The 144,179-nt window shown below is 40.2% G+C and overlaps 1 protein-coding gene and 1 long non-coding RNA gene across 6 annotated transcripts; one reads left to right on the top strand and one right to left on the bottom strand.

Moving 5' to 3' along the window:
• Positions 1 to 32,656: 32,656 nt before the first annotated feature.
• LOC145341032 (uncharacterized) lies at positions 32,657 to 67,830 on the bottom strand. Of its 2 annotated transcripts, none has more exons than XR_013886331.1 (3): positions 67,670 to 67,830; positions 53,499 to 53,711; positions 32,657 to 33,226 (listed from the first exon to the last, which is right to left on the bottom strand). It is a non-coding gene; the product is annotated as an uncharacterized LOC145341032 (long non-coding RNA). The 2 variants fall into 2 exon arrangements; XR_013886330.1 differs by lacking the exon at positions 67,670 to 67,830 and adding an exon at positions 67,306 to 67,565.
• fxr1 (FMR1 autosomal homolog 1) lies at positions 66,995 to 140,486 on the top strand. 4 transcript variants are annotated; one of them, XM_080185747.1, is made up of 17 exons: positions 67,000 to 67,122; positions 77,660 to 77,712; positions 78,195 to 78,288; positions 94,821 to 94,892; positions 96,414 to 96,562; positions 97,812 to 97,905; positions 98,708 to 98,824; positions 102,284 to 102,454; positions 105,089 to 105,167; positions 106,745 to 106,854; positions 113,511 to 113,597; positions 116,170 to 116,368; positions 122,721 to 122,930; positions 127,210 to 127,419; positions 127,560 to 127,655; positions 133,279 to 133,376; positions 139,447 to 140,486. In XM_080185747.1, exons 1-17 carry the CDS (start codon positions 67,072 to 67,074, stop codon positions 139,609 to 139,611), a joined length of 2,055 nt encoding a protein of 684 aa, XP_080041873.1. In that variant the 5' UTR covers positions 67,000 to 67,071; the 3' UTR covers positions 139,612 to 140,486. The 4 variants fall into 4 exon arrangements, with proteins under 4 accessions (XP_080041875.1, XP_080041877.1, XP_080041874.1 ...); XM_080185749.1 differs by lacking the exon at positions 133,279 to 133,376 and having other exon boundaries at positions 66,995 to 67,122; positions 139,447 to 139,593; XM_080185748.1 differs by lacking the exon at positions 127,560 to 127,655 and having other exon boundaries at positions 66,997 to 67,122.
• Positions 140,487 to 144,179: the final 3,693 nt, after the last annotated feature.

Below are 144,179 nucleotides of genomic sequence, written 5' to 3'. Positions count from 1 at the left end.
GGAGAATAATTTAGGGACAATTTGTTACACCATTCAGCCTAAGAGCACATCTTTGGGGTGTGGGAGGAAACCGGAGCACCCGGAGGAAACCCATGCAACCACAGGGAGAATGCGCAAACTCCCACAGACACTGGCCCAAATCCATGTATTTGCACAGCTAGCAGTGATAGTCACTGAGCTGTTGTGGTGCCCATGTGCTGGTCCAGCTTTAAGCACACACATGATGCGAAGTACTAGGCCACTCTCAAAACATCCAAGAGCAGCCCACACACGACCCACCGTGTGCATGCCCCCCATTAGACAACAAGGTGGACCGACACACCTGCGGAGTAAAAGTGACAAAACATCAACACATGTAGCATTAGATTTTCAGTAACGTCCCGAGGCTCTGACCCTTATTTAAAACCGTCTCCTATAACCCTCCATCCCTGTTTCACTCATGTGCCTATCTAAGTAAACCTTAAACAAGTCCAGCGTGCCTGCCTCCACCACTTTACTTGGTAGTACATTCCATACCCCCACGACCCTCTGTGTGAAAAACCTCCCTCTAGTATCCAAATTATACTTCTCCCCCCTCACCCTTAGCTCGTGACCCCTCGTGATATTTGTCTCCAATCTAGGAAAAAGCCTGCCACTGTTTATCTATACCCTTCATTATTTTATACACCTCTATCAGATCCCCCCTTAATCTCCGTCTTTCTAAGGAAAAGAGCCCCAGTTTACCCAATCTTTCCTCATAACATTCTCCCCGTGTCTGCGTGGATTTCCTCCTGCAGTCCAAAAATATGCAAGTTAGCCATGCTAAAGTGCCCCTTAGTGGCAGGGGGACTAGCTATGGTAAATACATGGGGTTATCGGGATAGGGCCTGGGTGGGATTGTGATCAGCGCAGACCCGATAGGCTGAATGGCCTTCTTCTGCACTGTCGGATTCTATGAATCTTGATATTTTGCTGCAATTCCATAAGACCATAGGATATAGGAGCAGAGTTCAACCATTTGGTCCACCGAGTCTGCTCTGCCATTCAATTATGGCTGATAAGTTTCTCAAACCTATTTGTCCACCTTATCCCCGTAACCTTTGAGCCCCTTACCAATCAAGAACCTATCTATCTCTGTCTTAGATGTACTCAATGACCTGATCTCCACAGCCTTCTGTGGTAATGAATTCCATAGATCCCCCACCCTCACATTGCTTCTTTTTGCCTTCATTGATGCAGTTTATTTTGTCTTTTTAACTAGTTGAATCCTCTCAGTACCTATAATACTTGTGACATATTCATGTTTATGCTCAATGTAAAATCTTAATAGCATTTGAAACATAAAATGGGAATTAGGAAAATTGAACTATTTCCTTTTTAGGAACACGAGTGAGAAAAATGTATTTTCTAAAGCTTAATGCTATGTAGTTTTTTTCTCATACTTTGGAGTAAGAATACAGGTATATGAGTGGGGGTGTCTTCAGTTATTTGGTCAAATATCTTTTTATAGTAAGCACAGGGGTTTGTTTATTTAATCAGAAACTCAAGCAGCTCACTGAAAACACTGATTCATTTTCCTAAGCTTGAACTATCTTTAGAAGCAAGTCTGCAGAGCGCACTAAAGTAATGTATTAAACCAGGAGAATTTAAATGAATACCCACCCACCTAAAGAACGATAAAAAAAAATTTAAAAATGAATTTATCTAAGCGCAGATTATATTTCAACGAAATACCAAATTAAACTTCAACAGAATCGGTGACAACTGAGTACAACGGGATGTCCACCTGATTTCTTTTTAAATTTTTCAGATTTAAGACTAATTTAGAAGAAATTGGAATGAGAAAAATTACAACAATGACGCGAAACCACACATAAATGCAAAGAATTTCAAGGGAGCTGTTTTTTTTTCAAAATGCTGACTCCAGCAGTCAGAGCAACGGGTTGCCCAAATCCAGCAGAGATAGGAAGAATTTTCTAATTTGCTTTTCCTCTTTTTTAATAATAGCTGTGCATAAGTAATTTATGAAAGGCCAACCAGGCAGTTGGCAACAGAAAATTAAACTCATTTTATCTGAAAGCAGGTGGATTTCTATACATCATTAGCATGCATAGAATTTGCACAATGTTATTTTTAGTTCTGATGGAATGTAACCAAATAATATGAGTTTTGCTTATACACGAGTGAAATTTTTAGATAAAAGTGTCTGCCTATTGCAATTTTCTGCAAACGGAAACTAATTCCATGAAGCTTCTTATTACAGGAAAGACTCATTTCGTTTGCATTAGAGACTGACATAAGTGACATTAGGATCTTACTAACACATATTCTGAAATGCAGTCTTTAATATCATTAGTGAATCCCTCAGCAGTATCAGCTGTTTTGCTCCCTACCTATCAAACTAAATGTAAATGCCATTCTATTTAATATTATTTTCTAGTGTATTGTAGAGATTTCTCACTTTTTAATGGTCAGCACTATGCTTTTTTCTCTGTTAGCATTATGCAGCATACACACTAGTATATGCACATTCCATGCTTAGACTTATTGAGGTTAGAAAATGAAAAGGTTATTGTTTTGGCTAAAGTTTGTCTTAGAATGATTGCACACAGTAATTATTTTATATATTTTCCAAGTACATGTAATTATTTCGCTTTCACCTGCTGAATTTATAGAAACTCCAAACCCAATGTGATGCTATGGCGAATGATGATTTAATGGTTAATTGTAATTGTAAGAAAGAAAAATGTATATATCCCCTAATTTTAGTCCACTTTTAGTGCAATTTAATTTATACATTTCCTGTTTCATACCATTTGTAATCCATTAAAGGATTGTTTATATTTTTGGAAATAATATTGTACATGAAAATAATTCTGCTTCGGCCTGGCTAAGCAACGCTTGTATCGTAGGATCCAGGATGTAAAGTATAAATATAAAATATAACTGTACGTCAGCTTTGAGTAGATTAGAAAAAAAATATTTAGGAATGTTATCATAATATTCAGTGCAGCAAATTCTGGACTTCTGTTGCCGAGTTTTAACCACACTGTTGAAGATCCCAGCTAATTCTGCTGATTTATGGAAATACTGTATCAGTATCACCAGAAGCATCAGGAACATCTAAAAAGCTTATTATAAGCTTTAGCTGAAATGGTATGAGGTTTGAATTTCTGCAATGATCATAAACTGCAAAGAGAAATCCTAATTCAGCAGAAATGTAGCATCTCTAATCATAAAACTTTAATACTGCTGCATCAATTTTAGAGGATTGGCTTGTGCAATTTACTGTAACAAACATAGACGTCAAGGTATAGCTGAAGAACTGATATAACAAGACTGTGAAAGTGCGGCAGATCCTTTTATGGTAGAGGTGCTCCAAGATTTTCCACTTTATTAAATTTATATGTACACCTAATTAAGTATGTAGAAATTCAGCAAAACTATCCTGTTATTGTCGATTAATTACAAATGACTGAAAATAAAACGATCATAACCTAATGAAAAAGATCATAAACTCAAATGTACAGAATCCTGTCACACGTTTGGAGATTTCTGTTCCTATTTATTGACAAAGGCTTTGACATTTATGTTCCCACTACTTCACCCTATCTTTAGGTAATGTGATGATTAGAAACATAAATTTTCCGATTATGAATGGTTGAAACCAATAGTATTTCAAAGGTGTCTTGTTAGTTTTGAACAGTTGTTGATGAGTGTCAAACCTTTGATGGTAGAAGGATGTTGAGCAATAGTAAATTTAAAGGTGAAGTTTAATCAAAGAAGCATCATGCAACAATTGAACAAGAATCTGATATCACATGCATACACCAGTAAACATTATATGTATTCTAGAACATAAGGTAAATATATTACTTTGGTACCTGAATAAGTTCCATCCAACCACTGAAAGTTTATTTTCATCCCTTCTATCCTATAGGGGAAGATCAAAGAAAATAATCCTTTATTCCAATCTTATTCACGTGAAGTATAATCACCTCTTTCTCGTTCACCCCTGTCAACTTATTTTGCAAGAACACAATGGAGTGGTAAACAGCTACAATACTCTCTTAAGAGTCTATCCTGATCTAGGACTGATAATAATTGCAAAATTATTATCAGTACCAAGGGTAGGAGTACAATATCAAGGGTAGGAGTCTTAGCTGGGTTGAAGAGCAGAAGGGGTCTGGGTCCATAGGACTCTTAAATCGGCATCTCAGGTGGAGGATGTGGTCAAGAAGGCGTATGTTGTACTGGCCTTCATTAATCGAGGGATTGAGTTTAGGAGTCGGGAGGTAATGCTGCAACTTTATAAGACCCTTGTCAGATCCCACTTGGTGTATTGTGCGCAGTTCTGATTGCCTCACTACAAGAAGGTGTGGAAGCTATTGAGAGGGTGCAGAGAAGATTTACAAGGATGTTGCCTGGATTGGGAGGCATGCCTTATGAAGATAGATTGAGGGAACTAGGTCTCTTCGCCCTGGAGAGACGAAGGTTGAGAGGCGACCTGATAGAGGTTTATAAAATGTTAAGAGTAATAGATAGGGTGGATTCTCAGAGGCTATTTCCCAGGGCTGAAATGGTTGCTACGAGAGGACACAGGTTTAAGGTGCTGGGAAGCAAGTACAGAGGAGATGTTAGGGGAAAGTTTTTCAGAGGGTGGTGAGTGAGTGGAATCGGCTGCCGTCGGTGGTGGTAGAGGCGAACTCGCTGGGGTCTTTTAAAAGACTCCTGGATGAGTATATGGGATCTAATGGCATTGGGAGTTACAGATAGTTCTATGGCTTGGTAGGTATAGATGTGATCGGCGCAACTTGTGGGCCGAAGGGCCTGTTTGTGCTGTAGCGTTCTATGTTCTATATGTTAAAATATGACTGATCCAGAAATTTGTGTCATTATAATCAGGAAGTATGTGCATTTCTATTTTGTGCATGTAATGTTAGCTTCCACTGCTTTGCAGGATGTTTTTTTCTGGGACTGTACTGCCCACTCCTAGCTCAGATACTGTTGCGGGAATTTTACTGTCTTGCTTGCCCAAGGCTAATAAGATCCCACCCCATGCCAATGGAGAATGCCATTCTGTGAGCCTTGGGGCGAGCGAGGCAGTAAAATTCTGGCCTATCTGTCTCCTCTGCCTCAAGTCTCAACTTCAATTACACCTTGAAATTTAAAAAATAAACTCAAAATTCCCAGAACTGAAACTGGTATTGCTTTTCTCATAATTAAGCAAAATATAAATAGACAGTGAAACATTATCATTATTAATTTGATTCTGTTAGTATTTAAAAAAAACCTCCCATTTAACTGTATTTTATCTGACCATTGAATGTTTGAATTCAACAGTGACTATCCAAAATATGAAAATGTTGCAAAAAGAACATCCTTCACTTAGTTTTCACACCAAAAATGTGTTAGTTGCATCTTTTAATTGAAAACCCTAATAAATCTTCTCCTAGACAATAGAAGAGCAATAATTTGAGAATACTATAATAAAAATAAAAGTAAAATACTGTGGATGCTGGAATCTGGAACAAAAACAGAAAATACTGGAAAATCTCAGCAGATCTGACAGTGTCTGTGGAGAGAGAATAGAGTCAATGTTTCGAAGGGTCATCCGGACTCAAAACATTGGCTCTATTCTCTCTCCACAGATGTTGTCAGACCTGCTGAGATGTTCCAGCATTTTCTGTTTTTGTTTCAGATTGCTATAAGTTTGGTACAGCTGCACATTACTGTAATCATTTAATAACTAAATATTCTTAACGTATCTCCTCTTAGTAACAAATAACAAAACTTAATTTCATAATCAGAATGGCACTTCTAAATGGTTACAAAACTTTGGAGAAAAGGGCGAAGTGCTTGGTACTACTTATGTTACTGAGGAAAGACAAAGCCACTGGGCAGACATATTCTCATCTCATAATTTATCTGATGTCATCGTGCGATGCCAGCTCTCGTTCTCACTTATTTTCTAGAAAAAAGCAAAATTACAGCAATCTGGAACCAATTCAAGATCCCCTGTGAAAACTTTCATTCTGACTTCTAAGATAATCAAGCAAGCCCAGAGAGCCCTAAACCTTTTTGTTATCATCCAGAATAATGGGCTTACCTTCCATTTAGTGTTATCACCTATTTTTGCCAAATTACATTTAATACCTTTAATATATGTTTTGGACCTTGTATTTGAAATTCCGTAAGTTACAGTAGTTAGTCCCGACTTGTATGAGTGTCCATACTGTTCACTAACTATATGATAACACAATCCACTAGATGGTCCTGTGTTCCTAGTTTGTCAAGAGATGTGGCTCAACAACAGGCTAATGGATTTGAAGAACAGATCAGCTATCATGTGATTAAATTGGGACTGGGTTTGAGGGGCAGGACTACTCCAGTAAATGTAAATATATACAACTACTTAACATCATTAGTAGGAAACAAAGAATCTCATCTGTGTCCAAAAACCTGAACACACTTCTCTGGGCTGTGGCCAAATTGAAGCCAGTTATTCCATTCTAGCTCTTCAAGTCATTGAAACTTAATGAAGACCAAGGATTTAGCAAACACTGAAGTTGAGTTTCCACTTTGTGGGCAAATGTAAATTGATTCCAAGTTGCACCTATTTAGAGAAGTATTTTTGCGCTTGAGTTTCCATTCAAGTTTATTTGCATATCAATGATGCAAAATCTGTCATAAACAAATACAATCAGGCATTCTTTTAAAGGGTGATTTAAAATAAAAATCAAAGACTATATTTAAGAGTTAATTCAGTGAAATTTGATTGATACAGCTAAAAACAGGTTTGATCATTAAATAAATTACTGTTAATCCATCCCTGTGAGTAACCTAATTCTAAATGACTGAAAATGACTTTTAAATGGCAAGCATACAATGGACCAAATGGCCTCCTTCTGAGCCATAACTTTGTGTGTTTTCTGTGTTTCGATGTAACAATGCAACTTGAAGCTAATTACAATGAAGTAGATTTTCAACTTTCTGCCCATTATAGAAACCAATAGTTTAATTTCCATTGAAATATTAATTTAAGGCATGGGTGGTCAATTGACAATCAACCTATATCTTTTACATGGGCCTTTGCTTATATTTTTCCAATCTGTCTGTGACAGGTGGGAACAGAAAATTAGACAATTTAAGATAAACGTCATCATGTAAACATCCTAAGCATTGGTCATGACCAAATGAACTTAATTCAAACAGAATAACTAAGCTTCGCATAAAAATCCAAAATAATTTTACAAGCTATACCGGGCCAATTCAGTAGATCATGTCAACAAAAAAAATTGACTTTGGGTTGTCTTCTTGACTCCTAACCTGAGTCCATATGAAAGTCTGCCCAGCAGGCTTTTGTTCATAATTAGGTGAGGGGGCCCTTGCCAAGCATTTAGAACAAGAGATTTCCCAATATAATGGGTGTGAGGTTGTTACTACTTACTGTTAGAGATTTTAAAAAATTACATATTTCTTTTAGTCTTTGAGGAAACAACTACAAGGCCTAGCTTATTAGCAGTTTAACCATCTATTGTCTCAATTATTTAACAAAATACAATTTGTAGAAAAATCATAAATATATCACAAAACATGACAGCTTTTTGAAAATACTCTAAAATACTATAAAGAATCAGGGTTTCTTTACTATTATATGCAGAATTATGTTCCACAAGTTGATCACCCTCAGAGAAAAGTACAACATTTGGACAGTCAACTTCACTCCCTGTTTTCCTATTTTAAATGGAAAATTCTTGGTTCCACCTAACCTATCACTGCACATGTTGACTTTAATGTTATTTATGCCTTTAATAACATTGTGTCAAATCCTCTGTCAGTCTATGGTCTGAAAACATTTTCAGTCTATCTCCACCGATGTAACTATGGTTAATTGGAACCCCTGCCCATGCTTGCTGAAGGCCAGAGACTTCATTCTAAATGGTAAGAATGGGATCATCTGCATGGATGATTATCCCATGGGTGCCTGAAATGGTATATCAATTGCCTCTGCCTTCTACTGTGAAACAGAATTCTCATGAGATCCAATTGAGTTGAAGAAATTAAAAATAAACTCTTTCACTCTTTCCAGAGTAATTTCAATTAGTAAAGGTCTCTCGAGGACTGGTCTTCCCACCTCTAAATGTGGTTTGCAGCCTGTCCCATTACAGGAATTTCAAGATCTTCCTCCAAAATACTACAAACCAAAGTATTAGGTTTGTTTTAATAGTTAACTGAACTAAGAATGAGGAGGATCATCTTTGTTACATTTCTGTTCGCTTCTGTGCAGCCACAATGGCCAGGATGGTGGTGGAGAGTACTCAAAATGATTAAGTATTTATTGATAACACATAACTATGTTATGGAACACAGCACATTTGTGCAAAAGATAAGGCTGAAGCATTCACAACAATCTTCAGCCAGAAATGCGGAGGGATAATACAGCTTGCTCTCTTTCAGAGGTCACCAGCATCACAAATGTCAGTCTTGAGCCAATTCAATTCACTCCACGTGACATCAAGAAATGGCTGAAGACACTGGGGATACTGCAAAGGCTAGGGGTTTTCCAGCAGTAGTCCTGAAGACTTTGCTCCAGAGCTTGCTGCTCCCCAGTTAATCTGTTCCAAAATAGCTACAACACTGCAGCTACCTGGCAATGGAAAATTGTCCGGGTATGTCCAGTACACAAGAAACAGGACAAATCCAAACCAGCAGATATAGTCTTTGAGGAAACAACTACAAAGCCTAGCTTGTTAGCAGTTTAACCATCAGTCTGTTCTCAATCATCAGCAAAATGATAGACAGGGTCATCAACAGTGCCATTCAGTAGCACTTACTCAGTAATAATCTGCTCATGGTCACTCAGTTTGGATCCCACAAGGTCACTCAGCTCCTGACCTCAATACAGCAGGGGTTCAAACATGGACAAAAGAGCTGAATGCCAAAGGTGAGGTGAGAGTGACTGCTCTTGAAAGGGCAGCCTTTGATTGAGTCTAGCATCAAGGAACCTTTGTAAAACTGGAGTCAATGGGAAACAGGGGAAAAACTGTCCACTGGTTGAAGTCATACCTAGCACATAGGAAGATGGTTGTGGAAGTTGGAGGTCAATCATCTCAGCCTCAGGACATCACAGCAGGAGTTCCTTAGAATAGTGTCATTGGCCCAACCATCTTCAATTGCTTCATCAATGACCTTCCTTCCATCATAAGATCATGTGTGGATATTCACAGATGTCTGCACAAAATTCAGCACCATTCACAACTCCTTAGATACTGAAACCATTCATGTCCAAATGCAGCAAGACCCAGACAATATCCAGCTTCTGCTGACAAGTGGCAATTAACATTTACAAGACACAAGTGCCAGTCAATCATCATCACCAACAAAGAAGGATCTAGTCATTGCTCTTTGATATTTAATGGCAACAACATTTCTGAATCCCCTGCTATCAACATCCTGGGGGTTACCATTGACCAGAAACTGAACTGCACTAGACATATAAATACAGTGGCTGCAAGAGCAGGTCAAAGGCTAGGAATCCCACAGCGCGTAACTCATCTCCTAACTCCCCAAAGCCTGTCCAACATCTACAGGGCACAAGTCAGGAGTGTAGTGAAATACTCTCCACTTGCCCTATCCAGGACAAAGCAGCCTGCTTGATTGCTACCCCTTCAACATTCAATCCCTTCACTAGTGACAAACAGTGGTAGCAGTATGTCCCATCCATAAGATGAACTGCAGAAACTCACCATGGTTCCTTAGGCAGCACCTTCCAAATCCACGATCACTACCATCTAGAAGAATAAAAGCAGCAGATACCTGGAACACTAGCACTTGGAGGTTCTCCTCCAAGTCACTCACCATCTTGACTTGGGAATATATCGCTGTTCCTTTACTGTCGCTGGTTAAAATCCTGGAATTTCATTCCTAACAGCATTTTGGGTGTATCTGCACCTCAGGGACTGCAGCAATTAAAGAAGGCATCTCACCAGAACCTTCTGAAGGACAACTAGGGATGGGCAATAAATATTGGCCTAGCCAGCTACATCTATAACTTGCAAATTGAATTTTAAAAATGTACAGACATACATAGCCCAAGGTATGAACTAACTCCATGCTTGTTTCTACACAGGTCTCTGTCCAGTCTACCACTAACTCCAGTCTCAGGTCATGTGTTTGTTTTGTTATGACCATAGTAGATGTTACTTGCTGAACAAATCAACTTCCAGAGGGAAATCTGTCTTACTGATCATAAACTTTTTTTTGAATTTTGAAAATGAGAAGGAAAAGCTCATGACCCCAGAAGCTTTGAACTCCAGTAACACCTGGAAAAAAAACTTAAGCACATGAGATTAAAGTTACAAAATTTAAATAGTCTTATATACAATCCCCAAAAAGCCCACTTAGTCAGAATATACAAGTAAACTGCCTTCTTGGCAAGAATTCCTCTTACTGATTTTTAACTATAAAATTCAGCAATACTATCCATAGCAAAGAATTGCTGTCGTTTTATTAAAGGTTATATAGAAGCATAGAAACTGGGAGCAAGAGTAGGCCATTCAGCCCTTTGAGACTGACTCGCCATTCAATATGATCATACCTGATCCTTGGATTGGAATTTTCCAGCCACTCTCGCCCTAAAACTGAAAAATCCCACCTGAGGTCAATGGACCATTACATGGTTCACTCCTCACCTGCTCTGATTCCTGTGGCAGGATTAACGTGGGACTCAAACAGTGCCATTCACAGTGTGACATAACGTGTGACGATGAATGTTATTTTTGAGAATATGGTGGTATCCTGTGTGTGTGTGTTTATGATTAATTAAACTGGGGGAAGGTTAATAGAGATAGCTTGTCTTTATCTTAACACCATGCTCTCACTCTCTTCCCATATCCTTTGCATGGTGGCACAGTGGCCAGCACCTCTGCCCCACAGTGCCAGGGGCTTGGGTCTGACTCCAGCCCTTAAGCAACTGCATGGAGTCCCCGGGTGCTTCATCCCCCTCCCACTGCCCAAAGACGTGCAGGCCAAGTGGAATATCACATGACTCCTCAAATGCTTCCACTCTGGTGTGGAAATGCAAACAAAGGTTCAGAAACAGAGTGCTCTCTGAATGTAAAGACTTTCCTGGTTTAACCAAATGGCTGATTCAAATTCACAATGCCTCCCATCACAGATCTGGTCTCTGGTCTCAGCCATACAATGTGGCTAAACCTCTTCTGTTAACTATCTTCTTTCCTTTTCATCTCAGATTCCATTGTTCTCAAACACCTCTTTGAACTCAACTTTTCCAAATATGGGAATATTTCATGCTTTCCTATTTTGCCTTCATTTTGGGGTCAATAAAATTTGACGAGCCTTTGTAAGCTGTAAAAGTTCCATATAACTTCAAAACTTTAATTTCAACAGTTGAAAAATATAAAATCCCTACCTATCTCATAATACAAATTTTAAACTCAAAGAATTTACTTGTAAATCCAACATCACCATAACCTCTCATTACAAATGCATAAACCTTACACCTTTACAATTTTATCTCTTAGCTCTCGCAGATAAACTGTCTCTATTAACCTTTTCTCAGTTTAATTAGTCATAAAAACACATATAGTCTTCTTTACAGAATACCACCATATTCTGAAAAATGTTTTAAAAGTAACATCATCATCACACATTATACCACACTGTGAATGGCACTGTTTCTGAGTCCCACATTAATTTTTGCTACGACAGATAGCCTAATACTACAGTATCAGCAGTTTTACACTACCTAGAACCCACTATTTGCTATGACTATAGCCTCAAACAATTTGCTTGCACTTTGTGGAAGATATCAATATCCAAGTCACTTCAAGCTAAACTGACATCTCACATTTTATGACCCTATTCTATCCCACTATGTGCACAACTGTCCATTTATCTACACTAAAAACCATTTCCCAGTTTCATCAAACACCTATGTAATTTATTCCTTCTCAGGTTCTGACTTAAGTACGCAGCTGGTAATAATTGGTGTACTGTTAGTACACTCCTCTATATTAAAAAGTCATAGGATCATGGAATCATTTACATAACACAGAAAGGAACAGAGCATTAAACCCGGGGTACTTTGGGAAGAAATTCCATTTCTAAAAATTATCCATTCTTTGCAGTCCCTGAGCTAATATGTTTATCCATCTTGTCATTCATCCATCACACCAAGACTTAATTTACACAATCAGGGTGGAATTGGTGGCCAGTGGCAACTCTGCCATGGCCATTTCCAGGGGGACTGCATTGAATTTTGTCCCAATTGGGCATTCTGTTGGGTGCTGTTGAGATTCATGACACCTGCAGGGGGAATTTCTGAACTTTGAGAGTGCTAGCAATGAGAGGCTGGCAACTCTCCTATACCAGGAAGACTACAGGGAGCAGTGACCACTGCTGAGATTGCAATGGAACTCAGGAGGATAATTAATGCTGGACCCTAACAGATCTAAGTGGGGTGGGATCGCCAAGAGCAGCCAGGATGGTTCCGGCAAGAGGAAGCAGAGGGACTACAAACAATGGGTTTTTCCCTCTTAGCCTGTGGGTCCTTCCGTTGGGCAAAGAATGCCTGAGAAGGAGAGAGCTCCCCACTTGTCCCCACCAGCTTTCAGGAATTCCCTACAGTTTAGCTACATGGCATTGTCCCCACCCTGTGCTGGCTGAATTCCAGCACCATCAGGATGAGGTTATTAAGTGACCATTTACTTGCCTCATTTGGCTTCTGGGAAGGAGAGCTGCTTTTGACCCTTCTTGTCCCAGATGTAACTGGGGAAAGTTAGGAAGGTGATTTCTTCTCCACGCCAAGGCCAGGATTTTACAACCACTCCCATCCCACAGGATATCAGTCCCAATAATGTGAACAGCAATTTAAATGACCCGCCACATCCAGCCGGGAAATTGCTGTGATGGCGCCATCAAATTTTGGCCCAAGTCTTCCTATCCCATTATGTGCCACTCCTGCCTCCCAGTTCACTCCTGGGGGGCCAACATGAAATTCTACCCATACTCCTTTATGAGACAATTTGCCAATACCTTTTTGGAAATTATAAGATCTCCTTGATCCGGTGTTCTAGTAATTGCTTTACTAAATAAACAACCAATTTTGTCAATCATGATTTCTGTTGTCTGGAACAATGCTGAGTACCATTCCTATCATTCCTATGCACTTTATTCAATCATTTATTACATTTCTAGTCTGACCATAAAACATAGAAGCAGAAGTAGACCATTTGGCCCATTGAGTCTGCTCTGCCATTCAATGTGAATATGTCTGATCTGATATGATAATCCTCAACTCTACTTTCCCGCCTTATCCCCATACTCCTTGATTCCCTTACTGATTAAAAATCTGTCTTTCTCAGCTTTGAATATACTTAATGACCCAGCCTCTCCAGCTCTTGAGGTAAAGAATTCCCATGTGCTTTCCAATAACTTCTCCACCATAAGAGGTTGAATTCACTGCTCTATAATTGTCAAGAATTTTCTTTAATCCTTTTTCAAATAAGGGAATCATTTTCGGTAACCTCTTTAAGAAATTGAGTGAAATGTTTTTAGTCAAAGTAAACAACACCCAGTAACCTATACCTCGTCTGAATTATCACAGCATACTTCTAGCCCATTCAACAAAATCTTCAATTTCTTGTACTGTTTTACCACATTGATGTGCACTTGTAATTAGATTGCCATTAACTGATATACAGAGCCTCAAACTTCCTCGATCATAGGAACATTGAAATGTTAATTAGATTGTGGCTAAACCCCAGAAAGCAAGAGAGTGACTCTTGGTAAATTGCTCCTTTAGAACCATAGAATCCATACAGTGCAGAAAGAGGCCATTCAGTACACTGAGTATGCACTGACTCTCTGAAAGAGCATTTTACCCAAGCCCAGCCCCCCACACTATCGCCCTAACCCTGCACATTTATTATGGCTAATCCACCTAACCTACACGTCTTTGGACACTAAGGGGCATATATCTTTCCTGAGGCTTTCTCTGAAACTGAACTCCAGTTGTTATATGATGAAAGGCTTTGTACAACTGAAGCATCACTTCCACACATTAGTATTAGATTCTTGAGATGAAGGTCAACATTCCATTAGCTGTACTGATTACATCTTTAACTGAGCACAAGCAGTTAGTGATTTGTGTATAAAGATATCTAAAATCGCAGGCTTTTCCAAACTCCTTGGCCGCAATTCTCAGGTCTTGCACGTCTGCTCCCACTGCCAAAGAGAATGGAAAATTTGGCCGTCAGCCAAATCTCCATTCACTGTAGCGGGACCAGAGAATCCCAGCTGCAGGCAAGGTTGGAGCATTCCGGCCCTAATCTCTTGTCAGGAAGAAAATATTTTGATGTATGTTTTGTCATCGAAGGTGGATGCTCACACATGCCCCTACATTAAAATCTGGTGAGCTTCGTTGCAACAAATTTTAATACAATCAGTAGGCACCTAGGCTAATATTGTGGGTGCCTGTTGCTTGGGTGGAGAAGGAAATGGTATTACTGGCAATCAATTGGTCATATCAACTTAAAAGATTGGTACATGGCTCCTTTATGAGGGATTATATTCTATGTTGCTGCTGGAGGTGTTCTAGGATGCCTGGACTAAAACTCAGACCTGGACACTCATGGCCCTGTGTGCACCCTCCATGACCGAGATGCCAATTTTTTCCCCCAGGTATCTAGATTTCTCACAGAAGGCGAGGGCCACAGGAATTTCAGTGAGGGATGTCATCCTGCTTCCTCCACATCCGATGACACAATGGGTCTTTTACGAGCAAACAGGATGGTGGCCCACTGAGGACGTAAATGAAAGCTTTTGACCATAGCTTTTCTCGGAGACCTGGAAAGTTTGTTTTTATAGAGTACGTATTGAGCGGCAGTTCGGGAAATGATTGCAACACTGGCTTGATGGCTGCAATGAGGCCGAAATCATTTCATCCCTCATATCAATGGAAGCAATAAGTTGCCAGCACTCAATGAATGCAACCACGTGACTATCTGATCACTGGGAAATACCGCAACTTCAACCGCAATGCCGAGCTGAAAGTCAAAACTTAACAATACGAAGAGTGAGTGGAGGTGAACATTGACCTGGGGTCACAGCAGTAAGCATTCAGTGGAATCAGGAGCTCCTTCTTTTTTGGGTATTTGGAAACAGTGGCTTGCGGTCCTCATAAAACCCACTGGATAATTTATTCCAGACTCAGATTTAGCTCTCGAAAGCCAGTGTGTTGAGGTTATATCAGTGGTTGAAATGTGAGAAATTTAAAATAGGAATCCAACCCGCCTCAAACCCACCCACTTTAACAGAGATGAGATGAGGACCACGAACCAACTAATTCACAAGAAGCTCGCAGATTATTTAAATATTATAGTGAAGATGTGTTCCTTCATTTTAATAGTCATTCTACCATTTAATGACTGGCAGTCAAGTTTCTCAGGTCTTGGGAAACTCGGTAGATAAAAGGAAGTGAGAAGGGCTGAACTCGGCAGTGCCTTTATAGCACTGTTCATAGGTCAGGAAGAGTCAGAGAGTTTTCTCCAGACCCAGCAAGTTACCCATTAATACCTTCTCCCTCACTGCAATCTGTCTGCTTCCCACTACACTTGAAACTCCCATCCAACTCCAAATCATTACCTGTCCCTTCTCTTGTATGACTGCTCCCCGCCATTTTACCTCCTGATCACCAACGACTCCCCTCACTGTCAATGGATATTCCATCCTTGTAATGTTCCTTCCTCAACCCCCACCCCCCTCCCCCCATGATCAGGGCTCTCCCATGGTTTGGATCCCATTTTCCATCATCCATTGGACTGCTCCTTCCCAGGCGATCTCTCTTTCTCCCTCATCCTATTTGTTATTGGAGATGTGATGATATTATGCAAGTTTGATACATTTTATGTTTAAGGTGGGGTTTAAGAGACTATGCTTTGTTACAAGAGTCGATTTGTCTGGTAAACATGCAATAGATGCTAAGAATGCAGGCTAAAAATTGATTTTAGCTAGGAATGTGTCACTTGTACAGTTGGAAAACAGCAAATCTGACACCACTGTTTAAAAAAGGAGGTAGACAAAAGACAGGTAACTATAGGCTGGTTAGCTTAACTTCTATAGTAGGGACTATGCTTGAATCTATCATCAAGGAAGAAATAGTGAGACATCGGGATACAAATTGTTCCATTGGGAAGGCGCAGCATGGGTTCATGGAGGGCAGGTCATATTTGACTAATTTGGTGGAATTCTTTGAGTACATTATGTGCGTGGTGGACAGTGGGAAACTTGTCAATGTGGTGTATCTGGGTTTCCAGAAGGTATTTGACGAAGTGCTGCACCAAAGGCTGCTGCATAAGATAAAGTGCATGGGGTTACCGGTAATGTATTAGTATGGATAGACGATTGGTTAACTTAAAGAAAGCAAAGAATGGGGATAAATGGATGTTTTTCTGGTTGCCAATCAGTGACTAGTAGTGTGCCTCAGGGATCAGTGCTGGGACCACAATTGTTTACAATTTACATAGATGATTTGGAGCTGGGGACCAAATGTAGTGTGCCAAAATTCGCAGATGACACTAAGATGAGTGGCAGAGCAAAGTGTGCAGAGAACACTGAAAGTCTGCAAAGGGATTTAGATAGTCTAAGTGAATGGGCGAGGGTCTGGCAGATGGAGTACGATGTTGGTAAATGTGAGGTCATCCAGTTTGGTAAGAATAACAGCAAAATGGACTCTTACTTAAATGATAAAAAATTGCAGCATGCTGCTGTGCAGAGGGACCTGGGTGTCCTTGTGTATGAATCAAAAAGTTGGCTTGCAGGTGCAGCAGGTAATTAAGAAGGCAAATGGAATTGTGTCCTTAATTGCTAGAGGGATAGAGTTTAAAAGTGAGGTTATGTTGCAGCTGTATAAGGTGCTAGTGAGGCCACACCTGGAGTATTGTCTACAGTTTTGGTTTCCTTCCTTGAGAAAGGATATACTGGTTCGGGGGGGGGGGGGGGCGGCGGAGGTTGCAGACGAGATTCACTAGGTTGATTCCAGAGTTCAGAAAGTTGGTTTATGAGGAAAGACTGAGTAGACTGGGGCTACATTCATTGGAATTCAGAAGAATTAGGGGAGATCTTATAGAAACATATAAGGTTATAAAGAGAATAGATAGGATAGAAGCAGGGAGGTTGTTTCCACTGGCGGGTGAAACTAGAACTAGGGGGCATGGCCACAAAATAAAGGGGAGCAGATTTAGGGCTGATTTGAGGAGGAACTTCTTCATCCAAAGAGTTGTGAATCTATGGAATTCCCTGCCCATTGAATGTTTTTAAAGCAAGGAAAGATAATTTTTTAAACAGTAAAGGAATTAAGACTTAAGCTGAGCGGACGGATGAGTGGAGCTGAGTCCACGAAAAGATCAGCCATGATGTTATTGAATGGTGGAGCAGGATCGAGGGGCTAGATGGCCTACTCCTACTCCTAGTTCTTATATTCTTTGTAATGGTCCTTTTGTCTATTTAGATTCTCCTGGGACTTTAGACCAGGTATGCAAGGTTCTGTGAGTTTTTGATTAGATTGGTTGACAGAGATAGAATCTTGTAATCAATGGGAAGAGCTAAGCTTGCAGGAAAGCCAATTTCATTTTTCATTTTAAAAACAAACAGTTCCTGCCTGGACCTGCTGGAAGAAAGAGGTATCTCTTTTTCTGTCTTTCTCTCTCTCTTACAGGTTTTCTGAAAGCTCCAAGCCTGTCAACCTAAGTTAAAATAAATATGCCCTGTGTTTTGCTAACTAATTTTAAAGAGGGGCTTGAGTTGAAAAGGGAAATTTTATTTGATTGAAACTCAGTGGGTAGATTTTTACAACTTCTGTTTTGCAGCAGGAAAATGTCATTAAATTGGGCGCAAAGCGGCTAGCAAGAATGGCTCCCATTTTTGCACCCATTTCCAACTTCCCACAGGAAAAAAATCGTTGTGATCGAGACCCCACCCAAAACAGGCGAGACACCAATTTATATTTTTTGTATGCATCATGTCATTAGTGAGATTCACTCTCAATCACCCCAGCTCATCTGCCTTTCCAACCTTGTTAGCTGCAGCTGGATCAGTCTGGAAAACATCTATAAAAGTCAGATTCTGGTGCTTGATCAGTGAGGGTGAGTGAGGAAGTAAATCTCTGCATTCAAACTGCTTTGTGCTGCTCAAAGGAGATTGTTTTGTGACGGACATGTTGCATTTTGGCTCGGGGGGGTGGGAAGGCTGCAAGAGGGGGTGTGCAATGGGGGGATGTTGTTGATCACAAACACCAACCCCTCAGACTCTCAGCACGGACCTTGATCTGAGCTCAGGGATATTTCTGGGTCCTAGTGCAGGCAGCAGGAAGCACTGTTGCAGATGAGTGATGTGCTGGAAACTCTTTGAAGCGGCATTGTTGCAGCATCAAGACCTGTCAAGCGGCAGTGTCTGTGGTCACTACTGCATGATTTCTGGGTATGTGTTAATGCGGGGGGGAGAGAATGGGGGGCCTGTGTTGCTGGGGCGCTGTGTGGAGTATGGGGGTGCTGTGGGGAGTGTGGGGGGTATGGGGATTGTGTTGCTGGGGGCTTTGGGAGGATATGTTGCTGGGGGCTGTGGGTGGGTTTGGAGGGCTGTGTTGCTGGAGGATGTAGGGTGTGGGGGGTTTGGGAGGCTGTGTTGCTGGGGGCTGCAGGAAGGTATGAGAAGCTGCGTTGCTGGGGTCTGTGGGAAGGTATGAGAGGCTGCGTTGATAGGGTCTGTGGGAAGGTATGGGAGGCTGTGTTGATAGGGTCTGTGGGAAGGTATGGGAGGCTGCGTTGATAGGGTCTGCGGGAAGGTATGGGAGGCTGTGTTGATAGGGTCTGTGGGAAGGTATGGGAGGCTGTGTTGATAGGGTCTGTGGGAAGGTATGGGAGGCTGCATTGATAGGGTCTGCGGGAAGGTATGGGAGGCTGTGTTGCTGGGGTCTGTGGGAAGGTATGGGGGGCTGAGTTTCTGGGGTGGGGGAGAGCAGAATTCTTTAATCTCTCCATCTGTTTTTCTCCTCCCCCAAATTCCACACCCCGCCCTTCAGATTGATGAGATGGCTTTTGTGATGCAATCGATTAACCTTGCTGTTCTTTTGGTTGCTGCTGGAGCTGAGGAGGAGGAGCTGGAGGCTGAATTGCGGGCAGAGGAGTCCCAGGCTTTACCATACGCAGGGGTAGAGGGAGTCAGCCACCATAGGCAGGATGTGACTGCCATTCGCCTTGGGGGAGAGGGTGGGGATGGTGCAGGAGAAGGAGGGAACAGAGACCCCGGCAGTTCTGCACACGAGTGTCCTTGTTGGGCATTGCATGCCGTCAATGGCTCTGGCTCCAAAATGAGACTGTTCAATGCCTGTGCCATTTGTTGCAGGATCTTCACCTTGGGGTAACGGGGGCACCCCCTCCCAGTGGCTGTGAAAGGCCGCCTTAAACTCTTACACCACCAGCTTCTTCCAGACAGTCAGCGGAGACCTTTGTGACATCTCACAACCATCCATCCAGAAGAGTGTGAGGGAGGTCATAGATGTCGTGTATGCCCAGGCTGGCCAGTATATCAAATTGGACCAGGCCTGCTGGAAGTGTGGGCTGCAGGATTCATAGCCATCACAGCCTTGGAGATCCCTTCACCAACTTTCTCCGAGGAGTCTTCTGAGCTGTCAGGGGCAGGATGGGTGGGAGCAGCAGTTGGGGCCACGATTCCAGATAGCCCGGACGCATCAGAGTCCCTTCCTGCAGAGCAGGACACAAGGTTAAGTGCAAGGGAGGGAGAGGAATCTGGGCTGCATGCAATTTATGTGGCCTTTTTCCATAAAGCGGAGGATTAGCAGATGTTCACTTCTATGCTCCAGCCCGATAATGCTGTTACTAATGGTCTGCATCCCCTCCTCTCCTGCAAGCTCCAGCATCCACTCCTCAAAAGGGGTGAGCACTTGGATGTCAGACTCACCACCCTCTGCCTTTGCCCTCTCCCAGTGGTTATGGGTATTCTTCTCCTGTGGGGACAGAAAGAGCTGTGAAAAATCTGATGGCATGAGTCTTACAGAGTATCAGATGAGGTTAAACAATCAACTTTGCTACCCAGATGAGGTCATTCATTTTTCTCCAGTTCTCCTGGCCAGTGCCCTGATACTAATACACGAGGCCACAGCCTCCCAGGCTGCTTTTCCATCGATTCCCCTGAGACGTCATCCTGCTGGGGGGAAGAGGGTGTCCTGCCTTGCCTCCACGGCCTCTAGCAATCTGGCCAGGTCTAGGTTCTGCAAACCTAGGTGCTGACTTCCTGGGGTCTATTTCTTCCTGCACTGCCTGCCTGTCTGTCTATCCTTGGGTTTTTATGGAGCTGTCCCTTGTTAGGGCAATTCAGCTACAGGCAGTTTGGTTGAGTCACATGCCCATTAAAACATTCCAACAAGTTTAATGAAATTTGCCTTGTTACTATGGAGGGCAAGACAAGTTAGCATTTGCAGGTGTGCTGATGGGGCAGGTGAGGGGGACAATTTTGCCTCTGCGTTGATCAGGGGGCAAGTGGGTCCAGAGAGGGAGAGAAAGTCGGGGGGGGTGGTGTAAGAGGGTCAGTAATGTTGAGGGGGTCTCCAATGTCCAGGGGGAGGGAAAGGGGTGGCAATATCTGGCCCAGGAGGGTTCTGCCAGGAGAGCTGCTTTATTTTTCATTTTTTCTGCACATGCGCAGTTTGTGGCTCCAATCTGAGCTACAGGCTGTCTGACAGGTTAAACCCTGCCCACCGCCTCTTGTGGCTAGAAATAGTCTAGCCCAAAATTTCAGCGACAGAGTGCATAAGATTTGGTGTGAAAATTCACCCGAAAAACGGATCAGGAACACTCCCATTTTCACATAGTGGACACTTAGGCCAAAACCCTACCAGGTTCGTAGAACAGAAATCTCCATTGGGCTTAGGTGGGATTTTATGATCTCGCCTGAGCGAGGCCATAAAAGATTTCACTCTTAGAAAAAAATCTCATAAAATTCCACCTATAGGGATAGATTAGCAGTTAAGAATTGGATCTTGTCATGTTTTATTGTTCAGTTTGTTAAGGTTAAGCTAATATATTTGTCGTAGTTAAACATAGTTAAAATTTGTTCTGATAAAATATCTCTGGTTTGTCATTGGAATGGCACCTAGAATGAAACATCTTATTTTCACACTAATGCCAAAATAGAAAAATAGTTGGGGTCTATTCTGGCATTATAACATACCATGGGGTTTCTGATCTGGTACTATAACATAAGCTTCACCCTGATTGAGCAGCCTTCCTTCCTGAAAAACATGCAGCTTATCAGGATGCCTGTGAGTGGTGATACAACCAGTCTGTGGGCAAGGTCCCCTAAATCTGTTACGATTTCTGACAAGATATCAGCAAATTGCTATGCCCTGGTGAGGGTCAACTCTCAGGGTTAATTTAAACAGGATCCCATTCCACATGGGTATAATTTCCCAGTCCAAATCTATAAATGTTTTAAGAGGATCCAATTTAACCAAGCTTTCTTGGGTTAAAGAAAGAGTGAGTTTATTAGTTACTAACATTTGAGATAAAAATAATAAAAAGGTAGTGCACATACACAGATTAGAAATTAGTCCAAAAACACAAGTTTTTAGAAGTACAAATCAATCTTTGGCTTGTCCATGAGGAGTAAATGGTGAAACACTGAAGCCATTAAATTCCAGTGGCACTGACTTCAGTAGATGAGCAGTTGGTTCGGAGATTCTTGGTTCTGTGGCTGAAAAGATCTGTTCTGTTTCCTTCACGACCATGACTTGTGACTTGCTTCTCACATTCAAACAGAGCACAGGAGTGCCTAGTGGATGTTCTTCAGCTGTGACCTCCGCAGGACACATGAGCACAGGAGAACTAGAATACCAGACTAGCACACACAGACCAAGATTTAAGTTGGTTTTTAAACCCTTTTTCTTGTGTATTCCCATAGGAGAAAAACACAAACGCATCTTTCGCCCAGAAACTTCTTTCTCTCAACTGTCAGCATGTTCACAGTCTGGGATTTAACTCACAGAAGATGGTTTCTGCTGAGATGCCAATCAGCCTCCATTATCTCTGCTACCACAGGAGATTACAGCTCAGTTTTTGCATTATATCTCTTCCTTTGAAGTATCTTTGCCTGAAGTTCCTTGACACTCACCAGGTGTGATATTCCATGGTTCTTCTTAAACCTGAGTATAATCCATACAGGAACTTTCCAGACAGTCACTGAATTAAATTCACAGAACTTACATTCTCAGCTATCTTTGATTTGTATATCCTTTCTGTAAAAGCACATTTCTTACAGAAAAGTTCAGTGTGTCCGTAAGTAATTGAGGGCAATGATCCAGTGTCATGATATGGGAACCCCATTTAAAGGTGCCTTGCTGTTAAATACTTTTGCAGGATGTTTGGGAAGTGTTCATCTGGGTTTCCTGACCTCACAACAAGACCCACTCCCCCCTGCCCTTTGAGGAAATTTGGGATACAGACTCTCAAACATCTAACTTTGTTAGTTTTTAAGTCTGGAAACATTGAGCAGAATTTTACGATTCCCTGCCAGTGGGTTTGCAGGCAGTGTGGGTGCTGCTATGAGGTCAGGAAACCCAGAAAAACACTTCCAAAATATCCTGCAAAATTTGACTGCTTAAAATTTAATGGTTCCCACCCACATATGAGGGCCTTCATTAGGAAAAGAGTGGGCGCACCACCCTGGGCCTTGTCTGTCCCAACCTGTTTACAATTTTAGGTAAGCCCACCTGGCCCAAAGTTAACTGGCAAATTTGGTTCAGGGACAGGTCATTAGAGATGTAATGGCAGGCATTTAAAAGAATATTTCTGAATACACAGATTAGATGCATTTGAATGAGAAAGAAAAATTCCAAGGAGAGTACACAATATCCGTGGCTAACTAAAAACGTTAAAGGCAGTATCAAACTTAAAGAAAAAGCATAGAGTTGTGCAAGATTGGTGGCAAGTCAGAAGACTGGAAGAATATAAAAACCAGCAAAGAATGACTAGAAGATTTAAGGTAAGATCGCATGCTCTCTTCTTGTGTTGCTGCATGTTCTGATGTTTAAGCTCAAAGGCCGATTCCTGCACCATCACTGGGTCAAGTTCTGTCAGAGCAGAACCTCAGTGCAAGCACTTTACAAGCTCACTGCCTACCAGCACAGATACAATCACCTCAGTGGATCCTCACAAAGCAGGTGGATAGGTTGATACTGGGTGATGATCACATCATGAGTGTTCAGGAGGAGGTAAGAAAGGCAGGGACAGCTGTGGGCAATTTCCCCTCAGATAAGCAAAGACAGACACAGTGTACAATAGACTTAAATGTAGGGTCTCAGGAATCGCATGAAAGGAATCTCTACTAGTCCAGTAGCAACAGATGTGCTCCTACTTGTCGGTGCTTCCTGAGGCAGGGTGGGGTCTTGGGCTGAAAATGAGTCCATGTGCGACATCATGTTTTAAGGCTTTGAGCACATGACCTCCTCCATAAGGTGGATGGCTAAGCTCATGGAAGTTATGGATATGCGGCCGCACTGTGCATGCGTGCATGAACTGGACACTGACAATAACAGTGTGTGCCACATGTTATAGCATGGTTTGATCAATGGAATCAATAGCGCAAAGATGTTTGAAGGGAATATCAGTAATGTCCCAACTGGTGAAGCAAATTCAATTCAGTTAAACATCGTAAATGTCACAAGATATTAGGGAGGTTATGAAATGTGAGGCTAGAAGGTTTTGTTCTCTGGTTTTTGGATTTGTGCTGGTTCTGCTCAAGATGGGCAGCACTCAAGTTTGGCATAGCCATTCATTTCCTTGATTTTAGTGTGGGATTGATCATGTGTAATCCTGCTGGCTGTCTTTGTGTTCAGCAGGGGGCCAAGCAGGATTGCACAGTATCATGAGATCCAGCCAGCCTGATAGGTGGTTCCTCTTAAAGGGAAGCTGCACTGAATAACATCAGAGGAATTTACATAATGGAAAATTTAACACCAAGGCAGAGAGAGGGTTCCAGGGTCAAGAATTTATCACTGGGGGCATTAATCATGGAGCTGGACAACAGTAGCAACTGCATGGTCTGCCAGCAAGGAACGGAATGGGGTGACACAGGAGGCACTCAAGGGTCATGATAAGAATGAAGCATGAGCAGGTAGCCAGTGAAGTCCATTCCTTGTGTCTGGACCCAAGGGCCTGACAGCAATGCCACTACATGTCTAATAACCTTACAATGATGGTCAATGCCAGTGAATACACATTCACGACATCTCCTTCCCCCGCCCCCTTCCCGACACCTCCAATCTCTCATGCTGCTAAATGTACCACACCTCCATCATTCACTCTTCCCCACTCTCTATTAGACAGATACCCAGATACTCCACCTCACCCTCACACTCCAACCAATGAACACTGAGATGTTTCGTGCATTGGCTAGCCCGTCAGACAGTTTCTGCGAAGGAGCATGAAGGTGTTTTCCTCCAAGTCGGAAGAGGGCGTGGTACAGAGCATAGCCTCTCTGCAGCATTTGCTCTATCTCCCCTTGTGCTGGAAATCCAGGGGCACTAAAATTTCAGCAGATTTGGTTCGATTTCATTTATTATTGTCACATGCATTAGTATACAATAAAAAGTATTGTTTCTTGTGCACTATACAAAGAAAGCATACCATTCATAGAGAAGGAAAAGAGAGGATGTAGAAAGTAGTGTTACAGTCATAACTAGGATGTAGAGAAAGATCAACTCAATATGAGGTAGGTCTGTTCAAAAATCTGATGGCAGCAGAGTTGGTTGGTAAGTGACCTCAGACTTTCGTATCTTTTTTCCAACAGAAGAAGGTGAAAGAGAGTATGTATTAGGTGCGAGGGGTCCTTAATTATGCTGACTGCTTTTCTGAGGCAGTGGGAAGTGTAGACAGAGTCAATGGATAGGAGGCTGGTTTGCATGATGAATTGGGCTTCGTTCACGACCTTTTGTAGTTTTTTTGCAGTCTTTGGTAAAGTAGTAGCCATACCAAGCTTGAAACAACTAGAAAGAATGCCTTCTATGGTGCATCTGTAAAAGGTGGTAAGAGTTGCCAAATTTCCTTAGTCTCCTGATAAAGTAGAGGGATTGCTGGGCTTCCTTAACTGTAGAATCAGCATGGAGGGACCAGGACAGGTTGTTGGTGATCTGGACACCTAGAGACTTGAAGCTCTCAACCATTTCCACTTCATCCCCACTGATGTAGATAGGGGCTTGTTCTCCACTACACTTCCTGAAGTCAATGAGTATCTCCTTAGTTTTACTGACATTGAGGGAGAAATTATTGTCATCACACCAGTTCACCAGATTCTCTATTTCTTTCCTGTACTCCAGCACATCTGACTCACAACAGTGGTGTCATCAACAAACTTGAAAATTGAGTTGGAGGGGCATTTGGCACACAGTCGTAAGTGTATAAGCAGTATAGTAAGCAGATCCCGTACCTGTTGTCGCCATTGTGTGGACAGCCCCTGGATGGACCAATTGCTCACCCTATCAGAAGCAGCAAAAGTTCTGGCAATTCTAGGAACTCACCACATCACCTCCAAAAACAAAATAAAGTACTTCCAGACATTTTGCAACCACATAGTAAAAAATGAGTTTACCTGCAATTTGGGTAACTGACTCATTAAAGAAAGCTAGTACAAGGCCCAACTTGCATCTCCAAGCCTCCAGTTGCAGTGATGTATGCATTCAATGCTTGGACTGCATGGTCCAAATCAGATATTGAGATATTGCAGCAGCCAGTTAGACAGTGTGAAAACAGGATAGCATTACTTCACAGGCTTAAACTATCTGTGCAGTTGCTGTTTTGAAGAGGCTATACCAGCGAGCAGCGAATTTCATGCCCATGGTTTCTGATTTTAGTTAGCAGCTCTGTAGCCTATTGATATTAAACAACTCGATGAAAATTATTGCTTAGTACCTGTCTCGTGATATTATTTTCTGAAGCTAAAGGATTTTAGCAAAGGTTTTGGTATGACAAAATATTAATTTCCTAAATCTAAGATCTGTTACCTGTGACCTGATTTGAGATCTAGTCATAGGTATGAGTATTGGAAGACAGAAAAGAAATTATTTCACTACACTTTAATAAATATAACATGTATGTTATTTTCTTTTAAGAATAGAGGGACTTGGTTAAAAATCATTCATCTTGACTTTGTCCAGATAAAAATATTGCAAAATAATGATTTTCATGATAGATAATAATTTCTGCACTGTCATTTTATTTTGGTGGAGTGGTTGCTATTAGAAAATCATTTTATAAATGGGCTCTGAGACTTCAAAATCACTACTAATTCACTTAATTAGTCCCGGAATATAACGACCCAATCGACACATTTATATCAAAACTGAAACTAAGAATCTTCACTCTCCAAGCTCACCAGGTCCAGTCCAATATTTTGATACAGCAGCGTAAAGGCCGAAGTTTTCTTGCGTTCGTTATACCTGATGTAGCAAGTTGTTGACATACTATTTACTGTGGATTATATTTCAACAATGTTATCAATTCCAGCTCTCCAGGAGAAAGTTAAGAATATGCAAAATGGCAGATTTATCAATTACTTAAGAATAAAAGTTGCACAATAATGTAATTTTTTAAAATCAATTAGGTGCAGAGTTTTAATTTTTTGACTATTTGTATTTTGGGGTATAAACAGACTTTTGTTTTCTGAAGATTCCAAATACAGAGAAATCATATTACAAAACCTTTAACTTACTGTAATTTCAGTAATGCTTCAACACAATCATTTTGTTTTGTGTTTTGTACACTGAACTGTAAAATGCCATCTCCGCATTGCTATACCTTTATTTAGCAGTTTTCAGCGTAAATTAAAGTTATTATAGGCTTATAGTTCCCTTTGCATTTGTCACTAACATAATTAACTTGAAGATTGAAATAAGTGATCTCAAAGTTACTGAACAGTAACAGGAATTTTTTTAAGTAGATTGTTTCTATAAGAGAGTTCATGCTTTCCTGTATAATCGAGGACCACTAGAAAGAACATCATTTATAGCAGGTAGCTGAGAAATTTCATTAAAATAAACTCTAGGCATATCAAAATTATGCATTTTGAGCGGTTAGCACAGCCTACAAAAAGACGAGGACAGGCTCATCTCATTAAAGGAGAAGAAATAGTGGAATTAGCCAGAATCTAATTACAAGCCGCGCTATCTAATGTAAAAACATGTCTGTTTTTTCACTCTCATTCATTTTGACTAGTAATTAGTTTTGGCCTCTAAAATGCCACCCTTTAATCATCCAAACACAGATGTGATTTGCTGTGCAATTTAATCTTGCTTTAATGAAGAACTAATGGACGCATCGCAAATTACTTTCTCTGTTGGAAAAAAATTCTATTTCCTGCTTTCAAAAGATCAAGAGTATCTTTGATAATAGCTTGAGCAGCCCTGGCAGCTTTGCTGCACCAAGCAAACAAGCTCTTTTACTCTGCTCACAATTCAATAGAAAGAGGCTACAATTAGCAACAAAGCAGTGAAAACCCACCACCGCAGCAGAAGTGCTTTCCATGTCTCAACCCCAGCAACTATTGCCTTGTTAGAGCCAAAGCTAAGTGTCAGTAATGAACAATGCACTGTGATAAATTACTCCCCAAAACAGCTGTACTGCTAATTTTCAATTATACCTATAAATGGCTTGTAGATTGGGGAAAAATGGAGTATGCACGAAAAAGAGAAAACACTATTACGCTCAGGTTATTTGTTTGTTTTCTGAAAAAGGGCATTTTAAGTGACAGCTAACTTGTAAAGTTAATCTTGAAGCTTACTTTATGCTCTATGAAGATTGAGTTGGTAATCCTTTTTCTCTTTGTATTTCAACAGTTTACATTCATGAACATATCTTGAAGTCATGTACATTTTAATGTTAAAATGATTGTGGGCAGAATACATTGAGGTATCTTAGTATGGTTACATTTGTAAAGGGGTGCGATCTTTTAAGGTCTGAAGTCATTTATTAGTTCTTGGTCCCTGATATTCAGGTTTTAACTAAATCTTGTGCATCACTGTCGGAGTTACATTTAGCTGGATCTCTTGTGAATTATCAATTCCACTCTATAATTGCTTAGCATTGTGTATAATGTGCTGCTTTTGCTTTTTAACATGCATGTAACATAGAGTAGTTACTGTAGTCTTCCTACAGTAACTACATTTCCAGTAGTTCTTTGGCTATAAAGTACTTTGAGGCATCTGATGGTCAGGAAAAACACTATATAAATGCAAGCCTTTTTTCCTTTTGTTGCTGCTTCATCTGGTTGTTCCCTTGTCTGATCCTGGTCCTGTTCCATTCATGTTCTTTTGCACAGGTCTTTGAGCAAGGTATAGAGGAATGGCCATGAGGTTACAGTGGTAAACAATTCTACTCCCACTGATGGTCCTCAGCACTTCATGCATGCTCAGCATTGAATTGCTATATCTATTCTTAATCTATCCTACTTAGTACAATGAGCGCGACACAGCACAATGGAGGATGTCTTTACTGAAAAGACATAACTTGGTCTCAACCAGGACTGTGCAATGACTTCCCCAAGCTATAATGGACCGATGCATCTGAGGCAGGTAGGTTGTTGAGGATGATGTCAAGTATATTCATTGAAGTCCCACACCCAGAGCTTGTTCTATGCCCTTGCTACTTTCGTTATTTTGCCCAACAAAGAGATTCATCAGCTGAGAAAGAAGAGTGTATGGTATTCATTATGAGGTTTCCTTCACCATGTTTGACCTGAAGTTGTGAGATTTTGTAGGGTCTTTATTCAATGTTGAGTGTTCCCAATGCCATTTTCACCTCCCGCTGTATACCATTACATCCCCAGTTCTAGCAGATTTGCTTTGCTGATGGCACAAAACATGTCCAGAGATAGTGATGAAGGTGTCTAGGATGCTGGCTAACAGGTATGATGCTGTGAATATAACTATGTTAGGCCATTGTTTGACTACTCTTGAGACAGCACTCTCAACATTGGAATCTGTCCGCAAATATTAGTGAGGAATGGTTTGCAGGTTGACACAATCTGGCTTTACCTTTATTCTGCCCTGAATTGATGCCTAGATCACAGTCAAGCTCATTGCATTAGTGTGGGACTGGGATCATGTATTAAACAGCAGGTTTTCTTCCCTAAAGGGTATACTTTTTCTTCGAGTTTCAGTTGATTTTTTGGTGAGTCCCCTGTACCTATCAGGGCTGCACCACCACCGATCCCTGAGATCATACACCCCAGCACTTGATGCCCCCACCTCGTGCATTTTGCCCTGGCTTCCAAACCCCAACACCACAACACCCCTTTATCCCCCTCTTAGTGTCCCTGAAACCAGAATCCATAGATTGTCTTTCTGAGATCTCCCTGTAGTCTCCCTCTTTTAGAGCAAAACAAATAAACTGATGTAAATTAACTCACGGACAAAGGAAAAGGGGCAGCTCCCCAAAAGGAAGGGGAACTGCCTGAACAGAACCAAAGTACAAAGAAGACTTAAAACATTAAGTCATAATGTGATTATCAGGGTCTGTAATGCACCCTAGCACCTGCAGTGCCCAACAGCCACACAAGGCGTCAACTGCGCCCATGGACACTGTATGCTCCCTCTCCAGGGACACCTGGCTGCAAATTTAGCTGTGGTAGAGGAGCAGACAGTTGGGATGGATGACCCCATTGATCACCCGCTGCTTGGACCTGCTCCTATAGTCTCAGCAGCAGCCAGTACTGCATTCTGGGTTTGCTGGAACTTATCAACTGCTGGCCAATCACAATCGAGAGTCAAATTTTCCATTCCTGAAGGGTGGAAGTCCTTCTTCAGGCTACCCTTAGTGTACTATCTCTGCAGCACAACTCTTTTTAAAGTTGGCTGGCTGAAGACTGACTTTCTTGTCGGGGATTGAGGAATATGTCCCACTGTAAAATTTACATCCCCAGGCTTCTGGATTTCTAATCCAATGAGATAGCCACTACACTATTGTGCCAAACAATTGTGTTCTTCCTGTCTATTTCTAACCCCTCTCTGTTTTTCTTTTTTCCTTTTATGTGGATAATAGTGGGCGATACTATATAATGAGACGCAGAAAGGAAACACTGAGATCTGCAGGCTGTATTTGTCACAGAACTGCAGGAAAAATGTGGCTTTCAGTGGGCCCACTCCCTATCACATCCTTCCCCTGTCCCTTCCCCCCACCTCCTTTTACATCCCTCTACACCTTGCACTACCTGTAACCCCCTTACTCCAATCATTGCTTCTCCCCTTTGAGTAATGCACTTGGATCATTAATCACTACCCTCTTGTCACACACCTCACTCTTAAAAACTTTCCCTACTCTCACAACTCTAAGAGGCCAGAAATTTCTTATTCAATTTTTTATTTCCATTCCCATCCTACCTGTTTTTCTCAAAGTGCCTTTGTCTGCTTTCAAAATTCGATTTTAAAAACATCAACTTAGAATAGGAAAAGGAACTGCATCTGTGTCTTTCTCTCCATTTGTGTCTTTCTTCGCCTCTGTCTTTCTGTCTGTTAAGTGTTTATCTTCTCTACCGATATAGCATACCTGAAATAATGTGTTGGGTTCAAATTTCAACTGGCAAAACTTTAAATGAGAAAAGACACGCTCTGAACACCTACCATTGCCTCTCTTCCTCCGTCTCTCCCTCTACCTCTATTGCCTCAGTTCAAAATGGTTTTTAAAATTTGTAGACCGGAAAACAAAAACCTTTATTTGAACATTAAAATTGTCAGTTACTTGGTAAGGATTGTAATAGTCCAGTATTACGGGAACAAATTCAACCTTCATTTGTACCAACAATTACCTTAGAGGGATGAATTTTAGGCCACAATCACTTGCACCTTATCCTCTCCAGAAGGTGGTAGCTGTCAAATTGGGAGTTGACAAATTTCAGGTGTGCAATGTTACTGAATGCTGATTGCAGGATCCCAGTTGGTGATCAGTTGGGCAAAGCTTGTGCCATGACTGCTCTGCCCAATGATTTAACAAGTGGGAGGCTGCGCTTGATAATGTAGAATCTGTCTTTTACTGTTTTATTTCTATGGACCCTGGAGAAGCAATGAGTCTACACCTGAGTCTACAAAAATATTGCCAATTTTGACTTGAGCCCTCTAGAATATCTCCCTCATCTGTGCTACTTGCATACAGCTTCGCATTGGAACCACCTGGAATTTTTGAGGCCTTGACTGGTGAACTGCATTGGGATCCCCTGATTGGCATTGCAGCTTACTAGTTCCATGTCTGAGTGATCTTGGATTAACTCTGAACACACGGTTGCATTGAGCTGTTCAATTCTTGAAAATACTTATGGTAATGCTATCAGCAGGATTAACAGGTACTATGGACAGTTAGAATGTTAATGTACAAAATTTATTATGTAAAGATAATATTTTAAGTGATAACTGCAGGACTTTGTTGTGTGAACTATTTATGCTTTTGTGCATCAACAAAATAAATACTAGTTGACCAAAAGAGAAAATGCTGGAAAACCTCAGCAGGTCTGGCAGCACATGTAAGAAGTGAAAAGAGCTGATGTTTCGAGTCCAGATGACCCTTTGTCAGAGCTGAAGTGCTTTTCTCTTCAGATGCTGCCAGACCTGCTGAGATTTTCCAGCATTTTCTCTTTTGGTTTCAGATTCCAGCATCCACAGCAATTTGCTTTGGGGGTGGTTTAGAACGGAGTTGAGGAGGAACTTCTTCACTCAAAGGGTGGTGAATCTCTGGAATTCTCTGCCCGTTGAAGTGGTGGAGGCTGCCTCGCTAAATATTTTTAAGACGCAGGTTGATAGGTTTTTGATAGGCAAGGGGATTAAGGGTTATGGGGAGAGGGCGGGAATGTGGAACTGAGACACGACAGATCAGCCATGATCTTAATGAATGGCGGGGCAGGCTCGAGGGGCTAGATGGCCTACTCCTGCTCCTATTTCTTTTTTTTCTTATGTTCTTAATATTAGTTGAATCTGAAACAGTTGTACTAAGCTTTCTGATACTGAACTACAATCAGGCAAATTGATTATATTTTCTTAAGAAACCTAAAGGGAAAGGAAAGAAGATAATAAAACCACAGAATTGTATTAAAACGTTATTGATATGTAGAGGCCTAGTGTTTCATGTTCTGGATACTAACCACATTTCAGAATCCTCCAACTTCAATTAACTATAAAGTATTTTTGGATTCAATTCTACCAGTTAAAGTCTGGGGCATAAGTCTCTCAAACTGTAGTCAAACTTAACTTTTTAGTTGTGGGTTTCATACTGGTAAAGTAATAGTCTCAATGTAGTGTATAAATGCAGCTTTGATCTTGAATCTGGAATTTGTCTTTAGCCTCTACTTTGCTAACCAAACACAAGTAGCACATGTGTTGTGGCTTGCATAGCATTCTAACTTATGTGCATTTGTCTGCATGAGCAAGGCACATTCAATACACCTCCTTCAGGGCAAATTATTTTTGCCGGTTTTAAGAATGCAGCACTTGCAATTGCATTTCAAGTTTCAGAGATAACTAGAATGCTTGCTTTATGCTAGGATTATAATGCAGATGCACATGTTTTGTTTTGATTTGATTTGATTTATTATTGTTATATGTATTAGCATACAGTGAAAAGTATTGTTTTTGCACACAATACAGACAAAGCATAACGTTCATAGAGAAAGAAACGAGAGAGTGCAGAACATAATGTTACAGTTAGAGCTAGGATGTAGAGAAAGATCAACTTAATGCAAGGTAGGTCCATTCAAAAATCTGATGGCAACAGGGAAGAAGCTGTTCTTGAGTCGATTGGCATGTGACCACAGACTTCTGTGTCTTTTTCCCGATCAAAGAAGGTGGAAAAGAGAATGTATGTGGGATCCTTAATTATACTGGCCGCTTTGCCAAGGCAGTGGTAAGTGTAGTCAGAGTCACTGGATGGCAGGCTGGTGTGCGTGATGGCTTAGGTTACATTCACAAACTTTTGTAGTTCCTTGTGGTCTTGGGTACAGCAGGATCCATACCAAGCTGCGATACAACCAGAAAGGATGCTTTCTATGGTGAATCTGTAAAAGTTGGTGAGAGTCGTAGCTGACATGCCAAATTTCCTTAGCCTCCTGAGAAAGTAGAGGCGTTGGTGGGCTCTCTTAACTATAGTGTCAGCAATGCTATCAGTCTTGGGGATTCGATCTGTACTGGGAAGAAGATAGAACATGGTTGCAATCTTTGCTGTGACCCAGTGATATTTATTGTGTTTTGTCTTTCTCAGCTGACTGAATTTTACCTCATGCAACAAAGTCTCGCCTCTAAAACAGAAAGCGTGTCCTGGGCTTATATGGCTTGATGGCAGGAAGAAGAGAGTGATTTTACTGGTGACAACCATCCAATGGAGAACAGCAGTCTACTTCTCCGAGCTGCCAGTCCTATGAGCCAATAGAGGTGGCTGCCACTGAAGGTACAAGGAGGAAAGGGCACCTCTAACTTTTCAAATATTTTCTGGGGAAAGAAAGTAATAGGAAAACCACATAACTTTATTAAAACGCCTATGGAGACCCCTTTGCGGGTCAAATGGCAACCAGAAAAGGAGGCCCCTCCCCCCCATTACTGTGAAGGTGCTGGGAGGTCACTTGGAAGTGGCTGGTAGTTTCCTCACGTGGCAGAAGCTGTACCTACTCACAACAATGACAGCAGGGGAAATAAAGTGGTTGTTAAATGGCCAGATAATGGAAATAATTGGCCACCTGCATCCAGTCATTCCCACTTCTGGGAATATCCTAGGGCACTGGGAAGATGATGGGCTTCTGCCCCAAAGCCTTATACCTGGGTTGATATTCTAAAGCGTTTCAAAGAATGAGAAGCTGATCTCATTGAAACTTAAAAAGTTCTTACAGGATGCAAAAGGGTAGATGCAGATAGGTAGTTTCTCCTGAGTATGAGCCTTATACCCTTTTATGAGTCTTTGAGCCCACTCCCACGGGGCCGGTATAATTTCTGTCCAGGTACTAAATTGCTGCTGACACAGCATTGTTCAAGTAGCAACTTGGAAATTCTTAACCAAATTTTTGATTTGGTAGGATATGGGTTCAGGTTCCACAAGGACCATGTCAAGCCTAACACTTTGGGAGGTACCGGGCAGAATATTCCACTCCCGCCAGTGGCAGGAATCATAGTGAGTAAGACCACTAAATTTGATGCAATGGGAAAGGTCAGTTTCTGCCAAAGGGAAATTAGTTTGGAATTTTGTTCTCCAGACTTTGATGGAGGTTAAAGATGGGTTGAGTTTCTTACTGGTCTGTATTGGGAACCACATTTGCAATTCATGAATGCTAATTTAAAGGTCAATTCACTGGAATTACATTGTCTCTTCAAATTAAGTGCCCCGCTAGTGGATAATTAAAACTATCAGTTTCATAAAAGTGTGTAAGTGGCACACACCGGGAGAACTTCACTTCATTCAAAACTTGGAGATCAGTAGATGCAGTTTTCGCCAACATGTTAGAGTGTTGCTATGTAATATTGGGTAATATTGCCCCTCTAGACACTTTTGTATCTCTCTTTTGTATCACCTTAAACCTATGCCCTCTTGTTTTAGACTCCCCTATCTTGGGAAAAGATAGCACAAGCTGTACCAAGGCTGGGCTTGGGAGGCAAAATCAAGGAGGGGAAGACAAAACTGGGGTTTGGGGGAAGTACAAATGTGGAGGGGCAGGAGTGGAGTGGTGTGGAATACAAGGGGGGAGGGGTGGGAGAGCGGCAGGACAAGGGAGGGGAAACAGGAGGATGGAGATGGGAGACAGAAGTAAAATGAGGGTGAAACATGAGAACAGGGGGAGGTGGGATGGGATATAAAAGCAGTATTTGGGGGGAACACTGGAGCAGAGTGTTTTGGGTGTCATTGAGAAGCAGAACGTAACACGCCAGCCTGCAATGAGTCTGTGCGGGTGTCATTTAAATATGGTGGCAGGACCTTTAATATCGTGAGATAATGATGAGGTGGACAAATCCCTGCCTACCTTATCACAAGATTCAACAAGCTCCTCATTGATGCATAATTAGTGAACTGAAAAGTGTAAAATCATGTGGAGTAATCTGACCTGCCGGCCAGTGGAAGTTACACCAACTTTCCACCGCACTTAGTCTCCAGAATGGAAATTTCCGTCCTCTATCTTAATTGATAAATGGTAAATCATTTGATAGCACAATTAGAAGAAGAACAGAGGACTTTACTCAGCATTGTGCCTGATACCCCTCATCTCCAACATCACAAAACCAGATTAAATCATCAATATTTCACTGCTGTTGTGAGATTTTGCTGTGCACAAATCAGCTGCAATGTGCTCTACATTGCAACAGCAAGAGTACTACATTGGTAATGAAAAATTTGAGACATCATTAGGTTTAGAAGAGTGCAATGTAAATCGAAGTTTGCTTCATCTTAGTATGGCTCAATTTTGCACGTGTAGAATACACAGCTATGGGCAATATTATGTACATGCTACATACACCTTGATATTACCTTGATTAATACCTAAAATTCTAAAGTAGTGTATTAGGGATAGAGTCATAGAAGTTTACAGCATGGAAACAAGCCCTTTGGCCCAACTTGTCCATGCTGCCCTTTTTCTAAAAACCCCTAAGCTAATCGCATTTGGCCCATTTCCCTCTATACCCATTGTACCCATTTAACTATCTAAATGCTTTTTAAAAGACAAAATTGTACCTGCCTCTACTACTATCTCTGACAGCCTGTTCCAGATACTCACCACCCTCTGTGTGAAAAAATTGCCCCTCTAGACACTTTTGTATCTCTCCCCTCTCACCTTAAACCTATGCCCTCTAGTTTTAGACTCCCCTATCTTGGGAAAAGATATTGACTATCTAGCTGATCTGTGCCCCTCATTATTTTATAGACCTCTATAAGATCACCCCTCAGCCTCCTATGCTTCAGAGAAAAAAGTCCCAGTCTATTCAGCCTCTCCTTAAAACTCAATTCATCAAGTCCTGAGAGCATCCTAGTAAATCTTTTCTGCACTCTTTCTAGTTTAATAATATCCTTTCTATAATAGGGTGACCAGAATTGCACACAGTATTCTAAGTGTGGCCTTACAAATGTCTTGTACAACTTCAACAAGACGTTCCAACTCCTGTATTCAATGTTCTGACTGATGAAACCAAGCATGCCAAATGCCTTCTTTACCACTCTGTCCATCTGTGACTCCACTTTCAAGGAGTTATGAACATGAACCTCTAGATCTCTTTGCTCTGTAACTCTCCTCAATACCCTACCATTAATTGAGTAAGTCCTGCCCTGGTTCAATCTACCAAAATGCATCACCTCGCATTTGTCTAAATTAAACTCCATCTGCCATTCGTCAGCCCACTGGCCCAATTGATCAAGATCCCATTGCAATTGGAAGTAACTTTCTTCACTGTCCAGTATGCCACCAATCTTAGTGTCATCAACAAACTTAATAACCATGCCTCCTATATTCTCATCCAAATCATTAATATAAATGACAAACAACACTGGACCCAGCATTGATCCCTGAGGCACACCGCTAGTCACAGGCCTCCAGTTTGAAAAATAACTCTCTACAACCATCTTCTGGCTTTTGATAAGAACCAATTTTATATCCATTTAGATACCTCACCCTGGATCCTGTGAGATTTAACCTTATGCAATAACTTATCATGCTGTACCTTGTCAAAGGCCTTGCTAAAGTGCATGTAGACAACATCAACTGCACTGCCCTCATCTACCTTCTTGGTTACTCCTTCAAAAAACTCAATCAAATTTGTGAGAAATGATTTTACACTCATAAAGCCACGCTGACTGTCCATGCATTTCTAAGTGCCTGTAGATCCTGTCTCTCAAAATACCTTCCAACAATTTATCCACCACAGATGTAAAGCTCACTGGCCTGTAGTTCCCAGGCTTTTCCCTGCAGCCCTTTTTAAACAAAGGCACAACATTTGCCACTCTGCAATATTCAGGCATCTCACCCGTGACCATCAATGATTTAAACGAGTTATCTCAGCTAGGGGACCTGCAATTTTCTCCCTAGCCTCCCACAATGTCCTGGGATACACTTCATCAGGTCCCGGGGATTTATATTCCTTGATGCGCTTTAAGACTTCCAGCATCTCCTTCTCTGTAATATGTACACTCCTCAAGACATCACAATTTATTTCCCCAAGTTCCCTAACATCCATGCTTTTATGTTCATTTAGGATTTCACCCATCTCTTGTGGATTCGCACATAGATGATCTTGTTGACCCTTAAGAGACCCTACTCTCTCCCTTGTTACTCTTTTGTCCTTTATGTATTGTAGAAGCTCTTTGGATTCTCCTTTGCCTTACCTGCCAAAACAATCTTGTGTCCCCTTTTTGCCCTCCTGATTTCTCTCTTAACTCTATTCCTACAACCCCTACACTCTTCAATTGATTCACTTGATCCCAGCTGCTTATGCATGTCATGTGCCTCCTTCTTCTTTTTGACCAGGGCCTCAATATCCTGAGTCATTCAGGGTTCCCTACTTCTACCAGCTTTGCCCTTCACTCTAAGAGGAATGTGTTTATCCTGGACTCTGGTTAACACACTTTTGAAGGCATGCCACTTACCAGACGTCCCTTTGCCTTCCCACAGACTCCCCCAATTAACTTTTGAAAGTTCCTGCCCGATACCATCAAAATTGGCCTTGCCCCAGTTTAGAATTTTAACTTTTGGACCAGACCTATCATTCTCCATGACTATCTTAAAGCTAATGGAATTATGGTCACTGATGCCAAAGTGATGCCTCACTAACACTTATTTCCCAAGAGGAGGTCAAGTTTTGCCCCCTCTCTAGTTGGGCCATCCACATACTGAATGAGAAATTCCTCCTGAATACACTCAACAAATTTCTCTCCACCCAATCCTCTAATGCTGATCTAGTGAGTAACTTCAGAAAATGTATGTGTTTCAATAGAAATGGTCATATTCTAAACATATATTATAAATGCCCATGTTTGCGATGAAGACAGGATCCACTCATGGAAGATGTTAGCAAGCAATACATGGAGCCAAATTCTGTTTCGATGTTTCCCTGAAACAAAATATTAACGAGAAATGTTGGTTTTCTTGAATGTGAAGTATATTGATGGAGGAGGAGGGAAAAGGAGACGAAACAGTTTTAGATAGATGCAGAAAATAATGCAAGGTGGTGGATTACTTACTTAGTTGGTCATGACAGCCATTCAATTCCCTCAAGCACAGGTATTGAAATGACTAATGACTGGATACTGTATGTTAAAACTAAAATGCTGATTTAAATCTATAGGGAAATGCTGCACTAACTGGACAGGGGATTTTGTAAACAAATAGCACAAATACCTTTGTGCTTGTGCAGTAAAAGGAGGAAAATCAGCACCTTAGGTTTTATCTCCTGGCTACAAGCTGATGGCACAGCATTGATAAAAGATGATCAACTTGCAGCGTTAACTCTGTTTCTCTCTCTACAGATGTTGCCTGACCTGCTGAGTATTTCCAACATTTTCTGTTTTTATTTTAGATTTACAGAATCCTCAGTATTCTCTGCTTTTCAGCCCAACTTTGCTGTTTCTCTATGGCTGGATGGGCTTGTGGAAAATTATAAATGCTGCCAACTATGGCAAAGCACTAAGGGTAAGCACAGCTAAGTCAGCCTCTGTGCAAGTACAAACATAGTTGAAAGGTTTTTTTGAAATTTTTGTGCTTAATCACCTGCCTGACATTGCAAATTGAAATTATTCTGAAACTTACACATTATCCTAGGGTTCAGACTCGCAATGGATAAAGTGTTAATATTGTACAACTATATTTTTAATACAATGTAAATCATCTATAATCTAAAGGCAATTATTAAAGAATAAGTGGACAGTAAAAGAACAGGATTGTGAGTTTCAATATCATTTTAGGCACTAAGTGGTAGTAGGAAAATGAACATTCACCTGAACGTTTTGAATCAAGTTTTGTGAAGGATTGAAAAATGACTAATATAAGTTTATCTAAATTCAACATCAGGTTCATAGAGATGCCACAACAGTTTGACACTGTGATGAGTAATGTGCATGCAGATTATTTAGTGAATAACATAAAATCAAAAAAAAACCAAACATAAAGCATCAAATTTTAGTAAGATCATTTAGTTTCTGCGACGAAAATGATTTTCTTTTAACACCGACAGGAAGTAAAACTGGAGGTTCAGAATTGTAGCTGTCACATTTTACTTGGCCATTTTGCTGGTGGATCTATGGTGGGCAAGCACTTCTTTGTTTTGACCCTATGGTTATCAGCATGGAAGACAGGCTCCCTGGTATTCACCAGGAAGTTGTGCCCGACTGCAGCAAAAACACGGAGCAGGATTTTAAAGGGTGCACGTTGCCTGCCCCTAAGTAAGAAGTCAGTTCGGGAGCACACCCTGAAAAAGAACGGCTATCTTGCAGCCATTTTACACTCGGATGGTTGTTCATTGGCTTATGGTGAAACTCACCCCCACCTAGGAATGAAATCCCACCATAGACAGCCTCTGACCAATTGAACTGGCTGCCAGTTCTGGACTCCCAGCAGTGCCAGGTCCAAGCAATGGCCACTGCTGAGACTACAGTTAGTCATAGAACATAGAATCCTACAGTGCAGAAGAAGGCCATTCAGCCATTGGGTCTGCACTGACCACAATCCCACTCAAGCCCCATCCCCTTAACCCCATGCATTTACCCTAGCTAGTCACCCTGACACTAAGGGGTAATTTAGCATGGCTAATCCACCTAACCCACACATCTTTGGACTGTGGGAGGAAATTGGAGCACTGGGTCCCTACATGCTGTGGGGCCCCAAAGAAGAGGAGATTATGGAAGCTGGACTTCCGGTAACTCTGGGGTAATGGCAGGGATTAACTGGAAGCCTCTGTGAGGGGGTGAAGGAGGTGGGTGGCCAGGTTTGAGAGGCTGGGGGACTGGATTAAAAGGGTGGATGACATTTGTGGGGGAAAATACAATACATCCGATGGAAACCGGGAACTCCCCCTTCTTGTCCAAAACCAGCTCACCTAGTGAAACTGCTGGGCCCCCACCCTTGGTCTCCCCCTACTATGGGTAAAATAGTGGTGGGGGGGATGAGGCACTTAAATCAGCATTCATTGGCCATTGGAAAATGCTTGCAGAAACACTTGGCTTTGTCTGCAGAGTGGATCAGTCGTGACATGAGAAACTGCAGCTATATGGATGGATGCATTCTAATGAAATGTCAATTAAAGAAGCATTTGCATTGTAGGAATGCAGATTGCCAGGGGCACTGTTAGTCTCCTGCAACCAGCATTCAAAAGTCCATGAAGCAGGTACTGGGGCTGAATTGAAAACAAGAAGATCATGTGATCACTCAAAAAGCAAGATTCTCTGCAGCTGCACGAGATAGGCTTCTCTATAACGTTTTAATTATTGGTAGCAGCATGCTGGTAAATTCATGGGCTGGAATTTATGTCCATCTTCTGGCATGTTTAAAGATGGAAGGCTCATAAAATGCAGCACATGGGCTGCCTGTTGCCTTGCCACCCACCCTCAGCCTGTCTTCCATTTACAGAGGCCAGTGGAGGAATTGGTTAACATCCCATATCTGCTGTAAGATTGGTGAAAAGGAACAGGAAAACCTGGTTCTGTCCATTCAGCAAAGTAATTTGCAGGAGGAATCTTTGTCCTGTACAACAGCACAAATTGCTTTGAATAAATGGGGCAGTTCATAGTGAAGGGAGTGTACATTTTTAGAATCAAGTAAGGCAACGATACTCCATGTCCTTCAGCATATTTATAATTTTCCATACAAAGATCATGATCGATACAAGTCTTTTTTAAAGAAATAAATAGTTGCATTATAGATACTTAATCACTTCATCACAATTTCTCAAGTAATTTCAAACAACAAATTAGTTTATGGAGTGCTGTGACTTCTGTTATATAGTCAAAGATCATGATGAGTATTGTTCCCTTTGCCCAAAGAACAACAAATTGCAAAACATTTCCATGGCCCTGAACATAACATCTATTTCTCCATATTCCCCTCCACCCATCAAACAAGTTGAATCCTTCTGAAGATGTGCTATTACAGGATTCATACATTCAAAATCAGATTCTAGTACTTCAATGACAGTAGTAAGGCAGATATTTGGGTTTTCACCAAGTGGCCCATATTTCTAGTGAGCAAGAACAGATGGTGGTGGGGACAGCAGTGGAAAATCCGCATCAGAGATCAGAGCTCTTCAAATTCTGCTCAGCTGGACACAACTTCTGTACCTCTGAAGCCACTCTTAAAAATGTGAATCATTGACCAGCAGCAGAAAATATGTAAATATATTGGCAGGCCTTCCAAGCACTATAACAATAATTGCCAAGATGATGGAGTTCACCTCAAGCATGAACGGATTGCTGACACAGGGCATTGTGATAATGTCTTCATTAATAGAGTGGCCAACTCTATGGAACATTAAATGGTCCAATCAAATGAGTGACTGGGTATCCACTCACCTATCAACTTGTCTGATAACGAAAAGGAAGACATGAATTGATGGAGATCAATGGGAGGATGTGCAAAGCATTGGTTTTGCAGGGCTGTTTTGAGTCAGTGACATTGAGGGTGGAAAGAGTGACCGTTACATGTGCTTCTGAGATCAGTTCATTATTGCAAACTCTTGCATTTATAACAGTTTCCTGGGCAGTGCTATAAGCATTTGGTGGTGCATTGTCCCCAGGTAGACACCCCTTAAGTCTGCTTGCGGGTCTGAAGACATTAGGGAGGTTGAACTGTTGCAGGACGAGGGCATCATTACAACTCCAGGGGAATTTTCATACACCTGCATAAATAGCTTCTTGTGGCTGCACACCAGCTGCACATTTTTGACCAGAAACCCATGTAGTTGATGGACAATACTATCTAGGAATGCCCATATTGGCATGTGTATGCAGCTGATGGTGGCAAGCCCCTGTGGGAAGTCAGCAAAGAAACAAGTCTGAGTGCCAGCTCATGTTGACTGGCACCATCGCAGATGAAGTTCACGTAAACACCAACCAACCATCATTCATCTGTCTTATGCATTTGTGGGCTGCCGACGAGCTGCTCCTGGAAATTTATCTTTTTAGAACCCTGAAAGAATCAAGAAGCTAAAAAGTTGAGTGCAGCAGTAACTTTGACAGCCACTAATAACATACAACCTCCAGGTCCAGAAGGCAGCACGTCTTCTTTTAGGAGGCTGCAGATATCTGCTACCACCTCACGTGACACCCTTAGCATCTTGAAACACTGCTGTTTGGACAAGTCAAGGAAACTCAGCCTGCATATCGTGACCTCTCTGCTGATATCTTCTCTGCCTCAGTCCAGTTACAAGTCTCTTGAGCAATCTTCTGCAGCTGCTGGCTAAATTGGTCCTTGTTTGACATCCAGTCTAAGACAGCCATAGTGCCACCCATCCTGATACGATTCAATGTATAAAGACTCAGCAGAAGAACTGTGAACAAACCCTGTCTAAGTAGATAAGAAAATAGCTATGAGCACAGAGGATTTGTTGCAGCATTTCCACGAGTTTGGGGCCACCCCCTCAATTGCTGTTGTCTGCTCATCTTGCCTCCAAACCCGGAAAACAAGTGGATGCACACTAAATCTAGAAGTGTGTTAAAACATTGGTTCATTTAGGTGATTAGCATTTGTTAACAGACAGCCTCCTCGCTCAAGAGGTTTGTGCTCAAGTAGCTTAACAAGCCCAAGTAAAACATGGATCATCAGGAGTGAGTATCCTGATGCACTGACAACTTTGCCCAATATAACCTGTGGTCTGCCAGGTTAAAATTTTCTCAAAATGACAAAAATAATATAATTGAAACAATGAACTAATTCAGTTTTAAATAGTATTCAACAAACTGACCTAATCACACTATGGTATTTGTTGAATTATGAATACTATTACGCAGAAAAGTATTGTTGTAAAGGTCACCAGTAATAACAATACTTAACACTCCTAGAAATGATCAATACTCACATCCGAGATTTTAATTCTCCTTATACATACAACAAAATACAGTAGAGGAAAGGAAACCTGAAAGATTATTCAATATACTAAAACTATTTTTCTTTTTAGGTCTTTGAGTTATTTTTTGAATGAATCCGTACATTAGAAAATGTCCTACTCACTCCCCACCACTATCAGAAAGTGTAGTTCTTTTGGAGCTGCTCCTACAATAAGGTCTCTAGATGGCAGCAGTGGCACTGTATATCTTTATGCAGATACAAACTTCTCAGTATTAAAGAAGCCTAACAACATGAATGCTTCTAACAAAATCACTTGTCTCACTATCTGTGTCTGTATGCAATAAATGATCATTTGGGCCAAATTTAAAAATAATAAGAATGATTCAGAATTTACTGGATCATGTTTTTAGCATTATTAATATGTAAATCATACGGCAGCTTGTGGCCAGGGAGAGATGCCCGTGAATTGTGAATTATCATAAGTTATCGGACAATTTCCATCACTGTCTTATGAAAGTGGCAGCTCGCCCTCAATCTCCACATGAATTTTGTGAAGTCACTGTACTTGCATATTAATTGTCCATTAAACTCTGCATAGAAAGTTACAGTGAGTAATTCAATATATAAGTAACATTTCACTGAGGAGATTTACATTTTTGCAATACCTTCAACCCTTCCAGTCCAGAAAGGATGGAATTTAAACTTGGCGTCTCAATTTAAAAAAATTTAAATTTAATTTTAATATTTTTCCATTTTAAAGTTTATTTACTCTTTAAATGGAGAAGCATAGAACCACTGACAGCAACTTCAGGATTTCTGCTTTAAAAGTTTAAGAAGTTTATTTATTTGTGTCACAAGTAGGCTTATGTTAACCCTGCAATGAAGTTACTGTGAAAATCCTCGAGTTGCCACATAGCAGCACCTATTTGGTACACTAAGGGAGAATTTAGCATGGCCAATGCACCTAACCAGCACATCTTTCGGACTGTAGGAGGAAACCGGAGCACCTGGAGAAAACCTACAGATACGGGGAAAACATGCACAGTGACCCAAGCCAGGAATCCAACCTGGATCCCTGACATTGTGAGGCAGAGCTAAGCACTGTGCATCGTGCTGCCCACCCACTGCTTTCTGTCTGTCTGCTTTTCTCTCTTCAATCTTTCCCTCTTCATTTTTCTTTCAGTACCTGTTCTGACTTTATTCGCCAACTCATCCAAACTCCAGTCTTTAGGTCTATTGTATTTATCTTATGCCTGAATGCTCTTTCTCAGATAGCACAAACACAACATTATAGCTTGATTTTATCATTTGATTTATTATTGTCACGTATTAGTATACAGTGAAAAGTATTGTTTCTTGAGTACCATGCAGACAAAGCATATCGTTCATAGAGAAGGAAACAAGAGAGTGCAGAATGTAAAGTTACAGTCATAGCTAGGGTGCAGAGAAAGATCAATTTAATGCAAGGTAGGTCCATTCAAAAGTCTGACAGCAGCAGGGAAGAAATTGTTCTTGAGTGGTTGGTACGTGACCTCAGACTTCTGTATTTTTCTCCCGATGCAAGAAAGTGGAAGAGAGAATGTCCGGGGTGTATGGAGTTCTTAATTATGCTGGCTGCTTTGCCGAGGCAGCAGGAAGTGTAGACAGAGTCAACGGAGGCTGGTGTGCGAGATGGATTGGTTTACCGTCACGACTTTTTGTAGTTTCTTGCAGTCTTGGGCAGAGCAGGAACCATACCAAGCTTGATACAACCAGAAAGAATGCTTTCTATGGTGCATCTGTAAAAGTTGGTGACAGTCGTAGCTGACATGCCAAATTTCCTTAGTCTTCTGAGGAAGTAGAGGCATTGGTGGGCTTTCGTAAGCCATTTCCACTAGAATCTGCATGATTTTGCATCCTGTTAATAGGGTGCAGCTGAAGCCCCACCTGGAATTGATCTCCCCAACCAATTATCTGTACTGCTAGTGGGATATCATGTCACCTTAGAACACGTCCGGATCAACGAGTTGTAGACATGTCTAGACTCACCTGGAAGAAGGTCTGGGACAGGTTGCGGAATGGAAATTGCAGATCTCCAGCAACCGTGGACTCTGGAACACCGCATGCAGCAATGGGTGGATGGAGAATCAACCACATGTATCTTTAGGAGCTTCGAGGATGAGGATTTTGGTGCTTTGTTGGCTGCATGAGGTGTTGTTGTGGGGGGGGGGGGGAAATGGAGGAGATGGATTAGACGATAAGGGGAAGAATGAGGATGTGGACAGGTGAAGAGGCCAGGAGGAAGACCAGGGAAGTAGGGGAAAGAGCGAGACGCTCCAGGAGTTGTTAAAAAGAGAAGTGGTTTATGAAATGAGAGGGTGGGAAGGACCGTGATAAACTGCAAGTGGTGGGGGGAGGGGTGTGCAGGTGTGAACAGGAATGCTGGGGAAAGAGGGAAAATGGGTTCATATGGTGGTATCAATTGATGAGTCCTGGGGTGCACGCTGAGTGAATTGGTAATAAGAAGAGATGTTAAGGGGGCAGTAAGAGCTGATAGGGTAGGAGGGTGACAGTTCTTGATGTTGGGTGAAGGGATAGTGATGTTGTTAGAAGGCACAGAAGTAAAATTGGATTCTGGGGGTAAGAAGGATGAGGAATGTCTTGTTTATTGTCATGGCTTGGCCTCTTCAGGAAATGGACATTCACCTGCATGGAATGGAGAGTGATGGAGGAGGGTAGGGTGTCTGTGGGGATGTCAAAGCTCACACCAGGAGGGTTAACGGAGAGGAAGGATATGAGTCACAGGAATAGGTTGGAAGGTGTTGGATGTGACATTAGAAGTCACATGGACCATGGCCACTTGAAACTATCTAGATCGTCGAGGTGGTGACCTTGACATGCTACATGAAAATTGGGCCATCAGAGGTGGGTGAGTGGCAAGTCAGCTCAACTAGACAATGGAAGGGGAATCCCAGCGTGCAGTTTGGACAATGCACGTGTGAAGGGCAAAGACTCAGCATATGCAAGAGACCCCTTGCACATGGTTCATGCTGGCATGGCTGAGACCCTTGCCTTCCTTCACTTGCCTGATTCTGGGAGACATAGATACAGCTTGGGGTGTCACCCTGAAGTTGGGGGTGGCGGGGAGGGGAACACACAGGTCAAATGACTACCAATCACAATTAAATCGCATCAGACCTCATTAAAATGCTTATGTAATCTATTTACAAAGTTGTAAGAACATTAACAATTGTAAAGCACCAGTGCAGCCTCAGGTGAAATCATAATTCTCAATTTTTCATTCACGTCCCCTAAATGCTCCCCTGTCATATCTGTATCAGGGATGGAGGCAGCCTGCCAATCAGTTTGCCCTGTTGACTTGGATGACCTTGGTGGACGTTCTTTGAATGTAGGGCCCTAGCTTACTTTGGCTGTCCTGCTGTGAGGCAGCTGTTTGCTCTGCGGTTACAGAAGATGAGACTGAAGGGGTCACAAACAAGGGGGATTTGGAAAGGTCAGATAACCTCAAAGTCCTGATTGGGGGTCCAATGGGTGGCCAACAGTGCTCCTCCTTCCCTTGGATGCCCAAGAGACTCTGTCTGAATCCTTGAGGAAAGAAAGGAGCACCTGGAGGGATATAAATGTCCATTCGCCATCTTGTGTAGCCATTGCAAATCTCATCCATGGTTGCAGTGCATGTTTTGGCGTTCTGCTGGACAATGTTCTCCGTGGTGTTCACCATTCTCCCCATGTCTACATCTGCACAGGTTGGAACCACTTCATTAGAGGGCAGGCAGACAGACTCCTCTGCCTCATGTGCCAATTCAGCTGGGGGCCTCCGTGACCACCGCCTGATGTTCCACCACCTCTCGCTGCATCTTCAGCGCCTTGTGTCAGGCCAATCCCAGAGGCTCGCCATCCTACTCAGACACAATTGATGCCTCTTCCTCAGCAGTAGTTGGATCGCCCCTCCATATAGTGACCACCAGAGTATGATAATTTGTCAGAATGAGATCTAGTGGGTGGGTCAGTGGGTAAATGGGTGAGTGAGGGAATAGGTTAGTGGGTGAGTGAATATGTGAAAATGAGTGGGTGGGTGCATGAGTGGGGGTTGGGTCTGGGAGGTAGCTATGCTGGTTGGGAACGTGGTCAGGGAGCACTTGGGTTAGTTGTGGTGGCCATTTCACTTAGAAGTTGCCTCATGTGTGACTCAAAATATCATGATGCAGTGAATTGACTAAAATGAAAAGGCGGAGTCCTCAAAATTAGACATGATGAAAAGGAATCTGAGGAAGACGATTATGGTAATGGTGAATCTGAACAAATTGTATTGGTCACAAGTACCTTTCATTCTGTAGATGAACATGATAGTTGAGGACTCCTTTAACTGTGAACTGTGCTGGTTGACAGAATATGAAACAGATGAGCTAACGTGTTATTTTTATTCATAAGTAGTGAGGATTTTTGAAGATTAAGGAATATAAAAGTACTATTTGTTTTAGGTTTGGTCATGATAACAATTCTAATTCCAAGCACAGATGTAGTCTCTTGCAGGGACTTCGCTCCTCCCTCTGTCACTGGATCACAGGCCATCAGTAAGGCTGGCCAATAATATATTTTCCACGACCATCCTCAACATCAGTGCCCCACAGGCTGTATCCTCAGCCTGTTACTAATACATCTATGACTGTGTGGCCAAATTCCCCTCCAACTCGATTTTCAAGTTTGCTGATGATACCACAGTAGTGGATCGGATCTCAAACAATGATGAGACAGAGCACAGGAAAGAGGTAAAGAATCTGGTGAATTGATGTGATGACAATAATTTCTCCCTCAATGTCAACAAAATGAAGGAGATAGTCATTGACTTCAGGAAGCGTTGTGGAGGGCACGACCCTGTCTATATCAATGGGGACGAAGTAGAAAGGGTTGTGAGCTTCAAATGTTTAGGTGTACAGATCACCAACAACCTGTTCTGGTCCCTTCATGCCAGTGCTGTAGTTAAGAAAGCCCACCAACGCCTCTACTTTCTCAGGTCCCTGCTCTGTCCAAGACCACAAGAAACTACAAAAGGCTGTGAATGAAGCCCAGTCCATCATGCAAACCAGACTCCATCCATTGACTCTGTCTATACTTCCCGCTGTCTGGGAAAAGCAGCCAGCATAATCAAGGACCTCACGCAGCCCGGATATACTCTCTTCCACCTTCTTCCAATCGGGAAAAAGTTACAAAAGTCTGAGCTCGCATACCAACTGACCCAAGAACAGCTTCTTCCCTGCTGCCATCAGATTTTGAATAGACCTAACTGATATCACAGTGATCTTTTGCTACACCCTAGCTATGACTGTTACACTACATTTTACACCGTCTTCTTTCCTTCTCTATGTAGGGTATGCTGTGTCTGTATAGCGCGCAAGAAACAATACTTTTTACTACATACTAATACCTGCAACAACAATAAATCAAATCAAATCTAATAAGTCAATGCTTCAATGAAAAAGGCACCAAATAAATTTGGCAATGATCATTAAAAGGGACATGTTTTTGGAAAGTCAACAAGAGGCTTTGCAGATTACCCAATCAGGATATGTGCATCCTTTAATAAAACCTAATATTTCTCAGTGTTAGACAAGTATTAATTATGTCAGATAAGAATCAGAGAGCAAAAAACCAAACTGGCTTAAAAATACATACACAAATTGCTCATTTTACTCTTAAAGGTTAAAAATCCTACTAAAAGGTGCAATGAAAACTGTACAAAGCTAATAGAAGTGATTAGTAAGAAGTAAATTGTAGATGTATTAGAAGATGCCATATCCCACTGTAAGACTTCCATTGGCACATGACTTTAATGAAATAGTCATTATGGATCAAAAGGAATAGTCCCATGGTTAGAAATATTTTTCATTCTACATTTTATAGACTGTCGACCAGATTTGATCTTTCTACAATGATACTTAATAGGGACAAACATGTTAATATACATCTGAAGTTTCTGACTGACAATGGAAGGGAATTTGCCAATGATGAGTTCAAAGAAAACATGAGCCAGAATTTTACACTCCCCCACCAGCATGTTTTCAGGGGGCGGGGGGCATGAAATTGAAGGAACAGGATTCCCTCTGGATTCCAGCCTGCGCCAATCATGCAACAATTTTATGCTAGTAGGGGCATGACTTCAGGTGGGAAGCCTGACCTTGTTCCAATTCAGGCTGTTAAGTGGCCAATTAATTTCTTGTCCCTTCTCAATTCTTAGGTTGGCAGGAGAACTGACCTTGAATAACCCAGCCAATAGTTGGAAAATCAACAGACTGACATCTCAGGCAAGAAGGGAGGGGTAGGGGAGCTCCATCGAAGCTCCCTCCTGAAGTTAGGTGTCCTCCCAGTAGTCTCTGCCCCTCCCTTTCCCACCCCCACCTCTCAGAGACCCCGGTGATCTGGGATTCTTTCAACTTACCTTATTTTCTAGTGATCGGACTTAAGTCTCAAGCATCCTCATGCAATTCTTCGTCAATTCACTGCAGCTCTTATCACTGCAGAGAATGTGAAGCTGCTGGCCTATCAGATCAGCCGGCAGCTCTCTAAGATGGGACTTATTTCCAAGTGCAGGGAGGAAAACCCGTCTACAGCCACTTAATGCTCATTTGAGTCTGAAACAGCAGTGCGGCACTTGGAGCGGGCAGGGATGCGTTCCCCACTGACTCTTTGAGAATTGAGATACTGCCATCCGTTAAAATGAACATCATGATCATTAATACTGCAGCTGAAAATCCTTTCAGCAATGGACTCTGTGAATGGAATCATATGACGATTGGTGAAGTGCTGTATCAAATTTTATTCGATCAACCAGACTGAGTTGTAAACTGCCCTGGCATGGGCAGTTCATTAAAATAATTTACTCCAGTTGATTAGAGTATATATTCCCTGTCAAATAGTCTATGGGCAAAATGCCAAATTGATTCTGCAGTGTGCAATAGTCCTTCTGCCCTAAAATTTACAACAATTCTTTCAATTTTTTTCTCCTCATTTAAATGCTTTACATGCAGAGGCGGGCGTTCATCAAGGCTGAAGTCTCTGAGAAATTTGGAGAGCAGTGAGACAGAATTTAATTCAGGAAATTTGGTGCATAATAAAAGAGAGGGCAATAGAGAATAGAAAGGCCTTTATTTGGTAATAGGTTGTGATGATAAGATAGTGCTTATCAAATATAGTAATCAAACTGTTGCGATTCATTCCTCATGATTAATCTGAATTAATAAAAAACTTTGGACTCTGAGCAACTGTTAGAAGTAAACAAGGCACTCTGTACACAAATGCTGATACATATATTTTGTGATGAAGATCCGAAGGAACAGAATACAAGAATAGATCATGGACTGGATACTGCTGATGTCAGTGATCATGGTACACATGATACAGCTATCAGATCTAAAAGCCAACTGCCCAAAGTGGGTTCTCAGGTGACATGTATCGGGACGGGGTTAGTGAATAGAGAGAGAGGAATGCAACAATTGAGGGACAGGTGGGAAAAACTGCTGGCAAGTTTAAGAATTGGTTGATTGGTCAGGGTCCTCAAGAAGTGAGGTCCATGGGCTTGCAGAAATGGGGGTGAAAGAGTGAAGAATAAGAAAGCACGACGCAAATACTGATAGTGGATCTAGAAGTAACGCTTGTAGCAGAAAACCAGAGAATTGTACCAGAGGAAGAGCTTTCACTGGGGCGAGAGGAAAATCTCACATTTGCAGTCATATATAAAAGTGCTAAGATTGCACAGATTGGACAATGAAATAAAGTGTGCAGAACAATCTCTGAATAGAATAACGAAACAGAAGTCCTCCTGATTGTGAAGCTTTCGCAGCTGCCAATAAACTGGGGGATAAACAGAAAGAGAGGTAAAATAAACAAAAATAGATAGTTTGAGAGAATTTGAGTTTATTCTGAGGAACTAGATAAGGGGCAACCAGCTTTGCTACACATGATAATGTGGACTGAAAAGAGCCTTGCCGATGGGACTGCAGGTTGTTTGTTTGGGGCTACAAAATGTGATTAGATATTACAATTGTTTCAGAGGTCTCATCAACAGCCAGAAAAACAAACTTGAAAATATTTCTAACTCTTTTGGCTACACATTCATGAGTGTATGGATCAATTTACATAAAAGTCACATTTCTGCAGGACAACACTTTGCAAAGAGAGGTGTTTCTGAAACCAACTGAAAAAACAGATGCTGAAGGAAAGCTATAGAAACTGAACAGGTCTGACTATGACCTGAATGATGCTTCCAGCATATGGTATTTTTTAGTGAGATCTATTTTGCTGAAAACAATTTCAGTTCAACTGAAAGCAGATCCTGTTTTATTGGCATCATAAAGAAAACTTTCAGACATCTCAGGATGTATGGTGATGATTTATTACGGGGTGGTACTGTGGCATTTGGAAAATGTGTTATTCATAAGATTAGAACAGAATTTAAAATTGAGAGTCAGGCTTACAGAGCTTTTAAATATATTGGTTTAGATATTAAGCAGAGTAGATTCTAGAATAATTATAAATCAGCAATCCTATTTATAGTTAAAAATTCAGGCTAATGAATTTTCATCAGAACTGAAGAACAATAGAAATGTAAGAGTTTTTAAGCCAGTGAAAGGAGGTAAGGACAGGAAGAATAAAGAAGATCTGTGATAACGTTGATGCAGAGAGAGGTTAAATAACAAAATTCATAATGCAACACCAAAGAAAGTGATAATGGTCACGGTAAAGAAACAAAAGTTATTCCATTCTTCCACTTTCTCTGTCTTCATAGCATCTGTTCCAGGGATGCAATATTCCACAGCAGCACTTCTAACTTGTCTTCCTTTTGCCTCAAGTGAGGGTTCCCACCCAGCATGGTTGATAGGGCTCTTCAATGTATTCAATCCATTTCACCTGCCTTGTTCTTACCCTCCTTTCCAGAAGCACAACAGTATTTCTCATGTCTTCAGCTTCCACTCCACCAATCTCCACATTCAACAGATTATCCTCCTGCATTTCTGCCAGTTCCAGCTTGATACAACAGTTATATTAATAAAACATGAAAACGCATCAAAATTGTGTATATCAAAACTTTATTCAAGATGGCTGCTACACGTCATAAGACTGTTCTGGAAGTTTAGAACAGTGATATCATAAACGAGAGTTTCACTGTCATCCGTGTGGAATCTCAAGCTCCTTTAGAAGGCCACAGTCTGAGAAGTTGTGAACATTCACCCATTCCAAGGTTTGAATGTGAATAAACTAACCTCTTGCATGGATCATTACGTGAATTCGCTGTGAGTGATTATTAAATTGGATTATAAAAACTGAAGGATTGGGGAAACACGCCACAGTCTACTACAAAATGATTCAAAAACACCTCTGCCTATGGACAGACTGGGACAGTCTAAATAAATTTGGTTTCTCTGTGTCTCCTGTCTGTAACAATTAAGATTTATGATTCCCTCTATCTAGCGTATCAAACTCTTTCATCACATTAGTGATCTCTATCAGATTACTCTCAGCTATCTCCTTGCTATTGAATTTTCACTGATATGTATAACATCTCAATTTTAGTATCAGTCTTGAGAATCATTTCCTCACCTTATCCAGTGCTTCTGTTTTTGTTTGTAGAATATAGAGATCAGAATTATACACAGTACTCTTAAGTATGTCCTAACCAAGGTTTTATACAAGCGTAATATAATTCCTCTACTTTCTGATTGCATCAGTCGAGAAGTGAACTACAGATCCTGTTCCCAGCTCTTCAGATCTGAGGCAAGCAAATAAGTCAATATTATCATGAATTAACATATTACGGATCATAAACCAGCTTGCATAACTATTAGTTATAATGGCCTTGATTTTACAGTAGTAATGATGATGAAATCAATAGCATCGCTGTCACTATTCCATTGAAAATACAGATGTGCAGAATAAACTGGAAATCCAGAAGTTACGGTCAGTGATTCTATGCTTCTCTGGAGGATGCACTTTTGAGGAAACCTCAGCATTCAATGGGTAATCTATGCATTGACAAAAACATCCACTTTTGGTCTTGCTGTAAATTCCTAGGAAAGGTTGCATCTTGTTTATTGAGAATGTGAAGGCATGCAACTCCGTTAATAATTTACTGCAAAATACCTTCACTGGCCATGAAACACTAATTTAATATTTGTGAAATGCTAACTTTCTCCATCATGATAAAGTTCCATATGTCACAAGTTTATGGCTCACTGATAGTTCTATCTTTCAAGAATATATCTACTTGTATGATTATATTTTTAAAATAACCTTTTTTAAAAGTTTGTTTATATTGATGTTTTAACTTCTATTTAAACTCAATCCAGTTATTTAATTTGCTACCTTAAAAATTTACATTGAAAGAAAAGGTAAGTTGTCTTCCTGCCTGTCAGGATAACTGAATGCGATTGGTCCCTTACCTTGCTTGTTGACATCCCTGCTGCTGCATATCTGGAAATCCTATTGACTTGGCATCATTTCCATCGACAAAGAGAAAGTCTGTGCCATGTAGATTACTGGATCTGTGTAGACAGCTTTCTTTTAAATCAGTGATGAGCACCGTAGTTTCACTGCTGACCAAAAATCCAGGCTATCAGTTTATACTTCAACTTTCAAAGTATACCAATCAAGACCTCTTTGACAATAAAAATAAGAAACAAAAAACAAGTTGATCAATAGATAAGCAGCAAACGCAGCGTGAAAGATAAACCTTTCAAGCCAATGACTATTCTGTCAGAACTGAAAACTGTTAAAGATACAAGTGACTTCAGGAAGTACAGAGACAGGAGAAGTCAGGAAAGACAATTAAAAGAAAAAGAATATACAAGTAAGGAATAAAAGCAAACTCTTGTCGATGCTGGAGATCTAACATAAAAGCTGGAAAATCTCAGGAGGTCTGGCAGCATCTGTGGACAGTAAAACAGAATTAATGTTTTGAGTCCAATATAACTGCTGTTTGGAACTGTCTTCCAAAGAACAGTCAAAGAAAAGCAAAGGATTTAATTGTATATATATTTTTAATTGCTCTATAACTTTCTCATTACTGATATCCATATCTGTATCGTGAGTATTTATTATATTTTTCTCACCATTAATAATTAATAAACTTACACTTTGATCCAAGAAAATGTGGTTTGATTGTCTCCTTTAAAAAATAAATATATCTGGATTGGAAAAGGCATTTACAGTTATTTTCAAAACAAAATAGGAACCTCTGTTGTGACCATCTGAGGTGGCTGAAGAGACAGGGAGCCAGCTGACTCCTATTTGCCAACATTAACAATACATGTATAAGCAGTGATAAAGTTTCAGCTGCACTATGGCTCTTAGCTCTTTTGACTATTCTGCGCCTTGCTCTCGAGCTCTATTGATCATCTAACCCGTGATGCCACACTTACAACTTAATATCATATTAACGTAACCATCCACCCATTACCCTACATTTCAACCACCCAAGTCTCAAACTGCTACATTATTTCATTAAATGATTTACATTATATTTTTCTACATCTATCAACTCCTTTACTGTTCACAGTTTCTATCCAATGTCTACCCTTCCCTCACTCCACTTTCCAGTGACCTAAAGTTTCAATTTCCAGCAGTGTTCTCAGCCCTCTTAGAGGATGTTGGAGACATAGGCATTCCCTTGTTTTCTTCTTGGAAGTGTTAGGGTCCCCGACCAGAACCAGGTTAGGTGGATTGGGCACGCTAAATTGCCCCTTAATGTCAGGGAGACTAGCTAGGGTAAATGCATGGGGTTATGGGGATAGGGCCTAGGTGGGATTGTGGTCAGTGCAGACTCAGTGAAGATTGTGGTCAGTGCAGGCTGAATGGTCTTCTTCTGCACTGAGGGATTCTATGATTCTAACCCCAACTTACATTCGAAGCCAGACTAGGCCCCAATATTTTTCTTAATTGACATGAATGTGAAGAAAAGATACCTCCTTCCAGGAATAATTCCATGACAGAGATTTTTTAAAATGTCAAACAAACTTTATTTAATACATTTTTATTTAGTACATTTAGCAACCATAAATATACTTGTTATAATGAGTGTAGGCAGTCTTGAAACTTTCAGAGAGTAAAAAAGTTTCAGAGCAGCTTGCAGATGCATCTGTCTTCATTACCAGCTAGAACCACAACTCTAAACTGTGTTCTGCAAAAGCTTTTCTCTGGACCCAGCTCTGCCTATTAACCACATCATCACATGGCCCTGCCAATCAGCCTAATGAGAAATCCCAGAGGAACCTAAGTAAACAAAAGTCCATTAGCTCTACTTAGAATAAACACTTGCAAAATTTGAGATGATACTGTGCTTTTAAGAAATGTATTTTAATCATAATCCTTTGCAAGGTGTTTCTAGCAAACCCTGGAAATTGTCAGCACCATGATGTCTATGACTGGTGTCCATTATTGCTGCTGAGGCAGTATAATTGATATAATGTTGATTTTAATCTGGATTACTGCACTGGAGTTTTATGGTCCTTTGCAAATTGCTGAGTGGAGCTTGATTTGGGGATGATTGACAGGTTAGGTGATGCCTGGGGACAGTTTTTTTTTAAAACAGAAAAGTCCAAGTTTTAGTTTCATTTTCTCAGTTGCTGTTAGAAGCTGGTAGAAGAAGGCAGTGACTTTGTCTCTCTCTCTCTTTCCAGCTTGTTAAAACTTCCAGGGTTTAGAAGCCTCAGAGAAATTATCCAACATTCAAATGACCAATTCACAGCAGGTGTTAAAAAGCTGAAAATGTAGCATCACATGAGCATACTTGTTTTGTGCCAAGTTTAGAAAATGGTATATGTCTGTGGGATGGTGTTTGACTTGGAACAACTTAAATAGATAGTAGTTAACATTTATATTTTGAATTCAAATTTTGCAATTGGTAAAATTTATGCTAATTATTTTTATTATATTTCAACTGTGTTCTTAAATAAACTTTGTTTGATAAAAGCTTATTAGTGGATCACTTGATTCATAACTGAAGTGATTCATCCATGCCAAATTCAAATGTAAAAACTTAAGGTCTAGGCTATCTTCATAAAACACCTTGGAGTTTCCGGCTCAGTTGTAACAGTTTGAAATGAGTAATTATCCTGCTCAGCCAAAATCTGAGCTGCATTCCCACCAGACATATCGACTGACTGTAGCACAAAGCTGAATTTTTAAACATTTCCCTAATACACAAAAAAATTCATATCAATTGCATCACCATCATCACACAAGACAAACACATTGCTGGAGTGGGATAGCAGCTTCTGACAACTGCTGATACTTGGGCTGTGATCTATAGAACAATACAACTGTAAAAGTTGTAAGACCATTCAATGGAATACTTTTTCAGAGATAAATCTTCAGGACCTGGATTCGCACTTTCTTGAATAGGAATTCTGCTTCTGCTGGGGAAAGGCCTGGGAATATAATGCATTTTTAACTCCAGTGAAGAATGTCACAACTGTTTTATTCACTGCTGCATGAATGATGAAAGAATTCAATACGAGATTTGAATAAATCTGGTAGATGAGAAGAATGAAGAACATCCTGACAACATTACAGGATATGAGGAAAAGATGACTGCCCTGCATTTCAGCTACTACTTGCATTTTCTATAGATAGCGGTTTCATTTCCATGCTTTTAGTGCGAGCCTGCTCTGCTGTACACAATGGAATGACAGTATCAGCATAAGAAGGTAGGGCTAAACCATCTTCAACAATGGAATAAACTTCCGGACCTTGATCAAGATGAAATTCCTGTGTAGTATTCGTCAACTGTAGATGTTCAAAGTTAAGACCTCTGCTTCTGCATTGAAAGACAATTTGAGTATAAGCGCGGGTTGCTGATGAGATTCAAGTGAAGGCTCCAGCTTACATTTGTTCAAACTAATAAGCTCTGCACTTCCTCTAATATGTGACCAACTTGAAGTCAAATATTTCATCCTCCTTGGGTAGCAATTGTCAACCAGCAATTGTTGAAGCAACTCATTGGTGGGTTCAGTGCGACAAGTTGACAAATTCAGCTCTTCATTGCCTTCTTCAACAAATATCTGTGCTCACAAAAAAGACAACAGAGATTTTAGCTGCTTTGGCAGCAGAGTCAAATAATGTAGTGAAATCTAGGATCTCTTCATAATGGATTACCTACTTCTACAATAGCTGAATTTGCATGAATTCTGACAGAAAAGAGCCAACCAAGGTCCAGAAATTCCTCTAGCAGATGGTTGCCATTTTTTCAGTGCCTTTTATTTCTGTGCCTTCCAGCCCGTGTGCCAAAAAAGGGATCTGCAGTCTCTTCCTTTGGTCCAATGAGTCGTGCTTCTATAATAAGGAGAGACTCACTGAGTAATGAATGAACTTCAAATGCAATTAATGTATTGTAGTCTGTCGATCCTCTATATACTTTTTAAAATTCACTTTTGAGAGCTGCTTTGCTGTTCTCTCCTGATATCCTGTCAAATTTCTATATTATAGACCAAGTCTTAAACATGCTGACCTGCTGAGCAGAGAAATTGGCATGTTCTGGAAGATATAAAAGTTTTTGCTAATTTGTTTTTCTTCATGCCTAAGGGTTGTGATGAACTGGCACTCTCTTTGAGATCTATGCCTCCAGGCCCTTTTATCTTTCAGTCAGGTGGGTGGATTTTTACTTCTTTAAGCCAATTTTAAAGCTAATCCAATAAACAGAGACTGCTGCCTCTGTGTCCATTTTAAATTCTGTTCTGTATACTTGGACTTCCAACTCTACAGACCAAAATTGTTTATCAGCTTCTTTGATCTCATCATCAGGTTGGAATGGTGTATCTCCTACTTCTTGAACCTCAAAAGGGTTGGGAACATGTTTTAGCTTTCTTCCCTTGAATAATGTTTTGGATTTGAAAAACTGTTTAAGATGGCTGGTCATGCCATAAAGAAAACATTCAGCTCTCATTGCTGGGCAGTCTTCATAGTAGTGCTGCCTGTTGGCGCCAGATCCGGAGCATTCGAACCTTGCTGGAAGAGTTCCCTATGGCCCTTTGGTGGTTTTTATCAGGGGTTTTTGATGGGCATAGCTCCCAACTTTGGGTCTACACACTGAGTTGACTTCTCCCAAGCGCTGGCATTGCCCCAAATTACATCCCGACTCTTAGTTTGCAACTGTACCTGCCTCATACCTGCTAAACTCTCTGAGGTTAAATCCTCTTGGTTTGCAACAAATCGGAAAGCACTTCATCAAATACACTGGCCACGATATAGTCATAGAGGTTTACAGCATGGAAACAAGCCCTTTGGTCCAACTTGTCCATGCCGCCCTTTTTTTTGTAAAACCCCCAAACAAATCCCAACTGTGCGCATTTGGCCCATATCCCTCTATACCCATCGTGCCCATGTAACTACCTACATACTTTTTAAAAGATAAAATTGTACCCGCCTCTATTACTACTTCTGGCAGCTTGTTCCAGACACTCACCACCCTCTATGTGAAAACATTGCCCCTCTGGACACTTTTGTATCTCCCCCCCTCACCTTAAACTTATGCCCTCTAGTTTTAGACTCCCTACCTTTGGGAAAAGATATTGATTATCTACCTTGTCTATGCCCCTCACTGCTTTATAGACCTCTATAAAGTCACCCCTCAGTCTACTACGCTCGAGAGAAAAAAGTCCCAGTCTATTCAGCCTCTCCTTATAACTCAGTCCATCAAGTCCCGGTAGCATCCTAGTAAATCTTTTCTGCACTCTTTCTAGTTTAATAATATCGTTTCTATAATAGGATGACCAGAACTGCACACAGTATTCCAAGTGTGGCCTTACCAATGACTTGTACAACTTTAACAAGATATTCCAACTCCTGTATTCAATATTCTGAGCGATGAAACCAAGCATGCCAAATCCTTTCTTCACCACTCTGTCCACCTGTGACTCCACTTTCAAGGAGCAATGAACATATACCCCTAGATCCCTTTGTTCTGTAACTCTCCCCAACGCCCTACCATTAACTGAGTAAGTCCTGCCCTGGTTCAATCTACCAAAATGCATCACCTCACATTTGTCTAAATTAAACTCCATCTGCCATTCGTCAACCCACTGGCCCAATTAATTAAGATCCTGTTGCAATTGGAGATAACTTTCTTCACTGTCCACTATGCCACCAATCTTAGTGTCATCTGCAAACTTACTAACCATGCCCCCTATATTCTCATCCAAATCATTAATATAAATGACAAATAACAGTGGGTCCAGCATTGATCCCTGAGGCACACTGCTGGTCACAGGCCTCCAGTTTGAAAAACAACTCTCTACAACCACCCTCTGGTTTCTGTCAAGAAGCCAATTTTATACCCTTTAGATACCTCACCCTGAATCCTGTAAAATTTAACTTTTTGCAACAACCTACCATGCGGTACCTTGTCAAAGTGATTCAAGATATGATCTTGAATCACTTTGTATTTTAAAGCTTCGTAATCGCAGGTATTAGCCAATCGATATAAATCATTAATGAAGGAATCAATGGATTCTACTGCACTTGAACTTTGCTCTTTCTACAACTAAATTCATCTTAAAGCTGAAGTACTGATCAAATGCCTCTATGTGATGTTGATGTTTCCTTGACATCTTGTTTTGGTAGGACATCATCATCTACGGCAGCAGATAAAAGTGTACAGAACTGGTATTTCTGAGTTTTCTCTTGTAAACTGGAAGCTGTTTAGTCCCTTTTGAAGTATCTCTTCCACATTCCCATTGTTGTCCTTGCTGCGAACCCTTGATGTATTGGAAGGGCTGTGGAAAGGGTAGTGACTACTCAGTAGCTATCGACGTTACGCGTATCTCACTGTACCTTCACCCAGGTACTTTTCAAATTGGATCTTTGTAGCTGCAAAGTCAATCTGTTCACCAGTCATGGATTGCTGATCTGTAGCATCAGTTCTTTAAATGGTGACCTCCACTGCTGCCACCATATTTTGTCCTCTTACTGAACTTTGCTAAGGTTTTATTGTTATCAAGTCTTCTTGTCTAATTGTACCCTGATGAGATTTGCTTGTCCCATAACAGACTTGAGATAGTGGTGTAATTTTACTTGAAGCAATTTATAAACAACTATTTACAAAGACCTCAGTGTAAGCATATAGCTTTTGGGACACGACTATTCAGTACTAAGCTCTCTTGGCGCCTCTGACCTTTAATGTCACACATCATTAATATTATCATAGTCTCATTGATAATTATTAATCCATTACTCTACAATAGCCTCTTGCCCTTTTCATTGAACCAGGGTTGGTTCCCTCCGCTTGATAGAAATGGTAGAATGTAGGATATGCCAGGCTGTGAGGTTACAGATTGCGGTTGAATGCACAGAAAAAACATAAAAAATGGGAGCAGGAGTATGTCATTCAACCCTTCAAGCCTGCTCTACCATTTAATAGGATCATGGCTGATCCTTTATCTCAATGCCATACCCTCGCATTCTCCCTATACTCCTTGATGTCTTTAAGAGTCTACAAAGGCGACTTCCTTCTTAAATTTATTCAGTGCCTTGGCCTCCATAGCTTTCTGTGGTAGAAAATTCCACAGGTTCACTATCCTCAGAGTGAGGAAATTTCTTTTCATCTCAGTCCTAAATAGCCTACAACCTTTACAGTCATGTTGTTCCTTAGATCATACCCATGTATCAGCAGTTGTCAGGAGCTGCTTTCTCAACCGATGTGTCTGTCTTCCAAGAGGAAGACAAAGGAATGAATATGTCTCCATCATCCTCCAAGAGAGGTGAGAACACTGCTAGAAATTGAAGCCTTGGGACACTATAACTTGGAGGGAGGGAAGGGTAGAAATTGAATAGAAACTACCAACAGTATAAGAGGTTTACAGATGTTAAAAAATGCAATGTAATAGCTTGAGACTGGGGGGAGAAGTAGGGAGTAATGGGGTAATGGTTATGTTAATATGATGATATTAAGATGCAAGTGTGATATCAGGTGCAGAATAGTTTCTGTCCTGAAAACCATGTTCTTAACCTGAGGTCTTTGTAAACAGTTCCTAATAAATTATTTCAAGTAAAATTATACCTACTATCTCAAGTCTGTCATAGTTTAGACAAAGCTTCATCAAGGTATGGTAAGACAAGATGGCATGGTAACAGTTAAACTCCACCAAAACTTGATGTCAACATGAAATTGGCATGTCAGCTGCAGCACCAGGCATACTTAAAAATTAGATGTCAATCTGGTGAAGCTACAAGACAGGATTACTTGCTTTTCAAACAGCATAAGTATCATGCGATTGACAAAGATAAGTGATCCCACAACTAATGGTACAAATCCAAGCTCTGCATTCCTGCCATATTCACTCAAGAATGGTGGTGGGCAATTAAACAGCTAGCTGGGGGTGAGAGTCCATAAATATCCCCATCTTCAATAACGGGGGAGCCCAGCACATCAGTGCAAAAGACAAGGCTGAGGCATTTGCAACCATCTTCAGCCAGAAGTGTTGACTGAATGAAGCATCTTGGCCGCCTCCTGAGGTACACAGCATCACAGAGGCCAATCTTCAGCCTTGATTCTATATTATCAAGAAACAGCTCAAGGCAACAGATACTGCAGATGTTATTGGCCCTTACAATATTCCAGCAATGGTAATGAAGACTTGTGCTGCCACACTTGCAGTGCCCATAACCATGCTGTTCCATGACAGCTACAAGACTGCTACCTATCTAGTAATGTGGAAAATTCCCCACGTATATCCTGTCCATAAAAAAGGACAAGTCCAAGACCGCCGATTATCACCCTGTCAATTGATTTTTGATCATCAGAAAAATGATGGAGGGTGTCATCAACAGTGTTATTAAGTGGCACTTGGTAGGTAATAACCTCAGTTTGGATTTTGCCAGCATGACTCAGCTCCTGACCTCATTAGAGCTGGATCAAATCCCCACTTTTTTTATGATCCAGCTATGAGAATACTGAACAAGCTTTATATCTGTTAGGATCCGCCTTAATAGACCATAACCATTTGAAGAATGTAATGTGTGGAAGAACCAAGGGTAAGGAAATAAGCAACAGGACTTTGAACCTGAGTTGAAACACAAGATACTTTTCTGTACAATCTTGAACAAAACAAACATAAGCAATGATGAACACATTGGTACACTGAGCAAATAAGATAATGATTCTAAACAATATGTGCTCTATCTTAAACTTAATCCAACAGACTTAGTCCAATTTAAAGTTTTTAGTGTGCCTTTCACTTTAATAGACTTGTAAACATATTCCCACTGTGGGAGGCAATTCATTTTCCTTTAGGTCTGGCTGCACAGATCACAGCTCAGGTCTATGGTATATTCCTACTGGTACAACCTCCTGGTCCAAGCCTAGGCCCATCAGACATATGTAGGCACTCCCTTGGTGTCTATTTTGTGACTGGACTTCTTGCTTTACAGAGCTATTTGTTCCTAATCAATTTTCAAGAACTCCCTCTTTTTCTCCCTATACAGTTATTTGGTTAAACACAACAGATTGGATGTCTTCAGACCCCATGTCAGCTACTCTTATACTTCTTTGAAAAAAAACAAATCCACTAGTTTTCATTTTAGAGCATGGCTCCACCCTCAGCAATTTTCTCCACAGTAACCTCACAGCTTTTTTCCTTCCAAAACCCTCTCAGCTGTATCAGAAGGTCAAGTGTGGTTTGTGAATAGACACAGGCATACTAAACCAAACCGAAAGTAAAGAATCCACAATTCATTTTTAACTGAAACCAAACTCTACATTGTTAACCCTAACATAACCCACAAAAGAGACAGGTATGGCAGTATAAAACACAACGTACACATTTATTGTCCACTCTTCATTAGATGACTCCTCCCTACAGTCTAGGACTTCCCTCCCCATCCATAATTTTTAAAGTTTTTACCCACTTTTCATTCACAGAGTGCAAAGTATTAATCAGTTTTCCGTAATCTGCAGGATTATTTCCCAATCTTCTGTTTACATTAAATCCCAGTTCCCAGTTGTCATTTGTTTCATTTTAATGTTGGCCACTTAACGAGGCCTGTATTTTCATTTAGCTTTGTAGGTATTATTTTAAAGTTGTTTCGGTCAGTCTGGTTTAGGGCCACATAACCTGATTTGCACCATTCTGGGGCAGCCTCTCTTGCTTCCTGTCCCTTTCTCTCACTGCTGACTTTCCATCTTGCTGCCTTTTTCGCTCCATGATCCTTTTTCACACCTGATCCACTGACTGCTTTATCGCTCCCTGGCCTACCCTCTTGCTGCTGGCCCTCTGGCTTGCAGCCCTCGCAGCTCCCTAATTCGGCTCCTCATTGCAGACATTGCAGCTGTGGCCTCTCCCATTCCCTGACCCACCTACCGACCCTCCAGTTCATGACTGACCTCTTGCAAATCCAAGCTGCTCTGTCTGCTTCTCGCCATTCATTTCCAGAACCCTTCCTCACAGTGAGGTTTCAGAAGAAGGAAGTTGTGAGCAAAAATCTCGGGGAGTGAAAGGAAGGATCAGTCAGAGGAAAGGTCATAGAGCAGCAGAGGTTGCGAGTCCAGAGAATTGGCAGTGGGAGAATAGATTAGGGAGCAAGTGAGGCTTTGAGCTGGAGGGTCAGCAATGAGAGAGTGGGTTTGGAGAAGACGGCTGTGAACCCAGAGGATCGACAGTGGGATGGTGGGTTAGGAAGCAACAGAAGCTGTGAGCTGGAGGGTTGATAATGAGAGGGAGGGAGTGGGATGTGTGACAATTAGTAAGTTCAGGAAGCAGGACTGGGAGTGAGCAGCATCGATATGGAGATGTCAGTGTTGGATTGGGGTAAGCACAGTCGGAAGTCTCACAACACCAAGTTAAAGTCCAACAGGTTTATTTGGTAGCACAAGCCACAAACTTTTGAAACGCTGCCCCTTCATCTGGTGAGTGGGAGTTGTGTTCACAAACAGGGCATATAAAGACACAAACTCAATTTACAAAATATTGGTTGGAATGCAAGTCTTTACAGGTAATCAAGCAGCATCAGCAGTGAACAGGATTGGCGGCAAGCTGGAGGTAAGAAGATAGTTAACAAATTTCTTTTATGTTTTTTAATTTATTTAATCTTAACATTCTTTTACTTACCAAAACGGGAATTTAGCAATGTAAAATATTTCAACTTACGGGATATAATTTTTAAAGTTTATTTTCTGATGAGCAAGATCCAACAGAATCTAACTACAACTTTTACATTGATTTTAATGGAAATCTGATAAAGTTGTCCCACTTAAAATTGCACTTTTAGAAATATTACATCTTTGAGTAAGGACTTACTATATTTTCATTTTGTTTTATTGACTTTCATCACCCCTCAACTGTCAACATCTTCATAATGATCTTTCATAGGTCATTACACTCTTTCCTTCTAAACTGTTGGTTATCTCTTACTAATTTATCTGATTGTGAGACATAATAACTGGAAAAAGATTAATTTAATGCACAAATAGCACAAAGGTGCTGGAGCTGAGAAAACAGAAGGATGAGTATGCTTGTGCCAGCATATACAAGAAACCCGTTTACACATTTTTGTGAAATTCAATTTTGCTTTCCAAAACAAAGATCATCATTTATCAGGGATTGATTACGATCCATGTAGAGACCAATAACCTTAAAACAAATGAATCCCCAAATGACTGCTGACAGGACAAACTAGATTCCACTTTTTGAATTTTTATTGTAACAATCAAATCCAAAAATTAATAAGCATTAACAGACAAATCGTATTTCAATTGAAGCAACGGATTTCACTTCAATTGATACAGCAAAGATAACTCCCCCAAATTTCTGAGTATCTCTCCCAGCACAAATGTGACGCCATGTAAGTCCCAAAGTAGAGGCTCTCACTTTCCCCACTCACTGGATTTGGCCCTCTAGTCGCTTTCACTGACAACTCTATTTCACCCAAGTTCACCAGATACAATAATTATCAATAAAATGCACTTCTTTGAATTTTCGCTCACTGGGTCAAAACAGTCCAATAGCATAGCTTTCCAATGTTCATTTTCAACAGCCCAACCAATTACATCCTAGTTCACAGTCTGGTCACTTCTGGTTAAAAAAAATCCAGCTCTTTAGCATGCATGAGATATTCACACTGCTTTTAAGTTTCAGCCTCTTTTAGTTAGTTCACACTTTGCTCCTCTAAGTGTCCCTGTCTGTCCTCTTTTCTGCTGAACAGATAACTGACTCTGTTCTTACAGAGCTCTGCCTGCTTCTGCTCAATACCAGTAGTTGTGTATTTTCTTTTGCGTTACAACAGGCTGAAACCCAATACTCCCAAATAACTTTTATTTATCTTTTTTGGTTATCTAGTTTTCCTTTCAAAAGCAACCTCAAGTCACTGGGAAATGAAGTCACTGTCAGAAATTACCACATCCAGAATTCAAATGACAACCCTCCACTTTCCAAAAGCATTTTTCCACTTCACTGTTATTCTTATAAAAAGTAAAGTCTGAGGGTAAATCCCAGTTTATAGAAGCCTGGCGCCATACAATGCCATCTCGATCTCTTACTATTTAATGACAGTTCTGAATTGACATAAATTCAGAGAACACAGAATATACCATTCACACGAAGTACTGAGCTGCAGTGACTCACTGACATTGAGGATCAGGCGAAGTTTAGTCTGTCTTGATTTTCACTTGCAAACCTGGATATGGGTCAAAAACTATTTAAAAAAGGATGTATTAAGCATAGACAGTTTCTTGCATACATAGGGACGAGAACTATGTTGGGGGGAGAGAAATTCTATCTTGAATACTATTGTTCTTAACTCAAGGCAGGGTGAAGGCTGCTGAAAGGAAAATATTGTGGATGCTAGTATCTGAAATGAAATGTCATCTAAACTTGAAACTTGGCTCTATTCTCTCCCCTCAGATGCTGTCAGACCTGCTGAGATTTTCCACCATTTTCTGTTTTTGTTGTGAAGACAGGTAATGTTACATCTCGGTTGCGAGTTCGTGACACTGAAACTGGATATGAAAACTGGCGTCTGCTTCACTCCCCAGCTTCACATTTGAGTAATTGCAACTTTTTAAAAGGTACAGGACTTGTTTTTCTTCATTGGTTCTATAAAATCATAGCAGCACACAAATCTCTGTAACCCCATATATTTACCCTACTAATCCCCCTGATATTGTGGGGCAACCTAACCCGCACATCTTTGGAGTGTGGGAGGAAACCGGAGCATCCAGAGGAAACCCATGCAGACACGTAGAGAATATGCAAACTCCACGCAGTGACCCAAGGCTGGAATTGAACCCAAAGTCCCTGGTGCTGTGCAGCAGCAATGCTCACCATTGTGCCACCATAGGAGTCCAGCTTTCCCCGTTTGGCCTCTTTTAAGGTCAAACCAAATAAACAAACTCAAGTTAAATCAGGACAAAGTAAAAGGGGCAGCTACCCAAAAGGAGGGGGAACAGCCTGAACAAAATCAAAGTACAAAGGAAACTTGAAAATATCAAATTAAAATGTGATTATTAGGGTTGATAATGCACCCCAGCCCCTGCGGTGCCCAATGGGCATGGAAGGTGTCAACTGCGCCCGCAGACACTGCAAGCTCCCTCTCCAGGGACACCTGGCCGTGAACGTAGCCACGGTAGATGGGCAGATAATTGGGATGGATAGCTCCCTCGATTGCCTGCTGCCTGGACCTGAGCTTTCCCCATTTGGATGCAAGGCCAACTTTTTTACTTCAAAAATTCCCACCATTGTCATTGTATCCGACTGAAAGAACACAGTAAGCAGGTGCTGGAACAGATATGGTGTCTGGTTTTACATGCTGTTGACCATTAGTCCTTACTTGCCCTTGGAAGAGGAGACAGAGAGAGAGCCCTGCTAGTAGGACAGCTCTGGCCGTCTGTCAGGTGGAGACTGAGTGTCTTCTGAGAGAGTGAGTGGGTTGATGAAGGAGATGTTGACACCCCCCTTTGGTGTCTGACTCCAGGCTCTCTTGTCTGTACAAATTCTAGAAACACATCCCAGCCTCCCCTGCGCTTCCAATATGGAGGAGCTGACGGTGGAAGTGCGCGGCTCCAACGGAGCATTTTACAAGGTAAACCCCTCCCCGCCCTTGGAGCCTCGCCTTCTAGCTTTGGTTGGGCTTTTCTTGCAAAAAGAAGCAGAGAAAAGAAAAGTGGGGTGTGTTGCGATCGCTTTTAAAATCGGGCAGGGGGACCACGAGTTGTCGAGCGTGCGAGGCGGAGCGGCGCGGCGCGGCTTTGGTGGGCGCTATAACCTGGTGTGATCGCTGTCGAAGCCGCAGGCCTGGCTGGGGAGAGAGTCACTAGGCCCTGCTCTCCCATTTCATTACCACCTTCATCTTTACTCCGTCAAGTTTCCTTTCACTTTTGAAATAGTTTCCTTTCCATAAAGAGTCGACGCGGAGAGTGTGTGCGGAGAGATATTGTTTTTTAAAAATTAAAATCGTTTAACGGATGTTTCCAAAAAAACAATGAAATAACTACTTTTGACGATTCTCAACCCGTTTTGTGCACGTTGCCTCTCCTACCCTTTGTGTATAAAAATACATGTGTATTTTTTAAAAAAAACCTTCTCATCTAGCAACTATTTCAAGTACGTCATTCGAGTACATAACTCACCGGCTGTTACTTGTCTGTCATGTTTTATCAAGTTTAGAAAAGCACTTGGAGTCTAGTTTCAAGTTATTTTTAAAGCGGGGACGCATGTTGGAGCCTCTTTGATTAAGGCATGTTATTTTTGCCATAAAAGTGCATCGGAAAGTTAAAGTGACGGGAGATCTAGGCGTGGTACTTTAGAAAGGGATTGCCTGATGTGCGTGTGAATCTGATATAATAATTACATAAATGGCATGTAAGTTTGTTTCCTTAGTGGCGAAAATGCGTCAAAAAATTGTGCCTCCCCAGTTTATTGGATTTCGAATTTTTTTGACGTGTTTCAAACGTCAACTGTCTTAAGCACAATGCATCTTCAGATCTATTGAATTTGAACGCAGTGGAAACACATGGAGTGTGGAACTGGGGGAGGGCGGAATTAAATGACTTAGTTATTCTATTTTATATAATATAAAATAATGTAATCGTGAATAATCTTCGGGTGGAATATGTTTGCTTTTCACAGCTGCTTTGAATAAAAACGTTCTTCAAAGTTTTAAATACCGGATGTTAGCGATGACAGATAACAAGGATTTTGTGAATGAAAAGGGTCGGATAAAGTTTTAACTTGGCCTCTGGGATAGTTGACCCTTTCTGTTGACTTTTCTGTGCGTTCTGGATTATCTCTGTACTTTTGTATTTTGGATGTTTCGATTTGGTCTGTAACAGTCATTTCACATCACAGTTTCTTTCAAATATCGGACAACCGTTATGATATTGGTTTATGACCCTTAAGCTGTACATTCTCTGATTTTCTGTTTTTTGTGAAGTTTACGTTTTGTTGAAAAGCACAAAGATCACGACAATAGCAAATGGTACAACACATTCAACATTTTGCCTCACATGAGCATTATGACACTAAGCCATGTGAGGAGAAGTTGGGTCCAAAAACTTGGTCAGAAGTAGGTTTTAAGGAACATCTTAAATGAGAAAAATTAGGTCGAGAGGCAAAAGTGTGGGGAGGGAATTCCAGAGCTTTAAAGCTGGACAACTTAAGGCAAACCATCAGTAGTGGAGCACTGATAATTGGAAATACACAAAAAGAGGCCAGAAAATTAGAATAGTGCAGGCATCTTAGAGAGATGTGGGGCTGGAGGAGATTGGAGATATGGCAAGGTGAATTTGAAAGCAAGGCTGCAAATTTTAAAGTCAAAATGTTATTTTACTACCACTTTAGAAAAAGAATTTGAAGCATTCCTCAAGTTTTCTAAAGTGTCACTTTTCTTACTATAAAGACAGTAATTGTGTAAATCATTTTGCACTGAAATGGTCCACAAGCAGTAATGTGATACATGACCAGTTAATTTGTTTTTGGTCGAGGGGAATGTTGAATTGCTCATCACTAAAGTTTTCAGTTTTTTGACTGTTACCATGAGTACCTTGACATCCCTGAGACAAGCAGCAGAGACCTCGGCTTAATGACTTTTCCAATGATGGTATCTCCAGCAATTTGCATTTGCTCCAGAGTATCAACCTAAGGAACAATTTAGTTGACCTCGTGCAACAGGGTATCAAAAATGAGTAAATTTGTAGATCAGTCATAGCGTGTCATTAAACGTTGAAGCTTTTCAAACTTATCCGTTTGAACGTCACCTTCAAAATATTTTTGCCTGTGGTAAAGATTATAAAATATTGATATGACTTGATGATTTTCAAATTTCAATTTATTAGAAATTGTTCCTGATTTAGCAAAATAAATCTTTAGTGTAGGACTTAAGTAGGGGTATGATGAAAATATCTGCTATTAAGCTGAAGCCCTGTATATCCTCTCGGTTGCACATTAAAGATCAAAGAGCAGGGGAGTTCCTGCTGTCCTGGCCCATATTTATCCCATGTGTAACCGTTGGCAGCACTGTAGTGGGAGTGACCCCAACGCATAGTCCTATAGACGATACATCCCATCTTCAAATGCTCCATTCTGCTGTGGGGCACTATCACTGTACCAAATGGAACAGCTTAAGACCAGTTCAGTGGCTCAAAACTGAGTATTCATGAAGCTGATGGTCATCAGCAATTTGGAATTGTTTTATCATACCTTGACCATCAAACTAGTTGACCAATCCTGGTTCAATAAGATGCAGAAGAACATGATAGAGCAGAACAGAGTGCACCTGAAATGAGTTGTTCAACTGAAAAAGCAGTGGCACCAGACTACATACTTAATAGTGAAAGCTACATGCTATCGACAGTGAAGTGATTACATAACCAGTGAATTAGACCTGCTGCATCCAGTTGTGGTTAATAACTAATTAACAGGAAGATGTGACTCCATGAATCTTTCATTTGCAACAATGAAGGAGCCCAGCATTTTTGTGCAAAAACATGGCTAAAATATTTGTAGCCAGCTGCAGCCAGAAATGAAGAGTGGATGGTCCTTCACAGACTCTTACTGGCTTGTCCACTATCAGAGATGCCAGTCTTCAGCCATTTTGAGTCACAGTTAAGACATCAAAATGGCTCTAGTACCTTGGAAATAACAGCAAAGCCTCCGTCACAGTGCCATTGGTCTGTACTCCAAATGTAGCCACACCTTGAGAAAAGCTGCTGGGAGTACTGCACAACTTAACCAAACAATGTGGAAAATTGCCTGGGTATAATCGATCTGTTGAAACATATCTGATCTGTCCAAATCACAGTGAAGTATTAGAGCAGATAAACAAAAGTTTGGTCAAAGAGGTTGGTGTTAAGAAATGTCTAAAAGTAGGAAAGATAGGTTTAGAGAATGAATCTCCAAATTTCAGGCCAGGGCAGCTGGAGACATGTTCACTAATGTGGAGCAATTAAAATTGGAGATGCTTAAGGGGCCAAAATTATGAGTGTAGATGTCTTCAAGGGTTGTTGGGCTGGAAGTGATTAGAGAGATAGGGAGGACTGAGCGCATACAGGGTTCTGAAAACAAGGATGTGAATTTTAAAAATCAAGACATCGCTCAACAAGAGCAAAGAAAATGATGGATGAACAGGAATTAGCATGACTAAGGACATAAGCAGCAAAGTTTTCAAGACCTCTTTTTTTTTGCAAGGAAGCTAGCCAGGAGTGTGGTGAAGTGTTTCATTCTAAGCTAAGTAAGGCATGGGGTTTGAGGGTTTTAACAGCAGATGAACTGAGGTGGGGTAGAATTGGCAAATTCTAAGTAGGTTCATATAGGTGGTCATAGTGATGTAATTGAATGCTCATCTCTGGGAAAATATGTTGCAAAGGTTGTGAACCTGCTGGTGTATGCTCTGATAGTTGCTGGGGAAAGAGATGTGAGTTGGTGTCTAGGAAGCAGAGTTTATATTGGGTATTGAAGATTGTGACTTTATTCTTCCCAGTATTTAATTGAAAAATTTCTGGCCATCTAATACTGGATCTTGAACAAACAATCTGTTAATTTAGTGACAGTGGAGGAGTTGAGAGTTGGTGGTGAGGTACAGCTGGGTATCAGTGTAGAAGCAGGCCAAGAATAGGTCTTTGGAGGCATTAAAGATAATGGTATAGTAGAGGATGAGAAACCATTGCAGCTGAAAACTTGGCATTAATTAACTAAGAAAGAAGTTCGATGTCAGTTCAACTGGTGGAGGCGCAGAGTAGGAATGGGGGTGGAGAGTGATACAAGGAAGTGCTTTGAGATGGTTTTAGCTTTGATACAATGGGTGGAGAGATCATATGAGTTAGTTTGGTTAAGAGAGTGGCCCAGAATGCGTTGGTGAGTTTGTGTAGGTAAATATTTAAGGGAGAATAAGAGGGCTGTGAACTTGGAAAAAAATGTTGAATTGAGGTGGAAATTGAAATCACTGCGAGTCAGAATTTGCTTAATATAGTAGCTAAGGGAAGAAGTGAAGATATCTCGGTGATAAAATTTTTATGGTATTTGAATGGGTTTTTAGAGAACAAAGATTTTAAATGAGGGATGGGACAAGATGAGTTTCAAAGTAGGAGTAAGGAACAAAGATGTGATTTGATGGTGAGCGCCACACTACCACATGATGGTTTTTTGAGCAAGTAATGGAAGCCATACTGGGGGTGGGGGTGTATATGTGTGTGGTGGCAGATGGGAGGTTTCATTTTGCGGGGGGGGGGGGGAGCGGGGGGAGCTGCCATCACAGCCTCAGCAAGGTCTCCATCAAGATCTTGAGGCAATTGTTTTTATTCTTTCAAGCAGTCTGGGTGACAGTGGTAAAAACGATATTTGTTGCCCATCCCTAATTACCACAACTGAGTAGCTTGCTGTGCCATTTCAGAGGGCAGTTAAGCGTCAACCACATTGTTGTGGGTCTGGAGTCACATTTAGCCCAGACCTGGTAAGGATGGCAGATTTTCTTCTAAAGGACTTTGGTAAACTTGATGTGTTTTTTAAAATAGCATCTGGAAGTTTCATGGTTGCAGTCACTGCAACTAGCTTTCATAGAACACTACAGCACAAACAGGCCCTTCGGCCCATAAGTTGTGCCAATCACATCTATACCTACTAAGCCATAGACCTATCTATAACCCCCAATCCCATTAGATCCCATATATTCATCCAGAAGTCTTTTAAAAGACCCCAGCGAGTTCGCCGCTACCACCACCGACGGCAGCCGATTCCATTCACTCACCACCCTCTGAGTGAAAAACTTACCCCTGACATCTCCTCTGTACTTGCTTCCCTGCACCTTAAATCTGTGTCCTCTCGTAGTGACCATTTCAACCCGGGGAAATAGCCTCTGAGAATCCACCCTATCTATTCCTCTCAACATCTTATAAACCTCTATCAGGTTGCCTCTCAACCTTTGTCTCTCCAGGGAGAAGAGTCCCAGCTCCCTCAACCGATCTTCATAAGGCGTGCCTCCCAATCCAGGCAACATCCTTGTAAATCCCCTCTTCAATAGCTTCCATGTCCTTCCTATAGTGAGGTGACCAGAACTGCGCACAGCACTCCAAGTGGGGTCTGACAAGGGTCTTATAAAGTTGCAGCATTACCTCCCGACGCCTAAACTCAATCCCTCGATTAACGAAGGCCAGTACACCATACGCCTTCTTGACCACATCCTCCGCCTGCGAGGCCGATTTAAGAGTCCTATGGACCTGGACCCCAAGATCCTTCTGCTCTTCAACCCAACTAATACCCCTACCCTTGATATTGTATTCCTTCATCCCATTGGTCCTGCCAAAATGGACCACTACACATTTATCTGCGTTGAAGTCCATCTGCCACTTCCCCGCCCAGTCTTGCATCCTATCTATGTCCCGCTGCAACTTTCTGACGTCCCTCCAGACCATCCACAACACCTCCAACCTTCGTATCATCGGTGAACTTACTAACCCATCCCTCCACTTCCTCATCCAGGTCATTTATGAAAATGACAAACAGCAAGGGTCCTAGAACAGATCCCTGGGGCACTCCACTGGTGACTGACCTCCATGCAGAAAAAACCCCATCCATAACCACTCTCTGCCTTCTTCAGGCAAGCCAGTTCTGGATCCACAAGGCCAAAGCCCCCTGGATCCTATGCGCTCTCACCTTCTCAATAAGTCTTGCATGGGGGACCTTATCAAACGCCTTGCTGAAGTCCACGTAAACCACGTCAACCGCTCTTCCTTCGTCAATGTGTTCAGTCACATGCTCAAAGAACTCAACTAGGCTCGTAAGGCACAATCTGCCCTTGACAAAACCATGTTGACTATTTCTGATCATTCTAAACTTCTCCAAATGCTCATAAATCTTGTCCCTCAGAAGCCTTTCCATCAACTTACCAACCACTGAGGTCAGACTCACCGATCGGTAATTTCCCAGGCTATCCTTGTTCCCTTTCTTGAAAATAGGAACCACATCCACAATCCTCCGGAACCTCTCCTGTCTCCATCGACGACGCAAAGATCATCGCCAGGGGCTCTGCAATTACTTCCCTCACCTCCCACAGTAACCTGGGGTACATCCCATCCGGTCCCGGCGGCTTGTCTATCTTGATAGAGTTTAAAAGTTCTAACACATCCTCTTCCTTAACATCCACATACTCAATCTTTTTAGACTGCCGCAAACCTGTAGTACAACCTCCCAGATCACTTTCCATTGTGAATACCGAGGCAAGGTCCTCATTAAGCACCTCTGCCATTTCTTCTGGTTCCACACAGACTTTCCCCCTTCACCTTTTGTAAGTCCTATCCCTTCTCTTCTCATCCTTTTACTTTTCACATATTTGTAGAAGGCCTTGGGATTCTCCTTAATCTTACCTGCCAAGGCCTTCTCATGACCCCTTCTGGCTCTCCTAATTTCCTTTTCTACAAGCCTTATACTCCTCTAGATCCTTAACATCTCCTGGCTCTCTGAACCTTTTACACACCTTTCTTTTCTTTGTGACTAGGTTCACCACAACCTTTGTGCATCACAGTTCCCGCGCCCTACCAAAACCTCCTTGTTTCATCGGAACGTTATCGTGCAGAGCTCCAGTCAAACGTTCCTTGAATATCCGCCACCTTCCTTCTGTACTTTTCCCCAAGAATGCCTCCTTCCAGTTTATTCGTCCAATTATCTGCCTGATATCTTCATATTTCCCCTTACTTCAGACAAACACCTTCCTAGCCTGCTTGATTCTATCTCTGTCCAAGCCTTTTCAATTCCAGATTTATTAATGGAACTCTGCGATGGTGGGATTTGAACCCATGTTCCCAGAGCATTAGGTTGGTCCTTTGGATAACTCATCCAGTAACATTACTGCTTTGTCACTGTATCTACAAGAAGTTTATGGATGCCAAAGGTCTTGTTCACAAGTGAGTGGATATTTTGGAGGAAGATGTGGAGAGGAGTGTTGAGAAATTATCTTCTGGAAAAGTCCACAAGTTCTGAATTGGAAGTTGTGAGTTGGATGGAATGAGCTTGGCAAGATAAGCCCTCAGTGGACATGCAGGGCAGGCTGTACCACGAGAGCGGAATGGGATAGTTTGAGTTGGTAATGAATTAGTGCTGAGTACCTCAGTGGTCTTTTGGAAGCCAAAAGAGGCACAGATAGAAACTGTAGGCTAATCAAAGAGGGAATCAAGCTTAGGATGGTGACAGGAGAACATGAAGGTCAAAAAGTATTGAAGGGTTGGTGTGGAGATTTGGGAGGCAGAGTACCTAAGGAGGGGAGAAATGAAGGGAGGCATAATAGGGATAGAAGAAAGAGAAATCAATTGGAAATGGAAGTGATGGTTTTGGAGCATCAGGCAAAATACATGTGGTTACAGACATAGAGAAACTCAAGTTACGTAGGCTTGGTTAGCAGTCCTTACTTCCAGCTACATCTGAGGTAATATTTTACAATGAAAGTACTTCCTTAGTTTTTAATTGATGAGATGCAGTATCTAAACTTTGGATCTGATCTTCAGGTTTAAAATGCTGTTTTGGGTTTTGCACAATTATACAGAACAGTTGTTTGTCTACTTAGACTTGGCAGCAGTTCTTAGGACCCCTGAACTTGACAGTAAAAATATTTAAGTTTAATTGTATTAATCTTGGGAAATCTGAAGGATGACATATATACCGCAATTTACAAAGATGATGTTTCTCTTCTGATCCTAACCTACAATATTACGCCAAACATGAGAATTGAGCATAGTCATATTGCATGCAAGGTAACTTCCTAAAATTTCACTCCCATGTTGTAGAAGATGAGCATTAATATTACAAAGCGTTCATCCATCAAAATACTTAACTTTTGTATCAGCTAGTACCAACAAATATACTTTGTCCCTTTTTTCCAATTTCAGCTTGTGTGCAATTGCTCCTTCGACACCAGGAATTTAAATAGCAGCACTCTCTCCTGACTTCATTCCTAACTCTTGTTGCTATGGTCAACAATTTGTCTCTAATATTAAATTGATAGTGACAACAAGATTGAGAGAAAAGGCTCTAATTTAAATATTGGAATAGAGCAATATTGGATAAGCAGAGCAAAGCAATAAGGATATGAATGAGTGTTGGAGGACTCATTGTCCTTGATGAAATTGCTTTTCTAAATGGAAATCCTGAAGGAAGATGTAATCTATGCAAGGAATGATTCAAGATTTTAGCTTCAAGTAGGGTCAGATATCCTTCCATCCTACAAGGATGTATAAATGTCTAGTACAGATATATTTGAAAGCCTTAAGGTTTCACCATCGTGAGCTATCAGAATTTTTATCCTTGGTTTACAAAACTTAGTAATTAGGAAATAGGATAGGTCATGGTGGGAGATGGGAGGTTGCGCTTATCACTGAAACGCAAAAGTGAACAAAGGTAAATAGGTATGAATCAAGTTGGATTGGCAATTCAGTATTGAATTTTAAAGTTGTTTCAATGGGATGTTCTAAGATGGGCAGAAGTGGAGAGTAATTTAAATCGTAAAGTAATGCTCAATATCGTGGGCCTTGTTTTGTTATGATAGTACTTTGACAAACCATCTCGCCTAATCTTTGCTATAAATATATTAAGGGTAGAGATAGAATAGAGCAGATTGAAGGTTTTCTAATCATTTTATACCAAATGAAACCATATTTATTAAGTTGGCATTAGGGAATTCACAAACGTTTTAAATTAACAAATCTTACCAGTGCTTTTTAAAGGAAGGCCTGAATTTTCTGAGGAGCATCAATCATCATCTGATTGCCACTCCACTCTCTTACTAATTTGTGTCGTGCTGGAGCTCCACGTTTGTGAAATGCGGAGCATATTTTCAATGTAACTGTTTCCCCGTAACACTGTTGGTGAAGACAGGCATTGCTCCCTTTTTCTTTTGAACAGGAGATTAAGGATCATAGAATCCCTACAGTGCAGAAGGAGGTCATTTGGCCCATCGAGTCTGTACCGACTACAGTCCCACCCAGGGCCTATCCTGTAATCCTGAATAGTCACCCTGGTAATCCTTCCAACCTGTGCATTTCGGGACTCCAAGGGGCAATTTGCCATGGCCAATGCATTTAACCTGCACGTTTTTGGACTAAGGGAGGAAAATGGAGCACCCGGAGGAAAGCTGCACAAACTCGGAGAACATGCAGAATCCACACAGACGGTGACCCAAGCTGGGCATTGAACCCAAGTCCCTGGAGCTGTGAGGCAGCAGAGCTAACCACTGTGCCACCATGGAATTTTTGGGCATTCCAATCCAGAGTCTGGAAGATCTGGGCCAAAGTTTTTCTTCTTCACTTCTTGTAAAATAGCTTGAGGAACAAGAAATAATAGAATACACTGGAATGTGTAATCCAACAACAGCTAGTTGTATTTATATCGTGCTTTTAGCATTATATGACCATGGCAGTCCACAGGTGAATTATAAAGCAAAATGGTACCAAGCCACAAAAGGTGACTTGTTTGAAGAGGTAGGTTTTAAAAACTGTCTTATGGGAGGAAAGTGAGGTAGAAAGGGAGAGAGTTTGAAAGAGTAAATTTTAGGGCATAAAACCTAGGCAGCTGTTGGAGCAATTAAAATCAGGGATGCTCAAGACCAGAATTTGACGAGCTGTAATGTTTTGGAGAGTTGTGGGGCTGAAGCACGAGAGATCAGGAGGTGAGGCCGTGGAGGGATTTGGAAACAATGACAGAGCCTGTGCCTCGTAATGATTTTCCAGGGTCATATAACCCATTTGCTGTCTAAATCCACTGAAGAAAGATACATAAGGCATGTTTATTTGCAAAAAGTATTCCTTTAGCTATTTGCACATTTGTTCTCAAAATTAGAGCATGAATTTTTGATGAACTCTGTATCAAACTTGCTCTTGACTTTATTCGATTATGCTATTTATATTTGGTTGCAAGTCGCCTTTTCATCCTGGTAACGGAGCTTAGCTTTGTGATTGAACAAAAGTGTTGAAGTGGATTAAGAATGTGATACCAATGATGGAATTAACATCTCAGTACAAGAAATCACTAGCTTCTTGGGATCTAGCAATTCAGTTGACCATATTTTTCCACGTACCTTTAAATGAGTTTTGATATGCAGAATAATAACGCACTGTAAATTCCAGTTTTAAATTTTTTTGTAGGCATTCGTTAAAGATGTGTTTGAAGATTCACTTGCTGTTACCTTTGAGAACAAGTAAGTATTTTATACTCAAGGAATAACATTTTAAATATCTACATCTAAGAGCTGCTAGAAAACTTAGGTCTCTTAGGCCTGTTTGTTTTAATCGAAGTGCCCTGTACCCACAGGTATAATTATTGCTTCTGAATGGGAGCCATCATTCTGTTACCTCTTTTTCTCTTTCTTGTCTTCCTCACCACAAGCACAGCTGACATTTTATGGGATGGAATAATTACTTATTTGGTCCTTCTGCAACTTTTGCAAAATAGCTGTTTTGCTTTTAATGTAAAGGCTAATTGTGTAACACCTTTTCATTAAAAAGTGACGTAGGGCAAGTTGTAAAATATTGTAATGTGTTTATAGGAACCTGTAAAATACATAATTTCATACATGTTAATGCCTTGGTCCTAAAAGAAGGAAATTGTAGGATACTGTAATAGAAATCATATTTGTTTGAACATTTTTTCTGATTTAGAACTATTTTTCCTTTTCAATAGTTGGCAACCGGCACGTCGGATTCCTTTCTGTGATGTGCGATTACCACCCCCTTCTGATCTCAAAAAGGAGATTAGTGAAGGGGATGAGGTTGAGGTGAGTTCAAAATAATTGCAAAGGTACATAAACCAATTCTAATAGCCTTCTATTTAAATTGTAAACAGTAGAAGTACTGTTTTATCTAAAAAATGCATTGTATCGTAAATTAGCTTTCAAATACTGATTTTTGGAAGCATCTAGCATAATTCAGCATTGTTTTACTTTAAATCGTGGTGTATTACAGTCTCTCTGAAGAACTGTTTTTAGCACTTTTTAATTCATGTTGAGTATCTTTAGTTTGTATATTTTGACAATGGCACCGTCTTGTGCAATATAGTCCAAATGTTGTTTGTTACTATTCATCACTACAGTGGAATTTAACATTTGCATGTAACTGTTGACAAGATCAGTTCTATACACGAAGGACATGCTTATCCTAATTTTTAAAATACACCTGTTCACACCACTTTGTTTACACCCAGCTGGACTTTTTCCTTTCAAAAGTCCTTGGCTGCATCTTTTGAATTCAGTCTATTTCTATTGCCCCCCTCTCTCTTTTTCTCCCTGCCTTCTAAAATAAAGTTTGACGTTTACTTTTACTGACATATAAATCTTTTATAATCTTTCTTCAGTACTGATGAAAGGTAATTGATCTGACATGTTAACTCAGTTTCCCTCCACAGATGCTGCATGACCTGCTGAGTTTTCAGTCTTTTTCTTCTCTGATTTCCAGCATCCACAGTATTTTGCTTTTGTATAAACTTTTGAAATGACTATTTTGGAAATAAATGCATATTTATGCTGCGCAAGAATGAATGCGGTAATGACATGTCATGTGTCTTTTTTTTAGTCAAATATAATTTACCTGGATTGTCATTTTAGCTACATATGACTAAAATATCAATCAGCACTGGCTCAGGATATTTTTATGCAAATGAATCCTTCTTATGGCTTCCATTATTTATACAATTATTGGGTATTGATCATTATCAACAATTGTAAGTTATTGTGCTTTCACCTTTCTTGAATGCAGGAGTTGTGTTTTTCTTTGTCTGACAGAGTCTAATTGAGGTAATTGAAAATGCCTGGATATTTCACAAATCTTTTTGCTTGACTTTCTTAGTACCCTGGAAGCAGTTTGTTCAGTTCAAGGAATTTACCCATTTTCAGGGCCTTACATATATCTAGAACTTTGCTTCATTTAAGTTTTGGCATGCATGATGCGTGCTTGATGTTGGATGATATTGTTGGTTTCTTGGTTTTAGGAATACTCCCAAAATGTTGGAATGCTCTAAATAGCACACGCTTCAGCTTTTTTCGTGTTTCAGCTGTACAGATCCTTAGGTTAGGCCACATTTGAAGTACTGAGTAGTCTTGAGAAGCACATCTTACAGAAAACTGTATTGGCTTTGGATGGACTGCAGTGTGAATGTATCTGGAATTGTTAAGGAGAGTTTAAAGAAACTAAGAACATAAGAACATAAGAAATAGGAGCAAGAGTAGGCCATCTGGCCCTTCGAGCCTGCCCCGCCATTCAATAAGATCATGGCTGATCTGTCGTGGCTCAGTTCCACATTCCTGCCCTCTCCCCATAACCCCTAATCCCCTCTCTTATCAAAAACTCATCAACCCGCTTCTTAAAAATATTTAGCGAGGTAGCCTCCACCACTTCAACGGGCAGAGAATTCCAGAGATTCACCATCCTTTGAGTGAAGAAGTTCTTCCTCAACTCCGTTCTAAACTGCCCCCCCTTTATTTTGAAGCTGTGCCCCCTAGTCCTACTGTCCTTTCTGAGCGGGAAGAGTCTCTCCACCTCTATCCTATCCATCCCATTCATCATCTTATACGTCTCAATGAGATCTCCCCTCATTCTTCTAAACTCTAACGAATGTAACTAAGGTTACATTCCATTAAATTTAGGTTAAGGGGTGATGTGATTTTTTTTAATGCTAATAGAAAGCATTGAGAGTAGATAGACAGAAACCATTGCTGCTGGTTGGTAAGTCTGAGACCAGAGGGCATTGTTTTTTTTTAAAAAAAATGGAGCGACACTTTTCAGGAGTGAATTTAGGAAATACTTCTACATACACAAGCTGCTGGAAGTTTGGAACTTTCTTCTGCAATTGGCAAATGGTTTTTGATCAGCTAATTTAAAATTTGAGATCGATAGAATTTTATTGGCCGAAGGTATTAAGGGATATGAGCAAAGGCAGGTATATGGAGTTGGGTGGCAGATCAGCCATGATCTCATTAAATGGTAGAATATTCTTGAGGGGCTAGATGGTTTACTACTGCTGCTACATTCCTATTCAGCTGCTGCTTCTTGAGTTCTCTGCTAGAAGGCTAGTCTGACCCACATGGCCACAACTTTGACCATGGGTAGGGCAAGAAGGTAGATCCCAAATGCATCCCAGCCATAATGGGGATTGACACCAATCTGATCCACACAGGCATCCAGCCAGCTGAGCCACTGGTCACCGAAGGTATCAGAGTTGCTGTGGCAATATACATTTTATGCGTGTTGTGATCCTGGAACTATGCATAGACAAGGCTCCAATTTCTTTCCATCAAGTGGCTTACCAGGAATTTCTCCTGCCTTTACTGCCTCCATTGAAGTATTCTGGAAGCTCTTGCAAGTTAATACTCAAATCTGTTTGGCTGACTTGTGAATGTACCTTCCTTGGCCATCGTGCCCTGGAGTGAAACTTGAACCCAGAACTTCTGGCTCCGAGGCCGGGGCCTTATTCACTGTCCCACAAAATCTCCCTTATGTCGCTATCTTCTGTTTATCCTCATTTTCAATTGCATATGGGTCCTTCATCAGCCCTGACCACCCATCCCTGCCATCATACATTATGTTTTGCACCTCTGGTCTGGTCCTTATCTCTTAGCTACTTGTTTGGTACAATCTATTTGACAAAATTGTGACCTCTTTAAAAATTTGTAATTCTTTCCTTCCTCCTGCTCCTTTCAATTTCCATTTAATCTATTCCAGAGATACAAGGTACCATGTTTTCAGAGGATGTCTATTATGACTGACACACTCAAAATTTGTGTTGTCAAACTGAACTCTCTCATCAGTGTCATTTGAAGTTGTGTGCTGGTGTTTGTCTAAGTACTTGCTGTACTTCCCAAGTCACACTGAAAGTTTTCTATGGTTGGCCTTTTTTTAAACTTTCTGTATTCCTCAAATGGAAGTGCATGACAATCCTTACTGGTTGATGATAAATATGAGATCAGGCCTGGAATTATGCCTTATGGGCTTCCGAATGAAATGACACCCTCCCTCAATGGCAGTGGCATTCATAGATCTAAAACCCCACTTTGTTTCTGAAGTACACAACTACATACAGTATCATTTCTCTAACTTGAAATACTAGCCATATCATTTCAACCTGATTAGATTTTGTTAATGATCAATAACTTGTACGTATAAGCTCTCCCCTTCTTTAAGGTTGATTGCTAATACTAGTGGAATTTGTGCATTGCTTAAGCTAAGGTCCTAATTTCTTTTCATGTTATAGAAACAGTTCCAGCTGAAAGTTCATATGGAAAGGAACGATAAAGAATGTAATCATTTTAAATGAGACTGAACTGGAGATTTATTCTCTTTTTTTGTAGTCCAAAGCAAATCCTTTTTTAAATTTACTAAATATAGCTAGCCAGGAATTTTCATAATCCTCCTTCCTTCAGCCCTCACATGCCTATCTTCACTTTGTAGGTATCTCTTCTTGAAGGCCTTGTTGCTTGTAAATTACATTCATGTACATTGTTCTGGATGGGCCATTTTTATGTATCACGATTTAGTAATTCCTGTTGCCATCTGTGCCTCTAGATGTAATGTGTTACTAATACTTGTAGAATTGCCATCTGTAAGCTTTTTAATGTTTGTCCCTCAGTGTTCTAATTTGTCCCTCTGGATAGCATATTCCTTGCTATGCTGTATTCTTCATGTGGCCATGATCATTTATATTGTCTGCTTCAAAGGATGATCGGTAGCCCATTGTGTCTTTTCTCCCAATGTCCTCCCCAATCTACTTTGAATGGTACTCCTTTCCTACTTATGTCGCTCTCGCAACTCCTGGTCGCTATGCTAGAAATCACTCTTGTACCAACTTACTTGCTTATGAAAACTGTTATTGGCGAATGCTCCGTTGGTTATCGCCTTTTTTATGGTCTTCCTTTGTCTTCCATCTTGGACTTTTTTTCACTCCCTTTGCAGTGACTTTCAATAAGTAACTTATTGACAGCACAGAAAACTGTGCAAGTACTTGGGTTGCATTTCTGTCTTTATTTTCTCAGTCCATTTTGTAGTTGTTGCAAAGGCTGTGTCCTCTACTCTCAATTTCTCTGATCAAATTTTCTCTGGATAGGGTTGAGTGACCACAAAGAGAAAATAAAGCTGATTGGAGGGGGAAAAAAACTGATTGAAGAAGGGAAACTGCAGAGAAATAAAATGATTTGGCCTAAATAAATTGAAGAAAAATGTTAACTAATAAAACAGTGAAGTGACAATGCTGATGTCCAATTTAATGCTCAGATTACTATGATTAATCTGGGGTCACTGCAGTGAAAAACATAATGGACTGAGTTCATCCATTGAACTAAACAAAAAAGTTACAACAGGAATAAAATAAAGGTTAATGGCGAGGTGTCCAATGAAGCTAAAGTCACTAACAAAAAATGTCTTAATTTACAAATAGCAACATAAAGTAAGGACATCGACAGAAAATATGAGGAAAAAAATGACTGTACTCCAAGGCTATGCAAAGGTGCCAGGATATTGGGGCAGACTGCATGCAAACATACATTGTTTGTTCTCAACATATTTGCACTTGATGCACACATAATTTTGACCCACGGTTCATTCTGAGCTGCAACTTGCTTTTGTATTATGCCATTAATGGAGAGAAACTTTCCAACGTGTCTAAGAACTTAATCAGACAAAAACGAATGGTAAGACAAAGCAGGAACATTTGCTGGGTTTGTGAGATGGGGTGATTAATGCAAAAACTTGGCTAAATAGGTGGGTGGTACAGAGGGTCTAATGAGGAGGGAGGTAGATTGAGATGGTTGAAGGTGCAGTTGCCAATAAAGGAGGGCATCCTTGGAGAAATTCTAGAGGTAACAGTACATGGGAGGATGCCAAGCCACTGGGAATGATTTGGCTGTAATTGGATAAGTAAGAATATAATCAAAAGGGGGCAATCCCACCAGGATGTGAGACATGTTTTCTTGTGCAGCTTCCTTTTGAAATTTAGTCTGCTGATAGGATCGTTAGCTTCCCCAGACAAACCTGAATACAGATGGGGGTATGGCATGAACACTATCCCAATGCTCCCACCTGCCATTTCGTACTGATCTAATCAACCCACCAAAGGTACAACTCCCATCATGAAGGTTGATCTGGAGAAACCCTCCCTCGCAGGACTTCAATGCAAATTCCACTTGGACAAATGAATGGGGATCATTAGACATGACATACAAGTGCCTGGTCTCAAACCCAACTGCTGCCTGGTTTCAAACTTCCACAGAAAGAGTAATCCACCTGTAACAGGTTCAGGGTTGGCCATGGCCCCTGCTTACACAACCTCCACAGATGGGCATTAGTGACAGTCTCTATGTGCTTGTGGGAGAAGCAAGCTATGCACCATAATGTAGAAGAATCTCCAATCCACAGACTCAGTGGAGGCCTATTTGCACTAAATGCAACAGGACCAGAAGAAACTGCTTGGCTTAGGGACTTTGCATTCTCTAAACTTTGTGTTTACCTTTTGTCCTTTCCTTTTAGGGTAATTTTAAATTCAGCTTCTATCGAGGTAGGGTCTGCAGACTGCAGAAAGGTTGTGGACCACTGCCATAGTGAGAGGTGGTATAATTTGCTAAATTTGTTAGGGCCACTATTTGTTTTGTCCAAATTTGATGGAAACACCAGAAGCAGTTGTCATTTTCCTTCTGGGACTTGGCAGCATTTGGTTTAAACATTTACTTCTGTAACTCAGAACTTAATTGTCTTTTTCCTGTTTTACAGTGTTGGTAGAGACCAGTAATTTTGTTTTTACATATGTTAACAAAATAAAGACACACACAGTTCCATAGTTTAAAACTTTTTTTTACGTACAAGACTCAACAAAGCAAACACTAAATACTACCTAACCTGTACTGTAACAACCATAATTAACAGGCAAATTGTATTGAACATGAACTATAAAGTGTACATCAAAATGCAGATACAATGACAACACACAGAACTTATAAATTGTCTCAGCAGTCCACTCAGGTTTTGGTGATCACAGTGAGACTCAAAATGCTTCAAACTTTGTCTGATCCTCTGTGGAGCTAGTCTGATTCCTAGTCGACAGCAGCAGCATACAATCAGCTTGAGTTTCATGAGCATGGTCTTCACCACAACTGTCATATGTCTCTGCAGAAGCTGCTCAACTCCCTCTGGATAATGTTGATCCACCAATGTTCTCCAAGTAACAGAAGCAGTAGAAACAGCTTGTATTCATTGCTTATTCTTAGCTTCTGGATCTGACCCCTTCTTGAGTCATCTTCAGTGGACTCACCAGCTGCTGTAAGCAGCTTGAATTGATTTCTTTCCATGGGTTTCAGTTTCAGTTTCCCATCTCAGCTGGCTTCTTAAAGACTGAAATGTTCAGTTTCATTTCTTTGTTGTTCCTTTCACCTTTGGGACTTTGACGAAGATTCATTGTGTGGATTTTTCTCGTGCAGCTTTTTTTTGAAATTCAGTCTGCTCAGAGGATTGTTAGCTTCCCCAGACAAACCTGGATACAGGCTGGGGTATGGCATGAACGCTGACCCAATGCTCCCACCTGCCATTTCATACTGATCTAATCAGCCACCAGAGGTACAGCTCCCATCATGAAGGTTGATCTGGAGAAACCCTCTCACGCAGGACCTCAATGCAAATTCCACTTGTCCAATGATCCCCATTCATTTGTCCATGACATACAAGTGCCTGGTCTCAAACACAACTGCTGCCTGGTTTCAACCTTCCACGGAAAGAGTAATCCACCCTTAACATGTTCAGGGTTGGCCATGGCCCCTGCTTACACAACCTCCACAGATGGGGCATTACTGACAGCCTCTGTGTGCTTGTGGGAGAAGCAAGCTATGCACCATAATGTAGAAGAGTCTCCAATCCACAGACTCAGTGGAGTCCTGTCTGCAATTAATGCAACAGGACCAGAAGAAACTGCTTGGCTTAGGGACTTTGCATTCTCTAAATTTTGTGTTTACCTTTTGTCCATTCTTTTTGGGGTAATTTTAAATTCAGCTTCTATTGAGGTATGGTCTGCCTGAAATATACAGATTAAAGCTAAAAATATCAATTTGCAATCTCCATATACAATAACATTCTTTTATTCACATGTCCATCAAGTTTCCTTCCATTCTGAAGTTGTACTGTCTCAATAATTATCTGTTGCTTGCCACTGTACAGCCTGACTGTGATGATGCTTGCTGTTCTTACTTTTTTCAAAAGTACCTTTATGTAGCCTAGTAAGAGAATCAGAATTGTTAAAAAAGTTCAAGGTCTGTCAGGTGGACCTTCAGCAATCTTGGTAGTCATAATGTTTTGAAGTGAAATTATGTCCAATTTATGCTTTGTATTGTGGGATCCAGACCTCGCACGTATGGCCGCATAAAAAAGGTAGCAGAGTATCTCACTGTTGAAACTGGTGATGTTTTAATAAATCTTAACGAAATGTTAGCTTTGATTACCATGTTATTAGTATTTGAGAAGTTTATCAATCACTAACGGTAGAAGAAATTAGATTCATATAAGCAGTTAGGTTGCATAGAAAAGTAAGTCTGTTTTAAACAGACCTACTATAGTAGGGGCTAAAGCTGCAGCAGGGTCTAAAGCTGCAGCAGTAGCTAAAGGGTTAATGATTCACTATATACTCACCATTATATCGAAAATCAAGAAACTAGCTGAAGCAGGCAGGGTTAGAAAAACAGGGGCCTAGCAGACATTCAAGGTCTAAAGGCCAGGTAACGGGCCATCTGACTCTAAGGAGGATAGAAAAATAAACCACCATTCTTCTTCTCTATCTAGTTACGGTAAGTCACAAGGGACAGGGACTGTAGGATGATTTAGACCAAGGACACTATAGATAAGTCCTAGGACCATAGATTTAATTAATGGGACAGTGATTAAAGGGGTAGTAGAGATAGTAAGGATAATAGGGAGTATTGTAACCTGCTTGCAGAGTTGTTTGTTTCACTGTATAAAAATAGCGTGGGTTTGTTCAAAAAATCAGAGTTCTCTCGGTGTTGACTGAGGTGGACTCTCCGTGGTATCACGACAATAAACTCTCCTGATGCCTGACTCTGAACGTCTCTGCCTGAGTTATTCTGAGCTAGGAGTTTCCTCGACACTAACCTTTAGAATAATGACACAAAGTGGAAAAAGCATGACTGTTTAAAAAAGGTTGGCACTGCAGAAGTTGCAAAATTTTCTTGATTCACTGTTCTACAATGTGAACTAGATTGACTTAAGTTGTGGCTGGTCTAACCAATCTGTTTGAACTTAATCCTTGCCTGTGTTCATTGCTGTCAGGTCTCAGCTGCAGAAAAAACTTAAGTCTATCATTTGAAAAGTGAATGCAGAGTAAAGGTTAGATTGGTTCACATCAGAGTGCAAACTGAGCTCCTAGCAAATCAGCAGCCAGTTCTTTTTTCACCTAGTTCCTTTCCACTAATGTTCACAGAATAGTAGTTCAAACTCTCCTTGGAGGCTTCTTTCCTAATCTCTCTGTTGCTATTGGTTTGAAATTAACATTATTTTTCAGGTCAGTGAGAAATAAAAATTGGCGTAGTGTAGAACAGGCTGCCGATTTGCTGCAGGCCCATTTTGCGGTGATGAGTAGATTGCTTTTTGCCTCTAAATACCTATGCAGCCTACAGCATTTTTCATTGATTCGTACTTGCATGCCAATTGAGCTTAGATCATAGCAAAATACTGTGAAAGCACGCCACTAACAACCACTAGATGGTGTTAGTGTGCTAATTTGATTTTGAACTGTACATTAAGACAAAACAGACTTGTGAATTTTAGGCTAGTGTGAATTTGTACAGCTTGCTGATTCCTATTATACTCTTGGTGATCTCGCTGCACAAGTGGTCCAAATTAGGATTCCCTGTCACCGGAAACCTAATGTTTTCTTCATCCCAAACAAAGAAAAGCTCAGATTGTTTTCTGGAATATGTTTTTTGTCAGTTTTGAGGAGCAATTGGAAACTGAAGTGTGCATGATGAAACATAAAATTTTCGAGTAGGTTCCTTCCCAAAGACATCAACACTAACATAGGTTGCTGTCCTTGTTTGTTCCTCGTTCTCCGAATCTCTAGCTCAACTGCTTAATTGCAATAACTAGAATTTCTTGCTAGCTAAAAATATAATAACTGACAACAAGGGTTTCTACAGGTATTTAAAAAGGAAAAATTAAGTAAAATGAGTGTGGTTCCCTTGAGAGTGAAAAGTTAATAGATAATAAAAATTGGTGGATGAAATGAAAAAAAATTTGCTTCTTTGTTCACCATCGAAATACAAAAAGCATTCCAATAATAGATGTAAATCAGAGATGGAAGGGAACTTGATGAAATAGCAGTCACTCGGGAAACAGTACTCAGCAAACTGATGGAGCTGCGGGCTGTCAAGTCTCTGGGTGCTGATCTCATCCTAGTATTTTAAAATGTTGGCTAATGAGGTAGTAGATGTGTTGGTGTTAACTTTCCAAAATTCCTTACGTTCTGGGATGGTTCCATCAGACTGGAAAGTAACAAATAAAACTAAAGAAGGAAGAGACTGAAACCAAAAGCTATAGGCCAGTAAGCTTGATGTCTAGTGGAAAGGGGGTTAAAATTAATCATTAAGGATGTTAACTGGGCATTTGGAGAAACTTACATCATCAAGAAGAACCAACATGGTTTTGTGAAAGGGAAATCCTGTTTAATCAATTTATTGGAAGTCTCTGAAGAAGTAACATGGATGAAGGGGAGCCTTTAGATGTGCTGTACTTAGATTTCCTGAAAGCATTTGATAAGCTGACATATCGAAGGTTATTGTGGAAAATAAAAGATCATGGTGTTGAGGGTAATATATTAGAAGATTGGTTGGCAGAAAACAGTGTGCATAAATTGTTTTCTGGTTGGATGTGACAAGTAGAATCATGTAGGGGTTTGTTCTTGAGCTTCAATTTTTTACAAATTATTTTAATGACTTAGATGAAGAGAGTGAAAGCATAGAACATTACAGCGCAGAACAGGCCCTTCAGCCCACGATGTTGCGCCGACCAGTTAAAAAACAATGACCCTCTAACCTAAACCAATCCCTTTTCATCCATAAACGCCCCAAACTAGGCGCATTTACAACTGCAGCAGGCAGGGCATTCCAATCCCTCACCACCCTCTGGGTAAAGAACTTACCCCTGACATCCGTCCTATAACTAACCCCCCTTAATTTAAAGCCATGCCCCCTCTTGCTAGCTTTCTCCATCCGAGGAAAAAGGCTATCACTATCCACCCTATCTAAACCTCTATATGTTTCAATAAGATCCCCTCTTAGCCGCCTTCTTTCTAGCGAAAACAACCCCAAATCCCTCAGTCTCTCCTCATAGGACCTCCCCTCCATACCAGGCAACATCCTGGTAAACCTCCTCTGCACCCTCTCCAAAGCCTCCACATCCTTCCTATAATGTGGGGACCAGAACTGCACACAATACTCCAAGTGCGGCCGCACCAGAGTTGTGTACAGTTGCATCATGACGCTGCGACTCCTAAATTCAATCCCCCTACCAATAAACGCCAAGACACCGTATGCCTTCTTAACAACCTTATCTACTTGATTCCCTACTTTCAGGGATCTATGTACACATACACCTAGATCCCTCTGTTCATCCACACTATTCAGAGTCCTCCCATTAGCCCTATACTCGACACATCTGTCATTCCTACCAAAGTGAATTACTTCACACTTCTCCGCATTAAACTCCATCTGCCACCTCTCGGCCCTGCTCTGCAACCTGTCTAAGTCACCCTGCAAACTACGACACCCTTCCTCACAATCTACCACACCTCCGACTTTGGTGTCATCAGCAAATTTACTAATCCACCCAACTATACCCTCATCCAGATCATTAATAAAAATTACAAACAGCAGTGGCCCCAAAACAGATCCCTGAGGCACACCACTCGTAACTGAACTCCATGACGAATATTTACCATCAACCACCACCCTCTGTCTCCTATCTGCTAGCCAATTCCTGATCCAATTTCCTAGATTACCCTCAATCCCATACATCTGCATTTTCTGCAGAAGCCTACCATGGTGAACCTTATCAAACGCCTTACTAAAATCCATATATACCACGTCAACTGCCTTTCCCCCATCCACCTCTTTGGTCACTTTCTCAAAAAACTCAATAAGGTTAGTAAGGCACGACCTACCCGCTACAAAACCATGCTGACTATCTCCAATCAATTCATTACTCTCCAAATAACTATAAATCCTATCCCTAATAATTTTTTCTAAACCTTGCCCACAACAGAAGTAAGACTCACCAGTCTATAATTCCCGGGGAAGTCTCTGTTCCCCTTCTTAAACAATGGGACAACATTCACTATCCTCCAATCTTCCGGTACTATACCTGAGACCAACGACGACCTGAAGATCAGAGCCAGAGGCTCTGCAATCATCTCTCTTGCCTCCCAGAGAATCCTAGGGTAAATCCCATCCGGACCAGGGGACTTATCTATTTTCAAACCCTCAAGAATATCCAGCACATCCCCCTTATCAACTGCAATACTGTCTAGTTTACACCCCTGCAACCCAGTGTTCTCCTCAGCTACATTCATGTCCCCCTGCGTGAACACCGAAGAGAAATATTAGTTCAATGCCTCACCAATCTCTTCCGGTTCCACACACAACTTCCCTCTGCTGTCTGTAACTGGCCCTAAATTCATGCATGGCAGCTAAATTCGCAGATGACACCAAGATAGGTAGGAAACTTATATAGAAAATAGAAGCAGAAGTAGGCAATTGGGTCCTTCTGAGTTTGCTCTGCCACTCATTCTGACTGATCATCAAACTCAATACCCTGATCTTACTTTCCCCTTTAATCCCTTGATTCCTATAGCCTCAAAGAAACTACGGGCAGGATTTTACAATCTTGCTCATCCTGAAACCATAAAATCCCACTTGGACCTTTCTATTGTCCGCCCCTCGCTTTGATTCCCATGGGGTGAGAAGGGCATTAAAATTCCAGCTTATGTTCTGAAGAGGAGGTGAGGTATCAGGTGGATATAGATACAACCAAGTGAGTGGCCAAAAATCCTGCAGATGAAGCATCATGTGGGATAAAGTGAAATTGTTCACTTTGGTAGGAAGAACATAATAGCACAGCATTATTTAAATGGAGAACAGCTGTAGAATTCCAAGGTGCAAAGGGATTTGGTACATGAGTTGTAAAAGGTTAGTATGCAGTACATCAAGTAATTAAGGATAATGGAATACTATCCTTTTATTACAAGAAGAATTGAGCATAAAAGTAGGATGTTGTGCATCAGTTATACAGAGCATTGGTGAGCCCATATAGTCTTACAGCACAGAAACATGCCCTTTGGTCTGCTATGTTTATGCCGACCGTCAAATACCAATCTCTATACTCATACCATTTACCAGCACTTGGTCTGTAGCCTACAATGCCTTGGTGATTTTAATGTTTGTCTAGATGCTTTTTAAATGTGGCAAGAGTACCTGCCTCCATCACCCTGTCAAGCAGCATGGTGAATATTTCCACCATCGTCAGTGAAAAAATCTCCCCTTAGATCCCCTCCAAAGCATTTACTGCTACTTTTAAGCCCGTGCCTTCTGGTCTTGGACACCTCTGCCGTGGGGCAAAGATTCTTACAATCGATCCTTTCTATGTTTCTCATAATTTTGTACACCTATATCACGTCCCTCCTCTGATCCGGGGAAAGCAAACCCAGCCTATTCAGTCTCCCTTCATAGCTGAATCTTTCCATCCCAGACAACATCCTGTGAATCTCGTCTGCACCCTCTTCTTTGCAATCATGTCCTTCCAGTAGTGTGCTGATCAGAACTGCACACAATGTTGCATCTGTGGCCTATCCAATGTTTTATAAAGTTGTATCAAGATCCCCCTGCTCCTATGTTCTATGCTCTGGCTAATGAAGGCATTCTGTTTGCCTTTATCTACCTGTCTAGCTGTGCTGTCATCTTCGGGGATCTTTGGAGTAGTATGCCAAGGTCCCTTTTATTCCTCAGTATTTATTAGGGACCTGTCATTCATTGTGTACATCCTACCCTATTAAGTCGCTCAAAATGCATCACCTCACCCGTATCAGGATTAAATTCCATTTGCCATTGCTCTGCTCAACTTACAGCCGATCAATATCGGTCTGTAGTCTAAGACTATCCCCCTCGTGAGCAACACCACCAATTTTTGTGTCATCTGCAAACTTCCTAATTATACCTCCTACATTTGCTTCCAAGTTGTGAATGTACATAACAAACACTAAGGCCTCGGCATTGATCCCTATGATAAACCACTGGTCACAGGCTTCCAACCACAAAAGCAGCCCTCCATGATCACCCTTTGCCTCCTATAACAAGCTAATTTTGGATCCAATTTGCCAACTTGCCATGGGCTCTTAACTTTTTGGACCAGCCTTCCACATGGGACCTTGTCAAAGGCTTTACTGAAGTTTATGTAAACCACATCAACTACACATCAATATATTTAGTTACTTTTTCAAAAAAAACTCAAATTAGTTGGGCAGGATCTCTTCTCCTCCTCCTCCTCCTCCTCTCCCCGCCCCCCAATCACCAACAATTCCATGCTGACCATCCGTGATCAATTTTGCCTTTCAAAGTGTTGTTTAATCCTGTCCCTCAGAATTTTTTTCCAATAATTTCTGTGCCACTAATGTTAGACTAATTGGCCTGTAATTATTTGGCTTATCCCTGCTTAAATAAAGATACTTGAATGCTGTGTGTAGTTTTGGTTTCCTCCTTTCAGGGAAAGCTGGAAATACATTGGAGATGCTTCAGAGTAGCTTGACTAGATTGATACCTGGAATAAACAAGTTGCCTTATAGGAAAGGTTAGACAGTGTGGCTTGTTTCCACTGGAGTGTAAAAGAGTGAAGGGTGACTTGATTGATATAAAAAAATTCTGAATGGTTTTGACAAGGTGGAAGTAGAAAGGATGGTTCCCTCTTGTCAGTCAGCCCAGAACTAGGGGGTGCTGTTTATTTTTGAGATTATGTGAAGAAATATTCCAGTTATTCCAGTTTCTTGGCTTTGCTTGTGTTAACATGGGGGTAATCTTGCACCTTTTTACTTGAACACAATTTTTTCAGATTAGCTGGAGATCTAGTCACAGTTATTATATTTTTGATAACAGTCGGAGTACATTTTTTTCCCTAAAATTTCCCTCGACGGGTTGAGTATCCTTTTTCCAAAATCCTTGAGGTCAATTGTGTTTTGATATTCAGATGTTGGATTTGTGGAGGCTAGCTATAATCCGCAAATACTTGTGGATTTTCTCGCAATGGTTTGCAAAATGAGCAGCTCTGTGTGGATCAGAACAAAGATGTTCTTTTAAAGGCTACATCCAACAAAGTACATGTTGAGTATCCTTATCTCTACATTTGAAAACCACTCGCATCCAAAGACCAAACTTTTTTGAGCAGCTATCCAGTTAATTTGTATATTACTAAATGATGTAATATATCACAGGTGTAAGAACAGCTATGTAGGGCAAGAGCAAGTTGGCCAATGGATGAGCAACCTGGTATTTGTACACTATACCTAGCCTAGGCAAATAGCAAATATTGATCTGATCATGATAGCCATTGCCCCACAGGATAGCTTTAATACACTCAATTTCTGCATGAAGCTTGCAAGGTAAACAAGGTTTATAAGTTTGTTGATGAGATCAACTTGTAGCACATGGAACTATCCAGATCTGAATATGCAAAAGGAAGGTTGGCTACTCAAATCTCAAATTCACCTTATTGTGAATCTCCCAAGGAAGTACAGCTGATGTTTGTGTACTCCTGAATATGTGGAGAATGCTTCTTGGAAGAAATATGATCGATGTGATTTTCTTTTTACCATGGTCATTTAGAAGCATTAACCACTTAAAAAGAAGGTATAAAATTGCTTTCCTATACTTTAGCAATGTAGCTAATGACTGTCAGTAAGTACAAAACTTCTGTAAATATTGTGTCCAAATCTGGGCACCATACTTGGAAGGACACAGGTTTTGGTGAGGATGCGGAAGAAATTTGCTGGAGTAGTTCCAAGCAAGAGGGGATTATAGTTTGATGGATAGGTTGCTGAAGCTGGAGTGGTGGGTTTTGTTTTGAGCGAAGAAGCTAAGAGGAGATCCGATGTTCAAGATCTTGAAGGGTTTGGACAGAGCATTGGGAAATTGCTCCTAATAGCTGAAAGAATCAAGAAGACACAGGTTTAAGTTGATTGGCAAAAGAGTTAGAGACACATGGTAAAAAGCATTTTTCTGTACCGAATGGTACTCTTTGATAATATGATGGATACAGATTCAACAATACTTTTTTCAAAAGGGCATTAGATAAATAAATGAAAGAGAAAAAATTGCAAGCATCTGGGGAATGATGAGGAGTGGACCAAACTGGATTTTTTTTCTCACTTTGTTATTGGATTCTTCAAATAGTGTTGCATCCTGAATTGCAGTATGTTGCATTGAAAAAAGTTCAAAACTTATTTTAGTACAGTATTGGATTAAAATGCAATCAGTGAATATTGCGTAAAATTATGAGCTATCTCTGGAAATCAAGAAGTATCATTAATTGTGAATCGTTGTTTTTCAAAACTAGATTTTGATCAAACCAAACTTTCAAGAGCATGCTATCTTTACTGTTTGTCTCCCTTAATGATATAGCTGGAAATATAGCCATAACTCCCAAAAACAAGTGAAAATAAAGGGTAGTAAAAGCCATGTTACAACAGAATAGAACTGTTGCATACTTCACAATTGAACTTCACTGTAGGAGCACAAAGTAGGTTATGTCTTCTGTTGTGTATGTAAGATTGTGACCAACATGCAATGAATTATCATTTTAAAAATGTGTGCTAAATTAGTGCATCAGGATAAATGTGATTATGAAGGTTTTTAGAAATTTGTTCAGATCTTCTAAATTATCTTTTAAAACACAAGGTGGGGAAATCTTAGCGCTGTATTTATCTTTAACTGCTCAACTGTGTAGGTGTATATTTTCAATCTTCTGTTTCCGTTCTTATGGTAGCTGAGTGTAATAATCAGTAAATTAGAGAAATATGAACTACTGTTTGATATTCATTGCAATAAGTCAGCAATAAATGCTGACTGTTACTCCATTCAGTAGTGGTTCCTTTAAGCCTGGGTTCCTCAAATGAGACTGCTACTTCACTATCACAGGTAGTTTTTGAATTAACATATAGACTGCAATAATTAAAATGTTTACATGGATCATTAGCTCTTGTTTAATTCCTTTGCTTTTTATCCCTCTCTCCCAGGTTTATTCTAGAGCAAATGAACAAGAGCCCTGTGGATGGTGGCTTGCTAAGGTTCGGATGATGAAAGGAGATGTAAGTTAAGGATATTGTGAGATGATTGACTAAAATAATTGAAATGTTTTAACATAAATTGGATTTCAAATTATATTGGGGTTATAGTTTTAAAAATCTGGGCATAGAATGGAAGTGTGAAGAAAATTTTTGTTCTTCTAAGAATACATCCAAAAGAAAACATGCAAGCCGTCAAGATTATCCAGTTAGACAGTCTGTCTGTGTGGACACAGTAAGAAGTCCCACAAGACCAGGCTAAAGTCTCACCCGATGAAGGAGCAGCGCTCTGAAAGCTCCTGATTCCAAATAAACCTGTTGGATTTTAGCCTGGTGTTGTGAGACTACTTACTATGTCATCCCAGTCCAATGCTGGCATCTCCACATCATGATTGTGTGGAGTTTGCATATTCTCCCTGTGTCTGTGTGGGTTTCCTCTGGGTGCTTTGATTTCCTCCCGCAGTTCAGATGTATATGTTAGGGGGATTAGTGGGGTAAATACATAGGATCATGGAGGTGGGCCTTGGTGGGATGCTCTGATGGAGAGTTGGTGTGGACTCAATAGGCCGAATGACCTCCTGCACTGTAGGGATTCTGTGATTCACCCGGATAAAATCAAGGATGGGAAGCTAAACTTATAAGTAGAGACTTGAGCTACAGGGATGATTTCCACTGCAGCAATTTCTATTGCAGCAGAGAAAGCTAAGAGAAGCTTTAAACAAAGATTTGTCAAATTACAATGTTTGGATAGTGTGAATTGGGGAAGTTTTTTTTGTTCTTTTTGCTTGAGTTAGTGATGGACCATCAATTTCAAATGGTGACTGACAATGAGGAGAGATGTCCTTTGCCACAGTGGATGGTTGAACCAAACACTTATTACATCTTCTAATGGGAAATTAGATTGAATGTTTGAAACACGTTGAGTAGGCCCTGGAAGATGCATTTTTTTTAAAGACTTAAATTTGCCATGTGTTACACAGATTAACCCTAAACCTTTTAGGTTTTTAGCAAAAGTGAAGTTATTTCAGATAAGTGCTTGTTATTTAATGGGAAGGCAATGCCCTACTAGTATTATCACTAGACTATTAATCCAGAAACTCAGCTAATGTTCTGGGGACCTGGGTTCAAATCCCACCATGGCAGATGGTGGAATTTGAATTCAGTTTTAAAAAATTTGGAATTTAGAATCTACTGATGACCGTGAAACCATTGTCGAATGTTGGAAAAACCCATCTGATTCACTAATGCCCTTTAGGAAAGGAAATCTGCTGTCCTTTATCTCGTTTGGCCTACATGTGACTTCAGAGCCACAGCAATGTGGTTGACTCTCAACTGCCCTCCAGTGGCAACAAGGAATAGGCAATAAATGCTGGCCAGCCAGTGATGCTCATGTCCTACGAATGAATTAAAAAAAAATCTGCTTATGTTAGATTTGTATGCACTATACATTTCTGGAGAGTGTAAATACTATGCCTTTAACTTTTAGGTAAACTTGTATTCAAAAATGCATTGTATCAAAGTTTTATATCCTTTTGTTCTGTGCAGTTTTATGTAATTGAATATGCTGCCTGTGATGCAACGTACAATGAAATTGTTACTTTTGAGCGATTACGGCCTATGAACCCAAACAAGGCAGTTACAAAGAATATTTTCTTCAAATGCACGATTGATGTTCCTGATGATTTAAAAGAAGCGTAAGTAGAGAAGAGGTCCATGTTGTAATCATTTTAATTGTTTAAAATTTCCTTTTTTCCTCTCTTCACAATGTTGGAGTGGTAGTCAACCCAACAACTGAGCATTTTCATTGTTGTTGTTATTGCAGAACATGGGTCAGAAATACTTTTCACTAATCAAATTAAGTAGATGTCAGCCCACCACTGAATTAAAACGTCCTTGCGTGCTCTTGCATTTGCCTCCTATAGATGATTTATAAACTAAACTGTATAAATTTGGAGCATTACATCTTAAGTAAAGTGACTGAGAAGGTTGATGATGGTAATGCAGTTAATGTTGCGAATATGGATTTTCAAAAGGTGATTGAATTTGTCACATAATGGATTTGGTTCCAAAATTGAAGCCTGTGGGATTAAAACTAAGGTGGCAAGTTGGGTACAAAATTAGCTAAGAATGATGTTTAATACAGAAGTGATGCACTTTTGTAAGGAAGAAAGGGGAAACTAATAAAACAACTAAATGGTATTCTAAAGCAGGTGCATTAACAGAGATACCTGAGAGTTGATATGCACAAATCTGGGTTGTTTTATAAATTGAGGATAGAGTATGAAAGGAAGTTATACTATTCCACAAGTCATTCCTCTAGAATGTGATTATTGCCACACTTTGGAAAGATGTCAGGGCTTTAAAAATATGCAGTAGTGTTTTACAAGAAAGATAACAGGGATAAGGAATTTTATGTGGAAGCTCAAAAGAGTTAGGATTGCTGTGCTTTGAGTAAAGGTTGAGGAGATTTAGTAGAAATATTCAAAATTATAAAAGAATTTTTTCCATGGTGGGTGGAGGAGAGATGACAAAGTTGAAAATTTTATTTACATGGTGAGTTATGATTTGGATTGCCATTATTTGAAACACTGATGGAAGCAGATACAGTGGTAACTTTTAGAATGGAATTATGTGCATACTTGGAAAAGAAGGATTTTCAGAGCTCTGAGGTAAGAGTAGGCATGTGGAAGTTATGGATTACTTTATCACTGAGTTAGTACAGGTATGATGAGTTGACTTGCTGCCTCCTATGGTATTTCATTCTATGATCCAAAAAAACTTTGCTTTCATTACTCTTAAAGTTAAATTACTCCAACATCACAGTTTTCATATTTGGTTTAAAATATGGCTTTTGTCTTTGGAAAATATTTTGAATATAATGCTTGTTTTTGTTTCTGATTGCAAGAATGTTATCTGGATTTAACACTTTTTTTTCTTCTCCAGCTGTGCACATGAAAATGCACATAAAGATTTTAAAAAAGCAACTGAAGCGGACTGCATTTTCTACAGCGCCGACGCTGGCCAATTGATAGTTTTGGTAAGAATTGAAGACTTGTTTACATTTGATTTTCAAAACTGATTTTTGCTAACATTATAAGGCTTTTCTGAGCCCACACCATTGTAGTGTTGACCACTTTACTAAAGGCAGGATGTACTTACCTTTTGAGGGGTTGAAATAAAGAATCATTAGATTGATTCCAAGGGTGAGAAGGGGCACACGAAGTGGGAGTTGAATGGAATGGGTCCATCTACTCTGGATTTGGAGGGAGAGGTGGTCTAATGGAAATGTTTAGGATCCTGAGGGCTAGATAGGATAGATGTGGTGATGTTTAGGTAGTAATTGTCTTTAGGTAAGTGTGTTAGTCATTTAGGGTTCTGATAAGAATTGTCTTTACCCAGAGGATACTGAATCTTTAGAATTTTTATTTGCAGAGCTTTGGATGCTAATTCATTGAGTATTAAGACAGAGACTGATTTATTTTCTTTTGGGTTATTTACTTCCTTTCTAAGGGAAACAAGGAAGTAGAAATAGAATGGGAATGGAAACAGACTTCAGTAGCTGTATGGTGTATTCTTACTTATCAAGTTTTATAATCATGGAAATTTAATAAATAGTTTTGATTTCAGGTAAATGATTATTGGGCAAATGACTATGATATGCTGTTATCTGATCAGAAGGGCAACTCTTGCAGTTAAATGCACACTATTTAGCAGATGTGCCTGACTCAGTATGCTAGTAAGAAGCTGCAAGTAACTATGTAGGTGGAGCATTGCTGGAATATTTAAGAATTAAGTTTTGCTTTCTGAAAATTATACAGATTATTATTTTTTAAACCTAGTCTACCAAAGAGGCCACAGTGAAGAGAGTTAGCATTCTTAGTGATATGCACTTGCGTAGCATCCGTACAAAGCTCATGCTTGTGTCCAGGAATGAAGAGGCAACAAAACATTTGGAGGTAAGCAAACATATTGTCCCATTAAAGCTTATTTTCAAAGATTGTTATGAGTGGCTTTTTAATCAATGGCTTTCCTTTTCTGGAGTTGAAAGATTTTATATTAATATAAAAATTAAATGATATATAAAGAGGTGGTGAATGGCAACTTTTATTTTTAACTACATGTTTGTGCCAGTTTGAACGGCAAAGAAGAGATTAGACTTGACTGTAATGGGCAAGCCTGGTAGGAGGTGTAGATGATCAAAATATAATATTGAATTTTTAAACACCAGTAATTTCTGCAATCTTGCTGAAGATTATTTGTGGCATCCTTGATTCTTCTAATTGGAGTTAACAAAGGCACATGATATTTGAAAGATGAAGGCTTCAAGACCAGCCTTGATGGAATCATTTCTGTGATTCATATTGCACAAAACTTGAAGTGCCTTAGTGAAGTGGAGGATTTTTGGTAGAATTGTTTAGAGATTTGCTGCTAGGGATGGGGATCATTTTGAAGACCAGAAGCTTCACTTGGGAATCGAATGCATGGTAGCATGCTAGCTGTAATTGTAAAATTATTGGGGGAAACATAACTGAACAAAAGCATTAATTAAATGTATGAAACAATCATAAAACTGAGATTGTGCTTCACTAATTTGGAATTGTTAGTTTTGAGTTTATAACTACTCCAAATAATTAAGGAACAGGACTTCCGCAGAGGTTATTGGGTCATGTTGGAAAACAGATTGAGTAGATCAGAAAATACCTAATGGATAGGAAATTGGAGTGTACTTCAATATATCCCCCACAGAAGGGGGTATATTTAGGTGTCCTATGATGCACAATCGCTTAAAGTTGTAGCCTGACAATAGCAACAATTATATTTCTTGGTTAGAGGGAGAATTGTTGCACATACAATGTGTAGGATGAGAATAAACAGTAAAACTGGGAACAGCAAATATTGGCCCTACTTTATCCAATTTGGAAATTTAAGCTGTGCAGAATTATTTTATTCTGTTTTTTTTATATTCTGCCAGAAAGAGGATGGGTGGTACTCCGAGAAACCATCATTGGTAGCCGATAGGTATTCATAGCTAATTGGTGGGATGTTCTAACTCCACTTATCCACTTTATAGGATAACTCAGATTGGGAAGTAGGCAGAGAAAGAAACTGAATTCACATCTACCTCTTGGGAGCGCTACTTTTCGAATTCTGCAGATATGCTTTTATTGTGATTAAAAATAATTCTAAACTGAAGGAATGAAGTTTTTTTAAGAATGACGAATAAGAGGAGAAATAATTCTGGCCTAAATGAGAGTAGGATTCCTTGAGGAAAACTAATGGAGACAGTATATTTAAAAAAAAGACCACCCAAATTTTATTGTTCTACCTGTCATTTCTATGCCTAGAAATTTGGGGAAAGGAGAATCTAGCTCAAGTTGTATAGTGTTTTTTCTGTGAAGAAGTGGATGAAAACTACATACTGCCTAGAGAAAAGTGCACTTTCTCAAATAACTAGATTCTACGTTTTTCAGAATTTCTCATAGAAACTTGCAGTGCAGTGAAAAGCTAAAAACAGTGGAGCCCCAAAGAGATTTGAGGGTCTAAGTAGGTATATTATTAACATGTCACAAACAGGTGCAAAAAATGATCAGAGGCTAATGGAATACTGGCCTTTAGATATGGGGGACTAGAGTATAAGGGCGTAGATCTATGCAAACCTCTGGTTCTACCAAACTTGTGTAAGTGCTGAGAGCGGTTCTGGGTACTATTCCTTAGGAAAGATATTTTGACCATGCAGAATGTTTGGTATGGATTTAATAGAATAATATCTGAATCCCATGGGCTAAATTAGAAGAAGAGATTACACAAACTGTAGTCCCCTGAATTTAGAAGGTTGAAGGGAATTTGATTGAAGCTTTCAGAATATTCAGGGGAACAGATAGAATAGAGAAATCTATTTCTGCTGGCTGGGGAGTCTAGGACTGGGAGCATTGTTTAAGAGATTAGAATCAGATCTTTTCAAAGTTAAATTAGGAAATATTTCTATGCAGAAAAGTTGGTAGAAGCTTGGAACTTTTCTTCCAACACCAGTTGATGCCAGATGAATTATTGATTTTTAAATTTAAGGTTTTTTTTTGTCTGAAAGTATTAAGACATTTGGACAAAAGTGAATATGTGGACTTAGGTCAGCCACGATCTCGTTGAGTGACAGGCTCGTCCTATATTTCTAATAAATTGCTGCATTGAATACCATATGTTGATTCATTTGCAGCATTCCACCAAAAAATTCCTGATTCAGCTCTGATTAAATGTTTACAGGTTTGGCATTAAGACATGGAAAAGTTGTACAAGGGTTGGTGTATCAATATTTTCCTTAGTTTTGGTGTTAGTGAGGGCTTATATATATGGTTGGCTGCAGAGGGAAAAACTGAATAGCTAGCTATGCTAGCTCAAGTGTTCATATTCAAAATGTTCCTTCATGTTAGTACCAGTGGGCATATGTCACCTAAGTAAACTCTTTGGCAAACCAATTGACTATTTAATCTTCTTTTCCTTAAGAGTACTTGAACACTTCAATTTGAGTGCATAGAAATGACTGCTAAAAATTGTGTACCTTGGAAATTCAAGATGTTTTGAATTATTTTGTTCTATTATATTGTTCATTTATATTCCTCTATCAAGAAGATTGATGATATTCTGAGAGACCATCGGTAATGCTACATTGGTAGCCCAAGGGTGCTTCACAGTTGATTAGTGAGGTGTTCCAGTTCCAATTATCTACATCTCTTCACAGCATAGTTCAAATTCAAAGCTTGAACTCCTCTCCACTTCTTCCATGGCACTGATACAACATATACAATGCTACTGTGTTAAATTAAGGATTCAGAGTGTTTATGTTGTTTGCATTGTGTCAATAGTGTTCGATTGTTGGAAATTTTAACTGCATGTGTTAGCAAATTTTAATGGCTACCAATCATGTCATTAATGTTCGAGCTTGCTGCAAACCAGGTTTTGTGCAAAATTAATTTTTTTTATTAAAAAGGAACTTAATATTCTTATTTAAACTACTCTCCATCCAATGTTTATTCATGGCCAACCCAAATGTCTGTCCTGCATCATCTGATATGATGTTCCCTCTTGTGGGTGAGTCCAGGGCTAGGGGCCACTGTTTTAAAATTAGGGATTGCCCCCATAGGACAGGGATGAGGAGAAATCTGAGTGTTGTGCAACTTTGGAATCCTACCTCAGCAAGTGGTAGAGGCAAGGTCACTGAATACTTTTAAGGTAGAGATAGGTTGATTTTTGTTGGACAAGGGAATCAAAGGTTGGGGTAGATGGGAATGTGGAATTCAACACAAACAAGATCAGCTGTGATCTTATTGAATAGCAAAACAGACTTGATGGGCCAAGTGGTCTACTTCTCCTATTTTGTTTCTTTTAAAAAATAATTTATCTCTTTGATTTTTAACTACCAGAGTACCAAGCAGCTGGCAGCTGCATTCCAAGAGGAATTTACTGTCAGAGAGGATCTTATGGGTCTAGCAATCGGAACCCATGGTTCCAATATTCAGCAAGCAAGAAAAGTTTCTGGTGTCACAGCAATTGAACTTGATGAAGAAACAGGTACATTCAGGATTTATGGTGAGGTAAGGTCACAAGGATTTTTTTTTTGAACACCTTGACTATTAAATCGATGGGCATGAAAAAGAACTTACCATTCTCCCTCCAAAGGACTTTTAAAGGAAGTGATCAATAAAATTAAGTTAAAAAGATGTTGTAGATTTATGGAACCTTGGAATTGAATTACTTTTTGATTAGATTATTTTGAGATGACCAAGGCAACCTTTGAAGTGTCTGCACAATTACAGTTCTTACAATTTCTCTTGAATTGTCCAGGACTGCCTTTTCTACCGCTAGGAGAAACAGAAATCTTTATGGCACAAAATGAGGTTGCTTGATCTCTGTGGTCCTGCAAGTTTATTTCCTTTTAAATGCCAATTTAACTTTTTTTTATTTTTGTCCGTGGGCAATGAAATCTAGATCATCACCACTTGTGCTTTATAAACAAAAAGTCCTTCCTTGCATTCCCCCTGTATCTTTTGCACAAAATCTTAAATCTGTGTTCCCAGTCCTTGTATGGGGATAGTTTTTTCTTGTGTCTTCTCTAAGCTATGCTGACCAGAACTGAAAACTATTCTTTAGCTGGGACCTGACAAGAGTTTTTTATAGGTTGAGCATAACTTGCCTATTTTTGTACCCAATGCCTTGAATTATGCAGCCCAAGATACCATTTTGCTAGCCACTCTTTCAGTATGTCCTGCCACCTTCAAAGACCAATGCACATGTACTCAGGTCCCTCTGTTCAGTGCATGAATTTTCGAATTATGCTCTGTCTTCTCAAACTTGGGGATGGTGGTGTCACAAAATCGGATCCTGTGGTTTCAAGTTCTGCAGCAGCAACAGCCACTATGTAGCTCCTGCTGAACTTTAATAGCTGCGAGGCTTCTTTAACAAAAAAGAACAAACAAAAGTACAACACCACCCTGCCTTCTTGTAATTGATACTTCCAGCCTTGGAAAATGCATCTGACTATCCACTCTGTCTTTGCCCATCATAATTTTGTAGACCTCTATCAGGTCTCCCCTTAGCCCCTCTCCAGTGAAAACAATCTAGTTTATTAAACCTCTCCTCATAGCCAAGACCTTCACGACCAAGCAACATCCTGGTGAACCGTCTCTCCAAAGTATTCTCTCTAAAGTTTCCAAGTCCTTCTGGTAATGTGGTGACCAGAACTGGTCATCAGTTAAATTGCTGATGCTTAAGTCTTGATTCCTGTTTTAAGAAATCCATTGAAAAGATAATTTAAAAAAAAGTGAAGATTTAAAAAGTTGTCCCTCTGCTCTCGCATGTCTTGCTTTTCCACCAGCCCTTCCACACTCCGATCTCTCCCAACTTTCCCCCCACACAGGTTTCTGAGGGATCAAGGTTTCATGAACTTCGAAAAGGGCCCAACCTTGGAGGCGGGAAAAGCATGGCAAATGCTGAAGTATGCCATTAGGTCCCCTCTGCCAAAATACAAAATTGCACATTTTCCCCTGTATTAAATGCCATCTACTGCTTGTTTGTTCATTTTGCTAGCCTAACTACATCCTGTTGCAGGCAATTCGTATAGGTTTCTCTGTTTGCCTCTCCTCTAGGTTATTGGCAAATTTTAAAATTTTACTCCACTTTCCAAGATGCAAGATGTTTATTTATATGTAGCATAAAAAGTAGTAGCCCTGTTTGAGGATCTTTGGGAACACTACTGTCTACCACTTTCCAGTCTAGAAAAACAGTTGCTGGGTTAAGTTTTGTTTCAAGTCAAATGTACGTGTAGTTTGACCAATTACTTTTGAACCTAGTTCTGTTTGATATTGAGTCCCAAATTTCTTTATTTGAAAAAGAGCTTTACTAGGACATATTCTAAATAAATGTGGCCATTTCGTAAGGGATAAACCCCAAAAGCTAGCGGCATTTACTACCAAATATACCAGTGGACTTCAAACTGGTGTTGTGAGACTTCTTATTATGTTTACCCCAGTCCAATGCCGGCATCTCCACATCAAACTCCACACAGACAGAGACCTAAGCTGGGAATCAAACCCAGGTCCCTGGCGTTGTGAGGCAGCAGTGCCAACCACTGTGCCACCATGGAAAATGCAGTCCATCATCATCTGTCCAATTGAGGCAGCTCTGAAATATTGCCTTTATAAGAGTAGAAGTATTGTAAATAGATACAAATTAATCTATATGTTATAAATATGTACTTTTTAAAAAAGAACTATAGATGTGGGGTGGTAACTTTGCAAAAAACATTTTCCCCAAACTTAATCTTGTATTTTTCAGTCTACAGATACCGAATTAGTTCTGCATAAATTAACCACAATAGGAGCATTATATTGTGATTATTAATATTGCCCTGCTTTTTTGCCCAAAAAGATAATTTGCCAAAATGGCTACATACATGATGCACACACAAAACAGGAAATATTTTTATATTCTTAATGGAATTAAAATAGCGTCGCAGAATGAGATCTTTCAAAGCAAAAAGAAAGCCCCTTTGTATTTAATTGAGAACAAGAGCTGAAACTTGACTTTTCTTTGAGACTTCTGGGTGTCAGTAATTGGGTAAGGAGGGGCAGGATAGCAGAAATGATCAGAATGAAGATGCAGACAATACAACTGGTTATCATGCATATAATATTTCCCAATCAATGAATTGCCTAATGATCTGTTTACAGACTGAGGAGGCAGTCCAGAAGGCTAGAAGTTATCTTGAGTTTTTGGAAGATTCTGTTCAAGTTCCCAGAGATTTAGTTGGTAAGTAGTGCGTGATTAATATGGACAATAATATGTCATGAAAGGTAACAAAATAGCTAAGAATGAAAGTGGACTTTCTAGGTGTTTTAGGCGACTTGAAATTCAACATACGAGACTGCAAAACATTAGTTAGGCAGACAAATAGCAAATTATTTTAACCTAAACTATAGAGTACAAGCCAGTTTGTCTCACTCTGCTCAGAGTTTTTGTTAACCACAGAAACAGGACTAGTTCAAACCAATGAGTCACTGGCCATTAGCCGACTCACCATCTTAAAATGCTGTTGTTGACAAGGCTATCAAGCGGCGCTACAAGTTCTCAGTTTGGATTACACCAGGACCACGTGTCTCTAGACCTCGTTACAGTATTGGTCTAAACATGGACAAAAGAATTGAACTCCAGGGATGAAGTGCAAGTGTCTGTCATTGGTATCAAGGCAGCGTTTGACTGAACATTGCACTAAGGAGCCCTAGAGAAATTAGAATTGTGAGATTCAAATGGAGACTTTCCATGGACTGCAATCATATCTAACACATTAGAAAATGGTTGTCGTTGTTGGAGACAAGCGATCTCAGTCCCAAAACATTGTTGCGAGAATTCCTTGGGCAGTGTCCTAGACCCAATCATCATCAGCTGATTCATTGACTTTCTTTCCATTATAAGGTCAAAAGTGGGATAGTTGGTTAATAATTGCAGTCTTGAGTTCCATTTGCAATTGCTCAGATTTGAAGCAGTTTGTACCCACATGCAACAAAGCCTGGACAACATCCAGACATGAACTGATAGGTGACGAGCAACATTTCCACCTCTGAGCATTTAAAAAAGATGATTCATTTATGTTCTTAGTAGATGCATATAAGGTCGTAAATAGTACAGAATAGCTGGATACAGCACTGTTTCAAATTGTGGCAGTTAGATTTGACACAGTCTTGAACTAGTATAAGTAAAATTTAGAACTTATATCAGGCAGTTATAAATGTGCAATAATCAACGTTAGGTTGACTTTTGATGCAATGGTAGAGAGGTCATCCACTGAATGAGGACAGCAAAATCTGATGGGATGAGTTAAGATGTGTCAAATTGCCTTCCTTATATGGCAATTTTGCTGCATTGTCAAATGTGCAGCGTTAGTTTAAGATACTTGTCTTTTATTTCAATGCAATGATTCACCCAGTTTTGATCTGTGAAAATTATCTTCTGACTATTTTCTTAGTTATATTTAGTCACGGCAGATAACAGTGCATGTTTGATCTGTCCCTATTACTCTGTTGGGAATCTTCGTGACTGGAAAATATCAATTTGGTCCATTTGACTACCCCCAGGGTTCAGATGCAGAATATGGATTAAAGGTTAGAGGACAATTGGCAGACACTTTAGCAGCAAACAGTTTGTGTAAAACTCCTCTTTCATGCATGAGAACCATGAGATCTATGGATATTGCTCGCTATGATTAGTGAAGATCATTGAGAAAGCATCCCTTTATTTTGGCTTTTGTGTGTGTTAGTAACAGGTAATGGTTAACATTTCAAATATGTAATTGAAATGAAATTACTAATGCTTTCTCATTTTGATTGCAGGAAAAGTTATTGGCAAAAATGGTAAGGTTATTCAGGAGATAGTGGATAAATCAGGTGTAGTGAGAGTGCGAATTGAAGGTGATAATGACAGCAGACAACCCAGAGAAGAGGTAATCTATTCAAGTGTTCATTGCTTGTTTTCATATAGCGTTCTGTCATGCTATTAGAAGCCCCATTTTCATTGTACTTTGATTCTAATTGGAAATCCAGTCACTCCTTTGTTTTTATTGAGTTCTGTCTTGAAAGTAAAAGTGTAGATGGAACAATTAAATCTCAGATTTTCCTAGTGAAATTTCATAATACTCACGGGCATAAATTTTGAACAAAGCCCTTGGGTTGAAGGAAATTTTGTAGGTACATTATCTGTTTATGTTTGCAGACGTGAATGCAATCTAACAACTTAAGTTTAAACACATTTTAACCAAACTTTTCTTCAAATATGGACTTACTCGTTTTACAGCTTTTAAGATACTGTCCAATTTAAAAACTTGTTGAATTTTTCAGCACTGCTGATGGCAGTACTGTAGGTTTATAGCCATTCTGAGCAGCACTTTGGGTGGACTTACAAATCTGGAATTAAAAGTGATCGCCACAAGACCAGTTGATAGAAAAACTGGTTCATTAATTTCCTGTAGGGACTGAAATCTGCTGTCCGTACCTTGTTTAGTCTACATGTGACTGTGTTCTCTGAGATAGCCTAGCAAAATACTCAGTTGTCCCTAACCACCATGAGCTCTATAAGGAATGGAATTGGATGAACCATTCGACGTTGACTTGGGCACCAGAAACGACAATGGCAAACTTGGCCCTGTTGACCCTCCTTAGTAAGTAACATCTTGGGGCTACTGCCAAGTTGGAAGAACTCCTCACAACCTAGTCAAGTAACAGCCTGGCACAATCATACGGAATCAACTTCAGTCTCCCATCATCAACAGTGGCTTGGTAGCATGACTACTGACCAAACTGGCCGAGTCCTGAAGAATATAGTTGCTGGACGGCGTCTGTGGTGGGGGAACAAATGAGTGAAAAATATACGATCTCATCCTCACCAGTCTGCCTTCTGCAGATACATCAGTGACAGTATGAATAATAGTGTGACCACTGCACAGTCTTTGAGGAATAAAGTCCCATTTCCACACTGAAGATACACTTCATCGTGTTGTGTGGCACTAATGTCATGCTAAACGGGCTAGATTTTGAACAGATGTAGCAACTCATGACTGGGTATCCATGAGGTGCTGTGGGCCATCAGCAGCAGTAGAATTGTACTTGATCTGCACTGTAACCTCATGGCATATTCTCACTCTGTTGCCATCAAGCCAGGTGTTCAACCTTGGTTCAGTCAGTAGGATATGACAGGAGCGTTATCAGGCATAACTAAAATTTAAACTGGTGAAGCTACGATACAGGACCAGTGGGCTAAACAGTGTAAGCAGTAAATGACAGACAGCTAAGCTGTTCCACAACCAACAGATCAAATCCAAGTCCTACAATCCTGCCATATCCAGTTGTGAATGTTGGGGGACAGCTAACTCACTGGAGGAGGAGCATCACGCATATCCATATCATCAGTAAAGGGGGGGGGCCCCGCACATCTATGCAATAGATAAAACTGAAGCATTTGCAACAGCTGGAAGTGCCAAATGATAATGAATCTCTGCCTCCTGCCCAAGTCCCAGAATCACAAATGCCAAGATTCACTCTACATAATATCAAAAAATGGTTGAAGACACTGGGTACTGCAAAGGCAATGGGACTTGAGAATATTCCAGCAATATTACCTTGTGCTTTGTGTTCCAGAACTTGCCATGTCCCTAGCCAAACCATTCCCGTACAGCTACAATACTGGCATCTACCCTGCAATGTGGAAAATTGCCCAGATACCTCCTCAACAAAAAAGGAGGACAAATCCAACTTGGCCAATTACAACCCCATCAATCAACACTGAATCATCAGTAAGTGATAGAAGGATTCATCCATAGGGATATTAAATGGTACTTGCTTATCTGTCTACTCACCGATGCTTAGTTTGCATTCTGCCAGGATTACTTGCCTCCTGACCTTTATTAATCCCTTGGTTCAAACATTGACAAATAAACTGCATTCCAGAGTTGAGGTGAAAGTGTCTGCCCATGATACCAAGGGTATATTTGAACAAGTCTGACATCAAGGAGCCCTAGCAAAACTAGAGTCAGTGGGTATCAGGGTTGGGGGGGGGACTCTTCCTTATGATGTGGTGGTTGGAGGTCATTCATCTCAGCTCCAAGGGATCACTGTGTTCCTCAGGTAGTATTCTTGGCCAACCATCTTTAGTTGCTTGATTAATGACCTTCCATCAAACATCCAAGTCAGAAGTGGGAATGTTCTCTAATGTTCAGCATGATTCATGACTCCTCACAAAATGAAGCAGTCCATGTCCAAATGTAGCAAGACCTGGACAGTATCCAGGTTTGGGCTAACAAGTGGCAAGTAACGTTTGTGCTACACAAGTACAAGGCAATGACCATCTCCAACAAAAGGGAATTCAACCATTGCCCCTTGAAAGGCATTATCATCACTGAATCCCTGCTATCAACAACCTGTGGGGTTTATATTGACCAGAAACTAAACTGGACTAGCCATATAATTATAGTGGCTAAACAGGTCAGAGACTTGGAATCTTGCAGTAACTCCCCAATTCATTCCCCAAAGTCTGTTCATCGCTTATATGGTACAAGCCAAGAGTGTGATGGAACACTTTCACGTGCCTGATGAGTACAGCTCTAACACTGAAGGAGCTCAAAACCGTTCAGGACAAAGCCATCCACTTGATTGGTACCCAATCTGCAAACATCCAGTCCTTTCCCTGCCGATGCACAGTGGTAGCATTGTTTACTATCTGCAAGATGCACAGGAACTCACCAAGGTTCCTCAGCACCTTTCAAATCCATCACCACCACCATCTGGAAGAACAAGGACAGCAGATGTATGGGAGCATCACCACCTACAAGTTCCCATCCAAGTCAAACACCCTCCTTGGAACTATATTGCTGTTCCTTCACTGTTGCTGGGTCAAAATCGTGGAACTTCCTCCTTAACAGCACTGTTGGTGTATCTGTACTACATGGATTTCAGCAGCTTAAGAAGGCAGCTGAACCACAGTGTTTAAGACAGGACGTGGTGGTTCATCCAGAGCAAAATTTTGTACCTTCCCGTGAGAGCTGACAATACAGGTGCGAAAAATCTGTACGTTATCTCTGGCAAAGGCATCAAGAGGTGTTTGAACAGGCTGCCAGCTGCTCGCATTGACGACATGGTCATGGCAACTGAGGGAAAAGGTGCATCCAGCTGTAGTGAAATGGCACTGGAAAGCATACTGGAGAAAAGATGGAGTTTTCCTCTGCTTTGAGGACAATGCAGGGGTGATAGTAAATAACAAAGGTGAAATGAAAGGTTCTGCGATTACGGGTCCTGTTGCCAAGGAATGTGCAGATCTGTGGCCCAGGATTGCTGCCAATGCTGGGAGCATTGCATAACGATTGTAAAAGCTTCCTGCAAAGATATCTGTGCAATTAAATAAATATTTTTACTCTTTCAAAAAAAATGCATCTGACCACCACTAACTTGAGGGCAAATAGGAATGAGCGGTAAATGCTAGCGCAGACAGCTGACACCTGAACCTCCTGCATTTTTTTTAATGCATGAGCTGCAGATTTAAGAGAATAGCTTCCTTGTTGAGCAGTGAGGCACAAATTTCAATTGCCGCTGCCCAATTTTAACTTGAGAAATTGATGGCTAGCATTTAAAAATGACCCACTTATGCTTAAGGCCTGCTTGATGCAATCGTTTGAATTGGGCATTTAGCAGAATTCTTGGTAAAGGGACTACAAGAGGCTGTGCAGAAAACTGTCTAGGAAATTTGTCTTGGGACTCTCAAACCCAGGCCTGTGCCACTGCCACCTTAGGCCCACCCTGTTTTGGCACTACTTGAAAAATATCCTCATGGTTATCTAAGTAAGAAGCGTTGAATGATTGCTTTGCTTATTTATGGGCTTTGTTAACCCAGCTGATGTTAAATGCTAGGGTATTCCAAGCCCGGGAAGGGAAACTTGGAAGCTTGTTCCTAATGTATTTTTTTTGCAATTTGGTGCAACATGAGGAAAGATGTGAAGACTAGTCGACGATGTTACAGTCTTGTAATCATTAAGCAAAATAAGTATTTATTAAACAGTAAAACAGACAGCAAGAAAGACAACTAATAAACACTTTGCTACAGTTAAATTGATCAAGTTCTAAACTGTTCTATTTTCCTAAACTCGAAGCTAAACTTCCCAAACACTATCCCATAGGAATTAACACTATATAAGTAATATCCAGCAATAGTTACCACACTCTGCACCTAAATCTCTTTTGGGAATTGCTTCTGCTTTCAGATATTAACAACTGGCAGTTCAAACGCCATTCCACAAGCAGTAGCTTGTTTGGAGTGAACACACTTCCTGTTTGCTGCTGTGATTGGCTACAATCTTGGATCATCTCTATTCACCTTACCTCAGCTTTATAGAATGATTCGTTCCGCTGATAACTGCATTTTCTTTTGATCTTATCTAATCTTATAGAGATTTCTCTTAATGACCTTTCTTACATGGGGTCACACTTTTAGGACGCAAGTGTGAAATTTAACTTCATTTTCTCTTTTTGAACTTTTACTGTCTGCTTTAATTCCTGAAGTTCTATACCCTGTTGTAATCCACTTGCTTAGGTAAATATTTCGTTTATAAAGTTGCTGGGCTAATTGCATATCAAGAACCTCAATCAGTCCATCTGCTAAACAATTTCCCACTTATTAGGTACCTTAATTTCCATTTTATCACAACTTCTTGACAGCTCTGTTCCAATAGCCCATTTTATTTCAGGTATGTGCAGGTAATAATACCACTTTAAGACTTCAGTAAATAATCTAGGCAGACACTTCATTGCAAGATTGAGAAAGCATCATCAGGTCTGAAGGTGCCAAATTTCGGTTGAGATGTAAACTGAGCCCCATATGCTTTTCTTGTGACTGTGAAATATCCAATGACATTCACAGAAGCGCAGGGAATTTCATGCCCAGTCATCATTTATCCTTCAACTGTAAGCACCAGAGCAGATTAGCTGATCATTTATTTGATTGCTGTTTGTGAGAGCCTACTGTGTGCAATGTGCCTCCTGAATTAACCTATGCACTGTGATTGCTTGAATATAATTAATTATTTGTAGCATGCTTTAGGCTGTTTTGAAGATGAGTGCTATTTAAATGCAAGTTTTATTTATTTTGGTGGTCATGAGTATATGTTACTTTAATTTCAAATTAATATCAGAATTAACATTTTAAACACATCTTGTGATTTGAATGACGTTTACCTTGAAGGAATTACTACTTTGTGTAACAACAGTAGAAATGGCTGAACCCAAAAAGGTGGCTGAAAGGTGCGTTTTAAGCAAGGCTATAAAATGAGGTAGGTGTAAAGTTTGAGAGTTTTCAGATGGGATTTTGAAAGATTTTGGTTTCAAATGCTGAAGACGTGCCCTCCAGTTGTGTGGTTGCATAAGTTGTGAGAATGCAAAGCTTTCGGAGGATTGTAGGAGGTTGCAGAGATGGGGAGGTGCAAGACCATCAAGAGAATCGTAAACTCCAGGGTGATACTTATAAATTTGAGTTGTAGAACCAGGTTCAGTGGACGCATGCCATTGTCTGCAGACACGAGGATGATGGATAAGTGGAGCTTACCCTGCAGAGAAGTTTTGGGTGTGCTGATTTATAAAGGATGAAGGAAAGTAGATCTGTTAGATAAGTATTGGAAGCAAGGAGGATTTCAGAAGTTGACGTTTGGAGTAGAAGTGGAAGTAAATATGTTCAAGTAGGACAACAAGGCTGTAAACAGTCTTGTTCGGTTTTGAGAACTGGGGAAGGGATGGAATAGATAGTGAGGTTAGAGATTTTGGCACGTGCTACATGTAGGACTGAATATTGGATAAGCAGTGTAACAACAAACAGCAGTGGAAGGGTCGAGAGCTGGTGGAGAGGATGAACTCGTGGGGTAGCTGACCTTATGTCACCAAGATGCAGGATATAGGTGAGGAAGAGTCAGCTGGCAATGTTCTGGCTACAATTTGATAGGTAAGACTGGAACCAATTGCCTGGAGTTCAGCTGAATTTGACAGTGCAGAAGAGACATGGAGGAGGGTCGGTGTGGTTGACCATCTCAAGGGCTGCAGGATTTGAGGTGGCATGCTGGCATAATGCAGCACCAGTCATTGAGTCTGCCATTTTTCGACAGCTCAAGCGTTGTATTGGACAGAAACCTGAACAGAAAGATTCAGACATAGAGTTATGGAAAAAAATGAAATGGATTTGTGAGGTGACAACATATTCGAGGACCTTGAACAGCAAATGGAACAATTGTTTCAAGCATAGCGGAGTCTTGATTTTCCTTTCAGAAGGGTGATGATTTAGTGACTTTTGAAAGGGATGCCTGTAGTACTTGAGAAGAGGAAATCACTTACAATATCAGCTCGTGAGGCCAGGAAGAGAAATTGGATAGCCAGTTCAAAGGGTATGGGTTCAAGGGAGCATGAGATGGATCTCACGGGCAAGGTGAGGGGCACAAAAAACCCTTTCTTAATCCAATGGGTAAATTTTATTTTAAATGTAAGTATACTTATTTAGGTGTAAAACATTGGTTTAATTTTTGTTTGAAAGCTTTCAATAACAATTTTAATATTTATTTTCTAAACATTTCCATAGGGAATGGTCCCTTTCACCTTTGTTGGAACAAAGGAAAGCATTGGAAATGTGCAGGTCCTTTTGGAGTACCATATTTCCTATTTGAAGGTAGGTTTGCTTATCTTCCCTGTAATAATAGCTGTAGCGGAGGGTGGTATGAAACACCTGCACAATGCAAATACAAATAAGCAGATATGAGATTAGTAACTGAAATAAACACCTTTTTGAATGGTGTTCCACTTGAATTGATGAAAACTGAAGATATTACTAAGTTGTGCTCTCAACAAGTTATGTCGGCTGCAGAGAACACCATTACTTCACTGTTGGAGTTTCTGCAGTCCTGTTGGCTTAACTACAACAGCACAAGGAAAGTAATGGCATCTTTTCACAAAGGAAGTACTGCTTCTATGCAGCCTGTTGCACTTTCCTAATATGCTTTTGAGGATTTTCTTAAAATGGTAAAGCTAAAAATTCTATGTCATGGAGTTTGATACAGGTGTGCTGTAGTATCTGACAAGCAGCTCTTGATAACGTTGGTTGATTGGATTAAGTATAAAACATCAGGTTTGGAGCCAAATAGGAACAATTTGTTCAAGTAGACTTAATTCAGAAGCCCAAGGTAGGTGGGTTGTATGTTTTCACTATTGTTGGAAGTGCTTGTGATTTAAAAAAAAATTTCCCCTTACTGATCTTAAGTCAGAAATTGAAAATGCACAGTTTTACAAAGTTGTGAAATGGCTCTCTGAAGCAGCATCAAATGTATCATGCCTGCTCTGACACAGTCTTACTACCAAACTTCAATCAAAGGAGACAAATCCAGCAAGCGAGCACTGGAGACAGTGTTGGCATGGTAATTTACTTGGGGGCAAAACTGAAACCAATTAAATGCAAGAAAACAGCTATAATAAAAGGATCAGTTCAACCAGTATTTGTTGATTTGGATCTGAGAGAGATGTAAACCTGATGATTCTTGTTGTCCTTTTGATGGACACTCCTGTGGCCAGGAGTATCTGATTACAAGCTTATAAGAATATACTTGAGTTTTAATTTGAGTCAGGCTGCAGTTGTGGGGTGGGGGGCGGGTGGTGGGGGGGTGCTCTGAGTTAGATCAGTGGCTCCATCGTAGCATTTGGTAATTTAAGAAGGGAATGAACATCTTTCAGGGATCAGCTTTACATTGAGAAATAGTGTAGAAATGTCTTTATTTCATGACATTTCGAGGAGAATAGTACATGTTTTATACAAATTGTTTATAATCTACCATTTCATTTATCAGTTTAATGTAAAAATAAATTTGTCATTTTATAGCCCCTTATGTATTTCTAACCTGTGCACCAAAAATGGTGGTCGTGTGGCAGATCTGATATATTTTATCAAGCTGGAAAACAACGGCAAGGGTCTTGTTTCATTCCTAAGCCTCATTAAAACACCTCTGTTTATAGGGGACTCGAGTCTGCTTATGAAAGAGGCAACGATGCTGAATCTTAGTTCTTGGGACTTTTATACCAGATATAATACCGCAAGGATGCTCTGCCCTCTCACTGTCTTTCGCCCTTTTCCCCTTGTTTGCAGATTCCTAGTCATCATGAAAGTAAATGTCAATAAAACAAAGATGTGATCAACATAGGGGCAAAGTAAACATGGTTGTGCACCTTATGCTTCAGATGTTTCTTTTAATGATTGCATCTCCTGCAGTCCCTGCTGCAGATAAATTTTAGATTTTGGTGTTTGGATTACCTTGTCTATTTTTATTATTTGCAATTAAGGTCATAATTTTGACTGAACCTTAATAAATTCTTCTGTGTGGCTTATAATTCTGCAGCAGAGTCTTGTACATCTTAATTTTGGCTTTTAATTCTTGTCTTTGGAAGGTGGTTGCTGTTCCCCATTTTGCATTTGGTGCACAATGTCTTTGAGACTGCTCGGATCATTGAAATTGTGACTGCTGTAATGCATGGAGACATGTCAACTACTGTTTAAACACAATCAATCTATATCAGCAAAAGGGCCATCAATCTAGGATGAAGCTCAAACCTATTACATTAACAATAGGATTTTAAGTGCAACCTCCATATACCGTTTGTTGTGCTTGCTTCATAAACAAATATGACTGTTCCCCTAATCATCTGTGTAATCAAGTTTTATATTCTGCAAAATGACAATCCCGTCCTCCCCAAGCAACGTATTCTAATAAACAAAATGCATTTTGGGGATTGCTGTTCATGTTTTCCGCAGTGGATTTGCGGACTGTGGATTATATCGATTCCCTGAACCTTGTGCAGTTATTCATGTATTCTAAAAGTGAATTGAAATTCTAATTTATTAAAATCTTTTCAGTATTCACTAGGTTAAATGCTTTATTCTGGTTCAAATAAATTAGTTGACCAGAGGATCGCTGTGGTATTACTCATGATGCAGGAACAAACATTGTTTTCTCATGGAGTCTAATGCAAAAAATGAAAATTCTTCCATTTCTGAATGAGAAATTACACCCTTCTTATTCGCCACTTTTTGATCTCCTCCCATCATCCTTTTCTTTCCTTTTTTGTTGTATAACAAAATTAAACCTCCAGAATTTATTTTCTCTCATTAGTACCAATGAAATATGGTATGCTGAATTTCTCAATTAGTTGTAGGAATCATGATCTTTCTAATTTGCCTTGCATTTTACCCATTTTAGGAAGTAGAGCAGCTGAGAATGGACCGATTGCAAATTGATGAGCAGCTTCGGCAGATTGGCATGGGGTATAGGCCAGTGACAAGTCGGCCAGAGAAGGACAAGGGTTATATTACTGATGAGAGTACTGCTTCCTCACTTCATGGTAGCAGATCCTATCGTGGACGTGGTCGCCGAGGTCCAAATTATACCTCTGGTTACGGTAACTAAAATTTTAATTTCATGTTGATTTTGGTTAAGGTACTTCAGCTGACAAATATATATTCATTGCAGCATCAACTCTGAAGAAGTCATACAGACTTGAAATGTTAACTTCTCTCCACAGATGCTGCCAAATCTGCTGAATTTTTCCAGCATTTTCAGTTTTTATTTCAGTACAGCAATGTAGTGGAAATTGGGCAAATGGTTGCTTTATGTATAATGTGAAATTAATTTATATCTGTAAGAAATCTAGGAGCGAAGTAAGGTAGCTTCATATCATTGTCCAAAATTCTATGGAAAAGAAAATAGTCTAGAAACTGAAGAGTAGCAAATGTGACATTCCTCTCAAAACGAAGGAAGGAATAAGTGAGGATATTACAGACCAGTTGGACTCATTCTTTTATCATGGAATCCTATGGTGCAGAAAGAGGCCATTCAGCCCATTAGTCTGCACCAATCACAATCTCACAATTGTGGGCATATTCCCACACCCCCATCCATTTACCTTAACTAGTCCCCCTTGACACTAAGGGGCAATTTAGCATGCTAATCCACCTAACCTGCACATGGATAGACTGTGGGAGGAAACAGGAGCACCCAGAGGAAACCCACCTGCAGACATGGGGAGAATGTGCAAACTCCACACAGACAGTGACCCAAGCCAGGAATCTTTTATTGCAGAAGTTGAATTAGAAAACATTGAGTGAGAGGGATGAAGAATGCAGAAGGGAATGTTAGGTTGAAGGATGTTAGAGGTATTGTGAAGCAAGATCATGGAGGGATTTGACTATGGGAATGTGGATTTAAAATTCAGTGGTTTGGGAGAAGGAACCTTTTAGAGGCCAGTGAGGAAGGAGCCGAGGACAATAATGTCAAATAATGATCTGAGCAACTGCACTTTGAAGTGGGGTGTGTGGGTATTTAACTCAGTTGGCCAGATAGCTAGTGTATGGATCAGACTAATGCCAAAAACACTGATTCAATTCTCATTCTGGTTGACATAGATTTGGAGCTCACCTCCTCTGTGTCCTTAGTAAAACCAATGACTTTGCCATGGTTAGGCACATAAACCTGTCTTCAGGTAGAGAACTCAAGAAAAATATGGAAGCTGGAAGGGTGACACTGGAGAACTTGAGGCTAGACATATGAAAGTGAGTAGTGTTTTATCAATAACAGATACGTGAAAATCATTTTGCAGAAAGATATGCAAGTAGATGCAAGCAGTTAGAGAGAAAATGTAAATAAACTGAGCTACTGGTCAAACACTAAGATTTTTTATGCCGTTATTCAGCCTGATTTAGGAGGTGGATGGAGTTGATGGAATGAGGAGGGGGCTGCAACCAAAGCTTTGGTCCTTTATTAAAGTTAGGAAAGTTTGACATAACAGGAAAATGCAGGACAGAATAAGGCTGTGCAGAGCACATAACAGGTTTTAAAAGCTAATAACTCTCTTTTTAAGGTCTGTGAGTCTAAGATTATCTAAAACAATCATTTGGTAGTACAGAACGTGAGTATTTCTTGAAAAAAAGAAACTTGTATCAAACTTTTCATTTTGCGCTTATCAGGACAACTGCACATGATAGACTAATAGTAAAAGGAACAATACTTCAACACCTGAGAAGAGTATGCTGACTGGTTGACAAGTGGAATCTGATTGGTGGACTTATTGCCATAGGGAATGCAGCAGAGAATGTTAGTGGCTAACTGCTACATTTTTGTTTCATATTCAAACCAGGCAGGTCAGTTCTGATCAAGGCACTGTCGAGGAGAATGATGTGTCGATGCCGACATTGGACGGGTGTAAACACAGTAAGAAGCCTCAGAATAGCAGGTTAAAGTCCAACAGGTTTATTTGGCAGCAAAGGCCACTAGCTTTCGGAGCATTGCTCCTTTGTCAGGTAAATGGAAGTTTTGTTCACAAACAGGGCATATAAAGACACAAACTCAATTTACAAAATAATGGTTGGAATGCGAGTCTTTACAGATAATCAAGTCTTAAAGGTATAGACAACGTGAGTGGAGAGAGGGTATAGCACAGGCTAAAGAGGTGTGAATTGTCTCCAGCCGGGACAGTTAGTGAGATTTTGCAAGCCCAGGTAGTGATGTGAACCCAAGGTCTTGGTTGAGACCATCCTCATGTATGGAACTTAGCTATCAGTCTCTGCTTAACGACTCTATGTTGTCAGTGACAATGTTGGGGGGGTGGGGGGGTGCAGTGGTGTGGTTTGTGGTCAGGCTTGAGGAAGGAAAAGAGAAAATGTATCACCATGGTTGAGAAAAGGACAGCTGTCAACAACAACGCAGAGTCACTGAGCAGAGACTGATAGCCAAGTTCTGCGCACATGAGGACAGCCTCAACTGGGATCTTGGGTTCATATCACACTGTCTGTAACCCCCATGGCTTACCTGGGCTTGCAAAATCTCACTAACTGTCCTGTCTGGAGACATACATGTGTCTTTAACCTACGCTTAACCCTCTTTCCACTCTCACTGTCTGTACCTTTTAAGACTTGATTACCTGTAAAAACTCGCATTCCAACACTTATTTTGTAAATTGAGTTCATGTCTTTATGTGCCCTGTTTGTGAACAGAACTTCTACTCACATGAAGAAGGAGCAGTGCTCCGAAAGCTGGTGGCTCTCGCTACCAAATAAACTTGTTGGACTTTAACCTGGCGTTGAGAGGCTTCTTAGAAGGAAAATGAACCAGGGAATGATAGTCCCCAAGCCCTTGTCTGATGTAAATAGCCTCAAGTGTGATCTCTCTTGCAACCTGCTAATGACATTTTGGCATGTCAGCACTACTAAATTGAAAATAAGCCTTTAATTGATTCTCAGCACAAGTCAGATTGTTAGAATATAGAAGCAGGAGCAGGTTGCTTAGCTTCTCAAGCCTGTTCTACGTTGCATTAGCATGTGGCTAAGGCAATTGCATTCTGGCTTGTTCATCATCTCCTTGATACCTTTACCTGATGATAATGTCTTAGTCTTGGTCTTGAAATCCACAGTCTTCTGAAGGAAAAATTTCCAGATCTCTCAGTTTGTGTGAAAATATGCTTCTTGATTTCTTTCCAATTAGATTAACTTTGATGTTGTGCCCACTTCCTCTGTTCGGGATTTATGTTTCAGGAAATAATTTATCCATTCTATTGAATTCCAAAGCTGTTATGTTATTCCTGAGCTTCAGGGCCCAGAACTAATTGCAGTACTGTAAATGGATTCTGATGAAGGTTCTGTACAATGAAAGCATCACATCCTTGCTTTGAATCCCTTTTTGAAGTACAGGTTATTACTTCAGTATTGGTGCACTAGCTTTGTGTGTATGCGTTCCCATTGTGCTTCTAAACCCTTTATTTCTCCTTTACAGTCCTGATCTATTCCAAATAAAATGTTCCAGTTTGCCTTTCTTGGATCAGAGTGGGTGATCTCACTTCCTCATTTTGAACTTCACCTACCATTGTTTATCCGGCTGACTTTATGAAACTCCCTGTTCTTATTGTACAATTTACTGTACCTCTAAGTGTCATTTGCAAACTTAGACAAAAAATTCTTAACCCTTTATCAAAGTCATTAATATGTATTTTGTTACCATCTTAAATGAGGCTAATAACTTTTATTAGGGAAAAAGAAGAAATCCAAAATCCTAGTTACTTAAAGAATGAAGCCACAAGGATCCACGGTTTAAAACAAAATAATTTTTATAATACAAGAGTCATACAAAGCAAACACTGTATACTATCATGGGTAAATGTGTTCTAAAACCTAGAATCGGCATAAGCTAAACTTCAATTAACAGGCAAGTTGTGGCCAGTTATAACCTAGAAATTGCATGTTAAATGGCAGATATGACTAAGACAGGTTTTCATAGAATCATTGAATACCTACAATGAAGTAGGCTGTTCAGCCTATTGAGCCTGCACCAACGACAATCCCAGTCAGGCCCTATTCCTGTAACCTCACAGATTTACCCAACTAATTCCCCTGATGCCCCCTTAACACTAAAGAGCAATTTAGCATAGCCAATCAACTTAACCCGCATGTTTTTGGATTGTGGGAGGAAACCGGAGCACCTGGAGAAAACCCATTTTGACATTGGGAGAATGTGCAAACTCCACATGGTCACCAGAAATCGAACCTGGGTCCCTGGCGCTGTGAAGCAGCAGTGCTAACCAGTGTGCCGCCCACTCATCACAATCCGGTTTTATAAACTGGCTCAGCAATCTACTCAACATAGGATCATTAAGCTTAGTTGTTTCAACCAGATGTTTTTGGTTTCCAATCTCAGTTTTAGCCTTAGTTTTTTTCACAACTGACAGGGCAAGTTTCTCTTTCTGGTCTCTCCTTTTGGGTGGGTACTTTCTCAAAAAAAATACAAGCCTTGACCACTGACTCCATCACAATGTCTTGTGAAAAGCTGATTACTTTTAACATCATTGCTTCACTGCCAAGATCAAAGAACAGTACGGCATAGGAACAGGCCCTTTGGCCCACCAAATCTGTACCAAAACAGATGCCTCTCTCATCTAACATTTTCTTCTACGCCCCTATGTGATCCGTATCCCTCTACTCCCTGCCTATTCTTGTATCAATCCAGATGCGTCTTGAACATTGTTATAGAATCTACTTCTGCTATCACTTCTGGTAGTGCGTTCTAGGCATTCACCACCCTTACATCTCTTTAAACGTTCCCCCTCTTGCTTTCAATCTATGCCAAGCAATTGACCCTTTGACCCTGGGAGAAAGACTCTGACTATCCACTCTATCCAAACTTGTCGTAATCTTGCAAACCTCTATCAGGCCCCACCCACCTCCCTCATCCTCTGATGCTCCAGTGAAAACAATCCAAGTTTGTTCAACCTTTCTTTAACACCCTGACCGATGAAGGCCAGCATGCCATACGTCATCTTGACCACCTTGTTCACCTGAATTGCCACCTTCAGGGAATTGGGGATCTGCACTCTTGGATCCTTCTTTATGCTAATATTTCTGAGGGCTCTACCATTTACTGTATATTTTCCTTCTGCAGTAACCCTTCCAAATCGCAGCACCTCATATTTGCCTGCGTTAAATTCTGTCTGCCATTCTGTGGCATAGGTCTCCAGCTGATTTATATTCTGCTGTATCCTCTGACAGTCCGCTACTCCCTCAATTTTTGTATTATCTGCCAATTTATTAATCAAACGACCTACATTTTCCTCCAAATCATATTACAAACAACAGAGGCCCCAACACTTTAATCTCAATGTCCATTTTCTTTAAACTCACTTACTTTCCACAATTCATTGTTCTCTGTGAAGTTTTGCACTTTGGGAGCAGTGTTTTTACCTTCTTCCCTGCATTACTTCCAGTGTTCCCCATATATTCTTAGCCTAAGTGATATGTATTGCTTTAATATGCAGTAGTATTTCTCTGTATTAACTTTTTTCTTGGCTGTTTCTCTCTAAAGGTGCTATTAATCCCATCCATCTGCCTTTCTAAAATATATTTGTTAAAACTATTTTGACATAAACACACCCACCGTAATTCTTTGCACTGCAAGATTTTCTGTTGACATTTCCTCCATTGCCACCTGTTCTTTGCTTACGACGAGATCCAATGCTGCCCCTGTTCAAATGACAACTCCTTGACAAGTTGTTTCATGTAACGTTTCATATTCAGCTTGTGATCACATTTTCAAATTACTGTCTTAATGCTAGGTAGATCTAAGTTTGATTGTGGGATGAGGAAAGTGTTGGCTAGATATCCTGAAGATCCAGCTAAATATGGCCTGTCAATAAAGAGACCAAAAATTGGTGACACATTGCAGTATTAATGGATTTCAGAATGTTTACTGAGATTGTTGAAAGCAAAGTTAATGAGTAAGATTAAATTATTGGACCATTTACACACGATCAGTGTTTTGGGGATGTTATTGTTTGTTTGGCATCTGTGAATGATTTGGAATTGGAAATCAGGGGGGTACAATACTACAGATTTGAATGTTAGTTGGAATATAAAATGGCAAATAGAAGGATGTATTGAAGGCTCATTTGGATTTCACAAATAGTGAGTGATTATTTTTGTGTAAGGGTAGGGCTTTTCACTGGAATTGAGATTAACGGGTGACTGATTTTAAATATCTTCAAGATTATGCAGTGTCTCAGATCAGTAGTGATTGTTTCTATTGTTCGACATTGTAACAAGGTATGAGTTTAAGGTCATCTCAAACAATTGAAAGGCATCTTAAATTGTACTGCTTGTCCTCTTAGATGATGAGTTTTTTTTTTGAAGTGTTATTGGACAACCCAGAATAATTGTATATGGACTCAAATTTATGTTCATAGCTACAGTCTATTATATTTATTGATCACATAGGTACAAATTCAGAATTATCAAATGCTTCAGAGACTGAATCTGAAAGAAGGGATGAACTAAGTGATTGGTCACTGGCTGCTGAAGATGATCGGGATGCAAGACCACATCGTGATAATCGAAGGCGGCCTGGAGCAGGGAGAGGGCGAGGTGGAGGGCAATCCAACAGAGGTCGAGGAGGACCACGGGGCGGACATTCATCTATTAGTTCAGGTAAGTTTTTTTATGCATAGATTTTGAATCCAGTTTAGCCTGAAAATTCTGCTTTGTATTCACTAGTTATATTACCACCATAACACAAATTGTTCTCTGTGGTTATACAGCACAATCAGATCTTGTTGAATGGGGAAAATACAGTTCTGTGCACATGTATATTTAAAACCAGGTTATGCAAGAACTTAGAAATAGGCCATTGTCTACCTCAGGGTTTCCCACGCTGGGTTTCAAGAAATCTTAGGGTGTTGCAAGAGGTTCCTGGGGTTCCATGGCAGGCAGATTCCTGTGTAAAATTTGAAAATGCTATGGGGCTGCTTGTCTAATAAGACTCTGGCTTCTGGAAAATACAGCCTCTGATTGGATGAGCATGGGCAACAGAGTGTTGGGGACAGTAGGTCTCAGATCAGAATCAGGCCTTGGCGCAGAACTCAGAGCAGGCTTCGGTGTGTGAGGGAGGGGTGAGTGTTTGTGCGTGCATGCGTCCAACATAATCCAGCTTTCCAGCATTAATCCTCCCATTAAAAATGATGCATGTACATATTCCAACAATGATAACTTCACTGAAAGCTGTCAATTAACCATCATAGCTTGGAGTCCAGCCTTGACACTACGTTTTCTTAAATAAAATAATCTGCCGGTGTCAGGGCCAATATTGCATGTACATCCTGACAGTTTCCAGTCCTCACACTCCAAAATAAATTATTTCTTTTTTCCTAATTTTTTAATGGGATGTGGACATTGCTGAGAAGCCGCTTGTAAAATCAACCAAATAATTAGATTGTTATAATTAAATAATTGCTTTTAATTGTTCCTTTTTTTAAAGTGGACAGCAATGTTCATCATGTGGTTGGGGCGGGGGGAAGGTGGTGGTGGTGGTGTGATTTGTGGTCAGATTTGAGGAAGGAAAAGAAAATGTATCATCATGAGAAGGAGGATGGTGTGACTGTATTTTGAATGAATTATTAGATTCACCAGATTCAGCAAAAAGAATAGTGGGTTAGGTCCAGGCAATGATTACTTGTTGTCTCTTCAAGCATGTGGGGCATCACAGCTGAGCCCATTCTAATCTTTCTTAATACTTACAGATATATGCACTAGCACAGCAACATAAATAAATTTGCCTTTTTTTAACATGGGTGCTGAGCTCAACTGAAATGCCTTTACTACTTTTCAGCAGAGCTCTGATGCTAAGCTGCACATCTTCCTGACTTGTATGGTTAAATACCACATTGGATAAGATGCTATTGAAATGAAAATTTTGGTGACAGACTGACTTGCATTATACAGAGCTGTGTGATAGTGAGGCCTCTGTGATCTGATGGATACTGAGAATGATGTGGAGATGCTGGTGTTGGACTGGGGTAAACACAGTAAGAAGTCTGACAGTAGTAAGAAGTCTCGTTGGATTTAAACCTGGTGTTGTCAGACTTCTTACTGTGGATACTGAGAATCCAGTGAATGCAGTACAAATGATCAAAACACATTTTATAAGGTGCTACAAGGATTGATGTATTAAGTTAGACACATGGGATTGGGGTTAATAGCATGGATTGATGATTAACTCATGGACAGGAAACACAGAAGAAATAAATGGGACTATTTTGCATTGTCAAGCCAAAACTAGTTGTGTATTGTAAGGATCAGTACTTGGGCCTTAGCTATTTGTAAACAATATCAATGACAAAGTGAAGAATGTGAGTATTTGCTTAGATTCCCACCTAACTATGTATTCTCTGCATTTGCAGAGATTGCAGAGGGATGTAGATAGATGAGGTGAATAGACGAGAATGTGGCAGGTGGAATATGATGTGGGAAGCATGAAATCTTCAAAATTATAGAATGATTACAACACCAGACCATTTTTACATGTTGTGCCTGTACCAGGTCTCTGCAAGAACAACTCACAACTGTATCCCTGAAACTCTGCAAATTTATCCTGTTCAGATAATTATCCAGTTTTGTTTTGAAGACCTTGAGTGAATCTGCATTCACCACACTAGGGCACTGCATTCCAGATCCTAATCCCTCGCTGTGTCAAGATTTTTTTCATAATGTTGTTCATTCATTTACCGATTGATGTCCTTGATCCTTCTGCCACTGGAAACAGGTTCTCCCCATTTACTCTGTCCCCATTCCTCAAAATTTATCACCCCTCAAATCTCTTAATCTTCTTTTTTCCAAGGAGAGCAGCTCCAGCTTCATCGCTCTCTCCAGGTGACTGAAATTCCTCGTCCCTGGAATTATTCTCTAATCTTTTTTGTCCCCTCTATAATGCTTTAATGTTCTTCCCAGAGTGTGATGCCCAGAATTGGACACAGTACTCTCATAATATTAAACCAACGTTTTAGACCAATTTATTATAACTATCTTTTGGTACGGAAAATAAAACAACAAAATAGCTTTTGAATGGTGAGACTAGGAAATGTCTGCATTCCGAGTGATCAGGGTGATATTGTACACAAGTCATAAAGCTGACATACAGGTACAGCAGGTGATTGGGGAGATAAGTGGTATGTTAGCTTTTGTTACAAAGGTTTTGGACTACAAAAAGGAAGAAGTCTTAATGCAATTATGTATAGCCTTGGTGAGGCTGCACCAGGAAGCCCCTTTACCCAAGGAAGGAGTTGCTTATTAATAGAGGGAGTACGCTAAAGGTTTCCTCCTTGTTTTATTAAAAGTTTCCTAGACTGGATCCTGGGGTGGTGGGTAGGGGGATCTAATTAAAATATATAAAATTATTAAGAAGCTTAATTGATTTGATGCTGAGAAAATGTTGTCCCTGTCCAAGGAATTGAGTAAAAAGTCTGACAACACCAGGTTTAAGTCCATCCGATTTATTTGATAGTACACTCACTAGCTTTTGGGTTAGTCCCTTCGTCAGGTGACTAACCCTCACTATTCACCTGACGAAGGGACTAACCCGAAAGCTAGTGAGTGTACTATCAAATAAATCGGTTGGACTTGAACCTGGTGTTGTCAGACCTTTTACGGTGTTTACCCCAGTCCAACGCCGGCACATCCACATCAAGGAATTGAGAACATGGCCCCAGCCTCAGAATAAGAGGTTGGTCATTTGAGAATAAGATGAGAAATTCCTTTATTCAAAGGTTTGTGAGTCTTTGGAATTCTCTACCAGAGAGCTATAGATGTTCAGTTGTTGACTATATTCAACTCAAAGTTTGGTGGATTTTTAGGTATTAAGGAATAGTGCAGGAAGTTGGAATTGAAGTTGGAGAATATCCTCAAGCTTGATGAACCACCGAGCAAACTTGAAAGGCGAATTGGCTTAGTTCGTTCTTAAATGCAGGGCGGGGGGAAAGGAATAAGTGGTGAGGAGAGACAAGAATTAATATCCTGCAGACTCTTGTCCTGGATCCCTTCCTCCATGTACTGCAGCTGCTAATGTTTTAAATGAAGGGAAGTTATGGAAAGGAGGTTGTTAACAGCTCAGCAGTCAGTACCTGACTAGTGTTGCCAGCCATAATTGGAAACATTCCTAGAAGATCAAGGATCCTATGACAGTTGACGACACACCATGATTTCATTTTCTCTGACACCACCCCAATTTCTGAATTCCTGGATTCCGTCTAATGATGTGGATGTGCCGGCGTTGGACTGGGGTAAACACAGTAAAAAGTCTGACAACACCAGGTTTTAGTCCAACCGATTTATTTATAAATAAATAAATCGGTTGGACTAAAACCTGGTGTTGTCAGACTTTTTATTGTGTTTCCGTCTAATGGCCAGCATTCATAAAAGTCATGAAACCTCTTTATCCTTGGGATAAAACCTTACTAGCAATCAGTCCCAGACTTGTGCCACTGCCTATGCTTTGTAAAGAAATCTGCATTAAACAAAAGCTTTTTTTTAACCAACTGTCTAGTTGTTACCTATCTGTACAGTGTTTTATGTTGTAACTTGGTTTGACGTGTTAAAAGCTTCTTTACTCACGTCTGTGGTTTCAAGGAGTAGTTTATATCAAGTTATTTGGGACTGCCAGTAAGTGTCCGTTTTCTGTCAAGGCCTTTTCTTTGGGAGTTTTCTGTCTGTGGTTTTATGATTAAGTAATATAGTGAATTAATATTCAACAGTTTATCATAATTGAGGATTCTAGTTTTTTATTGTTTAGCATTTAATCTATGGCTATTGCTTGCAGACCCTTGTATCGTAGCTCAGATGCTGTTAAGAAATAAAAAATCTACAATTCAGATCTTTGAAAAAAGACATGAAGGATGTCAGCATAGTGTTTTCATCAAAATATCTGTTTTCCCCTCAGTGTTCAAGGATCCAGATAGTAATCCTTACAGTTTGCTAGACAACACAGACAACACAGAAACGGACCAAACAGCAGACACTGATGGTAGTGAATCTCATAGCAGTACAAACCGCCGCAGGAGATCGCGTAGGCGTAGGACAGACGATGATGCTACAATGATTGATGGAATGACAGAATCTGACAGTGCTTCAGTTAATGAGAATGGTTTAGGTATGTATGTATCAAATTTATGTATAATTTGAAAGATTGTACTTGGTCAACTAGAATTTTATTTGAATTAACTCCAAGCATAGACTGCTTTGTAAATAAAATATTAAAGAGAAAGCCTACATCACACTTTACATTTGCAGATGATAATGAAAGAAAACCACAGCGGCGTAATCGTAGCCGCAGACGTCGTTTACGTGGTCAAATTGAAAGTTCTCTGAGCAGAGACAGCCAGCAAGGTAACAGCCATAACTAGCATGCTAGGGTGTTTGGAGTTTTGAAATTTTGGAAATTGTTTGTCACTGTTCCCGTTTATCTAATTCAATAAACCCTAACCACAGTTTCATGAGTCATGTTGCTTGTGCGTGGTAAACCTATTTTGAAAATCTAACACAAAATTTTAACTTTTGATTATCCCATATTAAAGAAGGGCCATCTTTAATTGGTAATTCTTTCAAAGATGTAAGGAAGAAAAGAATGGGAAATGTACCTATTGGGACAGATGTTAAACATAATTTGGCTTCCAAGTAAGCACATCATGTGCTTGATTACACCATGCCTTAGTATGTACTGCTGAAGAGTCTCTAGTTGCTGGGTAAATGCTTAGTATAAACTTTCGGATGCAGTTCTAGATATTGTGTAAAGTTAGAGTTCCCAGATGACTTAAAATTGACTTTAAGCTTATTTATTAGGTGTCACAAGTAAGCTTACATTAACACTGCAGTGAAGTTACTGTGAAAATCTCGGGTGTCTGTTCGGATACAATTGCCAATGCACCTAACCAGCACCGTTTTTTTGACTGTGGGAGGAAACTGGAGCACCCAGTGGAAACCCACACAGACATGGAGAAAACATGCAGATTCCACACAGACAGTGACTGAAGCCGGGAATCAAGCTCGGGTCCCTGGTCCTGTGAGGCAGCAGTGCTAACATTGTGCTACCCTGAAGTCTCTGAGTCTGGCCAATGCCAGGAAAGTCCCAGGTCTGTACTCAGTTGACCCCAGCCAGGATGCTTGTTAAGAGTATTGTTGATTTCACAACTTTAAAGTTGTGTTGTGTGTGCGTGCATGCGTTCCATCATGCCTATGCCAGTCCTTTAAAACAGCCATGCCAGTACGTGCCAATCCTGGAGCCTGAAAACCTTTCCTTTTCAATTATATATCACTGTATAACTATGGTGGTCTTGGAATTCATGTTTCAGCTTATAGTTATCTGGGACTTTGGTGGCTTTACCTTTAATAGTTAAAATAGGTTTGAAACTATTAGCAAAGATGGAATAGATGCAACTTTGACTCAGCTTCTTCAAAGCAGCTGGATTTGTTTTGAAAAAAATGAATAGCTTGTGGATGCCTTTATAACATTAAGGAATGGAAGAACATGCAAAAGATGCTTAAATAAATAAAAAATGAATAGAAGAGCAAACTTTCTCTTTCTGAAGAAAAGCAAAATCAGGTCAGGTAATTTTGTTTGTTGGGCGCAGATAAATATTTTGATCATATTCTGAAAAAGCTTCTGCCACATCAAATTATTTAGAAGATGCACTGGTTCCCAAACAATGGGACAAGCACTATGAAACCTGACAAAGATGGGGAAAACATTCTATTGCATTTCTCATTCAGAAAATTGCATCCTTGAACAGGCAGTAAATCACATCACATCCACCAGCATTGACAATATTCCCATCTTCTTTAATATGATTGGAGGAGTCAGCAGTTAAGATTATCTATAATTCAAGAGCTCTTGTAATGATAGTTATCTATACTTCAGCTAGCTTAGGTTTGCACAGCCAAATTGCAATATCCAGACTAATATAAAACAAAATTGCTTTTAGAAATTGGAAGGTGAAAGGAAAAAAAACACTGTAAACAATTTAGGATAAGAAAAATCTTGGTTCCAATTAAATTATCAGTAGGCAGAATTTGTTTGCAGGTGCAGTCCTGCCCAGATTTTGGACGTCTTCATGATACTTAAGAGACAGAAGTGGGCAAAATGGAGACTGTAGCTATATTATTAGAATTTTGTATAGAATGCTGTGACATGCAGCTGCTTCTGCGTATAGATGACTTGGATCAAGTTGCATATCAGTTAGCAGATGATGCTAAATTAGGTGGTGTTCTAAGTTGTGTAGTTAAAAACATAAGGTTACAAAGGGATATAAGGACATTAAATGACTCAGCCAAACAGTGGCAAGTTTGGTTTACAACAAAAAATGTGTTTTTATTTCTCAACTGCGACTATTCCTACCTCTTTCAGTACCAGGATTTAACTTGTGGTTGAATGACAACCTAAAGGGGAAGATTGGTTTACCTTTTTGTTCTGTTCTTGGCAAATTTCAAAACTTTCCAATCCCATCTTTCAGCTGTCAAGATTGAGAACATTTAATGTTGGAAATTTGAGAGCACAACTCTTTTTTTAAAAACTCAAGTAGTGTATTATTGTAAAAAAAAGCACATGGATGCATAATCAATTTGCATATCTGTTTTGCAGTCATCTGTAGTATCTCATTTTGATGTGTTTAGTGATCATGGCTTTTGATTTAAAGCAAAAACTATTGATAAATTAACACTAGGATATAAATTTTCTACTTATTGAAAAAACATTTGCAATAATACTATTGACCACAAGAAACGGCCTTCCAAATGAAATATCGTGCAAGGTGTTCATGTTTGAATGCTTATTTTCCTAAACTGCATGGGATGGTTGTGATGCACAGCTGATGTAATAAACATGTTACGAGTGTGTGTATGTGTGTTGTGTAATCATACTATACCTGTCTTCTTTTTGATTTTGTTTAAGCTGTGCAGAGCAATTGTAAAACAGCATCTCATAAACCAGTTGTTATAGGGCATATGATCAATTATCTCTCCCAGACAATCAATAGCTTTAGGAATTTAAGAAACATAAATTAATATCACATGAGCTCACCAGCTGTAGTGCACTTTGGTATTTATCCAAACCATTATGTATTGCAACATCAGATAATTTGGGATGAAGAACACCATGGAATCTTTGCAAATTCATCCATATAGCAAAATGTTAATAAAAACAAATATTGCAAATACTAGAAATCTGAACAACAGTGCTGAATAAACTCAGCAGTTCTGGCAGTATCTGTGTGGAGAAATGGAGTTAACATTAATCCAGCATTTTCTGTTACTTTAGAAAGATGTTAAATCCGCTCTATTTTTTGCCTTCCGCTCCCCTTTGCAGCATCCACTTTGTTTCTTAATACATTTAATATGGAAGTCTATTTCATATGCTGAAATTGCATGCGGTCTTTGCATGCAGCTACCAGTCTTAAATTTAACCTTTTGTCAGTTGGAACTAGTTTTCTTATCCTAGTTTCTTTAAATCAAATAGTTTGGATTTGCCTTTGTCATTTCCTTTACTAACTTGAATACCTGTGAGATTATGGCCAGAATTTTACCGCCTTGCCCACTTGAGGCTCGTAAGATCCCGCCTGAGGCCAACGGAGAATGCCATTCAGGTGGGCATGCTGATAAAATTCCGGCCCATCTCTGATGTCTCCTTTTTTGCGCTGTTGATGAAGTAAACGTGTTGCCCATTCATTCCTATATGCTGTGCTTTACACTTGTTGGGATTAGATTTCATCATTGCTTGGCATGCTTATTTATCTTGCTATTCTAGGGAAAAGGGTTTAGAACTCTTTCCACGTTCGCTCCTTGAAAGGATAGTATATTTCTGAAATTTACAATTCCTTGTTGTACATTCTAAATTGTGGACGTTTCTGTGGTGATTAAAACACCAGAAGTACAGGATGATCCAGATGTGCACTCAGGCAGAGTATTTGAGAAGACTGAATGTTAGCTTTGATTTTTTAGTGATTCTGTGAGCTGCTGGGGAAAAATTGTTGAGAACATAAAATCCATGTTACCGCCTTTTCTGATAATTGTACTTGCTTGGCTGTATTCAGTATTCCTGATTTAAGCTAGTTGTCTGAATGCAATTTAATGTCTAATTTATGAGAAGTGCCTGAATCGTGTCAGTTGCATGTTTAAAACTAACCTGGATTGAAAATATCCAGGTACATGCAAGTTGACAATAATTATATCTCAACCATATCAGATCTGCACTAAAATGAACATCCCCTTTGTTCAGTAGAGTGGCATTGGTCAGCCACATATTCACTTTTATTGTTGCAATACTTAATACCATTGTGTTCTGTTTATATCTGTTGAGCTAATTCCTAAACATGAGAAAAGTGAAATTTCATTTGTTATAACTAGATGTATCACATTACTTGTTTGTTATTCACCTGATGTAAAAACAACTTGGGCTTTCTTCACCCACACCATTCAGCTTATTCAAACTTTCTGAATTTAAATATATTGTAAAATCTAAAAATTAAAATATAGCCAAATTAGAAGCAGGATGTGCTGGTAGAAATTCCAAATATGGAATTTCCTTGATGCAATCAATATTTGATAGTTAATAATACTTTTTCAAGGAGTTACAGCTGCATGAAAGAAATATTGAAGGGTAAGGGGAATGAGCAGGAGATTGGGATCAGATTTATATGGTGACAGTCATAAAAACTGAAGTAATGGTGAGGACTTGACATTTGTCAGTTTCCATGATGTAATATTCTATGATTCTGTGTGCTTTTAAATTACTTCATTTAATTTTATCCAATTATTTCAGAGTAATTTAAAATCTAAGTTGCTGGGCCCCATATCTAAGAAAGAATGTGCTGGCCTTGGAAAGGGTCCAGAGGAGGTTCACAGGAATGATTCCTGGAATGAAGAACTTGTCGTATGAGGAATGGTTGAGGACACTGAGTCTGTACTCGTTGGAGTTTAAAAGAATGAGGGAGGATCTTATTGAAACTTACAGGATACTGCGAGGCCTGGATACAGTGGATATGGAGAGGATGTTTCCACTAATAGTTAAAACTAAAACCAGAGGGCACAACCTCAGGCTAGAGGGACGATTCTTTAAAGCAGAGATGAGGAGGAATTTCTTCAACCAGAGAGTGATGAATTTGTGGAACTCTTTGCAGCAAAGGCTGTGGAGGCCAGGTCATGGAGTATCTTTAAGACAGAGATAGGTGCTTGATTAATAAGGGGACTGGGTTATGGGGGGGCAAAAGGCTGGAGAATGAGGATGAGAAAAATGTCAGCCGTAATTGAATGGCGGAGCAGATTCGATGGTCCGAGTGGCCTGATTCTGCGTGTCCAAGAGATACTCTTAGACTATGAGTATCTCTTGGACACGCAAGTTACTGATTGCCCACTTGAGAATGAAGTATGCATATTAGATGGCTGAAGTATTTTGGGTATGTTAAAAGTAGTAAGTGCTTAGGAGCAGGTAAAACCTAATTTGTAAATTAAGGAGTAGTTTTAATTCCAGTGTTAAATTTCTGTTCAAACAAAAACATTTAATTAAAGGATTTTCAAATTATCACATTAAATTATCACCAAACTTAAGTTACTACTTTAAGTATGGGAAATACTTTGATTAGTAATAGTTAATTTAATGAACAGTTTAGAAATTAATTGCTGGGTAAACAATGGTAGTGCACCTAAACAAAAATAACAGATTTGTACATCAGGAAAGTGCAAAAGATGTCTTCATTATAGTTAATAATAACTTGGATAAAAAAGTTACTTTTTACTTCTTCAAGGCCTTTTCTAAACCTTTGATTTAATCCTGAATGCACTGTGTATGACAATATTGCATGTAACAGTGACATGTCTTGTTTAGACTAAATAGGAAGTGCTTGACTAAATTAAAATGGTTGCAAACTTGTGCAGAAGATGCTTGCAAAAACATTAATCCATGCAATTCATCTGGCAGTATACAAAATGAGGTGTATAAAGAGTTTTTTGTTTTCAATGACAGTAACTGTAGCTGATTACATATCTCGTGCGGAATCACAGAGCCGGCAACGGGCCCAGCCTAAAGAGAATCTTGCAACCAGCAAAAATGCAACTACCTTGGTAAGAATTTGAGCAATACGAATGAATAAAAAAAGATGGTAGTAGAACTGATGTCGCAGTCGTGTCTGCTATGGGTCACGTGGATGCATTGACCACATGCACTGCTACAGAATAAGAAAGGCATCAATGTGTGTGGTTATGGGAAGTTTACTAGCCTCTGAATTTTTTTTTGTTTCAGATAATTGACAGAATAGTCAGCAATTTTCTATCAAAAGAAATTTAAGTTTGTATAGTTGGTCAGATGAGTTCATTTTGAACTTCAAGTGTAAAACATAGCCAAGCACAGAGTCAGAGGTGTGAAATTCACCTCGGTGGTGATGTTGATGCAAATTTTCAGATTTTTGTAAAATTTTTGCGTTACACAAATGCTAGCTGTGCAATATAATTGGGGCATTCAAGTTTTTACAGTAGACTCCATCACTTAATATCCACGTTTAAATTTGCAAACAGTTATATTGGCTAAAAAGCACTAACTGTTTGCATTAATATCAACCTTGAATATGCACAGCTGTTTCTTCCCAAAGTAAATGGAAGGTATAAGACCCAAAACTGGCAGCTTGACTCGATTGTCTCTCCATTATGGTGCGCTGAATTCAGGAAATAAAGTACACTGCATGTAATAAAATACTGGGTTAGGAGAGGGCTTACTGACCAGTTCTGACCTTATGCTACCAAGATGTGCTCAAGGTGCATCTGAGGTAGCAAACATGATAACTGTTCAGTTTTCTTTCTCCTGCATTATATATAAATTGCCCAGGTCTTACCTCTTTAGTTGATTGAACTGAGAATGCCTCTGACCTAGTGTTGTAACCACAATATTTATAAGGCTGGTCTCGTTCAGTTTCTGGTCAATGCTAACCTCCAGAATGCCGATTATGGGGGAGATTCAGTGATGTTAATGCCACTGAATGTCAATGGACAATGTTGATTCTCTCGTTGGGAGATGGTCATTGCTTGGCACTTGTGTGGCGCAAAAATTACTTGTCAGTTGTCAGCCCAAGCCTAGATATTGTCCAGGTCTTGCTGCATTTGAAAATGGACTGCTCAGTTATCCAAGGAGTTGCGAATGGTGTCTAACATTGTGTGATCATCAGCGTACATCTCCATTTCTGTCCTTAAAAGGAAGATCATTGCTGAAAATGGATGGGCCTAGGACACCATCCTGAGGAACTTCAGCTGGATGCCCTGGAACTGAGATGATTGACCTCCAACCCCAACCATCACATTCATCCTCCTTTCTGCTAGTTATGCTACGAAGAATTTTCTCCTTGATACCCATTGACTTCAGTTTTGATAGGGCTCCCTGATGCCACACTTAGTCAGATGCTGCCTTGATGTCAAGGGCAGTCACCCTCCCCTCAGATTGTTCAGCCAAGGTCTGCAGTCTGACCAGGCAAATACTTTTCCTGCATTGCTCATCAAGGAGATAGCTGTCGCTATTGTTGCAGTTGCTTTTATTCTTGTAAAGGGTCACAGTTTTTCCAGCTTGTACATTCTGGGACACTGCTTCCTTCAGCAGAGACCAAAAGGTTTGTGCAGATATACTGCAGAAGTGTCAGTTTCTTATTCTTGACGAGATCAAGTGGGAAAGAATCAAAACCTGCAGCTTTACCCTTGACAAGTGAGTCAATAGCCTTTCTAAGTTTCTCCATTCTGAGTTTGGTATCCAGCTCTGCCATGACAGACAGGCTTTCTGTGCTGTCTAGAGCTTTCTTGGTGACAATATTCTCCCTCGAGTGCAAATCAAATAGAGTTCCATTGCTGATCACCTTTTTGATTCCTTATACATCCCAGATATTTTCTGTCAAAAGATATAAAACCGTAAGGAATGGGAGTAGGCCATTTGGCCCCTCAAGCCTCCTCCGCCATTCGTAGGATCATGGCTAATCCAACATTCCTCACATCCACTTTCCTATCTTTCCCTGTAATCTTTCATTTCGTCACTGATCAAAAATCTGTCTGTCTCAGCCTTAAGTATGTACATTGACTCTGCCCCCATGGCTTTCTGTGGCAAGTAGTTCCAAAGACACTCAAACCTCCGGGAGAAGAAATTCCTCCTCAACTCTGTCGTAAATTGGCACCCTTTATTCTGAGACTATGCCCTCTGGTCTTGGACTCTCCCATGGGGGAAACATCTTTTCAGCATTTACTCTGTCAAGCTCCTTAAGAATCCTCTATGTTTCAGTGAGATCATGCATTCATCTAAATTTCAGTGTATAGAGTAATTTCTGTTCTACCTTTTTTTCATAAGACAATACCTCCAATACGGGGATGTTTTGACAAGAGTTATAACCAATAGTCATTGGAGCATCACCAAGCAATCTGTTGGGCTTTACTTCAAGAGACTACTTTGTGCATTGAGTTTTCTTGCTTGATTCTCTTTTATAATTAGGAGCAAACCGCTTGGTTCCAATGACCAGCTCCAACAGTGATGTTAGCCTCAAACCATCAGCATTTTTCAGTTCTTGTTTCCCATATTTTCAGTGTGTGATTTCGTAGGTGTTTCTCAAAGTTTATTCCATTTCACTTTGCAGATTGTATTAGGTTGTGAAATGAATAGTTTTCTAGGGAATTTTGTAATGTTTTTATTCTTTCTAACAAATACTCAGAATTGATGCAAAGTTGAACAAAAAAAACTAACATTTGCATTTTAAGTTGTCAGAACAAATGCAGTGGATTACTTTGATTATCATTAAATTATTGGGATTGCTGACTACAGTCAAGTCACAGAACTGTTGTTTTTGTCTGAGTAGGTGATACGACTGACATTTCTGCAGAGTGAAAAAGCTACAATGGTTGCATCCACAACTCTAGTGCACACCAGGGAGTGGGTATCACAGTCAGTGCTGTGTTAGTTGAATGTGTTGAGAATGCTATTCACAGAGTCACATCGATGATGGTCAGATCCAACTGGTGCCAATGATTCAGACCATGATGTCTGAGGCAGGAGATCCATGCCTCATGGCCTGTGCCCATTCTTGTATTGAAATCCTCCGATTATTTAAAGATGTTCTGACTTAGGGATTCTGCTGATGATAGTGTCATGCTCCTTGTAGAACTGGTTTTTGCATCTGTAGTGGAGTACTATGGTGGAGCAGAGTATTCATGAGCTTAACTGACAGAGTTTGAGAGGTGGATGAAGAGTGCATATTCTCAGCCATTTGCAGAGGGTTCTATCTATCATTAAAGGTAGTGAGTTCTTTGTAGTGAACCCTTAGCTTGTTCACACATTTCCCTGAACTCTCCCCAGCTAGATAAACATGTAATGTTTTTTCTTCAAGCGATTAATAATTGGCAAGCCTGCTGTCTGGTAGGGATGCTCTGAAGATATTCAGCCCTTCAGGTTCCATGTGAATCATGAGTGTCTTGCGCGGGTTATCAACCAGCTACAGTTGCCTGTTAGTCCTTTGCAGCTAATCCTAACATTCCAGCTTGACAATCAGAGTTATCTTTATTTATTTCTTTTGTTTGTTTGGTGCAATGGATTCTGTCCATTTGCTCACCAGAGACTCTAAGCCCCAAGTGCTCATTTAAGCAGATTTTGTGGCAGATCAGCATCTTATTCAATGAGGGCTACTCAACTTGAGGTACATGGTGGCTCTCGAGTGGACATGATGGATCTTCCACCATCGGAGACAGCCTCTAGCTCTCTACATTGATCAAGTTGGACTTATCACTCGTAATTGCTTTTTCCCCATGCTTTGTTGACACCCTGCAGTGAAACTGGGGTGCCCCCTCCTTGGTGCAATCTGGACGCAATTTACAGAGGCCAAACATCAGGCTCCCTAAAGGGATACAAAGATGTACACTTGGCACCAGCTTAGTTGTAGAATTTGAAACTGTGTTTTTACATAGTACTGAATTACATTGGGTTGTGAAATGAATAGTTTTCTAGGGAATTTTATAATGCTTTTATTCTTTCTACAAATACTCAGAATTGATGCAAAGTTGAACAAAAAAAATCTAACATTTGCAATTTAAGTTGTCAGAACAAGTGTAGTGGATTACTTTATCATTAAATTATTGGTCACGGCCAACTGGTTTCTGCTGTGATCCCTTCAGCATTTCACACTTATGCACTAAAAAATGAGCAACTAGTTGGTAGTATCAGGAATGAACTTCTCCCTTTTCAACAACTCGAGGCTGTCAACTAGTGTCCGCATCAAGCAATCCTTAGTCTGGCATAACATGAGTATATCTTCTCTTTCCCAGTTTAACCCTATTTTGAAGAAATGCCCCTTCTCTATTAAATTAACAGGTGCTCCATTGCCACCATCACCACACACTGCCTCCTGCATTATAGCATTGTTATTTCCTAAATGCTTGCACGTTAATCTCACACTCAAAAAGTTATTGACGTTGGCCCTGGATTTATCTTTAGTAGTCCTACTCCCACGGTTTAATTTAAAGTAATAATCTGTATTAACTATTTCCATTCTCTTAATTTTCATACTTATATGAAAAGCTTCTTATTGCTAGATTGAAAAGCTTGTATTTCTCCATTTATTTCCTCAACAGATCCATGACACTAAGAATCAACCTTCTGACTATATTTTATCCTTATTTCCTGAATCTTTGGTTTGGCAATTTAGAAATCTGCTAATCAACATCCTGTTCTCATAAATGCACTCTTGATCCATCTTTTTTCTAATTGCTACCTCATCTCTTGCCCTTCTTTCCTCTTCCAATGTGTCTTCTCCTGAAGCTCCATATTTGAATCCTTCCTCTGGTTCCAGTCTTATTGCATCTGTACAGTGTTTGCTAAGATGATGAATTACATTATCTCTAACTTATTGGTCTTCTTGACCAGTTTGTAGCTTTTGACATAGTTCAATATGCCACTCTCTTCTAATGCCTTTGCTTTGTCCAGGTCCATGGTTACACTGTCTGCATCTTAATAGTAGGAATGGATCTCCAACAACGGCTTCCTTCCTCACAATGTCACCTCTGGTGTTACTCAAATACCTTTGTCCCTTTTTGTTTCTAATCTGTGTGTTTTGCCTTGGTCACGCAGTCAGTAAATCAACTTCCACATGCATGCTGATGAAATTCAATTCAGGAGAACAATAATGAAGCCTGTGTGGAGAATGAACACTAGCATATAATTGTTTGGCCAGCTATATGCTATGTAATCTGTGTTACATCCTTTGTATATATAGTTAGGGTCTGTAGACAAATCTACTAAGTAATTGAAAAACATGATTCATAAGTTCATAAGATATGAGAGCAGAATTAGGCCATTCAAGTCTGCTCTATCATTCGATCATGGCTGATATGCTCCTCATTTTCCTGCCTTCTCCCCATAACCCTTTAACCCATTACCAATTAAAAATCTAACTCCTCCTTAAATTTGCTCACTGCTCCAGCATTGCAGTTTAATTGTGGAAGATTTATTGAGTAACACAAAATGCCAGCTTCAAGGATAGGACCTTTCAAAGGAAAGTTTATATACAAGAATAAACATGCATTCAATCAATTTTCTCAAGTATTGGAATTAGTTTGGGTTTTCCAATAATTTGCCCTTCTCAAGAAAAATTACACTTAGTGAATAAATTTATGCATGTTAACAATAAAGGTGATCTTAGATCAACAATTAATGAAGGATTTCTTAACATTGAGAAATCTGTATAATGCTATTGTGTCATAAAGTCATAGAATCAACAGTGCAGAGTGAGGCCATTGAGCCTGTACTGACAACAATCTCACCCAGGTCCTATCCCCGTAACCCTACATTTTTACCTTCCTCGTCCCCCTGACACTAAGGGGCAATTTATCATGGCCAATCAACCTAACCCATACATCTTGGAGTGTGGGAGGAAACTGGAGCACCCGGAGGGAACTCGTGCAGACACGGAGAACGTGCAAACTCCACACAGACAGTGACTCGAGTCCGGAATCGAACCTGGGTCCCTGGCAGTATGAGGCAGCAGTGTTAACCACTGTGCCACTGTTGTCCTGTTCAATTCTGCATTACGTTTTCTGGTATCTACTTTGAATATTAAGTTGTTTGAAGAGCAGATTTTGCCTCTTTCTCAAGTTAACTATTTTACTTCGCACACATGTTCTGCAGGTGCAAGAGGATATGATTGATGAACAATCTCCAGCTTTCAAGACCATGAATGGAATGAACAATGTTTCTGGTGATGAAGCTCCTACATGTAAGGTTTCTAAGGAAAGCCAACAAAAAGATTACCAAGGAAATGGAACTAAAGTTGTGGTGAATGGTGTTTCTTAAACATTACCTATCATCATTCAATTCTGCATAAATTACGTTTTCTAATAGTGCTTGTAAAAGCTTGCCAAAGATAGAATAAGGACTGCCAGACTTTACGGCGCACTTTTTTTCTAGTTCCTCCGTACTGGAATGGAGATGGGGAGGGTTCTTGAATAAAACACTTGTATAAATTTGTTTTTCACCTAGTTAAGTTCTCAATACATTATCAGATGTTGTGCCTTCAGACAGTAGATGCAAAATTAAAAGAATTAGCTGGTTGTAGGGAAATGTCTTGAAACAAAATAAATTTCAGATTATTCTGGAGATGGAGATCATTGACATTTACTGTAATACTGGATTAAAGCATTGGCTGCTTTTTTTGTCAAGTTCTCTAATATGCAACCACTTCTTCATCTGAGGAAAACAATAGAAAATGCAGTTTCAAAATTTTGCACTGAATTGTAAATTTAACATTAGGGATACTAGGTGATACTAGTCTGGAAACTGGTCAGTTTTACTAAATCTCTGTAGATTTTTTTAATACTGTATGTAGAGAAAATTGCAGACCACTGGAGAATATTCGTTTGCATCTGTACATCTGCAGGGACATTGGGATGTGATTGGCAGTGACTGTTTTACAAAGGGGCTTGTTTGGTTTATTTATTAAATGTACAGTATTTAAAAATCAAGCAATGCTTTGGATGTTACACTAAACTGGTTGTAGATGTCATTGCCAAAATAATCCAACTATTGTAAGATTAAGTTCCAGAGAAACGATTTTTCCATGTAAACTACATTTGTTAGAGTCCTTAGATTATTTTTATTTTCAGTTTTGTTTGGTTGATGTGCAATATGTTTTGTATGCAGATAGTTGATAAATAAAGTTTGATCTTCCATCTTCTGATCTTCACTGAATTTCTTCGCTGTAGGTATTCCATGATTCTATGACTTAAAATATACAAAAGTGCTGTTTTTGAGCTTTACTGAAAAGCATTTTGTATTGCCTTCAAATTTGAGATTTTTCATTTCTGCATATGTATCAAGTGAAACTTTTGAAACATAGCATGGACTGAAAAGTGCACACCTCCTCCCATCCCCTGTACACTTTAACAGTGTAGCATCTCCCCATGTACACAGCCACTATTACCAGATTTAAAGCTTAATACTTTGAATTAATCAGAGATCCACTTCTAACCTGATACAATATTAACAAGGGATCAATGTACACCTTTTTTTGATACCTTCACAGTAATACTTTGGGCAACAAATAGGGCAGCACAGTGGTTAGCACTGTTGCCTCACAGCGCCAGGGACTCAGGTTTTGTTCCCAGCTTGGGTCAGTCTCTGCAGAGTCTATACATTCTCAGTGTCTGTGTGGGTGTGCTCCAGTTTCTATCCACGATCCAAAGATGTACAGGTTAGGCTAAATAATCCCTTAATATCAGGGGAACTAGCTAGAGTAAATGCATGGGGTTGTGGGGATTGGGCCTAGATGGAATTGTGGTCATGGCCTCCTGCACTGTAGGATTCATTTCATCATTCAGGTCTGGTAAAATCTAACTACAATATTAAAAAAATTACCAAATGGCTGATATTTTGATTCTCAGTCCAGCACATCGAACATCATAATGTACAATTGTTTAAAACCTGAATTTCTGCATGTAGTCTCAGGGAGGACTGCAATAGAACTGGCCATCATTTCAAATGTGCAAGACTTTTGAGGTTTTAGGTGGAAAAAATTCCTAACTCTAAAATTTTAATCGCTGTCATCAATGGTTTCCACTCTGGAGATGTGTCACAATCCACCCAGCACATTGCCCCACAGTTCAGTAAGAACATGCTGTGTGACCTCCCTTGTTTGGGAATGGCAAGAGATTCTATTTCCAGCTGATGGCCAATTGATTAAGGTGGCCTAGATGGAGGTTGCTGGTGAATGGCTGTGGGTTGAGGCTGGGCCTTGCGCAAAAAGGATGAATAACCTCTGCACTGCAAGGGTGAATTTGAATTTCATAATGAATAGGAACAGTAGGGGCATTGCATGGTCATGGGCTAGGATTGGTATTGAAGTAAAAAGTGTTCCTCATTACCAGCTTGCATTGCTACATAGGCTGTATCTGTCTCCATCACTGGAATCTCAAAAACAAGAGTAATCTGGCATTAAGGAATTTACAGAATCACTGAACTTTTTTCTCCCCTAATGCTTGCACAGAGTCCACAATGCAAAGGAGAGCTCCAAGATGGGGGGGGGTTAGACTGCCCTAGATTTGTTTGCTATTGGAAACATAGATGGAAGCCCTGGATCTGGTAGGGGAGCAGAGCAGTTGATCAGTAGCTAACACTGACTTTAGTTTCTTTCAGTGGATGATAGTCCAGATGTAGGGGAACATAAGAAATAGAACATAGAACATAGAACACTACAGCACAAACAGGCCCTTCGGCCCACGAGTTGCACCGATCACATCAACACCTATCTATAACCCCCAATCCCATAAAACCCCATATACTCATCCAGAAGTCTTTTAAAAGACCCCAGCGAGTTCGCCTCCACCACCACTGACGGCAGCCGATTCCATTCACTCACCACCCTCTGAGTGAAAAACTTACCCCTAACATCACTTCTGTACTTTCCTCCCCGCACCTTAAACCTGTGTCCTCTCGTAGCGACCATTTCAACCCGGGGAAATAGCCTCTGAGAATCCACCCTATCTGTTCCTCTCAACATTTTATAAACCTCTATCAGGTCGCCTCTCAACCTACATCTCTCCAGGGAAAAGAGACCCAGTTCCCTCAACCTAACTTCATAAGGCATGCCTCCCAGTCCAGCTAACTTCATAAGGCATGCCTCCCAGTCCAGGCAACATCCTTGTAAATCTCCTCTGTACCCTTTCAATAGCTTCTATGTCTTTCCTATAGTGAGGCGACCAGAACTGCGCACAGTACTCCAAATGAGGCCTGACAAGGGTCTTATAAAGTTGCAGCATTACCTCCCGACTCCTAAACTCAATCCCTCGATTTATGAAGGCCAGTACACCATACGCCTTCTTGACCACCTCTTCCACCTGCGAGGCCGATTTAAGAGTCCTGTGGACCCGGACCCCAAGATCCTTCTGCTCCTCAACACTACCAAGACTCCTGCCCTTGATAGTGTACTCATTCATCCCGTTGGTTCTGCCAAAATGGACGACTACGCATTTATCCGCGTTGAAGTCCAATTGCCACTTCTCCGCCCAAATAGGAGCAGGAGTAGGCCATCTAGCCCTTCGAGCCTGTCCCGCCACTTACAATCATGGCTGATCTGAAGGTGGATCAGTTCCACTTTCCCGCTTTCTCCCCATAACCCTTAATTCTCTTGTCTATAAGAAATCTATCTAGCCATGACTTAAATATATTCAGTGAGGTAGCCTCCACCACTTCTATGGGCAGAGAATTCCAGAGATTCACCCCCTTTGAGTGAAAAAGTTCCTCCTCAACTCTGTTCTAAACTGCGCACCCCCCCCCCCTTCTATTTTGAGGCTGTGCCCCCTAGCTCTGCTATCCTTTCTAAGCAGGAAGAATCTCTCTACCTATACCTAGCTAGCCACTTCATTAGCTTGTAAGTCTCTATAAGATTCCTCCCTCAGCCTTCTAAACTCTAACGAGTACAGACCCAGTCTATTCAATCTCTCCTCATAAGCTAACCCCCTCATCTCTGGTATCAACCTGGTGAACCTTCTCTGTACTCCCTCCAAGGCCAATATATCCTTTCGCAAATGCGGGGACCACAACTGCACACAGTATTCCAGTTGCAGCCTCACCTGTGCCCTGTACAGTTGCAGCCAGACCTCCCTGCTTTTATATTCTATCCCCCTTGCTATAAAGGCCAACATTCCATTCACCTTGATCACCTGCAGACTGGGTTTTTGCGATTCGTGCACAAGGACCCCCAGATCCCTCTGCACCATAGCATGCTGCAGCTTTTCACCCTTTAAATAATAATCAATCCCTCCTACTATTGTTTCTACCAAATACCATCACAGTGTCTCCATACTTCTAGGTGGAGAGTCAATTGTCTGTCAGCCCATGGTTGCAATCTGGTCAGCACCATCATGCAATTAAGGGAGGCAATGACAGAAGAAGCTACTGGCAGTCAGAAGGTTGTTGCAGGACAGCCTGGAGGGTTGTCTGATGCTCACACTTGACCTGTTGAAGTTGCAGACTTGTAGATTGTGGCAGAACTGCCAAGGCTTTTGCAGAGTTTAGAAGAGTCCTTCCATGTAGGCAGAAAAGTACATTTCTTCCATGGAGGGGGGTGGTGACCAAAGGCAGACCCAAGATGGCTGGTGTCATCAGCACAGGCTTTGCCTCATGGCAGTAAAGATGCCTTGTCTTATGGCACTAAAAGCATTCCAATTTTTTTTTATTCCCTCCATCAATCATTTTTCTTGACCAAAACATCTGTGTTCTCCATGAAGTTAGACTCTACCATTCCTTCAACTTCTCTGTGGGTTTACATTTGACAATCTACTGCCCCCTATGATATCATACCCATCTACCTGAAAATGGTATAGTCTTCCAAGTGCAACCTAATAGCTATTTTAAAATTCTTCTGC

This window comes from Carcharhinus amblyrhynchos, chromosome 3, assembly GCF_965287045.1.
Source record: "Carcharhinus amblyrhynchos chromosome 3, sCarAmb.v2.hapA, whole genome shotgun sequence".
Classification (NCBI taxonomy): Eukaryota; Metazoa; Chordata; class Chondrichthyes; order Carcharhiniformes; family Carcharhinidae; genus Carcharhinus; species Carcharhinus amblyrhynchos.
This window is presented reverse-complemented; position numbering and strand designations above follow the sequence as displayed.

Bases quoted from the DNA above. Each gene is read 5' to 3' on its own strand.
- fxr1 (XM_080185747.1), top strand. From the start codon at position 67,072: ATGGAGGAGCTGACGGTGGAAGTGCGCGGCTCCAACGGAGCATTTTAC. The intron at 77,713-78,194 runs GTAAGTATTTTA...CCTTTTCAATAG, and splicing joins GCTGTTACCTTTGAGAACAA to TTGGCAACCGGCACGTCGGA. The intron at 97,906-98,707 runs GTAAGAATTGAA...TTTTAAACCTAG, and splicing joins CTGGCCAATTGATAGTTTTG to TCTACCAAAGAGGCCACAGT.